The sequence below is a fragment of the Nicotiana tabacum genome, chromosome 4 (genome assembly GCF_000715075.1).
Source record: "Nicotiana tabacum cultivar K326 chromosome 4, ASM71507v2, whole genome shotgun sequence".
Classification (NCBI taxonomy): domain Eukaryota; kingdom Viridiplantae; phylum Streptophyta; class Magnoliopsida; order Solanales; family Solanaceae; genus Nicotiana; species Nicotiana tabacum.
In genome coordinates this window covers 28,851,609-28,995,787 of record NC_134083.1, presented here as the reverse complement: position 1 = coordinate 28,995,787, position 144,179 = coordinate 28,851,609, and the positions used below count along the sequence as shown (strand labels likewise).

The 144,179-nt window shown below is 38.7% G+C and overlaps 8 protein-coding genes across 12 annotated transcripts; 2 read left to right on the top strand and 6 right to left on the bottom strand.

Annotated features, from left to right (window-relative positions):
- Nucleotides 1-49,138: 49,138 nt before the first annotated feature.
- LOC142179848 (pectinesterase inhibitor-like) lies at nt 49,139-49,651 on the bottom strand. Its single transcript, XM_075250732.1, has one exon. The coding sequence runs from the start codon at nt 49,649-49,651 to the stop codon at nt 49,139-49,141; it is 513 nt and encodes a 170-aa protein (XP_075106833.1).
- An 18,877-nt stretch (nt 49,652-68,528) lies between these two features.
- Nucleotides 68,529-73,953, top strand: LOC107808073 (kinesin-like protein KIN-8A). Of its 2 annotated transcripts, none has more exons than XM_016632557.2 (7): nt 68,529-69,747; nt 70,432-70,705; nt 70,963-71,013; nt 71,105-71,197; nt 71,279-71,644; nt 72,353-73,033; nt 73,678-73,953. In XM_016632557.2, exons 1-7 carry the CDS (start codon nt 68,894-68,896, stop codon nt 73,708-73,710), a joined length of 2,352 nt encoding a protein of 783 aa, XP_016488043.2. In that variant the 5' UTR covers nt 68,529-68,893; the 3' UTR covers nt 73,711-73,953. The 2 variants fall into 2 exon arrangements, with proteins under 2 accessions (XP_016488043.2, XP_016488042.2); XM_016632556.2 differs by having other exon boundaries at nt 68,530-69,747; nt 73,612-73,953.
- Nucleotides 73,954-77,211: 3,258 nt separating this feature from the next.
- LOC107808071 (protein MIZU-KUSSEI 1-like) lies at nt 77,212-78,495 on the bottom strand. The gene has a single exon (XM_016632554.2). It carries the CDS (start codon nt 78,269-78,271, stop codon nt 77,432-77,434), a length of 840 nt encoding a protein of 279 aa, XP_016488040.1. The 5' UTR covers nt 78,272-78,495; the 3' UTR covers nt 77,212-77,431.
- A 952-nt stretch (nt 78,496-79,447) lies between these two features.
- On the bottom strand, nt 79,448-83,358 carry LOC107808072 (protein Dr1 homolog). The gene is made up of 6 exons (XM_016632555.2): nt 82,934-83,358; nt 82,759-82,820; nt 81,822-81,911; nt 80,969-81,063; nt 80,173-80,241; nt 79,448-79,851 (listed from the first exon to the last, which is right to left on the bottom strand). Exons 2-6 carry the CDS (start codon nt 82,811-82,813, stop codon nt 79,684-79,686), a joined length of 477 nt encoding a protein of 158 aa, XP_016488041.1. The 5' UTR covers nt 82,814-82,820; nt 82,934-83,358; the 3' UTR covers nt 79,448-79,683.
- Nucleotides 83,359-85,958: 2,600 nt separating this feature from the next.
- LOC107789035 (G patch domain-containing protein TGH) lies at nt 85,959-101,005 on the top strand. 4 transcript variants are annotated; one of them, XM_075251629.1, is made up of 16 exons: nt 85,959-86,354; nt 86,950-87,040; nt 87,153-87,247; nt 87,681-87,781; nt 88,373-88,434; nt 88,516-88,590; nt 90,326-90,477; nt 91,520-91,595; nt 91,674-91,760; nt 91,882-91,959; nt 92,866-93,010; nt 94,037-94,526; nt 95,003-95,284; nt 95,363-95,491; nt 98,474-98,692; nt 99,738-101,005. In XM_075251629.1, the coding sequence occupies exons 1-16, from the start codon at nt 86,220-86,222 to the stop codon at nt 100,536-100,538; spliced, it is 3,018 nt and encodes a 1,005-aa protein (XP_075107730.1). In that variant the 5' UTR covers nt 85,959-86,219; the 3' UTR covers nt 100,539-101,005. The 4 variants fall into 4 exon arrangements, with proteins under 4 accessions (XP_075107730.1, XP_075107731.1, XP_075107733.1 ...); XM_075251630.1 differs by having other exon boundaries at nt 85,963-86,354; nt 87,681-87,806; XM_075251632.1 differs by having other exon boundaries at nt 85,965-86,354; nt 86,935-87,040.
- Nucleotides 101,006-101,483: 478 nt separating this feature from the next.
- On the bottom strand, nt 101,484-102,328 carry LOC107789034 (putative calcium-binding protein CML16). Its single transcript, XM_016610805.2, has one exon. The coding sequence runs from the start codon at nt 102,126-102,128 to the stop codon at nt 101,589-101,591; it is 540 nt and encodes a 179-aa protein (XP_016466291.1). The 5' UTR covers nt 102,129-102,328; the 3' UTR covers nt 101,484-101,588.
- A 1,987-nt stretch (nt 102,329-104,315) lies between these two features.
- Nucleotides 104,316-105,374, bottom strand: LOC142179847 (uncharacterized). Its single transcript, XM_075250731.1, has one exon. It carries the CDS (start codon nt 105,372-105,374, stop codon nt 104,316-104,318), a length of 1,059 nt encoding a protein of 352 aa, XP_075106832.1.
- A 73-nt stretch (nt 105,375-105,447) lies between these two features.
- LOC142179846 (uncharacterized) lies at nt 105,448-107,786 on the bottom strand. Its single transcript, XM_075250730.1, has 4 exons — nt 107,239-107,786; nt 106,770-107,121; nt 106,528-106,686; nt 105,448-106,221 (listed from the first exon to the last, which is right to left on the bottom strand). The coding sequence occupies exons 1-4, from the start codon at nt 107,784-107,786 to the stop codon at nt 105,448-105,450; spliced, it is 1,833 nt and encodes a 610-aa protein (XP_075106831.1).
- Nucleotides 107,787-144,179: the final 36,393 nt, after the last annotated feature.

The window sequence follows — 144,179 nt, the reverse complement described above, 5'->3', positions numbered from 1 at the left end:
TCTAAATTTTACCTTTTCTTATTTTATAGGCCAACTTTCTTGCTTCTGAGGGCCTTCAAAGGTTGATTCGTGAGAAGGAAGAATTTACTTCTAAACGGGATCAGCTTTTGGCGGAACGGGAACAGACTGTTCTTCGCCTCTCGGAACTGGAAATCAGAGTTGTTGAGGCCGTTGAAGGCTCGTTTGCAGAAAATCAAGAAAGAAGTGATAACCCTTAGCCAAGAAATTGGGTCACTGAGGGTTAGATTTGATGAGGCCAAGGCCAAATGGGCCGAAGTCCAGAACGTCGTTCTTGCTGCAACCGACCGCGAGGCTGCCTCCGCTGAAAGAGTGATTAATTTGGAAGCAGCTTTGAACTCCAAAAGTGAAGAGTTTGCTGTCGTGGAGGCAAAACATTCATAGCTAGAAGAGAAGTATAGGAAAACTATCGAGCATAACTCTTTAGTTCAACTGTCCGCGAGCTCGATGTCAGCCTCCAATCTGCTCAATTCGTTGGGGAAAACCTTTCCGCCGAGGTCACTCAACTTAAAGAAGAACTTAAGTGCCGATCGGCTTCCCTCATTATTGAAAAAACCTATTCCATGTATAGCATGAGGAGAAAAACCTTGGAAGAGGCCAAGACTGGTATTACTGACGTTGATGCCAAAATTGCTAAGGCCCGAGAGCTTTAGTTGGCTGCAAAAAATGGAATCCTGGCGCAGTCTGATGCTCCAGGTTCTTCTGATTCCGGTTTCAAGTTTTTGGAAATTGAAGAAGGATCGGAAGGCGATGAGGACGAATACCAAACTGGGGAAAGCATTGAGCCATCAGCGGAACCACCTACCCTTCCCGGCAATGCAGATACTTCTCTTCCTCCTGATCCGGAGGCGCTGCAATTTAGCTTTTTCTTCTTTTTTTTTTCCCATTTTGTACTTGTAACATTTTGGCATGTTCTTGTAAATAAATATATATATTTATATATATATATATATATATATATATATATATATATATATATATATATATATATATAAAATTGTTTTTGCTCAAGCATTCTGTGCATGTTGTTCAATTCGCGCTTCACTATGTGTAGTCTCGGATGCCTTTTCTTCGAAGCATTTTGGTTCCAAGTATTATCCCTTTTACGTGAGGGTTTTTATGAATATTTGCGCAAGTTTTCCTTTTACGTGAGGGTTACTATGAATATTTGTACAAGTTTCCCTTTTATATGAGGGTTTCTATGAATATTTGCGCAAGTTTGCTTTTTGCGTCCTTTTCATATATGACTTCAGGTGTATTTTTCCCCAATGGTATTTTGGATTCTGGGCATTGATTCTTCCGGAACCAACCCTTTAACTTGAAGGTTCTTATAAGAGATGGCCCTCTTATGTTTACAGTGCTCTTGAAGAGGACATCTCCTGTTCATTACGATACTAATATTTGAAGTACTTGTTTAACTTTCAAATGACAAAGTTAGCTCATCGTTCAGACAAGAAACAAGATAAAAGCAAAAGGATTTCATTTTATTCCTTCTATTTTCAGAAATTACATAAGCATTTTGCTATGCAGAAAAGAAATTGCCATTACTTGAGATCATCTTGTACAACTTGTTTCTATGGGGCTGGCTGCGCAGTCCCCGGTTCCCATGATGCATTTTGTTTTTGGATTTTCGTTCCCGGTTAACGTGACAGTCATTGTTGTTGTATCCTCACATCATTCCCTCCCCAGTGTTTGAATGCGGAGAATGCGAATTGGAACACTGGAAGTCTTGTATCTTCGAAGGTTCCACTAATGAATTGCTAGATAATCCTTCACTTGGTAACGTATCTTGTTCCCCCTTAGGAATCCATGCTATCAAGCAAAATAATACCTAATAGTCCTCTGGCGGTTTGTGCTCGGAAACGGTTGGGTAACCTCTGTTCGATAGCAAACGTAACTTCCCGGTGGGAATTCGCTATCGAACCAAAGATTACCTAATCATCCCCGAGTGGAAGCTTGTTCATCTGCCTTGCTATCAAAGGTCTTATTGCTGTTGTTTTCATAGTATGCTTTCTTTCGCTGCCTCATTAAAAACCTTGCCAGAAAACTCAATTGGGACAAAAACTGAACAAAGGGAAAAAGAGTGCAGAACATACTTTCCGTTTGAGCGTTATTCATCAGCAATAATATGTTTTGAGGTGTGCCACGTTCTAGTTGCTAGGTAACTCTTCTCCATTCTGGTTCTCCAATTCGTATGAACCTTTCCCGATGACAGTCGAAATTCGGTAAGGATCTTTTCACATTGGACCTAGCTTTCCCGCGTTGAGCTCCTGGGTATTTTGTGTTACTTTCCTTAGAACCAAGTCTCTTACTTTGGAAAAATGTAAGTTGGATCTTCGGTTGTAATATTGCTCCATCCTCTGCTTTTGAGATGCCATTCTTACATATGCAAAGTCCCTACGTCCCTCAAGCAGTTCCAAATTGATTAGCATTGCTTCGTTGTTTGATTCTTCATTTGTCTGAGACTATATCAAAGTGGGTTCTCCCACTTCAACGGGATTAGGGCTTTAGTACCGTACACGAGGGAAAAAGGAGTTTCTCCTGTACTTGATTTGGCCGTTGTTCGGTAGGCCCATAGAATTTCGGGCAACTCTTCGGGCCATTTGCCTTTTGCTGCTTCCAACCTTTTCTTGAGGTTTTGAATGATCACTTTGTTTGTCGACTCCGCTTGACCATTTGCGCTTGGATGATAAGGTGAAGTTGTGATTCTTTTTATCATCTTTTTCAGGAATTCCTGAGCCTCTTCTTCGGTGACCGGCTTTTTTACTGGGATGTGGCCGTCCTTGAATGGCTTGGTTTTCCTCAGTTCTTCTGGGGTAAAACATCTCCCAGAACGAGTCAGTCCTCCGATTCCATTGACTTCTTCCTCTACTTCTTTCCCTTTGTATGTTACTATCACCTGTTTGTAATTCCACGGGATGGCCTTTGTGTCAACCATTGGTAACTGGGTCACTGGCTTAATAATAACGGGGGTAACACGAGCCCCTTCCACGATTATGACAGGCTTGCCCGGGACCCCTGGCACGACCACTTTTTGCTTTTCCTGGTTCGCTTCCGAAGAACTTTGTAACTTTTGCACCGATAAATTGTGGCCCATTGTTGCATTCTATCTCTTTTGGTATTCCAAACCTGCAAATTATATTTTCCCACAGGAAATCGACCACTTAGCATTCTCTAATCTTCCGATAAGAACCTACTTCCATCCACTTAGATAATTAATCAGTCAAAATTAAAAGAAACCTTACCTTTCCGAGAGCCGATGATAGCGGTCCGATGATGTCCATCCCCCATTTCATGAACAACTATGGGGACAGAACCGAATGTAAGGGTTCTAACAATTGATGTACTAGTGATGCATAGCGATGGCCCTTATCACATTTTCGTACGAAATCTTTGGCGTCTTGTTCCATGCGAGGCCAATAGTATCCTGCCGCACCAATTTCAGCACCAAAGACTCTGCGCCTGAGCGATTGCCGCATATCCCTTCATGGATTTCTCTCATGACATAGTCAGCTTCTGATGCTCCTAAACACCGGGCCAGCGGGTCTTGGAAAGAATTTCTATACAATTGGCCTTTCCTGAAGCTATAACAGGCAGCTTTGGTGCGTAACGCTCGTGATGCTTTGGGATCGTCAGGCAATCTTCCGTGCTCTAGGTAGTTGATTATTTTGTTTCTCCAATCCCAGACCAGACTAGCTGAATTCACTTCATAGTAACCATCTGTATCAAGGACTGAGCTCATCAGTTGTACCACCGTTTCGGACTCCGATCCCTTTATTTCCGTTGATGAACCTAAGTTTGCTAGTGCATCCGCTTCTGCATTATCTTCTCTCGGGATATGAGTTATTGACCACTCACGGAATCGTGCCAAAAGAGCTTGGACATTTACCACATATTGTTGCATACGTTTTTCTTTGGTATCAAAGATCCCGTAAACCTGATTTACCACCAGTTGTGAGTCGCATTTGATTTCGATAACCTCAGAATCAAGTCCCCGGGCCAATTCGAGCCCTGCAATTAAAGCTTCATACTCTGCTTCATTATTAGTTAAAGGGATCGTGCTGATGGCTTGCCTTAAGGTTTCCCCCGAAGGCATGATTAAAACTATTCTGAGCTCGGACCCTTTTACATTCGAGGCTCTGTCCGTAAATAAGGTCCAAACCCCTGATGTCGATTACGACACCATTACTGCCTCCTTGGTTGCCTGAGGCTGCAGTCCCGGACTAAAATTGTCCACGAAGTCAGCCAAGACTTGTGACTTAATTGTAGTCCTCAGTTTATATTCTATGTCGAATTCACTCATTTCGACGGCCCATTTGGCTAATCTGCTTGAGAGCTCAGGTTTATGAAGGTTATTTTGCAAAGAAAAAGTAGTCACCACAGCTATTAGGTCGCATTAAAAATAGGGCCTCAGCTTCCGAGCGGCGACTACGAGAGCTAAGGCCAATTTTTCCAAATATGGGTAGCGAGTTTCTGCTCCCATTAAAATTTTGCTAACATAATAAATAGGAAACTGCGTACCTTCGTCCTCCCGGACAAAAACCGCACTTACCGCAACTTTTGAAACCGCGAGGTAGACTAGCAATGTTTCGCCTTCTTTTGGTTTCGAGAGCAATAGAGGGCTTGATAAGTACTTCTTTAGGTCCCTTAAAGCCTGTTGGCACTCCGGCGTCCATTCGAACTTGTTCTTCTTTTTGAGCAATGTAAAGAAGCAATGACATTTTTCTGACGACGGGGAAATGAACCTGCTCAAAAATGCTAATCTTCCTGTGAGTGTTTGGACTTACTTCATGTTTGATAATTGATCTGGGATATCGTCTATGGTCTTGATTTTGTCGGGGTTTACCTCAATTCCGCTTTATGAGAGAAGAAACCCCAGGAACTTATCGGAGCTGATCCCGAATGCGCACTTTTCGGGGTTAAGTTTCATATTATGCTCCGTCAGGATATCAAACATTTCTTGCAAGTGCTTAAGGTGGTCACCTGCATTCAAAGACTTAACGAGCATATCGTCTATATAAACTTCCATGGTCTTTCCTATTTTCTTTTCAAACATCTTGCTTACGAGTTGTTGATAAGTGGCTCCGGCGTTTTTCAACCCAAAAGGCATTACATTGTAACAATATGTACCGAAATTTGTTATAAACGAAGTCTTTTCCTGATCTTCCGGGTTCATCTTAATTTGGTTGTACCCGGAATAAGCATCAAGGAAACTCATCAACTCGTGCCCGGTCGTAGTATCAATCATTTGATCGATATTTAGTAGTGGAAACGAATCTTTCGGGCACACCTTATTAAGAGTTTTATAGTCTACACACATACGAAACTTATTATTCTTCTTAGGAACTACTACTACATTGGCTAGCCAGTCTGGATATCTTACCTCTCTGACCGAACCGATTTTAAGCAAGCGGGTTACCTCTTCTTTGATAAATTTATTCCTTGCCTCGGTAATAGGGTGCTTCTTCTGTCGTACCGATGGTACGTTGGGATCCAAACTCAGCTTGTGCATGGCTATTTCCATCGGGTTACTTGTCATATCCTCGTGTGACCATGCAAAACTATCAGCGTTAATTTTAAGGAATTCAATAAAACCAGACCTGAGTTCGGGGAGTAGTCATGTTCCCAAGTAAAATTTTCTTTCTAAGAATTCTTCGAACAATGCCACTTGCTCTAGTTCCTCTACCGTGGATTTCGTTGCGTCCGTCTCTTTCGGAACTTGGAAATATCTTGGTGCCTGATATTGTTCTGATGACTCTGCCTCTGGAATAACCTCTTATTACTCGGGAGTAGGCACCGGTTCCTGTAATTGCTATGCCGTGCGCTCCTTCCCTTTGCTACTGGAAACTGAGATTGCATTCATCTCCTTTGCTGTCGGTTGGTCACCTCTTATCTGTTTGATTCCTTTGGGCGTTGGAAACTTCAGCAATTGGTGATACGTTGAAGGTATAGCTTTCATCTTGTATATCCATGGCCTTCCTAAGATGATGTTGTATCCCATATCACCATCCACTACTTCGTAGAGAGTTGTTTTTATTACTCCTTCAGCGTTCGTGAGCAGCAAGATCTCTCCCCGGGTCGTCACGCTCGCAAGGTTGAATCCAACGAGGAGTTTTGTTGCCGGAATAATGCTTCCATTAAGTTTAGCTTGTTCCAATACTCTCCATTGTATAATATTAGCCGTACTTCCTGGGTCTAATAGAACACGCTTAATTTTAAAATCTAACACATTTAAAGAGATTACTAGTGCGTCGTTGTGTGGTAACAACAATCCGTCTGCGTCTTCCTCTGTGAAAGTGATATCGTCCTCCCAGAGTCTTTTGCTGTGAGTTATCGATACTTTAATATTTTTTGCCGCCGAAAAGGTGACCCCATTAATCTCTTTCCCCCAAATAATGTTGATCGTCTGGCGTGGGGCTTCCTCTCCTGCTTTCGAAGATTCCACACTATCTCTGTTACGACCGTAATTATTCTTTGCTCGAACACTCAAGAATTCTCGGAGATGACCATTCTTCAATAGCATTTCCACCCCTTCCGAAGATGTCGGCAGTCCCTTGTCCAGTGACCTTTCGTTCCGTGGTGTTCGCAACATAAATTGAGATCCCTCTGACTGGAATTGGACCTCATAGGTCTCGAGAATCGTGATTCTTTAATGTTCCTCATAGCTGACACTAGTTCCACTATACTGACATTGAAGTTATATTCTAACAATCTGGGGTAAGAAAGATCTCGAGGCCCTGACGTTTGTTTATCTTGAAGTGATCTATTGTTTCGACCACGATCATTCCCTCCGTCAACGGTGAACTTGTTGCTGCTCGAAAATTCCTACCACGTCCTTCGGTACGCTCGTAGTCAAAAACCTACTTCTCGAAGTCCTCTTATCTGCGTCGTAGTCATCCTTTGATTTTTCTACATTCTTCTCTCGTCCTTTAGCCGATAATGTAGAACCGACCTGGTCATCTTCAATCCTTATCTTTGACTCGTACCGGTTGTAAAAATCTACCCAGGTTGTTCATTAAAACTCAAGCAGGCTCACCTTCAGCTTCCGGGAAGCGTCTGAACTTCTCGAATTCAATCCTTTGGTGAATGCTTCAGCTGCCCATTTATCCACGATAGCTGGGAGCAACATTCTTTCTTTCTGGAATCGGGTAACAAACTCTCGTAACAATTCAGATTCTCATTGTGCGATTCTGAATATGTCGGCCTTCCGGGCTTGTACCTTTCTGGCTCCGGCATGAGCTTTAATGAAAGAATCTATGGAATGCTTGGTAGTAATAAATACCACGTTAGGGCACCCCTCGTGAGTGTATCGCCGAATTTCTTTAGCAACACAAATTTAATTTCGTGATGAGCTAGATCATTTCCTTTCACCGCCATTGTGTAGTTGTTAATATGTTCCTGCGGGTCTGAAGTTCCACCATAGTTTGGAACATTAGGCATTTTGAAACGCTTCGAGATTAGTTCTGGTGCCGCACTTGGCTTGTACGGTAATTGAACATACTTCTTCGAGTTCGGGCCTTTCAATACTGGTGGTGCACCCGGGATTTGGTCCATGCGGGCGTTTACTTCCCTCATGAACCCTAAAATCTCATCTTTGAATGAGTCGTTCTCGTTGTTAAGACCTGATCTGCTTCCCCAGCCCCATCGGAGCCAACTTCACCCTTGGGAGTGTTGTTGTTGACTCTCTGTGTTGTTTGGTCTGCGGGAACAACGGGAGGAATCGGATCGCGCCTGTTTGCGTTATTCGAAGCACCTGATAGTTCCTGCTTCAGTTCCATCACAACATGATCCTGCCGCGTGAGATGGCCTAGAATGATTGCATGTTGCTCTTGCAGGATCCTCACAGCATCCGCTACCTGCTCCTTGTCATCATCATCGGGAGTTGTCTCCCGAACCTATCGATAGTACCGTCTGTCATGCACCGGCGTGGCCCCATTCCCCTCATTGCGGGTGTCACTGATTGAATCCTCGAAATGAGGTCGATCCCCTCGAATTTCAGGGTTGTGTGCATCGTTAACAGTATTATTTTCCCTTTTTATGATTTTTAAAGACAAAATAATCAAAACACGTTAGTAAAAAAGGCAAGGATTAATTTAATTGCACGGTTGTCTAAGCCCCACGGTGGGCGCCGAACTGTTTGCCCGTAAAACGATACAGTTGAATTTATACGTGATTTCTAGACAAGTGAACTAATTTGATCCTGAAACAATATAATAATCGAAGAAATACACAATACTTAGCCTTAGAATGTAGATAAAATAACAAAGATGATGATTCCGTGAATACGATTTTTGAACACAACAATGATGAGATCAAAAAGCAAGAAAGTGAAATTGTATAAAACTTTGTATAGAGTAGAATGTAAGTTTAATAGAATTCGTGTCCTCTACAATGGTAACTAAGCTCACTATTTATAGCTATGCTTAGGGAAAAAGGCCCTAGGATCGTGTTCTCCTTTAATGCCCATTATGAGGATCATTGATGAAGATGTAACAGTGAATATAAATGTCAAATTCTCTGTAACGGACTGTCGCTCTTAATGCTGCAGAATATTCCTTAGTAAATGCCACCGGGCGCAGAGCATTTAATACACATTCATGAACGTTATCTTTTCCGATAATAAGCAGAGTGGTTGCGCTCGGTCCTCAGCCATCCCATCTCGAATTCCACGTATCCTCCGTTTAGTCAGCTACGTATCATATCATATTTTATCCTATACAATCCCTAAAACCCACTGTCAAGGAAGAAGACTGAATAACCTTTGCCCTGTTGTCACTTTGCACGAATCAGAAACCTCAGAATACTGCTAGTAAAACTATACGGTCCTGTTCAATAACCCATAGCTAAAATCTACAATAACACATAAACATATGTCAAGGCAGTTAAGTCTGCAAAAATATTCGATTCGCATTTCTGCCCTCAAAGCCAATTAATACAAAAGGCATGCAACTGCTGGTCCACAAAAGAGTAGTCATTTATGTCAGTAACCATTGAACTGCTTGTTTTCAATAAGAAGGCATCTAGGGCTTTCTCATTTTGGATCTCGCGTACATGAAATCTGAATAGGAAAGGAGGAAAATATCAGCAAAATCACAACAAGAATGTATATACCTCAGAATATAAACGCAGAGCATGATAAGGACTGAGAAGAATACTCTATGTGCATGCCACCCCGATCAGAAGATGGTAGTGTGCTTCCTTGAAAAGCTCTTCGAGTACGCCCGCATTGCTAACTAAGATGTTGACCGGCAGTTGAAAAGCCGATTCTGCAGAGTAAGGCACAAGAAGAGCTTTTGGCAAGCAGGAGCATACGCATGAATTTTTGTTTATAGAAGGACAAGAATAAATAAATATAATAATTATATTTCTAGATAAGAAATAGCCTTAGTCCATTGGTTTCGTTGAGTGTTAAGTCAGAAAAATTCTTGAGTTAATTCTGCGTAATCACAATTTTTAACCATAGAGGCTCTTTTAAATATTAGCCAAAAAATACATGCTAGTTAAGGTTTGAACCTCTGACCACTTAGAGCAAAATCAGACACATAACTAACACACCATGAGACAATTTATATCAAGTTGTATCATGTTTTTCAATTTATTGGTTTCCTCATAGTATTAGTACATATATTCAGTAAAAATTTTCGAAAAAGCGCGACACCCTTGTAAGTATGTCCGCCCCTATTGGCAAGGCCTCAATTGGAATTAGGGTTGTACAAATACCGAATTATCATACTGAAACCAAAAATTTTGGTATTTGGTATTCAATATTGGTATTTGGTATCAGTTTTAAAAAAATTGGTATTTGGTATTTTAAAATAAAATACCGAAATACCGATACCGTATCGAAATATATATTATATTACACAATACACATATTATTAATTATAACATAAATATAAAAAATCTAAAAGTTTACTTTCCTTTATCCTCTAAGCTAGCATTTGGCCATAAATTTCCAAATTTGTTTTGAAAAATCTGATTTGGGTGAAGTTTGGTTTGAAGATGAAAATGTGTTTGGACATAAGTTTTCAAAACATATTTCACTTTTTTTTTTTGAAAAACATAAAATATGACTTATACCCACAAGTTCTAAAAACTATCACAAATACCCAACAGTACCGTTATCAATAATATTCATTATATTATCGCAAACTATAGTCCTGAACATAAATAAATTTGGTACAAAATTATCATTTTTATAATGAATTACATAATACACTATCAGATGAGCGAGAAGACGAAGCAGCATTGTTACAAAATAATAAATTGTGGGCTCTTTTATAAAATACAAAAGTTCTGAGTAATTTTTATAAAATGTAATAATGATATTTTGGGCCAAAACCAGCTCTTGAGCTTGTTTTGAGATTTGAGTTTTGGGTTATGGGAATTTGCCAAAATGTAGATAAAATCTATGGCTAAACATGTATTTGTCAAAGAAACCCCAAATATATTTTGGCAAAATCTATGGCCAAACGGGTCCTAAGTTCATCAATTAACTCTAAGTAAGTAACAAGACATTTCTAATTATCAAATTTATTTCTTTATGTACAATTTCTCTCTATTGATTGACATTTGCTGGTTTTGGACAGAATTTTTGTCAACAAACGTTTTCAGTTTTGTTCGTTTGAATACTTTAGTTAAGAATATTACAATTTATAACTTTATGCACTAGCTAGTATTCAAACCGAATAAACCGAAGTTACCGAACCGAATAAATCGAAATCAAAAGGAGAAAAATCGAAACATAGTGAATTTAATTAGGTACGGTGTTTGTATAACATTTTAAAAAAAAAAATAACGTACCGTACCGATCGATGAACACTCCTAATTGGAATAGTATGAAACTTGCAATCAACTGATAACAATTGGTTCTCTTCAATGGGCGATTATTTTAACTTTCTAAATCAGAATGTGTTCATACTCTACTCCATCCTTCCACCCGTAGATGTCTGCGCTTACAAGTTCGCGATATTTGTATATTAATTTCCAAAAGGGAAAATCTTTAATTATCATTATGAAATCTTCCTCTTTGAGTTTCAAGGTGGAGGCTTATATTTTTTTTTATAATAAACTTGACCTGTTGTTTTAAACAGAAAGCCGTCCACCGGGTTATATTAATGGTCTAAAAAGCTAAATTTGATACAATTAATGAAACTAATTTTTTTTTAAGGAAACTATAAAGAGGAATTTTGTTGGCCATGAGTTTGTTAAGAAAAGAACTAAATTATCAAAAGAGAGATTTAGTAGGGACATAACAAGGACACGCGAAGCTGAGGTACTAAATGAAGACATAAAAACATATTTCCAGCATATTCAAATAACATTAGAGAAATGCTATTCTATATTTAACAAGCCACGTTGAAATCTTGGAGATCCATAATAACAAAGTCATGAAATTAATATACACCAAATCATATAATTTTTCATGATTATAATAGGGTGATAACAATACATGTAAATACACAAGTTTTTAACTTCGTCGGAGCAAATATTCGTGTAAACATTGAGTCGGAGATTTTCAAAGCAATTGTTTAATACTATATACGACTACTTAGCAATTTCAATACGATGTCGTTTGATTAGGTCCCTTGGCAGACCAAATTTTGGACCGGATAAATTATAATTGGGCTGCTTTTTTTTTCTTTTTTTTTTTTTTTTTTTTTTTTGTAATAGTCAAATTTGACCAAAGTATCGAGAGCAAAATTTATTTATAGTCACTCAGGCCAAACTTTAAACACCCGATAGTCACAAAATGATCCCATACAAGTCATAGTCTAAAAACAATAATAACGATTAGCAAATGAAAAACCTAAAACATACTGACAACAGAGGCCTATGAAGTCTTCTCGGAGTTGATAATTCCGACCATCGACAAACGCCTATGAAGCCTTAATCTTTCTCCTCCGCAATGAGCAGAAACCTGAAATACTGATAAATTACTCTTTACATTCATTTTCAATAATGTATGCAGTAAGATATTTACAGCCATCTGGGACTTCTCTGGCCTCTATTACCTCTCCTTACGCCTGCGCTACTTTTACATGAAAGTTCATTATTACTCCATCCATATCAATTTATGTGAAGGTGTTTGTTTGACAAAGTTTAAAAAATAAAGGACTTTTGCAAATCTTGATTTAAAACAAGTCATAGACGATGTGGTAATAAATTATTTTATTAAGGGTAAAATTGAATTTCAAAGTTAAATTATTTCTAAATATAAAAAATAGACTGTCACTATACAAAATACACTGTCACTATACAAAATATATATTAAATAAACTATTACTATACAATTTATATACAATAGACTGTCACTATACAAAATAGACCGTCACCATACAAAAAATATACAAAATAGACATTTCGGACTATTAAATGTAATATATTTGGGCTAGAGGGACATTTCGGATCAATGAAAAAAAATATGGGCTATTAAAATTTTGAATTATTACTATCTAATTACTTAATTCATCAGCTTGCATGCATATACCTTGCCCCAACATTCACCATATCAATAGTAGACTCTGGCATGACCTATTTCAAACCAATCATGCCAAAAAAAGGGTCAAAGTTAATTAATCATTTTGAAATGTAAAAACAAATAACTATTATTCTCTGCACTCTCCTCTCCTGATATAGGAAACATCTTGAGCTTAAATGAATTTTTTTATTTGGAGATACTCATAAGAAACAAGGCTTATAGCTAATCATGCCCAATTATGTCTTATAAAAAGGACTAAGCGGTCGTTGTAAATATAATCCAGTTTACAAGTCCGAAGTCGAATTCCACAGAGAACTAAGGCTTAGCTACAGTTGTTCAATATTGCTAAGAAACACAAGTCCAAACAATTTCCTAGTTATAAAGATTATAATATTTATTTCTAACTAATTAACTAACAACTATTATAAAGCAGTAAAATTATCAACTAACAAGGATGAAATTTGAGACAAGACTAAGGAGGTCTAGAGTTATGATTTTTTTCAATTATCGGAATCCTTCTCGCTATGCCTTCTATAATTTTGCCTAAGTATTTTCTACCGATCGTGGGTACTTCGGGTGTCATAATTCTCTTCCAAGCAACTACCATAATTTACTAGACATATTCTTCCGAACTACGCTAGATGACACTAGTTTACTGATCACTAAGATCGCATCAAGGTTTCGTTATTCCTAATCCCACCTTTAAACCCTTCGTATTGATTCCTCACACACGTCAGGAGTGATGTTGTTCAACAATTACCTAAATATGTATGTACCCTTTTCCAAGAAATACATACTAAATAGGTACAGTCAATTGATGGCCATTCAATCAACAACAATAAACACGAAGTTGAACAAGTAGAGAAATCCAACAACTCAAGAAGAATTTATCCTACAAAAGGTTCTATCAAAACTCTAGATAACAAATTAGCTATTCATAATAGTATGCAAAACTACAATACTAGAATTCATAACCAATAATGAAAATAGGAAGAAGAAAATAAAAAATTCGTAGAAGAATTCCCCGCCTTGCTCCTAGCGTGTTCTTTCCTCCTTGGGTCAAATTCCCTCTCAAAATTAATGACTATTTATATGTGTAGGGAAAAAAGACCTAGACGAAATAACCAAGTCCAAAACCAAGTAGAAGACAAAATAGGCTTGAAATCGAGAACACGAATCGCCTCGTGACAGACCTCGCGGCGCGAGCTTCACCGCGAGAAGAATTGCTCGCCTCGCTTGCTAATACTGCTGCTTTGTTTCAATTGATGCCAAATTTTGCCTAACTTTCTATTTTCTTTTCTTTGCTTTTCAAATATTAATTATCACTCCATCATTATGTCTTCAATCATGACATCAAAATTTTTTCCATCATCAAATAATCACCAGCCATTCTTGTAGTGCATAAAATACACATAAAATCTCTAATTTACTCTCAATTTTATCTTCAACGTACCTACACATAAAATAAACTCAATTAAGTACACATATAATATAATTTAGCATTAAAGCACCTAAATGTACGGTAAGTAATGCACTAAAAATATATAATTATAGCCAAACATCACTACCCCATACTTAAACGTTGCTCGTCCTCGAGTCAACTAATAATTCACACTATCCTTGAGCACTTTGTTTTTACACAATTGAGGCACACTACACCAATGACCGTGATTTATTGCAACAATTAAACTTTAGCATGTGCAATCACATACACTTCTCTTTTCTTATGGCATACTTCACTAATATTCACAACAAAGACAACATGCTCCTAACAATCCTAGCCTCAAAAACCAATCAATGTCACAATGCACTAATGGCTTGACCACCCAACATCATAGAGAGAAGTCTAATAACGTTATATATCCCTTGTAAAATCATGTTCCCTCACAATAAGAACAAATGAGTAAGTTGAATCCACGCATTCGAATCAAATGCTCAAATATATTTTAAGGACTCAGATAAATCAACTAAATTCCTCACTCTCATAAAGAAGTCACATGCATGCACAAAGTAACATAGGCTTGCCTATTATGTAAACCTCCACTAATGTAGGCTTGCTCAATCTAAAATCAGTTAGGACTTTTTATGGTTGTAACGTTGGGCTAAGGAAAGGTTAAGATATATTTTGGATTAGTGGTTCATCCTCCCAAGCACTTTAACACATCACGTAATAACTTTAAGCGCAAATTTCTCAATCCACTTCAATTTCACAAACAAGATCACACCCCAAAATATTCCCTCTTTCTTTAAGCACTACTTTACTTTATATCCCACTAGCAAGAACAAGACAATAATTTATTCATCTATATTTTTTCCTTCTTTTCTTCTTTTTTTTTTCTACTCTTGTTTTTCCCTTTTCAGTTTCCGCTAGTGGTGTATTACTTTAACAAAAACAAGTGCACTTTCTTTCTTTCATTGGTTCTACTCAAAAGTTACCCCACACTTAGTCCCTTCTTACTTCTTTTAGCGCTCATTTCACAATTAAAGTGCTTTAAGAGGTAAAAAGATCAAAATAATTAAAATTTAGAACAAAGGGGTATATGATTGTAATATGGTTGCCAAATAAAAGTCTATAGGCTCAAAAGGGTTGACTAGAGATATTTTTTATTCGTGGTAAGCATTAAGTTCAAAAGAATCATATAAAGCCTAAAATCATTTTTCAAATCGAGCAAAACCTAAAATTTCACTTCAACTCACATGTCGGGCAAGTTCTAGACTCAAATGCAATGACATAGACTATACAATTTCTCACCACACATGGCACATGACTCACTAAGGATGGTTTCATTCTGATTCTCAAATAATTACAAGTATTCACGGAGCCACAAAATATTAAACATTAAGCACAAAGTGAACACGAGCCAAGAAAATGAGGCATAGGCGTCAATAGACCTGCTATCTGACTCAATAAGGCATCATAAGCAATTTCAAACTGTAGGGAAGGTAATACACATGCTAGAGCCTAAATATGCTACTATCAAACAAGTCAAAAAGCGCCTAGGAATTTCATCTTCCTTCTTTTATTTCCTAAATCCTATTATACTCTAAAAATAAAAACTATGACCCGGTTTAAACTACATCCCATGGAAAAGAACCAAGGCACAATAAAAATCACGAGGGATTATTACAACCTACAAAAATAAAAGACATATTTTTGGATTTTTCTATTTTTTAATTTTTTTGTGTGTTTTTGGTCAGACTTTAAACCCTCAAGAAAATTATTTAGAATATTCATCGTCGGAAAAAGTCCAATCTTTTCTATTTTTCTAAAAAAAAAATAATACAATTAAACTAAGACAACTAAAATAGCATAGAAAGTCACCCCGACAATCTCCTCACCCCACACTTAAAATTGTGCATTGTCCCCAATGTACACCATAACTAATAAAAGGGTAAAAGAAACTCCCTGGTAGGCCAAAGGTCGAAGCACTAGCAGCTCATGAGGTACTCAGACTTTTTCCAAGCCTGGTCCTTCGTGCGGGTACCCCACACTTAGTTCCAACCATCTGGCTTGTTGTTACATCCTTCCAATAGATTTTCTTTCCATGCTCCTACAAAATAAAAAAAACTACACTATAAAAATAAAATAATAAAAACTAAAGAAATAAAAATTATAGAAATAAAAACAAAATAAAACAAAATAGTAAAATTGGATTGCCTCCCAACAAACGCCTTAGTTAACGGCGTGGCATGACATGAACCACTTTTTTCCTCCACTTCGAACTTATGAATTGGACCCCAAGTTTTGCTTCCAGTTTTCGATTATGCTCCAGGGGTGGTGGAACAAATCTAGCTGCCACAAAAAAATAATGTAGCATTCTGCTCTTCTTAGCCTCTGCATGAGGTATGTCATCCTAACTTTCTGGCAAGAAGAATTCCAGAATGTAGGCACCTTGTTCCTCATTCCTTGACTCCTCAATTGGCTTGGATGACTATATTTTCATATCATCATCCAAATACAATGTGAAAAAATGCTTGGAGTGTGGACCAATATGCTTAACTACATAAACATTGGGACTGTCAACATCCTCAACACCCATGACTTTAGAGTCAACTAAATATGTATCCTCAATGTCCTTGGTTGACTCTAGTATCTCTTCTACAACATCGGCATCCTCAAATTCTAGTTTGATTAATTGTTAGTGTTATACTATGGACCCCTCTATTGGTACCTCAATTTCTGTCTCTAATGCACACTGCTTCTGGCTACTATTCATAATATTATCTTGTTGAGCATTTAAAGCCTCAACCAATTGCCTCATTTGTGCCTCTAGGTAAAGAATAGTTGCCTCTTGCCTTTGGATAGTATCCCATTGCCTTTGGTTAGTATCCCCTAGCCTTTATATTTGCAGTTGTTTCTCATTACTTCGTTCTAGGAGGCACTTTAGCATATCTTTGATCTCCTTCAGGTCAGCTTGCCCAAGTTCTTTATTCCTATTAACTTCACATGAAAATGTAGAACCATCATAATAAGGGGTTGGGGGAGGATAAGACATACAAGCACAATCATAAAAGTGACCATCTTGACCACTACAAACGTCACATATATTCCACACATAAAATTGAGTTGGTGCACATAACTCGCTCTCGGAAATATTTTGATAATTTTGCCACGAATGATTTTCTTCACAATATATATGAGGATCAATAGTAGAATTACCAACATCTAAACTCCCATAATTCCAAGATGTCATGTTTCTCAAATCAACAAGTAGAATAAAATAAAATAAAATAAAAATAAATAAAACAAGACAAAATAAAGTTCAAGCTTGAAACCAAGCAATATGTACACCTACAACTACACCGTTATTTCTCCGGTAACGACGCCAAAATTTGATCACGCCCAACTATGCATTATAAAAAGAACTAAGCGGTCGTTGCAAATATAATCCGATTTATAAATCCGGAGTCGAATCCCACAGAGAACTAAGGATTAGCTACAGCTGTTCAATATTGCTAAGAAATACAAGTCCAAACAATTTTCTAGTTATAAAGATTATAATATTTATTTCTAACTAATTAACTAACAACTATTGTAAAGTAGTGAAATTATCAACTAACAAGGATGAAATTTGAGACAAGACTAAGGAGGTCTAGAGTTATGATTTTCTCAATTGTCGGAATCCTTCCCGCTATGCCTTCTATAATTTTGCCTAAGTATTTTCTACCGATCGCGAGTACTTCAGGTGTCATAATTCTCTTTCGAGCAACTACCACAATTTACTAGACATATTCTTCCGAACTACGCTAGCTGGCACTAGTTTACTACTCACTAAGATCGCACCAAGGTTTCGTTATTCCTAATCCCACCTTTAAACCCTTCGTATTGATTCCTCACATACGTCAGGAGTGATGTTGTTCAACAATTACTTAAATATGTACCATTTTCCAAGCAATACATAATAAATAGGCACAATCAATTGATGGCCATTCAATCAACAATAATAAACACGTAATTGAACAAGTATAGAAATCCAACGACTCAATTATATAGAAACATAACAAGAATTTATCCTACAAAAGGTTCTATCAAAACTCTAGATAACAAATTAGCTATTCATAATAGTATGCAAAACTACAATACTAGAATTCATAACCGATAATGGAAATAGGAAGAAGGAAGTGAAAAATTCGTAGAAGAATTTCCCGCCTTACTCCTAGTGTGCTCTTGCCTCCTTAAGTCAAATTCCCTCTCAAAATGGTGTTTAATGACTATTTATATGTGTAGGGAAAAGATCTAGACGAAATAATCAAGTCCAAAACCAAATAGGAGATAAAATAGGCTTGAAACCGGGAACACACGTTGCCTCGCGATAGACCTCACGACGCGAGCTTCACCGCGAGAAGAATTGCTCGCCTCGCCCGCTACTGCTGCTTCGTTTCAATTGATGCCAAATTTTGCCTAACTTTATTTTTTATTTTCTTTTCTTTGCTTTTCAAATATTAATTATTACTCCATCATTATGTCTTCCATCATCAAATCATGACATCAAAAGTATTCCCATCATAAAATAATCACGAGCCATTTTTGTAGTGCATAAAATACACATAAAATCTCTAATTTGTTCCCAATTTCATCTTCAACGTACCTACATATAAAATAAACTCAATTAAGTACACATATAATATAATTTAGTATTAAAGCACCTAAATGTACGGCAAGTAATGCACTAAAAATTTATAATTATAGCCAAACATCAATAGCCTATTCTTCCAAGTGTATGAAGCTAATGGAGGAGGAAAAACCCAAAACCATACATGATCTTTGGCTTTAGACTCAAAGTCATACATATTCTTTCACATGGAGCACTAATAGTACATTTACTTTAACAAAATGGTACACTTTTAGTCATAACACTAAGAAAAAGTCCAAAAACATACATTATTTTTGGCTTTAGACTCAAAATCATATATATTTTTCCACATGGAGCACTAGTAGTCCATTTACTTTAACAAAGTGGTGCACTTTTAGTCATAACATAAAATACATTTTAATTTTTAATAGAAATCTAAGATCTGACAAAATATCTGTTCCCTTTATTTTCTTGTTTACCGAAAGAAATAAAGATGACAGATTTATCTAAATAGCAAATAGTAAATATACATAGAATTTATTTACTATTTATCTATTTACTATACGTAAAATATACATTTTACTAACAATGTTAAACACCGTTAATTTTTATTTGCAATGAGTTTTAAGTGCGGCTCGTCTGCCGCAGGAGTGGCATCGCATAAGCGAACCATTATTCCGCAGATGCGGATTTAAGCCAGCCAAGGGAGGAAAGCATCTGCGATGAGACTTCCGTAGATGCGGAATCGCAGATGCAGCCAGTGAACCGCAGAAACGGAAAAATCGCTGGGCAGAACCTTCATTTAAGTCGAGACTTAAGCATTTTGGATTCATTTATTGCATTTCTTGGGTGATATTTGGAGCGCTTAGAGAGGGGTTTTCACTAGCACTTTGGGTAAGTAATTGTTATTCAATGTGAGTTAAATACATAAGTTATGGGTAGATTTAACCTGTAAAATTTGTGAAATCGTGGGTTTAGAAGAAAAATCTAGGTTTTGATAAAAATGGGATTTAACCACGAAAATGGCTAGGGAATTTAGTAAAAATTATATATTTGAGTTCGTGAGGTTATGGGTAACAACTTTATTCAAAAATTTCCGGAATTCGGGCACGTGGGCCCGGGGATGAATTTTTAGGAATCCTACAATTGGGGTTGGGTAATCACTCTAATAGTTAGAATATGAACTTTTGAACATGTATTGATTAATCTATATAACATTTGACTTGTTTTGGATTGTTCGGCACCGAGTTGAGGCTTTAGAGCAAAATTGTGACCGGAAAGTGAGCCTTGAGATAAGGTAAATCTCTTGTCTAACCTTGTAAGAGGGAATTTACCCCATAGGTGATTTAAATTAATGTTTGCTTCTAATTGTTGGGGCTACGTACGTACGGGGTGACGAAAGTCCATGCGTAGCTACTAATTATGCTTATGTCCGGGTAGTCTTAGGACCCAAATCATGAATTATTTGAGATGTTTGCACCCTATTTGTTAATTAAAGTGCCTAAATTATATTGGAACTTGTTAGAGGAATTGTGAAAAACCATTAATGGAATTTGTACTACATTGTGAGTTAGCCTTTAATAGCGTTTAAGTCAAATGCTTATAAAGTATCCTTTCTTCTTTTGGAGCGGGTCGAACACCTCGGCAGTAGATAGATGCATCTATGGTTCGTGCCGCTCGACCCTCGGCAGTGTACACATTATTCTGGATCGGGCCATACGACCTCGGCATAATCGTGCGTGATAACACTCGATGTGTAATCATATATTTGATATCTTTCCCTGACTTAAGAGGCAAAATATTATAAGATGGACATTTATTTGGAACTTACCATGTGTGAAAGGTTTATTTATTTTTCTTAATATTTAGTTATTGTTATTATATACATAACACGTGCTCATTTAGAATTCTGTATTTCTTTACTATTAGCCCATAGTAAGTGTCGATGTCGACCCCTCGTCACTACTTCTTTGAGGTTAGACTTGATACATACTGGGTATATATTGTGTATGTACTCGCACTACACTTCTATACTAACTGTGCAGGATCTGAGGCAGGTGCATCTGGCGGTCCTACCGGCGCGCGTCCCAGATATCTCGAGGCCTAGTGGTGAGTTGCTTCCGGAGCCGTTCTGCAGCCCCTAGAGTCTCTCTTTTGTATTTATATTTTGTCTACTTTATTTCGGATAGTAGTTAGAGTTTTGTATATTCTACTAGTTGCTCATATACTTGTGATACCAGCTCTTGGCATACACACTAGTAGAACTTATGGTTTTGGAGTATTTAGATATTTATGCTTGCGTTCAAATGCTTTCATTTGACTCTCTATTTCTCAAATTTCTAAATAAATGGAACTTAACTACTTGTGAGCATGTCAAAGAAGTAATCAGGTAGTAAATTCATCATAGGCTTGCCCAGCGACAACATTAGGCGCCATCATGGTCTATAGAAGAAATTGGGCCGTGACAACATGGTATCAAAGCACTAGGTTTACGTAGGTCTCACAAGTTATGAGCAGACTTAATAGAGTCTTGCGGATCAGTACGGAGACGTCTGTACTTATTTTCGAGAGGCTATAGGGTGTTAGGAAACTACTCTCTCTTTATCTCCTATTGTGCAGTGGATGTAGTACTAAGTATTTTTCTCTCATTCTCTCGTAGACGGTGAGAACGCGCACAGCGGATGTTCCAGATCATGGAGGAGTTGCTCCCCCTTATTGCTAGAGGCCGAGACATAGGCCGAGGGAGGGCTCTAGTTCATGGTAGAGGACGAGGGCGTCCTAGAGTTGCTCCAGTTACACCACCAGTGGATCTAGTAGAGGATCCCATTATTGAGGAGCAGGGTGAGGTGCCTGCAGCCGGACTAACCCTGGTGGATTTCATGTTCGCACAGGATTCCAGGAGGTCATGGGCCGTATGCTACGGTTCATGGATTCTATGACTCGGGCTGGTTTATTTCCACTACACCCTACCACATCTCAGGCAGGAGGGGGAGCACAGACCCCTACCCGTGGGCGAAGCTCAGCCTGTTACAACAGCTATACCTAAGCCCATACCATCTGCGGTCGTCGATTCGCATAGGCTATTGGACAGATGGACCAGGCCACAACCTCCTGTCTTTGGAGGTAAGCGACACGAGGACCCCCAGGACATTATTGATCGGTTCAGGGACAGAGTGCACAATATGAGGATATTAGAGTTCCATGGGGTAGATTTTACTACTTTCCAGCTGGAGGGCAGGGCTCGTAGGTGGTGGCAGTAATATCTTCTCGGCAGACCAGCAGGTTCTCCTCCCATGACTTAGGACCAGTTCACATGCCTCTTCTTGAACAGGTATATTCCACTCTCTCAGAGGGAAGAGTTGCAATTTCAGTTCGAGCAGCTCCAGCAGGGCCAGCTGTCAGTGACTGACTATGAGGCGAGATTCTCTGAGTTGTCTCGCCATGCACTTATGATACTTTCGACCGATGCAGAGAGAGTGCAGAGTTTTGTTGCCGTTTTACACTCTGCTAGCCAGGCCACTATGGCCCAGGAGGTAGAGATGGGGACTTCTTACGAGCTAGTTGTAGAGATAGCTCGGAGGATCGAGGGTGCACGTTAGCGTGGTCGGGAGTAGGATACGAGGGATAAGTTGTTCCAGTATTCTGGAGAGTTTAGTGGTGCCCCGACTAGGGGCAGGGGTCAGTTCGTGAGGGGTCAGTCTAGCAGGCCCACATATCCAGCACCGTCGCCTCCTCGGGGTGCTCCAATGCGACCTTATTTCAGTGCCATGCTAGAGACTTCTTACCACCTGCCAGTTATTCAGGGATCCTCTAGTGGGTATTCAGGCCATCAGGGTCAAACTTCAGGTCAGCAGTCCACCGTACCGAGAGGTTGTTTCGAGTGCGGGGACCTTAGTCACGAGCGAAGGTTCTGCCCTAGGCTTTAGAGCAAGGCAGTGCAGCAGGGTCAGCAGCCTATGATTCCAGTACCAGTTGCGCCACCGGCCGTCGGACCGCCCAGAGGCGGAGGGCAGGTGGGTCGGAACCATCCTAGAGGTGGAGACCAGGAAGTTCTCCAGCTAGATTCTATGCCTTTCCAGCCCGACCAGATGCAGTAGCCTCAGATGCTGTGATTACAGGTACTATTTCTGTTTGCGGTAGGGATGCTTCAGTCCTATTTGATCTAGAGTCTACATATTCATATGTTTCATATCTGTTTGCTCATTACTTGGGTGTTCCTCATGAGTCCTTGGGTACTCCTGTTTATGTGTCCACACCAGTGGATGATTCTGTTGTTGTCGATTAGGTCTATCGGTCCTGCATTGTTACATTCTGTGGTTATGAGACTATAGCGGATCTTCTGTTGCTTGATATGATCGACTTTTAGGTCATCCTGGGTATGGATTGGTTATCTCCATATCATACCATCCTTGATTTCCATGCCAATACTGGTACCTTGGCGATGCCAGAGTTACCTAGATTGGAGTGGAAAGGTTTATCTGTCAGTACACCTAGTCGGGTTATTTCTTTTCTGAAGGCTCGACACAAGGTCGAGAAGGATTGCTTGGTTTATCTAGCCTATGTTCGGGATACTACAACAGAGACTCCGAAGATTGATTCAGTGCCTGTGGTCCGGGAGTTCTCCAGGCATGCCACCAGATCGCGATATCGATTTCTATATTTATTTGGCTCCAGGTACCCAGCTTATATCTATTCCACCGTACCGTATGGCTCCGAGAGAGTTGAAGGAGCAGCTTGAGGAGTTGCTAGCAAAAGGTTCGTCAGACCGAGTATATTGCCTTGGGGTGCACCAGTGTTATTTATGAAGAAGAAAGATGGGACTATGCGGATGTGCATTGATTACCGCCAGTTGAACAAAGTTACCATTAAGAACAAGAACTTGTTGCAGCATATTGATGACTTGTTTGACCAGCTGCAGGGTGCTAGGGTGTTATCTAACATCGACTTGAGATCGGGGTACCATCTGCTGAAGATTCAGATTTTGATGTCCCGAAGACGGCTTTCCAGACTAGATATGGCCACTAAGAGTTTCTAGTGATGTCCTTTGGCTTGACTAACGCCCCACCGACGTTTATGGATTTGATGAACAGGGTATTCAGGCCATATATCGATTCGTTTGTCATTGTCTTCATTGATAACATTTTGATCTACTCGCATAGCATGGAGGAGGACAAGCAGCATTTGAGAGTGGTACTTCAGACCTTGCGGGAACAGAAAATATATGCCAAGTTCTCCAAGTGTGAGTTATGGCTAGATTCTGTGGCATTTTTGGGACGTTGTATCAGGCGAGGGTATTAAGGTTGATCCCAAGAAGATTGAGGCAGTTCAGAGTTGGCCTCGTCTTATCACAGCGACTGAGATCAGGAGCTTCCTGGGGTTAGCAGGTTATTATCGTCGGCTTGTGGAGGGCTTCTCATCTATTGCAGCACTTTCGACTAGATTGACCCAGAAGGGTGCTCCGTTCCGATGGTCTGATGATTGCGAGGCGAGCTTTCAGAAGCTCAAGATCGTATTGACTTCAGCACCAGTGTTAGTGTTATCTTCCGGTTCAGGGATGTATACTGTGTATTGTGACGCTTCACGCATTGGTTTGGGTTGTGTACTGATGCAGGAGGGGAGAGTTGTTGCATATGCTTCACCTCAGTTGAAGCCCCACGAGAAGAATTACCATGTACATGATTTGGAGTTGGCCGCGATTATTCATGCTCTTAAGATCTGGAGACATTATCTTTATGGGGTGTCCTGTGAGGTTTACATCGATCATCGCAGCCTGCAGTATTTGTTCAAGCAGAGGGATCTCAATTTGAGGCAGCATGATAATAGGGGATTTTGACTGACGAAATGTGCTTAATTGCAGGAATATTAGAAGATGAGCTCCCAAGATTAAATCCAACACAAGAAGGAGCAATCTGAACTCAAGGGAAAAAACAGGCACAAAAGCTCAGAAGTGCGGACAGCAGAATATCATATGTGCCACAGGTTGTGAAGAAATTCCCATCAGAGAAATGTTTGTGCGGCCGTAGAAGCTGGGTTGGAACAAAAGTTCAAAGAATCTGCATCTCAAAGTAAGGACCGCACAATTATTGTGTGGCCGCAGAAGAAGAGCCACGCGGCCGCACTCACATTTGTGCGGACCGCAGAAGAGCAAGGTGCGACTGCACTCAGAATTGTGCGGACCGTAGAAAGAAAGCAGTGCGATCGCAGATCAGAATTATGCGGCCGCAGATTTACACTCCTGTCAAGCTGAAGAAAAGTGCGGACCGCATATGGAATTGCGTGGCGGCAGAACCTCTGAAAGGGCAATTTTGTCCGAAAATTCCAGTTTTGTATAAATAGAAGAGTTTCACTTCTTTAGGTTAACTTTTGATATCAGCTGCTACAGTAGATGGTTTCTTTTACTCTTTTTAGTAGTTTTTGCTATTTTGAGCTTTTTGAATATTGATTTCATCATTTTAATTATCAATATGGGTTTAATTATCATTTCTTCTCCTATTTCTTCTAGTTTAAGCATGAGTAGCTAAATTTTCACTAGGGTTGTGACTCAACCCTAGTGTGTAAATTTAATGAGTGTTTGATTTATTATTTATGGTTGGGTGTTTATTATCTAGGCTTGTTCTTGCTTTTATTTGAAGAATTAATGGTTGCAAATATTAATTCATACCTATTTGACTTGGTCTCTACTTGAGGAAGAGAGACTTAGTCTAGGAAAACTTGGCTAGCAAGAATTTGGGTCAATCGAGAGATTGATAAGTCCAATTAAAGGGTTGAACCTATAGATAGTAAAACCTGACTTGAGCTTCTTATCAACTATTTTGTTCAATATCCATTTGAACTTGAGAAAGCCAAATTGGGCAAAATCACTCTCTGACCGAGAGGTATTGAGTGGGTACTTGAGTGTTGATAGCTATAATACACCCCGACCAATAAAACAAGCTTTAAAATTGACTACCCATTAGGCAAACACCTAGGTCAAGGTCATAGACCAAGCCTTTTATATCATTTGAAAAATAACAAATAAAAAAACAATTCCCTAGTTTCATTCTTTGACTTGCAATCGTAGTGTAATTTAGATTTTTAATTAACCAAATTTTGCGGAAGTAAAAGTTTAGATATACAAACTCACACTCTAAGATATATACTACTAACTCCCATTCATATAGCTCCCTTTGGAATTCGACCCCGACTCTTGTTGGGTATTACTATTGCATCGACCATTTTCATAACCTCAAATAGAGAAGTGAAATTGGACGAGACCAATTTTTGGCATCGTTGTCGGGGAGCTAAAAACGGTGTTAGCTATATATTTAGGTGTGTTTTTGGGATATCTTCTTTTCCTTCCTTGTTACCGACGTATGAGTATTATAGGTGCAATCATGGAAAACAACGATCTCGGAAACATAGCCATGGGGGATGTGGATGTTGAGGATGATCAAATGGATGAGGTCCCTCACCTCCACCAATAGACGAGGCAGACCGCCTCAAGACAATGTACCTGCTCCACCCTCACCTCCACCACGAGCAGCTCCACACCGTGTATTGTCGAATGAAGGGTATGCAAGTGATATAGTCCCTCCCCGTATTAGGGCGGGCAACTTCCAAATAACCAATGTGATGCTCACTTTGCTCAAGCAACGAGGGTTCTTCACCGGTGCACCGGCTCAAAATGCATACAAACACATGAAGGGGCTCGTAGATACGTGTAGGGGGAGCAAACAAACAAATGTCTCCGAGGATGCTTTGATGCTAAAGATTTTTCCCTTCTCTCTACGAGGGAAACCTTTAGATTGGTTGGAACGTTTGTCAAATCATTCCATCATATTTGGGATGAACTAGCGGAGAAATTTATTTCAAAGTATTTCTCTCCCTGGCACATGGCTATTCTTCGGGATGAAATTCTAGCATTTAAGCAAGAGCCCAATGAACTACTGCACGAGATATGGGAAAGGTATAGAACAATGGTGAAAGAGTGCCCCAACAATGATATGACGGATAACATGATTCAACAAACTTTCTATCGGGGGATCAATACCACCAACCAATATGTAGTGAATTAACTTGCCGGTGGGAACTTCATGACTACGCCTTATGCGGAAGCGTGTGATATTTTGGATGAGATGGTGGATAATTCATCGGCGTAGCAATCTAGAGCCAATGTTCCACAAGGTTATCCAAATGTGATTCTTCTTCATAAAGAGTTACATGACCATGGGCAAGCCAGAGCCGAGTTGACAACCAGCATGAACTAATTGAAAAAGGCTCAACTTCAACAAGTGCAAACCCGAGGCAAGTCAATGGTATGGAGGGAGTCAATATGATGGTAAACAAGAGAAGAACAAGAAGTCCACAAGTGCAACAAAGAGTGAACAATTTTGAGCAAGATGATAGTGGATTTGATCAAGGTAATTCTTACAATGATCAAGAAGAAGAGGTTCAATATGTGAACAACTTTCAAGGGAAAAGAAACAACTTCCAAGGCCTTAGTCAACAACAATGGAGACCTTCAAATAATCAAGGCAATTGGAATTCTAACAACCAAGGTAATTGGAATAGTGGAAACAATCAAGGCAATTGGAATAACAACAATCAAGGCAATTGGAGTGGAAGCAATAACCAAGGGAATTGGCAAAACAATAATAACCAAGGCAATTGGGGAGGCAACAACTAAGGCGGGTGGAACAACAACCAAGAAAATTGGGGGTCGGGTTTTGAAAGGCCCCCGATGAATCAACAATCGAGCAACCTTCAACCTTATCCTTCTCATGGTCCTAGTTCCTCCAACAATGAAATGGGTCGTATTGAGAACATGTTCAAGCAAATGATGGAGAAGAATGCCGATTCTGATGCCCAACTTGCTTCACACAACACATCAATCCAAAACTTAGAAGTGCAAATGGGTCAAATCTCTCAAGCTTTAAATTCTCGTCCTAAGTGGGCACTACCAAGTGATACGGTGGTGAACCCGAAGGGTGGGAACAATACGGGGCATATTATGGTTGTTACTACAAGAAGTGGAAGAGGTGGGAATGTACCTACCTCAAGTCAAAGGCAACTTGTGGATGATGAGCAACTAGTAGAGGGAGAGGATATCCCAAACAATGTTGTGCACGCAAATGATGAAGTGCGGATTAATATTAATGACACGGTGGAAGAGACTCAAGAGGATGTGAACCCGTCTAGGGATCATGTGATTGACATACCGGAACCGGTAGTGCAAAGAGCTAAGGAACCATTGCCTAAGCCACCTCCTCCCTATCCTCAAGGCTTGCCAAGAAAAATGGCGAGAATCAATTAAAAAAGTTCATTGATATGATGAAGAGTCTCTCGATAAATATGCCATTAATTAAAGCCTTGGAAAAAATGCCCGGATATGCCAAGTTTATGAAGGACTTTGTGACAAAGAAGCGGTCGATGAATTTTAAAACTATCAAAGTCACTCACTAAGTGAGTGCAATTGTGCATTCGATGGCTCCTAAGTTGGATGATCCCGGTGCTTTCACAATCCCTTATACCATTGGAAGTGCCGAGTTTGCAAAAGCTCTTTGTGATCTTGGGGCGAGTATCAATTTGATGCCCTATTCAGTTTTCAAGACATTGGGAATTGGGCAACCAAGACCCACATCTATGATATTACAAATGGTCGATCGTACAATGAAGAGACCGTTGGGGGTGATTGAGGATGTATTGGTTCGAGTTGACAAGTTCATTCTCCTGGCAGATTTTGTTATTCTTGATTGTGAAGTGGACTATGAGGTGGCGATTATTCTTGGTATAAGGAGAAGGCTCTTGTTGATGTGGAAGCTGGAGAACTCACTTTTCGGGTGGGTGATGAAAAGGTGGTGTTCCATGTGTGCAAATCTGTGAGGCAACTGAATAGCAATGAAGTGTGTTAGTTCGTGGACTTGGTGATCGATGTGATTATTGATGATACAAGTGCCACGATTAATGTGGGTGACATGTTGGAGGCCGTCTTGCTAAATTTTGATGATGACGAGATGGATGGCTTCATGGAATATGTTAATTCTTTGCAAGGAATGGGGTCGTACAACTATGCACCCCGGAAGCTTTCCTTGGATCTTGAGAATACTAAAACTCCTCGTATAAAGCCTTCAATTGAAGAGCCTCCTATCTTGGAGTTGAAGCCATTGCCTCCACATCTCAGGTATGAATTCCTTGGCCCTTGTTCTACTTTACCGGTTACTCTTGTTTGACTAATGTGCAGGTAAACTCTACATTGGCGGTGCTCCACAAGAGGAAACAATCTATTGGGTAGACTTTGGCGGATATTCGGTGAATAAGCCCCGCATTTTGCATGCACAAGATTAACTTGGAGGAAGATGCCAAACCATCCATTGAACATCAAAGGAGACTCAATGAAGCCATGCAAGACGTGGTCAAAAAGGAGATCATCAAGTGGTTAGATGTCGGGGTGGTCTAACCCATTTCCGACAGTTCGTGGACTTCTCCGGTGCAATGTGTCCCTAAGAAGGGGGCATAATTGTGGTCACCAATGATAAGAACGAGTTGATTCCCACAAGAACGGTGACCGGATGGAGAGTGTGTATGGACTATCGGAAGCTAAATAAAATCACAAGGAAAGACCATTTTTCGCTCCCCTTTCTTGACCAAATGCTTGATAGGTTGGCCGGTCGCGCTTACTATTGCTTTCTAGATGGATATTCGGGCTACAACCAAATTCTTATTGCCCCAGAAGATCAAGAGAAAACAACTTTCACTTGTCCCTATGGCACTTTCGCTTTCAAGAGAATGCCATTTGGCTTATACAATGCACCAGCAACTTTTCAACAGTGTATGATGGCAATCTTTATGGATATGGTAGAGTACTACCTTGAAGTCTTCATGGATGAGTTTTCGGTAGTCGGGGATTCCTTTGATGATTGCTTGGCAAATTTGGATAAAGTATTGGCAAGGTGTGAAGAAACGAACTTGGTATTGAATTGGGAGAAATGTCATTTCATGGTCGAGGAAGGCCTTTTCCTTGGCCACAAGTTTTCAAAGAAAGGCATTGAGGTCGACAAGGCGAAAATAGAGGTGATTTCTATACTTCCACCTCCAACATCCGTGAAAGGCGTGAGAAGTTTCTTGGGTCACGCGGGGTTCTACCGGCGCTTCATAAAAGATTTTTCCAAAGTGGTAAACCCCTTGTGAAAGCTTTTGAAAAAAGATGCTAAATTTCACTTCAATGTTGATTGCATGAGAGCCTTTGAATGGCTCAAGTTTAAGTTGACAACAACTCTCATCATCACCGCTCCTAATTGGAGTATTCCTTTTGAGCTCATGTGCGATGCTAGTGATGTAGCGATTAGAGCAGTTTTGGGGGAAACGTATCAACAAGATTTTTCAGCTGGTCTATTATGCTAGTAAGACCATGAATGATTCCCAAGTAAATTGCACCATTATTGAAAAAGAGCTCATTGTCATTGTGTTTGCAATTGAGAAGTTCCGCCCATACTTGATGGGTGTAAAGGTTATTGTTCATACGGATCATGCGGCACTTCGGTATCTTATGAGCAAGAAAGATTCAAAAGCTAGGTTGATGATATGGGTGATATTGTTGCAAGAGTTTGATATTGACATTCAAGATCAGAAAAAGAGTAAAAATAAAGTGGCGGACCACTTGTCTCGTTTGGAGGAGGAGGGGAGGCTGCATGATGGCCTTGAAATCAATGACTCCTTCCCCGATGAGCAACTCTTGGCCATTTCTATAAAGGAGGTGCCATGGTTCGCCGATCTAGCAAACATCCTTGTGTGTGGAATCATCCCGGATGAGTTCTCTTCAAATCAAAGGAAGAAGCTCAAATGGGATTGTCAAGATTATTATTAGGACGAGCCTTACCTCTTTCGGATTTGCACAAATGGAGTAATTAGAAGATGTGTACCGGATAAAGAGCAAAATGTTATTCTTGAAGCTTGTCATTCTTCGCCTTATGGTGGTCACCATGGCGGAGAAAGAACGGCGGCTAAAGTGCTAAGTTGTGGTTTCTATTGGTCCACTCTATACAAATATGCAAGTGATATGGTGAAAAGTTGTGATGAATGCCAACGGGCCGGTGGAATCTCGAAGAAGAATGAAATGCCTCTCACTACTATTTTGGAGATTGATATCTTTGATGTGTGGGATATTGACTTCATGGGTCCTTTTGTGAGTTTTTGTGAAAACACCTACATCTTAATCGCGGTTGATTATGTGTCTAAATGAGTTGAGTTCGTTGCTCTACCCAACAATGAAGCGAGAAGTATGGTGGCGTTCTTGAAGAAAAATATTTTCACAAGATTTGGTACTCTACGGGCTATCATTAGCAATGGGGGGTCGCATTTTTGCAACAAAACTTTTGACACTTTTCTTAGCAAGTATGGTGTCACTCATAAGGTTACAACTCCCTATCATCTTCAAGCTAGCATTCAAGTGGAAGTCTCCAATCGGGAGATAAAGAATATCTTGTCCAAAACAGTGAATGCTAACGACTGATTGGTCAAAGAAGCTTGATGATGCATTATGGGCTTATCGGACTGCTTTCAAAACTCCTATTGGGATGTCTCCATACCAGTTGGTGTTTGGCAAAGCTTGTCATCTTCCGATGGAACTTGAACACAAAGCCATGTGGGCTTTAAAAAAGTTGAATCTTGATTGGGATGCAGCCGCCAACTTGCGGGTTGCACATTTGAGTAAATTGGATGAGTTCTTGTACCATGCATATGCAAGTTTGTCCTTGTACAAAGAGAGAATGAAGTACGTTTATGACAAATACATCCGAAACAAGGAGTTCAAGGTGGGCGATCTTGTTTTGTTATTCAACTCACGATTGAAGATGTTTCCCGGAAAGCTGAAATCAAATGGAGTGGTCCCTTTGAAATTATGGGCGTGACACCTTTTGGTGCATTGGACTTGAAGAACAAGAATGATGAGGTATTCCGAGTCAATGGTCACTGGGTGAAGCATTATTTAGGACAAGCTGATGATGGCCACGTGGTGGAAGTTATTCATTTGAAGTGATGGTAATCTGCGTCGTGCCGCGACGTTAAATCAGGCGCGTCTTTGGAGGCAACCCATGTTTCTTTTTCTTTTTTTTTTTCATTTCTTTTGTAGATAGGTGTTATTTTATGCTAACTAGATTTTAGTGTTGCAGGAATGAGTGTGCTTTACAGTAACTGTGCTAAAAAAAATTGGCTAAATGTGGAAAAAGTGCGGACCGTACAATTTTGAATGCTACAGCAGAAGGCAACTGCGGCCGCACAATTCTTATGCGGACCACACAACTTCGAAGGGAAAAATACAAACTCTATGAAGTTTGGTCTGTCAGAGAATTAGCCATTTTACGGCCGCACATCAAATTATGCGGTCCACAGTCCAAATCTGCGATCGTACCACAAATTGTGCGGACCGCAGATCAACATAGGCTACTGAGTCTTCAGGTAACAGAGTGCGGACCGCAGAAGGAATTCTGCGGCCGCACTCCTCCTTTGTTTCCCAAAGTTTGCCTGCTAGTATAAATAGTAGCTTGGGCTACTGTACAAGGTTTTCCCTCTCTAAGCACTCTAAAATCTAACACTTTGAAATCATCTGTTCAATCATCTGCCACACTCCACCCACATCTATGATCATTTAGTTGCACTCCTTCATATCTGGTATGTTTAATTTCTCATAGAATTTTTCAATTTTCTTAGTTTAATTTACACTTTTTTTCTTTTAGGTAGTCTTAGGCCATTTATCAATAGATTTCAATTTCAATACCATGTGGGGCTTAATCTGTAATGGGTCAACTACTAATTGCTTTATGGGGACTGGGTAAATTCATTTGCATGCTTAATTTTTAATACCATGTTGAATCTATGCAAAAACTTGAAAACCCTAGAAGTCTGATAATTTTGATTTTGAAATCTGCGGCCGCACAAGAAATTATGCGGTCCGCAGAAGTTGTAACCTAGGGTCTTTGGTTAATTAAATTCTACGGCCGCACTTGAAATTGTGCAGACCGTAGAAATTCCATCGCGCCCACAGAAAAGTGTGTGCGGCCGCAGATTAGGCCAATCTCTGTCATCAGAGAGTTGGAACTTTTGAAAATTCTAATGTGCGGCCGCAATGAGAAATGTGCGGACCGAATTTCAATTCTGCGGCCGCACTTCCAAATTATGCGGTCCGCACAACCCAGTCTGCGGCCGCACTTGCAATTGTATGGACCGCACTTCCCTACCATGCACTCATATTCTACAATGTGACATACTGTCTGTGTTCAACTGAATTACAATTGACTTCTGTTGTTGCTTGTTACAGAAAATGGTCATATCTCGAGGTCGTGGTGACACTTCAAAGGGGAGGGGTAAGCATTCCTGAGCCAAAGGCAAAAGCAATTTACCCCTCGCCCTCCAAAGGGTAATCAGCAAGAAAGCCACAGCAGGCCAAGGAAGATAGCCTGAGCCCTCTGAATCTAGTTCATATGCCCCATCTCGGGAAGCATCGGAGGGCGACTCAGTGCAAGAGCAGCCTGTTGTTCAATCACAGCCACAGCAACCACAGGGAAGGTACCAACTTAGAGACGAACATTCCTCCTCACATAGCACTTCCGAGGGTTTGGAGAGTGCAAGTTAGGCTTCCGAGCCCTCTGCTACATATGTCCCTGAGGCACCAGCAGCTGCTATTGATGATATTCTAGACGATGGCCGAGGGGGTGATACTACAGTTGCCGGCCTTGAGAGGTCGAAGAAGAAAGAGGTCTGGGACGACCGGTTTGTGAGTCTAGATGCCTTCACCAGTTTTCGTGGGTAGTGGCCGGTGAGATCGCTCACTCTTGAGCGAAAGTTCCTACTTCAAGACCTTGACAAGTACAATCTAGAAATGTTGAGACAGTTCAGAGAGAGAAAGGGGTGGATGTGGTTCACCCAGTCAGTTGTGGATGCCAAGGAGTATTTGGTCCAGGAGTTCTATGCCAATGTGGCACATATCAAGAAAGGGACCAAAGTTACAAAAGAGAGAAATCAGAAGGTGTGGTTCGACCAGCACACACTCAACTTCTACTTGGGGTTTGAGGATGTGGAGCCAGTGCAGCACTTGGAGAAGCTGGCGATGGGTGATGCAGCTCGCCCATGGCTAGCTGAGCTTCTTGCAGCCCCGGGGCCACCACCACCATGGATCACTATAGGGGTTCCTATTCAGCGGAACACCCTAAATTTCGAGGCAAAGGGATGGAAGACCTTCGTATGCAGCAGACTAGACCCGTGCTAGAACGAGACAAACGTACCTATTCCACGGGCAGTTCTAGTTACCTCTATTATGGCTGGGTACCGTGATGTCGGCCAACATGTCAGTGGTCTCCAGGCATGCTGATACATCCTACCCGTATCCCAACACCATCATTGAGTACCTTACGAATGCACGGGTAGAGCCTAGAGACTATGACACGAAGGTTCGGGTGAAGAAGCCCTTCTTTTGATATTCTTTGATAGATGCACACAACCCAAAGAGAAAGGGTCAGCCGACTACCACCGTAGGCCAGTCTGATGAGCCATCAGCGGTGGGTAGAGAGACAGCTGATATGCCATCCACTTCAACAGAGCTTTCTACCAGTGCAGCTGCCATGCCTTCACCTTCAGCCTCAGTACCTCCCACCTCGGCTTTGAAGCCGGTACCGATGCCATTTGCTCCACTCTCTGCGCTGCGAGTCTCCCAGACACTGGCGAGCCTTAACAACTGGATGCAGACAGCTACTGCAAAGCTGACTGACATATCCAATCATGTTGCAGCACAGTCATCCTCTCCGGCACCCCAGATTCCTCCCACAGTAGAAGAAACATTGAAAAAGATCCTGGACAACCAGAACACTATCATGGCTACTTTGGTACAGCATGGGTCCGTGATTGAAGAATTGGGCAAAGAAGTAAAGAAGATGTGGAAGTCACAGGCTTCAAAGAAATCGGTGGATAAGCTCCAGCGATAGGTCACCAAGCTTGCAGCAGCCGGAGACATTCCATTCGACATGTTGATAGACCCGCACCACCTAGGCCCAGATCCCACAGAGCCCACCATAGCAGCTGGCCAGTCTGAGGAGCCAAACCGTGCTGCTGACACTACTGAGGCAGTCCGTCAGATGTTCACCAATCCGGCTACTCCCGGACTTGAGGATAATGAGATCCAATTGGAGACTGAGGTCGGTGCCACTACTGGGGACACAGAGATGGCCACAGAGCCATAGTTAGTTTTCTTCATTCTCACCCGTCTTATACTCTTATTTTGTTAAGCATTAGGGACAATGCTTATTTCTATTCAGGGGGTAGAGTTTCTGTGATATTTTGATGATTCTGGTTCTGTATTTTGATAACTATGACACATTTGGCATGTAATTAACTTATTACTATTTACTTCTTCTTTATCATTATGTATATATTATCTCTATTCCCTCATTATGTATATTCGTTTAGCTTTCAATAATTTTTGTTTTATAGCTTTTTTATCTTTTTGTTTGTCTTCCTTTTGACTTAGTAGCTTCTTTTGGATTTGCCTTTTGAATTAGTAGCTTCTTTTTGCTTTAATAGCTTCTTTTTATGTTTTAGTGGATAATAAGCCTTTGGTTTTCTTAATGTCACGGTTCTTTACAAAGGTGTTTTGTGTGAACCGGGTGGCTCTTCCCAACAATAGATGGCGTGACAACCTTCTTAAGGGATTGAGTTCGTTTTTGGTATTTAGGTAAGAATAGTAGTAATAATAAATAAAAAGACCTAATTGAGTCATGCTCGAAGAGTCAAACATGCTTCACTTGGTACCAACACACTTAACTACATGCTTATGGTTAAAAATAACATTTTTGGAAAGAAATAGCTCTAGTTAGTGACCTTTTGACTCTTGTGTTCACTTAGGCAATCATCGAGTGGTTTAGTCTAACCATAGTAATTTTCAATCTTGAATATGGTCATTGTGGGCCCTCGACTCTATCCTCTTTAACAATTCAGCTGCATAAGAGGTGAGATGTTGTTGTTGCAAGTCCAAGTACATGTGCGAATGGTCTAGAACTTGCCCCGAATGTGTTTCTAGGCGAAATGTTAAGTTTTTCTTGGCTTGAGAAGTGATTGTAGGCTCTCCTTGACCCATTTGAAATTTTTCGTTGCCCACCAATGTTTTTGTCCCTAGTCAACCCATTTGAGCCTAAAACCTTTCTCATTTGATAACCATGTTACAAACCTTTACCTGTTTTGTCGTAACCCTCTCTTGGCACCCCGAGCTTTCCTTAACACTCTTGTGAAATAATTGGCTAAAAACGTAAGTTTAGGGGAGAGAAGATGAGTTGGAAGAAGGTATCAAGGCACAAAAGAGAAAAGAAATGAGGAGAAGGAAAGGCAAGAAAAAGAAAGAAAAAAAAGAAAAATGCAAAAAGAAAGTGAATAAATTGAAAAGTTGAAGGGATTCAAAGAAAAGTAATGATGCAAAGCATGGAGAAAGCAAAGAAGGAAAAAATGAATATCATGACCAAGAAAGAGTGATGTTAAGTCTCTCTAGTTCCCCTAAGGAAAAGAAAATGCCTCAAAGAGTTGGCAAAACATGAGTCGATAAAAGAAAATGGAGTGCTTAAGGAAAGATGAACACATTCTATCATAGCATATCTAACCTTAGTCCAAAAGCCTTCATTGCATTCCGAAAATGCCCTACGTGATTTCAAGCCGAGTAAGCTTACATTAGCGGAGATTTACATGTGGGACAATCCTATGGTACTTAAAGCCGTACTTGCGACATTCTTTTGAGAGAGATGACCGAACCTTTCACAAATCTGTAGATTGAGTGCTAAATTCTTAAGTGAGTTAGGCAAACGGAGAGTAGAGGAGGAGGAGTTTGGGATCCATAATGACCTACATGAAAGAGCGAGATTCCTTGATGAATAAAGTCAACTCTTGATGCTCAAGTGTCGCATTAGAACTATTTGTGCTTAAAAGTTTAACTTGTTGCCTTATTGATAATGCATAGGTGTTGTGGGTAATTTTTGATCCCAACTGATGTGTGATTGATTCACCTTTGATTAGCTGGAATGGCTCTTAACTTGTGGAGGTGGGAACTACTTTATTTGCTTGAGGACAAGCAAAAGCTTAAGTTTGGGAGAGTTGATAAGTAGGGATTTTGACTACTTATTAGCGCCTTTTAGCTTTCGCTTAATTGCAGGAATATTGAAAGATGAGCTCTCAAGATGAAATCCAACTCAAGAAGGAGCAATCTCAACTCAAGGACAAAAATAGGCACAAAAGCTCAGAAGTGCGAACCGTAGAATATCATCTGTGGCTGCAGGTTGTGAAGAAATTCCCATCAGAGAAATGTGCAACGTGCGGTGCGTACATAAATTTTGCGGCCGCAGAAGCTGGGTTAGAGCAAAAGTTCAAAGAACCTACATCTTAAAGTGCGGACCGCAGAAAAGCAAGGTGCGGCCGCACTCAAAATTATGCGGACCACAGAAAGAAAACAGTGCGGCCGCAGATCAAAATTATGCGACCGCAGATTTCCACTCCTGTCAAGATGAAGAAAAGTGTGAACCGTATATGGAATTATACAGCCGCAGAACCTCCGAAAGGGCATTTTTATCCGAAAATTCCAGTTTTGTATAAATAGAAGGGTTTCACTTTTTAGGTTAACTTTTGATATCAGCTACTATAGTAGACGGTTTCTTTTACTCTTTTTAGTAGTTTTTGCTATTTTGAGCTTTTGAATATTAATTTCATCATTTTAATTATCAATATGGATTTAATTATTATTTTTTCTCCTATTTCTTCTAGTTTAAGCATGAGTAGCTAAATTTTTACTAGGGTTGTGACTCAACCCTAGTGTGTAAACTTAATGGGTATTTGATTTATTGTTTATGGTTGGGTGTTTATTATCTAGGCTTGTTCTTGCTTTTATTTGAAGAATTAATTATTGCAAATATTAATTCATTCCTATTTGACTTGGTCTCTACTTGAGAAAGAGAGACTTAATCTAGGAAAACTTGGCTAGCAAGAAATTGGGTCAATTGAGAGATTGATAAGTCTAATTAAAGGGTTGAACATATAGATAGTAAAACCCGACTTGAGCTTCTTATCAACTATTTTGTTCAATACCCATTTGGACTTGAGAAAGCCAAATTTGGAAAAATCACTCTCTGATCGAGAGGTATTGAGTGGGTACTTGAGTGTTAATAGCTATAATACACCCCGACCAATAAAACAAGCTTTAAAATTTACAACTCATTAGGCAAACACCTAGGTGAAGGTCATAGCCCTAGGCCTTTTATATCATTTGAAAAATAACAAATAAAAAAACAATTCCCTAGTTTCATTCTTTCACTTGCAATCGTAGTGTAATTTAGATTTTTAATCAACCAAACTTTGCGGAAGTGCAAATTTAGATATACAAACTCACTCGCTAAGATATATACTACTAACTCTAATTCATATAGCTCCATGTGGAATTTGACCCCGAATCTTGTTGGGTATTACTATTGCATCGATCGTTTTCATAACCTCAAATAGAGGAGCGAAATTGGATGATACCACAACGCAGGTGGCTTGAGTTATGGAAGGAATATGATATTACCATCTTTTATCATCCGGGCAAGGCGAATATAGTTGTAGATGCCTTAAGCAGAAAGGCGGGCAGTATGGGTAGTTTGGCATTTATTTCAACGGAGGAGAGGCCACTAGACTTGGACATTCAGTCTTTGGCTAACAGACTTGTGAGGTTGGATATTTTAGAGAACAGCCGAGTTCTTTCATGCGTCGTCACTCAGTCTTTACTATTCGAACAGATCAAGTCTCCCCAGTCTGATGATCGGCACTTGTGGGTTCTCAGAGAGATGGTACTATAGGGTGGTGCCAAGGAGGTTACTCTCAGTGATGATGGTGTTATGTAACTCCAGGGTTGCCTATGTGTTCCTAACATTGATGGCTTGAGAGATAAGATCCTAGAGGAGGCACACAACTCTCGGTATTCTATTCATCCAGGGGCTACCAAGATGTATCGCGACCTGAGGCAGCATTACTGGTGGCGGCGGATGAAGAAGGACATAGTTGAGTATGTTGCGATGTATCTAAATTGCCAGCAGGTCAAGTATGATCATCAGAGGCAAGGTGGCCTACTTCAGCAGATGACTATACCTGAGTGGAAATGGGAGCGCATTACTATGGACTTTGTAGTTAGGTTGTCACGGACTTTGCGAAAGTTTGATGCAGTTTGGTTCATTGTCGACAGGCTGACCAAGTCAGCACACTTCATTCCGATTGTGACCATGTATTCTTCAGAGAGGTTGGTTCAGATTTATATTCAGGAGATTGTTGAGTTGCATGGTGTGCCTGTTTCCATCAAATCAGATAGGCTCCCTCAGTTTACTTTGCAATTATGGAGAGCAGTACAAAGTGAGTTGGGGACCCGTGTAGAGCTCAGCACAGCCTTTCATCCGCTGACCGATGGGTAGTCGGAGCGGACAATTCAGATCTTAGAGGATATGCTCAGAGCATGTGTGATAGACTTCGGAGGGCAGTGGGATCGATTCTTGCCTTTGGCCGAGTTTGCTTACAACAACAGTTATCAGTCCAGCATTGAGATGGCTCCATTTGAGGCTTTATACGGTCGGCGATGTCGTTCTCCCATCGGATGGTTTGACTCCGGTGAGGCTAAGTTATATGGTACTAATTTGGTGAAGGATGCCTTGGAAAAGGTAAAGTTGATTCAAGAGCGACTTCGCAAAGCACAGTCCAGACAGAAGAGTTACACGGATTAGAAGGCACGTGTTTTATCATTTATGGTGGGCGAAAAAGTCCTCTTGAAGGTCTTGCCGATGAAGGGGATCATGAGGTTCAGGAAGAAGGGCAAGTTGAGCCCAAGGTTTATAGGTCCATTTGAGGTGTTAAAGCGAGTTGGGGAGGTTGCTTATGAGCTTTCCTTGCCTCCCAGTCTATCGGGTGTTCATCCGATTTTTCATGTGTCTATGCTCCGGAGGTACCATGCCGACAGGTCGCATGTGTTAGACTACAACACGGTTTAGTTAGATGAGAGTCTATGTTATAAGGAGGAGCCAGTTGCCATTGTTGATAGGAAAGTTCGCCAGTTGAGGTCCAAGAAGATTTCTACGGTAAAAGTTTAGTGGAGGGGCCAACCAGTCGAGGAGGTGACTTGGGAGCCGAGGAGGACATGTGGAGCAGATATCCACACCTATTCGGCACTTCAGGTATGATTCTAGACCCGTTCGAGGACGAACGTTTGTTTAAGAGGTGGAGAATATAACGACCTGACCGGTATGTGCTTTTACTATTTTATAACTTGCGAGGATGGTTAGTTCGGGATTTGGAAGGGTTCAGGTTGAAATCGGAACACTTGGTTCCTTAATGTTGGCTAAATAAGGTTAAGTTTGACTTGAGTCAATGTTTTGAGTAAACCACCTCGGAATCGGGATTTGATGGTTCCAATAGGTTCTATGATGATATTTGACTAGGGAGTATGTTCGGATCGAGTTCTAGATGACCCGGGAGCGATTCGGCGCTTAATATTGATATTTGACACCTAGAATGTTTTTAAAGTTCTTTAAATTTGGTTTGGAGTAGGTTTTGGTGTTATCAAGGTCCATTTGGAATTTCGAGCCTGAGAATAGTTCCGTATGGTAATTTGAGACTTGCACGCAAAATTTAGTGTCATTTCGAGTAGTTTAAGTAGGTTTCGGCGCGTTTAGAGCAAGTTGGAAGAACCTAAAGTTCATAAGTTGATTCAATTTGGTTTGGGGTGTTATTCTTAGTTTTCATGTTGTTTTATGCGTTTCGAGGGTTCGAGCGAGTTCATTTTATGATTTCAAACTTGTTGGACTATTTGGGCGGGGTCGCGGGGGCCTCGGGTGTTAATCGGACGAGGCACAGAACTCATACAGCTGAAGCACCAGGCTTCTGGTGTAAACGCACCTGCGGAGGCCTAGCCGCAGGTACGACCTTGCAGAAGCGAGACAGCAACCGCAGAAGCGGCCCAGCATAGGCAGCCTACAAACCGCAGATGCGTACAAGGTGGGTGCAAATGTGCGAACGCAGAAGCGGTCAAAGGACCGCAGAAGCGGGAGCAAGTGCAGGAGAGGCATTGCATAAGCTAGCCATTATTCCGCAGATGCGGATTTAGGCCAGCCAAGGGAGGACCGCATCTGTGATGAGACTTCCACATATGCGGCCAGTGAACTGCAAAAGAGGAAAAACCGCTGGGTAGAACCTTCATTTAAGTCGAGGCTTAAGCATTTTGGATTCATTTATTGCATTCCTTGGGCGATTTGTGGAGCTCTTAGAGAGGGATTTTCACCTAGCACTTTGAGGTAAGTAATTTTTATACAATGTGAGTTAAATACATAAATTATGGGTAGATTTAACATGTAAAATTTGTGAAATTATGGGTTTAAATGAAAAACCTAGGTTTTGATAAAAATGGGATTTATCCACGAAAATGGTTAGGGAATTTAGTGAAAATTATATATTTGAGTTAGTGAGGTTATGGGTAATAACTTTCTTAGAAAATTTCTGGAATCCGGGCACGTGGGCCCGGGGATGATTTTTAGGAATCCTACAATTGAGGTTGGGTAATCACTCTAATAGTTAGAGTGGAATTGTGACCGAAAAGTGAGCCTTGAGACTAGGTAAGTCTCTTGTCTAACTTTGTAAGAGGGAATTTACCCCATAGGTGATTTAAATTAATGTTTGCTTCTAATTGTGGGGGCTACGTACGTACGAGGTGACGAAAGTTCGTGTGTAGCTACTAATTATGCTTATGTCCGGGTAGTCTTAGGACTCAAATCATGAATTATTTGAGATGTTTGCACCCTATTTGTTAATTAAAGTGCATAAATTATATTGGAACTTGATAGAGGAATTGTGAAAGACCGTTAATGCAATTTGTACTACATTGTGAGTTAGCCTTTAATAGCGTTTAAGTCAAATGCTTATAAAGTATCCTTTCTTCTTGTGGAGCGGGTCGAACGCCTCGGCAATAGATAGATGCATCTATGGTTCGTGCTGCTCGACCCTCGGCAGTGTACACATTATTCTGGATCAGGTCATACGACCTCGGCATAATCGTGCGTGATAACACTCGATGTGCAATCATATATTTGATATCTTTCCCTGACTTAAGAGGCAAAATATTATAAGACGGAAATTTATTTGGAACTTACCATGTGTGAAAGGTTTATTTACTTTTTCTTAATATTTAGTTATTTTGCTTATATACATAACCCGTGCTCATTTAGAATTCCATATTTCTTTACTATTAGCTCATAGTAAGTGTCGATGTCGACCCCTCGTCACTACTTATTCGAGGTTAGACTTGATACGTACTGGATACATGTTGTTTATGTACTTACGCTACACTTCTACACTAACTGTGCAGGATCTGAGGCAGGTGCATCTGGCGGTCCTACCGGAGCGCGTCCCAGATATCCCGAGGCTTAGTGGTGAGCTGCTTCTCGAGCGGTTCTGCAGCCCCTAGAGTCTCTCTTTTGTATTTATATTATGTCTACCTTATTTCGGAAAGTAGTTAGAGTTTTGTATATTCTACTAGTTACTCATATACTTGTGACACCAGGTCTTGGCACACACACTAGTAGAACTTATGGTTTTGGAGTATTTAGATATTTATGCTTGCGTTCAAATGCTTTAATTTTATTCATTTGACTCTCTATTTCTCAAATTTCTAAATAAATGGAACTTAACTACTTGTGAGCCTGTCAAAAGAAGTAATCACGTAGTAAATTCATTGTAGGCTTGCCTAGCGGCGACATTAGGCGCCATCACAACCTATAGGAGAAATTGGGTCATGACAATATGGTATCAGAGCACTAGGTTCATGTAGGTCTCACAAGTTATGAGCAGGCCTAATAGAGTCTTGCGGATCGGTATGGAGACGCCCGTACTTATCTTCGAGAGGCTATATGGTGTTAGAAAATTACTCTTTCTTCATCTCCTATCGTGCAGCGGATGTAGTACTAAGTATTTTTCTCTCATTCTCTTACAGATGGTGAGAACGCGCGCAACGGATGTTCCAGACCATGGAGGAGCTGCTCCCCATGTTGCTAGAGGCCGGGGGAGGGCTCTAGTTCATGGTAGAGGACGAGGGCGTCCTAGAGTTGCTCCAATTACATCATCAGTGGATCCAATAGAGGATCCCATTATTGAGGAGCAGGGTGAGGTGCATGCAGCAGGACCAGTTGAATAAACATATCTATAATAGTTGTCAGGTTGGTTAGACAAATGTAACAGATTTATGAATTTTTATTTTATTTTTTGACTAATTAGAATTGTAGACGAAGCCGTTGAATCCTCTTGACATAAAAAAACTTTACCTATAATAGTTGTTAGGCTCAATTTTACCAATAGAAAGATATTCTTAACATAATATTATATTCTCTGCTTTCAGTCAAACCCACACGATTTTCATTAAAAGTCCTCACATACCAAATGTTTGTTAAATATACTAGTTTTCCTTAATGGTATAAATGTTATAGTAACTAATTTAATGTTCGATTAAACATCATAAATCTATTTTTGGGAATTAATTAGGAAAAAACATCTATAAAAACTGCGAATTCTAAAAATCATTTTCCTAGCAAGTTAATTTTGTCACGACCCAAAATCAAACTAGTCGTGATGGCACCTAACTCAACCCGCTAGTTAAGCCAATTAGCAACAATCCAATTCAAAAGAGATTTACTAAGAGAAAGAAAGATAATATAACTGAACTTTTATACAAGTAATTTTTCAAGGACTGGTAGTATAAATCATGAGCTTCTAAGATTTAGAGTTTACAAATCTGATATGAAATAAATACACCATCTGTTTGAAATATATATGAACAGATTTAAAATGCTAAAGATTCCAAGAACAAGAGGCAGCTATGACAGGAACGCAGGTACATCTTCAAATTTAGCTCTCGCCATACACAGCAACATCAGCATCCAACATCTGCACGCAAGGTGCAAAAGTATAGTATGAGTACAACCGACCTCATGTATTCAATAAGTAACAAACCTAACATTAGGTTGAAAGTAGTGACGAGTTAGGACAAAGGTCAGAGTCCAACACCAATAGCCAACAACAGCTCATAACAATATAATAAAAGTGGTACAAGAAATAACTCAGAGATATATAATGCTCAGCTCGTTCATAGTTTTGGAAAATAGGCATGCTTTTCAAGTATAACAGTGAAAACCCAAACCTTTTACTGAAATCACCAAAATATGAGTAAATCTGAAAATTTGTAAATATTTTCAACAACAGGTAAGATGTTTCATTATCAAATGGTATGAGGAAAGTACATATCTATGCCTACATGCCAATGTGTATGTGAAGTCATAAATGACGCAATACCGTATGGCATGGGGAAAATACATCTTTATGCCTGTATGTTGAGTGTGCATGTTGAATACAATGCAACACAGTGATAAAACCATATACATACTCTTAGAGTATCAATTCACTCAGTCTTCCCAGTCACACAGTCCTCGCTAAGGGTGGCAAGTGGGCCGGACTCGGTCCTAAGTGGGCTTCGCGAGCCCGGTCCTAAGTGGGCCGGTCCTATGCGGTCCGGTCCTAAACGGTCCCGGACTTCGCGGGCTTATTGCTGGAACCGGCTCGGGACCGGGACCACGAACTAACGGTCCCGGATTAAGTGGGCCGGTCCCGGGCCTAAGTGGGCCTAAACGGGCCCAAACAGGCCTAAGCGGGCCCAACAGATAATTTCTATTTTTAATTTGTTTTTTAATAGAAGTTAGAGAAAAAAAATGGTAATAAAGATATATAAGCTATATTCGATTTATATACTATATATACATCTTAAAATATATATATATATATATATACTATATTATATATACATAGTATATAAGCCATATTCGATAGTATACATCTTAAAATATACTATATATACATCTTAAGATATACTATATATACATAGTATACTAGATATACTAGATATATATATATAGTATAGTATAGTAGATCTTAAAATATATATACATCTTAAGATATATAAGCTATATTCGATATATATATATATAAGCTTATATATATAATATAATTCGATTTACTATATATACATCTTAAGATATATAAGCTATATTTGATTTACTATATATACATCTTAAGATATGTATATATATTGAATATATCGAATATATAGTATAGTATATACTTAAGCTTTATATATATATATATATATATATATATATATATATATATATATATATATATAGTAAGATGTATATATAGTATATCTTAAGATGTATACTATCGAATATGACTTATAAACTATGTATATATATTATAGTATATATATATATATACACACACACACACACACACACACACACACTATACTATATATACATAGTATATTCACACACACACACACTATACTATATATACATAGTATATTCGATATACTCGATATACATATATATATATAAGCTTATATATATACTATACTATACTATATATACATCTTAAGATATATAAGCTATATTCGATTTATATACTATATATACATCTTAAGATATATATATATACACACACACACTATACTATATATACATAGTATATTCGATATACTCGATATACATATATATATAAGCTTATATATATACTATACTATACTATATATACATCTTAAGATATATAAGCTATATTCGATTTATATACTATATATACATCTTAAGATATATATATATATATATATATATATATATATATACACACACACACTATACTATATATACATAGTATATTCGATATACTCGATATACATATATATATAAGCTTATATATATACTATACTATACTATATATACATCTTAAGATATATAAGCTATATTCGATTTATATACTATATATACATCTTAAGATATATATATATATATATATATATATATATATATATATATACACACACACACTATACTATATATACATAGTATATAAGTCATATTCGATAGTATACATCTTAAGATATACTATATATATATCTTAAGATATATATAATATATATAGTAAGATGTATATATATTATAGTATAGTATAGTATATACTATATATACAACTTAAGATATATAAGCTATATTCGATATATTCGATATACATATATATATATATATATATATATATATATAAGCTTATATATATACTATACTATACTATAATATATATACATCTTACTATATATAAGCTATATTCGATTTATATACTATATATACATCTTAAGATATACTATATATACATGTATATCTACTATACTATACTATATATATATCTAGTATATCTAGTATACTATGTATATATAGTATATCTTAAGATGTATATATAGTATAGTATAGTATATATATAAGCTTATATATATATGTATATCGAATATAGCTTATATATCTTATGAGATGTATATATAGTATAGACTATAGTATAGTATAAATATAAGCTTATATATATATGTATATGTATATATATATGTATATCGAATATAGCTTATATATCTTAAGTTGTATATATAGTATATATATACTATACTATACTATACTATACTATATATACATAGTATATAAGCCATATTCGATAGTATACATCTTAAGATATACTATATATACATGTATATCTACTATACTATACTATATATATATATATATATATATATTTAAGATGTATATATAGTATAGTATAGTATATATATATAAGCTTATATATATATGTATATCGAATATAGCTTATATATCTTATGAGATGTATATATAGTATAGACTATAGTATAGTATAAATATAAGCTTTTATATATATATATATACACATATACTATACTATATTATACTATATGTATAGCTTAAGATATATAAAAAGACAAAAATATTGTAAAGAGATATTTATTTTTTTTAAAAAAAATTTTAAAAATAGCCGTTGGGACTGTTTGGCCCGCTAAGGGACCGGGCTGGTCCCGGGCCCTGGCGGGCTAAACGGTCCCGGGCCTGACGGGCCCAAATCATAGGACCGGCCCACGAGACTGGACTAGACCCGCTAAAACCGGGCCAAACGGGCTAGGACCGTTTGGCCCGCGATCCCGCGCCGGTCCCGGGCCTGGACCGGCCTACTTGCCACCCTTAGTCCTCGCAGTCACCCAGTCTTCCTAATCACTCGCTCTTGGCACTCGCACTTGTACTCGGCACTCGCACTCAGTAGGTACCTGCGCTCACTATGGTTGTGCAGACTCGTGAGGGGCAGATCCAGCCCAAGCACTATAATAAACCAATCATGGCATGAATCAATAAAGCCTGTTGCGGGGTGCAGCCCGATCCCATAAATATAACTCACAAACAGGCCCTCGGCCTCACTCAGTCATCAATCTCTCTGGCTCACAATGTCATGAATATCAGCCCAAAAATGATGATATGATGTATCAATAAATAGCAACAGAGACTGAGATATGATATGCAAATGAATGAGTATGACTGAGTATGTAACTGCAATATAAGCAAATAATTCTACAGCAGATATGACCTCAGTGGATCCCAACAGAATAAGCATATAGCCTAAACATGGTTTCTAACATGGATTACAGCTCAATTACTCTAACACGTAGATATCTCATGGATAAAAACAAGATTAGGTAACTACATAGTACCACAGAAAAAACCGAGTCATAATTCACATTGTGCATGCCCACACGCCCGTCACCTAGCATGTGCGTCACCTCAACACCAAACACATAATACGTATATTTGGGGTTCGTACCCTCAGCACCAAGTTTAGAAGGGTTACTTACCTCGAACAAGCCAAATTCAATACCGAGCAAGACAAACGATGCTCCACAAAGGCCATCTCGTGCGTACCAACCTCTGAACGGCTCAACACTAGCCAAAAGCAACTCAAGAACATCAAATAATGCCAAAGGAAACAAATCCAATCGATAATGGTCGAATCTTTAATCAAAGTCCCAAAGTCAACCAAAAAGTCAAACCCGGGGCACCTTGGAACCCGACAAAACTCACAAAATCCGACAACTCATTCAATTTCGAGTCCAACCATACTAGTTTCACTCAAATCCAACTCCGAATCGATGCTCCAAATGCCCCTAATTTCTCTTTTGAAATCATCAACCAAATGCCAAAAACGAAAATAGATTCATGAAATATAATCAAAACCGAGTAGAGAACACTTACCACAACCCATATTGTGGAAATCCTCTCAAAAATCGCCCAAATCCGAGTTTCCTAGCTCCAAAAATGTTGTAATGAGCTTATAAAAAAATTGTCCAATAAAAACACTAAAGTGGTCGCTAAAAGTCCAAATCTAGTCGGTAAAGGTACCACATCTGGGCGCTAGAGGTGCGCACCAGAACTTGCTTGCACCGGCAATTTATTTTTTCACTAAAAAGACTCTAACTCCCTCATACGAATTCGAAATTTGACGATTCTTGCTCCTATGAGTCACAAATAATAATACGAACCTAATCGTTTAGTCAAAACTCAATTTGTGGCTCATTTTCTCAATGCGATACCAACTCCGCTCATTAAATAATTAACTCATGTTTCGCAGTAAAAACCCAATCGCGACTTAATAAAATTAGACCAAACATTTCAGATTATTCCTATAAATCATTATCAAACTCCTGACAGTCTCGAAATCGAATTTCGATCTCTAGAACTAAAAAATGGACCTTTAGATTATTATATGCTTATGCTCAAAACAATGCCAAAATACCAAACGCGTTAAAAACCCATCTGAAACTCACTCGAGCCCCACGGGATCCCAACCAAATATACCAACAAGTCCTAAAATATGATACGAACTTGCTCGAATGATCAAAATACAAAAATAACATCAAAACGATGAATCGTAATGAATTTAATCTTTAGAAAATCAAAACTTTTAATTTTTCAAAAACTAACGAAAATGTGCCTACGCACCTCGGAATAACTTCGAATTTTGCATACAAGTCATAAATATTGTTACGAAGGTGCTCGAACTCTCGAAATCCAAATCGATACCCGATATCAATAAAAATCTAATTATGGCCAAATTTTGGAATTTAAAGCTTTTCAAAGTTAGCAATTTTTGAAAAATTACGCCAAATCACTTTGGGACACAATTTAAAATTCGGGAATACACTCGAGTCTAAAATCACCATATGAAGCTAACGGAACCATCAAAAATCCATTCCGGGGTCAAATACTTAAAAGTCAAACTTGGTCAACTCTTCCAACTTAAAGCTTCCTAGTTTAGAATCATTCTTCCAAATAAATTCCGAATCACCTGAAAAACCTAAACCGACGTTTTACACAGGTCATAATACATCATACGAAGCTACTCGGGACTTCAAATAGCTGAACAAAGTACAAATACTCAAAACGACTGGTCGGGTCGTTACAAATTTTAATATAAAGATTGAATATGTATGTAAAGAGACAAAGAAGACAATAATTTATAAAGCAAACTTTAGGATAAATCATTAAATAGTAATTATGACAACATCTTATAATGAGGATGAAAGCTTGTTTATTCTGTTTTACTAAATTCTTTGTTTTAGGGCGCAACGCTAAAAGAGATGCGTTTACAAGTTATCGAGCAAGTGTATTAAAGTCACTGTTATCACAGCAAAATGGAGAAATTCATCGCTCTTTGGTTTTAATGAAGACTTGCGAATAGGCGGTTCGGTGAATGATTCTTCACAAGAGCTCGAATCATCAACGACATCTGTTGCAAAACTCGCAGCACTAAAAAAATCATTTGCATCTAAATACTCAATAGAAGATGTAATGTGATCCACTGCTCCATCATAATTATCCTTACAAATTTGAAGGCGTTGCTTGAGAACGGCTTCTTCTGTTTGATTTAATAGAATTAAGACTTCATTATAAATGTTCTTAGCCTTAGCTAAAGACAATTGAAGCATAATACGTGTCAAGCCTTTTTGAACAGCAGAAGAGCTCTTAGGGTCCGCTCTAAGAGCTTTGACACAAAATTTGTAGTTATTGGAGTTTCGACAAACATCTTCAATCAAATCGCCCAAAGAAGGATTTGCAAATGAGAGAGAGATAAATAAGATCACTAATAATATTTTCATAGAATTTATTTTTTATATATTTTTTGAGTTATCATTGAGTCATTGAACTATTTTATAGCATATAATATTCACATTTATGGTTCTGCATTAATGGAGAAGATTATGTTGATATTAGTGTATGGAGATTGTAGCAATCTAATTCTACTTTTATGAAAATAAATAATTGCTTACTTGTAAAGTGTGTGTTGTTATCTTTTAATTTAGACGAGGAATTTATAATTCATTCTAGGTATGATTTTCAATAAAACTTTTATCTTTAAATGACTAGTAATCTTGATGAATTAATTGTGCAGAAGGAAGATCCGAGTATGTAATTCATGACCAAAGTTTTTGTTATTATTATTTAATACATGTTAAACTACCTCTCTTTTTGGTTGATTGGTCACATTTAACTTCGCTTGTTTTTTTTTTCTTTCTTCCCTTTAAACATCAAGAACTTCAGAAATGTAATGTTTAGAAATACATAAAAAGAAATTATATTCAATTCCAGATTTTATATTTAAGATTTGACATTCTATTTGGAACGTTAAACCATTTTTCAAGTATCAAAATATTTCTTTTTAAAGTAAAAATATTGGGGGAAAGGACAAATAAAAGAAAGATTATTTTTTGGCAGAATAGCCTTACACCTCTACTTCTCCTGTTTTGGCATCCCGGCCCTTGTACCCCTTGAAGTTTTATTAAGATACCTCAACTTGATCAAAACACCTCTTATAAACCTATCTGACCATTGATCGAGCTTATGTGACGTTAAACTGGCTGAGTTAGGATGAAATGTGTAAGATCTACGCATATAAAGCTAGTAGAAATAATAAATTTGCTTTTAAAATATTAAAATAAATAAAGTTAAAAACAATTGCTATAAAAAATTTCTCATCCCCTTCCTCGTACTCTTCGCAAATATATTGCTTTGATATTGTAGAAAGGTTATATTCCATCATTGATTCTCGCGTTCATTTTATTTGTAAAAGAAGATAATAAAATCTGAAGGTAAATTAGTAAATAACAACTAATTGACCAACGATCTAGGGTAATGACTGAGATCTAATGAGATATCATTAGTTGGATACCCAAATAAATATGAGTTTTTTCTTGTTTAAATAACTTTTTTATCGTTAAAATGCTCAAGATCATCTAGATATTCTTGTTGAATAATATCTTTAAAGTATCATCATTATAATCGATGTATCCACGGAAGGAATAGAAATTGCATGGTTTCCGAATTTTATTTTTTTATTTTTACGAGTGGGGCAATTTGTAAGGATTTTAGGAATGATTGATTGAATTAACTTCTTTGATTTTCTTCTCTTTCTTTCTTTTTAATTGTTATTTGTTAGTGTGCTTTTGAAAAATGGATGTTGGGTGTATTTGAGGCTATAAATTGCTAGAGTATTTTTGGGATTGTGAAGGTAGATTAATGGAGGAGAAGGGTTTATTTGTGGCGGGAAGAGACAGATAGTGTGAAAAGAGTGGAAAGAAAAAGAAAATTGAATAGTAAAAGTTTTGAAATAAAGTAAAAAATGATAACGTGGCATAGATAATTTGAGCTGGAAACTGATGTGTCAACCACATCATATGTTTGAAGAGCACGCGAGATTAGATGGGTTTAAAAGAGTTGTTTTGAATGAGTTAAGGTGTCTGAATAAAACTTCGTAGAGTATGGGAATCGGGATATCAGAACGGGACAAGTAGAGGTGCCTCTATTAGACTATTCTACCCTTTTATTTTAGATTAGCATAATAAGTTATATTATTGTAACGAACCGATAGGTCATTTTAAATACTAGCTCCTCTTTATGTGTTTCGAGACCTTTCATAGCTTTGCTTTATGATTTATGACTTATGTGTATAGTCCTTATCGATTTTCGGAAAGTTTAAATGCAATTTTTAAAGAAAATATGATTTTTGACTTTGAAAGGGGCTAGAGTTGACCATGGTAAATATTTTTGGCAACTGGCCTCGGATCGGTATTTTGACGATTCCGATAGTTTCATATGATGATTTTGGACTTGTACGCATGTTTGGTTGGGGTCCTGGGTGCCCCGAGACAATTTCAACACTTCATGTAAAGAGTTGGAATTTGAGTTTGAACTATGAAAATCTTAAGTTTAGGTGAGTAATTCTTGATTTTAGATGTTATTTTGATTCTCTGAGCTTGTAAAATACTCGTATGAATGTTCGGATTGGAGCCTGAGGAGCTCAGGTAAGTTTTGGATAGGCTGTAGACTATTTTTGCATAGTTGAAGGTTGTTAGTGTTGCCGGGTTGCATAGATCTCGCATTTGCGAGGTTCTATTCGCAAATGCGAGCCTTGTGAGAACCCGCTCGCAATTGCGATACAGGGAATAGGGATGGCAGCTTCGCTTTTGCGAAGCTAAGTTCCCATTTGCGAGGGTTACAACCTTCGCATTTATGTGGTACAAGTCGCAATTATGACTCTAGGGGACTTAGGAACAGCTTCGCAATAGCGAAACTTGGTTCGCTTTTACGAGGGGTTGGACCTTCGCAAATGCAAAGGATCAGGCGCATTTGCGATATCTGGGAGGCTCAGACACTTATCGCATTTACAATCAATGGTTCGCTTTTGCAAATATCGCAATTGCAAACACATGTCGCAATTGCGATATCTACAGCTAGATAAAAAATTGAATTTCGGTACTTAGCTCATTTTATACCATTTTTGAAACCTACATTCCATATATGCAGTTTTGGGGGAGCAATTTCTACCCAAATTCATTGATTAGTAACTTTAACTTATTTTTATTCATTTTTCACTACTTTTTCATGAATTTTCACTATTAAATTTGAGATTTTATAGAGTAGAAATTGGATTTTTGGGTAAAAATAAGAGATTTTGTAAAGTTGAGACTTAGACCACAAATTGAGGTCGGATCTCAAAACAAATCTCATATTTGGACTTGGGGGTAAATGTGTAATTGAAATTTTGTCTTAGTTTCGAATTCGACCACGTGGGCTCGGGTTGACTTTTTGTTTACTTTTTCAATTATATTAAAGATCGAACATTTTTCGTAGGATGGTAGTTCCTAAAGCTTGTTTTGACTTGTTTGAACAATATTTGACTAAATTCAGGTGATTTGGAGGCTTATTCTAAAGGGAAAGCAATGTTAAATTGTTGATCTTGTTACGGAAAGAGGTAAGTATCCTGGTTAACCTTGAGTGAGGGAATTAGGGTGTAATTGAGTTCATTTGCTATGTAATTTATGTGTTGGTGGCATCGTATATACAAGGTGGAAAATGAATGTGCGTTGGCAATGGGATAAACATGCGGGTAGAACTAGCCTTATTTGTTTCATGCTACTTTGTGCATTATGTCTTCCATGCTTAGATAGATTGTAAAACTCTTTGATTTCTCGTATTCTTGTTATTTCCTATGTTGAGCTTGATAAGTGAGAATTTTGACTACTTATTAGTGCCTTTTAGCTTTTATTTTAGTCCAAAAGAATTGAATTGTGTTCCCGAAACTAATAAAATTATGCAAAACTGCAGGAATACAGGAAGTTTGGACTCCCGAGATGAAATCCGACTCAAAAATGAGTGTTCCGAAGCACAAGGCAATAAAGGGTGCAGAAGCACAAATGTGCGGTCTGCAGAAGAAATTTTGCGGCCGCAGAAGAAATTGCGGACCGCAGAATTCCATCTGCGGTCGTAAACCAAGAAGGAGAGTTTAGTAGAACTTTGCGCAAAAAGCGGACCGCACATGAATTGTGCGGCCGCAAAACTGGGCTAAGAGTCGAAGATCAGAGAGTATGCAAAAAGACCAAGTCCAGGAGCCTCTGTGAATTGCGGACCGCACAAGAATTGTGCGGCCGCAGTTCAGAAATGTGCGGCCATAGAAGATTGCCTCGCGACCACAGTTCAGAAATGTGCGGCCACAAAACTCCACTTCCTGCCAGATGAAGAAATCTGCGGACCGCACATGGAATTGCGCAGCCGCAGAACCTCCCGAGGGACAAAAAAAATTTGTCCGAGATTTTCAGCCTTTTATAAATAGACGAGTTTTACAAAATTAGGTCAAGTTTGAATATTTGAATTTGATGTAGCCATTTTTATTTACTACTTTAGGAAGTTTCACATTACTTTGGTGTATTTACATTATATTTAATCATTTTAAGCTTCCATTATGAGTTTAATTAGTTTTTCTTCCTTATTTTCTTCAAATCCCAATATGAGTAGCTAGACTTTTACTATGGTTGTGACCCAACCCTAGTGTGTAAACCTTATGGGTATCTAATTTAGTGCGTGTTTATAATTGGGTGTTGATTATTTAGCTTAGTTCATGCTTTAATTGTAGAATTAATGGTTGCAAATATTAATTCATGCCTATTTGACTTAGTCTCAACTTGAGAAAGAGGGACATGGTCTAGGATAACTTAGCTAACAAAGAATTGGGTCAATTGAGAGATTGATTACCCTAATTAAAGGGTTCAACCTAGAGATAGTAATAACCCGACTTGAGCTCTTATCAACTGCTTTGGGTGATACCCATTTGGTCTTGAGAAAGTCAAATTAGGCAAAATCACTCTCTGACCGAGAGGTATTGAGTGGGTAATGTAGAGTTGAGAGCTATAATTCACCCCAATCAACAAAACAAGCATTAACGTCTTTATCCCATTAGGAAAACACCTAGATTATGGTCACAGCCCTAGGCCTTTTACCCATTTGGAAAAACCTTAAAAATAATTATCTCTAGACTACTTTCTTTATCTTGCAATCATTAGATTAACTGTATAAATAAAAAATAAATCTTTGTTGTGGAAGTGCAATCTAGATAGTCCAATTGCTCATTTGAAATATATACCCCTAACTCTCATCTTAACTCCCAGTGGATTCAACCCCGACTCCTAGTTGGGTATTTATTATTGCATATGACCGTACATATCTCTATTGAGGTGTGCTTTGGATGTGATCAATTTTTGGCGTCATTGCCAGGGAGTTAAAAACGGTGTTAGTTATATATTTGGATGTGTTTTAGGAATATCTTCTTTTCCTTCCATGTTACTAACTTGTTTGAGAAACTGTAGGTACAACCATGGTGAACAATGAGCTCGAAAATTTGCCTTTGGGGGATGTGGACATCGAGGATGAGCAAGTTGATGAGGTTTCTCTTGAACCTCAAGCTAATAGAAGAGGTCGAGTGCCTCATGACAATTTACCCGCTCCGCCCCCACCTTCACCACGAGTGGCTCCACACTGGGTATTACCCAATGAAGGATATGCTAGTGCAATAGTCCCTCCCCGTATTAGGGCGGGCAACTTTTAAATCACCAATGCAATGCTCACATTGCTAGAGCAACGAGGTTTCTTCACCGATGCTCCAAGTCAAAATGCATATAAACATTTGAAGGGGTTTGTGGACACTTGTTGGGGGAGAAAACAAACAAATATCTCTGAGGATGCAATGAGGCTAAGGATTTTTCCCTTCTCTCCACGAGGGAAAGCTTTAGATTGGTTAGAACGTTTGTCGAACCATTCCATTCACACTTGGTATGAGTTGGCGGAAAAGTTTATTTCTAAGTTCTTCTCTCTGGGGCACATGGCTACACTTCGGAATGAGATTTTGGCATTCAAGCAAGAGCCAAATGAACCACTACACGATATCTGGGAACATTATAGAACAATGGTTAAGGAATGTCCCAACAACGTTATGACGGAGAATATGATTCAACAAACTTTATATCATGGGATTAACTCAACCAACCAATGTGTAGTGAATCAACATGCCGATGGGAACTTCATGACTATGCCTTATGCGGAGGCGTGTGAGATTTTAGATCAAATGGCGAAAACATCATCGGCGTGGCAATCCCAGGCTAATGTTCCATAAGGTGATCCGAACGTGATCCACTTTCACAAATAGTTGCATGACCATGGGAAAGACATTGCCGAATTGAATACCACCATGAATCAATTAGCAAAGGCTTAACTTCAACAAGTGCTAAATCCTAAGCAAGTCAATGCCATAAAGGGAGTGAACGTGATGGTGAACAAAAATAGGACCAAAGGTTCACAAGTGCAACATCGAGTGGAGAATTATGTGCAAGAAGATAGTGGTTTTGATCAAGATGATTCTTACAATGAACAAGAAGAGGAGGTGCAATATGTGAACAACTTTCAAGGGCAACGAAACAACATACAAGGCCCAAACCAACAACAATGGCGACTTCAAAACAATCAAGATAATTGGAATTCTACCAACCAAGGAAATTGGAGTGATGGCAACAATCAGGGGAATTAGCATAACAACAACAATCAAGGAAATTGGAGTGGCAATAATCGAGAAAATTGGGGGGGGGGGGTAACAATCAAGGTGGATGGAACAATAATCAAGGAAATCGGGGGTCGGGTTTTCAAAGGCCCTCGATGTATCAACTACCGAGCAACCCACCTCCTTATCCTTCCCAAGATCCAAGTTCTTCAAACAATGAGATGGGGCGTATTGAGAACATGTTCAAGCAAATGATGGAAAAGAATGCCGATTCGGATGCCCAACTTGCCTCATACAACACATCGATCAGCAAATTAGAAGTTCAAATGGGGAAAATCTCTCAAGCTCTAAATTCTCATCATAAGGGGGCACGACCAAGTGATACGGTAGTAAACCTAAAGGGTGGAAACAACACGAGGCATACCATGACCGTTATTACAAGAAGTGGAAGAGGTGGGAAGGCACCCACCTGAAGTCAAAAGCAACTTGTGAATGATGATCAAGTGGTATAAGAAGAAGAGGTCCAGAACAATGTGGTGCAATCAAATGTTGAAGTTCAGATTGATATTGATGATAGGGTACAAGAGACTCAAGATGAGGTGAACCCGTCTAGGGATCATATTATTGGCATACCGAAGCCGGTAATGCAAAAGGCTAAGGCACCATTGCCTAAGCCTCCACCTCCATACCCTCAAAGACATGCCAAGCAAAATGGTGAGAATCAATTCAAGAATTTCATTCAAATGATGAAGAGTCTCTCAATAAATATGCCATTAGTTAAAGCTTTGGAACAAATGCCCGGTTATATAAAGTTTATGAAGGATCTCGTGACAAAGAAGCGGTCAATGATTTTGAAACTATCAAAGTCACTCATCAAGTGAGTGCGATTGTACATTCAATGGCTCCTAAGTTAGAGGATCCCGATGCTTTCACGATTCCTTATACAATTGGAAGTGGCGAGTTTGCTAAAGCTCTTTGTGATCTTGGGGAAAGTATCAGTTTGATGCCCTATTCGGTTTTTAAGACCTTAGAAATTGGGCAACCAAGACCCACCTCTATGAGATTGAAAATGGCCGATCGTACTATGAAGAGACCTTTGGGAGTGGTTGAAGATGTCTTGGTTCATGTTGATAAATTCATTCTTCCGGTGAATTTTGTCATTATAGATTGTGAAGTTGATTATGAGGTGCCGATTATTCTTGGAAGAACTTTCCTTGCTACGGGGAAGGCTCTTTGTGATGTTGAAGCCGGAGAACTCACCTTCTGGGTGGGTGATGAACAAGTGGTTTTCTATATGTGTAAGTCCATGCGACAACCAAATAGAAATGAGGTGTGCTCTTTTGTGGAGTTGGTGAACGATGTTATTGTTGATGACACAAGTGCTATGATCAATATTGGTGATATGTTAGAGGCCGTCTTGCTCAACTTTGATGATGACGAGATGGATGGCTTCATGGAATGTGTGAACTCTTTGCAAGGAATGGGGTCGTACAATTATCCACCCCGAAAATTATCTTTGGATCTTGAAAATAGGACAACTCCTCCTACAAGGCCTTCCATTGACGAGCCTCCTACCTTGGAGTTGAAGCCATTGCCTCCCCATCTTCTGTATGAATTTCTTGGCCCTTGGTCTACTTTACTGGTTATTCTTTCCTCTTATTTGACTAACGTGCAGGTAGATTCTACATTGGCGGTGCTACAAAAGAGGAAGAAGACTATTGGGTGGACATCGGCGGATATTCGGGAGATAAGCCCCGCATTTTGCATGCATAAGATCAACTTGGAGTAAGGAGCCAAAACATCTATTGAACATCAAAGGAGACACAAAGAGGCTATGCAAGAAGTTGTCAAAAATGAGATTATCAAGTGGTTGGATGTCGGGGTTGTCTACCCCATTTTCGATAGTTCGTGGACTTCTCCGGTTCTATGTGCCCCGAACAAGGGGTGCATGACGGTGGTCACTAATGACAAGAATGAGTTGATTCCTGCAAGAACGGTGACCGGATGGAGGGTGTGTACGGACTATCGCAAGTTCAACAAAGTCACAAGGAAGGATCATTTTTCACTTACTTTCTTAGATCAAATGTTTGATAGATTGGCCGGTTGTGCTTTCTATTGCTTTCTTGATGGGTATTCGGGCTACAACCAAATTCTTATTGCTCCGGAGGATCAAGAAAAAAAAACCTTTACATGTCCCTATGGTACTTTCGCCTTCAAGCGGATGCCATTTGGTTTGTGCAATGCACCAGCGACTTTTCAAAGGTGTATGATGACTATCTTCACGGACATGGTGGAGGACTACCTTGAAGTGTTCGTGGATGACTTCTCGGTGGTTGGAGATTCTTTTGATGATTGTCTTGCAAATTTGAATAAAGTGTTGGCAAGATGTAAAGAAACAAATTTGGGGCTCAATTGGGAGAAGTGTCATTTCATGGTCGAGGAAGTCATCGTCCTTGGCCACAAAATATCAAAGAATGGAATTGAAGTTTACAAGGCAAAGATTGAGGTGAATTCTAAACTTCCACCTTCATCTTCGGTGAAGGGTGTGCAGAGTTTCTTAGGCCACATGGGGTTTTACCGGTATTTCATCAAAGATTTCTCTAAGGTGGTGAACCCGTTGTGCAAGCTTATTGAGAAGGATACTAAGTTCAACTTCGATGATGATTGCATGAGAGCTTTTGAATTGTTAAAGTTTAAGTTGACAACTACTCCCATTATCACCGCTCCAAATTGGAGTGTTCCTTTTGAACTCATGTGTGATGCAAGTGATGTAGCGGTTGGGGTTGTTTTGGGGCAACGGATCAACAAGATTTTTCACCATATCTACTATGCTAGTAAGACCACAAATAGTGCCCAAGTCAACTACACCGTTACGAAGAAAGAGCTCATTGCCATTGTGTTTGCAATTGAGAAGTTTCGCCCGTACTTGATGGGTAAAAAGGTCATTGTCCACACGGATCATGCGACTCCAAAGCTCGGTTGATAAGATGGGTGCTTTTGTTGCAAGAGTTTGATATAGACATCTAAAATAGAAAAGGGAGTGAAAACCAAGTGGCGGACCACTTGTCTTGTTTGGAGGAGGAGGGGAGGCTGCATGATGGCCTTGAAATTAATGACTCCTTCCCCGATGAGCAACTCTTGGCTATTTCAATGTAAGAGGTGACATGGTTCGCGGATCTAGCAAATTTCCTTGTGTGTGGAATCATCCTGGATGAGTTCTCTTCAAACCAAAGGAATAAGCTCAAATGGGATTGTCAAGAATATTATTGGGTTGAACCATACCTTTTCTAGATTTGTACGGATTGCGTGATTAGAATATGTGTACCGGAAGAAGAGCAAGATGAAATTCTTGGGGCTTGTCATTCTTCGCTATATGGTGGTCATCATGGTGGAGCAAGAACAACGGCCAAAGTGCTAAGTTGTGGTTTCTATTGGCTCACTCTTTATAAGGATGCTAGTGAGCTAGTGAAAAGATGTGATGAATGTCAACGGGTCGGCGGAATCTCAAAGAAAAATGAAATGCTTCTCACTACCATTTTGGAGATTGATATTTTTGATGTGTGGGGTATTGACTTCATGGGTCCTTTTGTGAGTTCTTGTGGAAACACCTACATCTTGGTCGCGATTGATTATGTTTCCAAATGGGTTGAGGTCGCTGCTCTACCCAACAATGAGGCGAGAAGTGTGGTGACGTTCTTGAAAAAGAATATTTTCACAAGGTTTGTACTCCGCAGGCTATTATAAGCGATGGGGGTTCACATTTTTGCAATAAGACTTTCGACACTTTACTTGGAAAGTATGGTGTTACTCATAAAGTGACAACTCCCTATCATCCACAAGCTAGCGGTCAAGTGGAAGTCTCCAACCGGGAGATAAAGAGTATTTTGTCTAAAACAGTAAATGCTAATCGGACGGATTGGTCCAAGAAGCTTGATGATGCACTATGGGCTATCAGACGGCTTACAAAATTCCTATCGGAATGTCTCCATACCGGTTGGTGTTCAGAAAAGCTTGTCATCTTCCTGTGAAACTAGAGCACAAGGCCATATGGGCTCTAAAGAAGTTGAATCTTGTTTTGGATGTAGCCGCTAACTTGAGGGTTGCACATTTGAATGAATTGGATGAGTTCCGGTACCATGCTTATGCAAGTTCGTCCCTATACAAAGAAAAGATGAAATACCTTCATGACAAATACATTTGGAACAAAGAGTTTAAGGTGGACGATCTTGTATTGTTGTTAAACTCAAGGTTGAGGATATTTTTCGGAAAGCTAAAGTCTAAATGGAGCGGTCCTTTTGAAATTGTGGATGTGACACCTTTTGGTGTATTGGACTTGGAGAACAAAAACAATGAAGTATTCTGAGTCAATGGTCACCGGGTGAAACACTGTTTGGGAAAAGTTGGAGATAGTCACGTCGTGGCAGTCATTCATTTCAATTGATAGTATTCTGCGTCGTGTCGTGACGTTAAGTCAGGCGCTTCTTGGGAAGCAACCCATGTTTCTTTTCTTTTTTTTTCTTTTGTAGTTAGGTGCTATTTTTCTGCTAACTTGATTTGAAGTGTGCTACACGGCTGAGTGTGACTTACAGGAATTATGGACAAAAATCTGGCTAAGTGTTGCAACAATTGCGAACCGCAGTTGAATTGTGCGGACCGCACATTGGTAGTTGTTGCAGCAAGAAATTGCACTGCGGCCGCAGAATTATCTTGCGGACCGCACAAATGAAGGGGTGAAAATGCAAACTCTCTGAAGTTTAGTCTGTCAGAAAAAGGTCGATGTACGACCGCAAGAGGAAATCTGCGGCCGCACACAAAATTTTGCAGACCGCAGATGAAGAATCAAAATCGAAGACCCAGGTAACAGAGTGCGGACCGCACTTGAAATTGTGCGGCCGCACTCGACCTTCTTCCCTCTTAGCCGACCAAATGGTATAAGTAGAGGAACTAGGGCATTTCTTAAGCTTTTTCACTCTATGAGCATAAAAAATAGTCCTCTGTTAAATTTCTTGGTGATTTCATCTGTCCACGCGCCCAATAATTTGGATTGCTCATTTCTTACACCCATTCACATCTGGTATGCTTAAATTCCATATTTGAATTTTTCATTTTTAGTTTAATTTGTAGTTTTTTTAGGCTATTTGTCAGTAGAACTCAATTGTACATTCATGTGGGGGTAAATCTGTAGTGGGTTAACTAATATATGCTCATTGGGGACTGGGTCAACACATTTTCATGCTTCTATGATGTTACCATGTCGAATTGTGCACAAAAAAATGCAAAACCTAGAATGACCCAACTGAACTATTCGATGTTTTTGAATTCTACAGCCGCATGTCTAATTGTGTGGTCCGCAGAAATGAATTCTAGGGCTTTATTAGTGAAGAAGGGGTCTGCGGCCGCAAGGTAAAATATGCGGATCGCAAAATTCCCATTGCGGCCGCAGAACAGCCCTTTTACTGTCATCAGAGAGTCTACACTTTGTGACTCAAATGTGCGGTCGCATGTCTAATTGTGCGGACCGCAGAAATTATGTAGCGGCCGCACATCAGCCAATTCTCTGTCATCAGAGAGTTGGCATATTTAGGGTTTCAGAGTTGCGGCCGCAAATGAAATTGTGCGGACCGCATTGCGGCCACAACAAAATTATGTTGGGATCTCATGTTTTTTTCCGACAGAAGAAGCTAGATTTTTAAAGTAATTTATTTTCTAATTTTTTATTGCGGTAGTCGGAATACTGGTCAAAATATATTTTAAACTTTTACTATTCCGACAAGAACAATCAAAATATAGGAACATAGAATTTTGTACAAAACAGCTGAAAAGATGTGGGACAAATATAACAAATTTATGCAATTCTTTTGACTATTTCAGTCGGAATTTTAGTCGTCGGTACAACAGAGTTGTTGACATAAAATCTATAATAATTGTCGGGCTAGTAGGACAAATATAATAAATTTATGTACTTTATTTTTATTTTTTGACTAATCGAAATATTAGACAAACTACTTTGAAGTCGTTGAATCTTCTTGACATAATTTTTTTTACTTATAATAGTTGTTGGGCTTAACTTTACCAGTTGAAAGATACTCTTAATATAATGTTATATTGTTTACTTTGGGCCAAATTCATATGATTTTCCTCAAAATGCTTCACACACAAAATAAAAAGTACCATGATATTGCTATTAGCTACAACAACTTCTATATTGTTTGATAACATGAGTCAGTTAATTTTTTTGGCGACTAATCATCATATGTAACTTCCTCAATTGTATAAATTAAAAAAAAAAAAAAAAAACAGAAACTTGACGTTCGAAGGTGCATCAAACATGACTCCTCAAAGTTCATGAATATGAGCGAAAATTCAAAGAACTTGATAATAGATCCAAATGCAACAATTCCCTCTCTGCAGTTTGAAGCTCATTGTCAAGCCAACTCTTTTGTACTTAGATAAATGTGATTTTACATATTATAGCAAAAATTAGTCAAGTCTCTAAGCTTCCATTTCTCTCTTTTCCTTTTGCTCTCCATAAACGAAAATGAATCCCTGCAAATTCTACTCATTACCAGCAATTAATTCATTTCCTTTAGCATATGAGCAGTGAAATTAAATTTAGCTTAAAATAACCGATCAGAACTTAAGTTAGTAATCACCAAAGCAGTTATGTTTTAATTGGCCATTCTTCCAACTATAATTCCAAAACTATTCTTACAAGTTCATCACATAAATACATAGATAAATACTAAAAATAAATTTTTAAAAATAAGAACCTATTAAACGTTCTTTCTCCCGTAACATAGAATTTCAGGAATACAACGTGATGGCGTAAATGATCTACTCTTTATCTTGCTCATCTCGACTTTCATCAACCTCGTTGCCCATATTGCAAGACCAATTAATTTTCTTTTCCAATTAAGTATTAAAAAATAGGGGAAAATGTCTTATTAAAAAGCTAAAGTAACTCGTCTTGCCAACTCCAACATATATCACAAGTAAGCTGAAGGAAACATAATTGACTGGACAAAAATGTAACACTGACCTTTTTGGAATTTTATTCATAGACCTTATCTTTGTTCTCATTATATTCTTCTTAATACAATTAGCAGCTGCAAAATTGACACAAGATAATGAATGAGCACATGCATGTGCAAGATCAGTTAACAAAAGAGCCAAAGGCTAAAGAAATTCTATGGAAGCCCTGAGTAAATTCATTATTTTCCATCTAATAGGCCAGCGGTAATGGAGGATGAAGGAGAAGACGACAAATATCAACTAAGAAGTTTTTACTATTTGTAAGACACAGAATGGGGACGAACACTGTAATATAAGATTGTACACAATGTACTATGTGTTGTACTATAAACTTGGTTTTACACAAAATGTAGTCCTTCACTTTTCCTCTTTTTTGGATTATTATACGTGTTTACCTATTCGGGACATCTGCTTCCACTTTACTTTTATTTTCAATTCTCCTTTTTCGTCTCTTTCTCAACTTAGGATTCCTTTCCCTCTCAGTTAATTAATCTTCATATCTTCTTTATTACTTCTTTGTAACGATTTTTTACCTCATCTAAATTGAAACGAAAGGAGTAATTGATTTTAACAACACTATAATGATAGCTACAAAATGTTTGTATATGTTCCAGGTTGTTCTAGCGGCTTCCATAATTTCAAAATCTGATAAATATGTGCCTTCTCTGTATGTTTTTGGAAAACAAAGTATGGTACTTGAGTAAGTTTGGAAAACAAAGTATGGTACAGAGGGAGTATACAAAGTTTGAAGAAAACAAAATGTCTTTCGAAAATTATGGTACTTGAGTAATTAGTTTGCATTGCATAATCATGTGTAAATTTATTGGAGACGTGAGAATTGCGGTCAATGTGGAGTCATTAATTAAGACATAGAAGAGTAACTAACCGCTAAGACTTATGTGAGATTGGCATGAAAAACGCAACTTGTGCATAATGACAATGCTGGATGATTGAATTATTAATTTTTCTTCCACTTGCCAGAGGTAATTCTTCTTTCTTTGGATATTCTTAATTTTTCCTTCTATTATGTCCTTTGTTTTAAATGAATGCTGAGTTTTAAAAAAGCGAATTCGTTTAATTGTTTTAAAACTTTTTTAAAAAGTTATTTGTTAATATTAGTCTCCAATTGTTGGTTGATAGAATTTTCGGCACCGAAAAAAATATCGTCAGTCTGGCCGTGTTGGATCATGTGCTGGATTTATTTGATCGTTTCTTCTTGATTGGCCCCGCTAAAGAAAGTTGTTAATTCTCCCTTCTTAGTGGTATCTCATGTGTAGATTATGTGAAATTCGGGATCTTTCGTTTTATTCTGAAATTATTGAAGTTTATCTTGAAGCTAACGTTTTGGTTGAAGGAAAAAAATGAAATTTTAAATTTATCTGATTTAAGAGTTCGAGATTCGGTGCAAATAAAAATGACGGAGTTGTGTTTTAAAGTACTTTAACCCTAATATCAACAAGGACATAATTGTTTCAACACATCTTCTTTTGTTTGTGAGGAAGGATGAGCAACTGGAATATGTCTTGCTGGTGTGGCTATTGCACACGGTGGCGTTCTACGAAAATTTGACCCGATTTTGTTTCCTAAGAAAACTTTTTCTGGCTATTAATCAAAATGTTTGTGTTTTATTTATATAAATTTTTATCTTCTCGATATACAATTACTAATGATTTAAATGGTTTTAATTGTATGGTAATTAGCAGTTAGAATATCAAATTTATGTAATTTATTTTTAAGAATTTGTTCTTTTTATACTCCTTGAATTTTTCTTAGTTAGATAATACATAGATAAGCTTAGAAAATCTTTATCTGTAATATATAAATTAATTGTTATAAATTACAAAATATATGTTCTAAATAACCCCGAAATCATGGTGTTTATGAGTGTGTGTGTTTTTCATAGAAAATAGAGAGAGTATTTAAATTTGTTAATGACCAACTAATTATTTTATAGACTTTTTTAATATCTTTAGATCGTGCGAAGAAAATGACTAGTGAAAAGATAAAGTGAAGGCGGAATTGGCAAAATTAACAATAAAATGGAAAGATACTAAACAAATAAGTAGGATGAGATATTTGGTGTCTGAATTTTGTTGAAGTACAAAACGCTTTCTAAATCTAAAATCAACTTATTTTGATCAAAGGGAAGAAGAATTGTTTCGAAAAGATCGAAAAGTGTTCCAAAGTTGAAGATTTGTTTGTGAACCTTCTTCCATAATTTAATCAGATTTCGCCTTTAAATTCAAAACTTATCCAAAAGATATTGTCAAAATATTTTCACAAAAGAAATAACCCAAGCACTTTATCGTCAAAAGCTTTTCTATAAGCTTTTCATGACAAATCTCATACATATTTTTCCAAAATGGAATTTAATCAAAACTTAAGATTTTTCGACAGAGATTGAAAAGTAAGGGCATAGCATTAGACAGCAAAACAATCAGTTTAGGGGCCTATGGGCCAAAACTCAAGCTCAATAAACCTTTATGGGCCGTGCAAAAAAACGTAAAAATAACATTTTGTAGTCACTCTAAGGGGTTACTATTTAGAAATTAGTCAAATGTGTTCAAGTTTTTGGCTTGGATTGTCGAGATATTACCATTTTTAGTTCAAATTTTTATGATAAATACTAACTAATCCCTGAATAGGAAAGTCAGTTTGTGTACTTTGCCCGAAAAAAAATTTCATGGCCCAAAACTCGTTAAGTTCTGCGTTATTTATGCTTCAATGATATATATTCTTATTGGAAGTCGCTCATTTTGTTCGACTTTTGAAATATATTTTTCTGTACCAATGATCCTCAAAATAGGACCAACGAAAATAGAGGCTCTGCGTTATACCCAACTTTTTTTTTAATTTAAATAACTTCTTTTTACATTATTATTCCTGAATTTTGCTGGCTATTAGATTACAACATCCATATTTGCTGGCATATTTGAATGTTATCATGGTTAGATCATACTATATTATAATCATGAACACTTTGGGGTAAAGTTAATTTACTAAAATATCCTTCAAAAACTAAATGACAATTTTATCCTTATAAAAAACAAAAACAAAAAATCATTCTATTAAGTGTTAATTTCAGCTGCATTTGAATTGAATAATGCAGAGAATTGTTTCATCTTCCATTAACAGGTTTTTGCAGTAATTGTTATACTATTTACACTGTAGCATTTTCACATTCTAAGCTTTATTTGCTTTGTCCTTTGAGTTACCACCGATAATAACAACTATATGTAGCATTTTCACACCTTTATTGCACTATATAATAGTGCTCAACAAAAGTGTCAAATCATTTTATTCTTTTTTCTTCTCCTTCTAAAAAATTCTCTTTATCTCAAAAACCGGTTGATGTGTGTTTTGCTCAACACCATCTTGATAGGTAAATTTTTTTTATTTTTTTGCTAGACCAATTCAATTTTTGTTGATTGCATTATATTTTAGAGCCTCCTTGTTCTATTTTATTTCCTACAGAGGAGTAGGTCCTACTTTACAATATATTAAAGGGCTTACGAAGTTAAGGCAGACACTGCCCTTTAATTTTTTCCTTTAAACATACATTCTTAGGTCTGTTAATTTTCCAATTGGTTAATGCCTAGGCTATACGAAAGATTTTCTTAGTATCAGCTTGATATATAAGATGGTGTATTGAGATGATTCATGTTTAAAAAAAATAGGAGAGAGATGATTCATGTTAAATGAACAGTATTTTTAAAAATATGCAATTTCTGGATGCTTATTCTACATAACTTAAACAGTAAAAGTGATATATATTGCTATAAGATATTATGAGATATCAAAAAATATGAAAACTGTCAACCTGAATATTTGATACGTTAGAGGAACTTCATAAAAAAAAGGGTTGTAACAATTCAGTTGATTTTTTACAGCTACGAATTGCGATAGTGAGTGACAATCAAGCCATTCGATGATTCGAATAGGCTTACTGTTCATCAATTCTAGTTTGTACTTCCCTTTCAAATTTTCAAATACTCACTATTACATGTTTTAATATCATCTATACTGGTTTAAAAAAGTACAACAACAACAAACTCAGTGTAATCCTACAAGTGGGGTATGGGAAGGATAGTATGTATGCAAACTTTACCCCTACTTTGTGAAGATAGAGACTGTTTCCAATAAACCCTCAGCTCAAGAAACAGTGACAAGGAAACAATCAACCATAACAATAACAAGAAAAGAAGAGAAAAATAAAAACAAGGACTCACGTATACTAACAAATATCTAGAGATAAGAAAATATTACTAATACTATCAATAAGCTAGAAAGAAATACATATAATAAAAAGGCCTAGGAACAGGAAATAATAATATTACTAATACTATCAGTAACACTAAGAAACACCCTCGGCTCTCTATCAACCTTCAACTCTAATTCTCAACCTCCACACTTTTCTATTTAGAGTCATGTCCTCGGTGAAATGAAGCAATGACATGTCTTGCCTTGCCTAATCACCTCTTCCGGATACTTTCTTACAATGCCACGTGGAGGTGCCTCTACTGTGCCCAATAAAGTCTTACAAAAGATGCTTATATTTAAGTTATCGAGCTAACTGAACAAGAAATTATTTACAAATAGTTAGTTATAAAACAGCTTACCTTAAGGAAGAATATGTCAGCACATTGCATGCATGGGTAAAAATATGGGCCGCTGTCAACTCATCTTGCTCCGACCAACCCATAATTTGGCAGCACCTTAAATTACTGTTTTAAAAAGTCTTTACAAATTAACATGAGACACACGTGCCAGAAACTAGTTATACAATAAATATGTGGGAGGACAACTGTTAAATTGCACAATAAATAGAGAGATCAAAATTATGATTTCAAATATTGTGATTGAATATTAGTGATTTTTCTTTATTGAGTTTTATATCAAAGATTTTAAAAATATATGTATGAGTAGACATGAGCAGAATATTGGCGTTTTATTTAAGCCAGCAAAAGCGTCATAATGAGTTTGAATTATCACAACTATCTCTCTTGGCTTTAGTGAAATGAAAGAATGAGACTTTAAGAATGATTGAAATAGAACAAGTAAATGGTTGAAGCCCAAGAAGAATTTTTGAGCAATTTTTATTTTGAATTCGCTCAGTTTGTACTGTGAAAAAAAAAATGGTCAAAGTTAAGTACAAACGAAATGAATCATCTAAGCTAGTAATTTAATTCTTAAAATCAATTTGATTGTAAATATCAAATCTCATATCCTTACACGCCACATCAAAACTCGTTATAATCCAGAAACTTTGTTAATGTATGCTCTTGTTACTCATCTTTTATAATTTTGAAACCAAGTTGATAAATACTAACTAGTGTTACGAAATATGCTACGTCCTTGAAACTTGATTACTACCTTATAACAACTCAATTTTTTAACCTAATTCTATTCTTCAACACCATATAATGTAAAATTTTCCTCTGTTTTAATATAGGTATCATATAGTAATAAATAAAGGTAAGATTTTCCGTGATGGACCCCAATACTCGCTATAACGGACCTTTCACAATCTGACACTATTTGACCGTTACAAATTATAATTTTTAAAAATGATTCAAATTTGGCCCACATTATTGCCACTCCAACTTTTGCTTTGAGCAGATACCCAATGTTCTCCTTTGTTTTATTTTGAAAGTAGAATCCGGAGTGAGAGTAGTAACAAAAGGATTGCTATTATCACTCTTCATAAAACTCACTCCCTCGCTTTACTGTCAACCGTCAATTTCTCTCAAATCAACGGCCTATGTTTATCCCCCCAAAATCATACACAATCTTCTTCTTTCCCTCTCTCCCAACTTCTCATTTCTTCTGTTTGCTCAATTTTAGCTTCCATTCCTCAATTTTCAATCAATAATCTTGAAGTTTCTTAGTAAAAATCTCAGCTTTTTAACAACCCAAACAGTTTTAGCTAGTAAATTACTTGGAATCAGCAAGAGCATGTTTGGAATAGGAAGGTTTTATTCATAAAATGCCAGTTTCCACAAGATCTCAGATTACTGACTCTCAGGTAAAAAATGATCAAAGAATTAGGCCAAGAACAGATCAAGAAGATTCCCAAATGTCTAGAAATATGAGAAATCCACACCATGGTTTGAAAGAGAAGATGAAAGCACTTACCCTTTTATATGAACAGCAAAAACAAGCCGCTGCTGCTACCAAGAATCAATATTTCAAGCCTGAAGAGCCAAGATTTTCGACTCATCCTAGTGTAGACCTACTCAGCTCCGGTAGAAAAGTTGAGAAAGAGCAAAAACAATCAAACCCCATTATTAGTCATGTGATGAGGGAAAACACTATGCATAATAATTCAACTGTGACCAGAACTTACGTGGCGCCACGGCCGCCTTCAGTGGCGGAGGATGCGAAGGAGAATGTCGCGGTGGCGGCTGGAGGTGATAGAATAGTAGGGTTTTCTTACCCCAAAAGGGCGAATGCGTCCAGTACTGTTGCAAGAAAGCTTTCAATGGGAAGTTCAGCAATGCCACCGCATACAGAGCCTAAAGCAACTAGAAGGAACACTAGAGAGAATGTACAAGAGTTGAATACAATTTTTGAGAAAGTTAGCAGCAAGGGAAGTAGTGGTGATGATAGTGGTGGTAGTAGAATTCTTGTATTTGTAAGGCTAAGGCCAATTTCAAGAAAGGAGAGAGAAGCTGGAGCAGGTTGTTGTGTGAAAATTGTGGATGGAAGAGATGTTTATCTCACTGAGTTTGCTACTGATCTGAATGATTACCTTAGGCTAAAGAGGCTCAGGGGTCGCCATTTCACTTTTGATGCCTCCTTTGCTGATACCGCTACTCAGCATGATGTTTATTCCACGACGTGAGTTCGAAAATCTTAACAAGCTTTTTTTTGTTAATTCCATGATCCATTGATCAAGAAAAAATTTGAACAATTGTCAAATTTATCAGTACTATGATTAATTTAGTCGCAGTAACTTGATAGTTTGTGCCAGCTGTGTCATTTCTAGTATCTTTTCTAGGTGTTTGTTTAAGGCATCTCACTTATGTAGGCATCTTTTTAGTATCATTTCTAGCATTATAGAGATGGCATTTGTTTAAGGCTTATGACTTTCTGTAGTCTTTCTTGAGCAAAAAGCAGTTTTTTCTTGCAATAGGAGTACATTGTCTGTCTAGCAGATTTTACTAGTTGTAACTTTTGGTAGGCTAAGTACTCTCATATTAAGGCTTTTTACACTGAACTATTGCAATAAAATGGATTTAAATAGAGAGCGGAATGAATATAGATTATTCACATATCAGACCCCAATTGATTTGGTAATGAGTCATAGGGATTGATTCATTCAACATAGTGAAAAAGTAGACATCATCAAAATAGTCAAAGCTTGACAGATTCTGAGATTTAATAGCTTCTTTGGTGAGAAGGGATTTTCTTTTCTTTTATTTTCTTGGGATCAATCTTTTGCTATCAGAGGTAAGACTCTTAACTCCTCTTCATTGATAAAATGTAGATAAAACTGAACACTTGGAATCTTGTATTTTCCAGAACAGCAGAGCTTGTGGAAGCAGTTTTGCAGGGAAGGAATGGTTCTGTGTTTTGCTATGGTGCCACAGGTGCAGGAAAGACATACACAATGCTCGGTACCATTGAGAACCCAGGGGTAATGGTATTAGCAATAAAGGATCTCTTTAGCAAGATAAGGCAAAGGAGCTTTGATGGGAATCATGTGGTTCACCTTTCCTATCTAGAGGTCTACAATGAAACTGTAAGAGATTTGCTGTCTCCGGGAAGGCCTCTGGTCTTAAGAGAAGATAAACAGGTCCGTGCTTATTTTTAAAGAATGATCATCCTCACAAACATTAGTGTTTCCCCTTTGTTTCTGAAATGGTAAACTGCATACTGCTCGATATGTACTCCCTTTGATTGTGCACCTTTTATAATTGTCGAGTAGTAGTTGTAGTAGTTCTCCACCAGATTTTCTGAGAGACATTTTTTGAAATGTTGATTCTTCAACATATATAGAAGATAAAAAATTAGCAAAAGGATGATGAGATTTTCTCGCTGCTTATAATGCAGGGGATAGTGGCAGCAGGGCTAACTCAGTATAGAGCATACTCCACAGATGAAGTATGTATCCTAGTTTTCTTTTAGATTGGTCATAGTAGAGTATTAGTTGCTGGATCAAAGTAGTTGACCTGTATTTCTTTTATGAGAACAGGTAATGGCATTGCTCCAACAAGGAAACCGAAACAGAACCACAGAGCCCACCCGGGTCAATGAGACGTCGTCACGCTCTCATGCTATTCTTCAGGTCACTGCAATTTTCGCATATTATTAAATCATGCGCCACAGCCATTTTTTGACTTTTTAATGAATATTTTATTCAACACAGGTTGCGCTTGAATACCGTGTCAAAGATAGTTCAAATAACATTGTAAACCGAGTTGGAAAGCTGTCACTTATTGACCTTGCTGGATCAGAAAGAGCTCTAGCTACTGATCAGAGAACCTTGAGGTCACTTGAAGGTGCTAATATAAATAAGTCACTTCTCGCACTGAGCAGCTGCATCAATGCCCTTGTTGAGGGAAAAAAACACATTCCTTATCGAAATTCTAAGCTCACTCAACTGCTCAAGGACTCACTGGGTGGTGCTTGCAACACTGTGATGATTGCCAATATTAGCCCAAGTAGTCATTCATTTAGTGAGACCCAAAATACACTGCACTGGGCTGACCGAGCGAAAGAGATCCGAACAAAGGTTAGAGCATTCAAAACTACTCCTCTGCAAGATTGTTTTGCAGCCTGGTTCTCATAATAAGTAAAGTGCTCTTGGTGACAAGTGAGGCTTGCTCAGTTGGTAAAGCACCTCCACCTACGACCGTCGGGTCCCGAGTTCGAGTCACGCTGGAGGGGAAGTGTGGAAACACTATTGATACTCCTAAATTGGGAGGGATTTTAAAAAAAAAAAAAAAAAAAAAAGGAAAGTGCTCTTAGTGGCCATCATGATATTTTGCCTTCACTATGCAACATCTAGTTTGGAATTAAGGCGTGATTGATTTTTTTTAAATTAATTAATTTATTTATTTATTTGAGAAGATATTAAGGTGTGATTGATTGCTTTATCATTCATTGTTTACCGCCTCTAATGCAATTTATCATTTTAGAAGTTACTAGACACTAAATCCCTGGCCCTTTGAGGTCGTACTAACTTTCTGCAGCTTACTATGTACTCTAATACATTGCAGTGTGTGTAATGCTACTTATCTTCATGCAATATCATGAGTTTTTTTTTTTTTTAAAAACGAATATTGTGTTTCTGGAAGTTATTTCTTACTCCAAATTTTTCACAGGCGGCGCAGCCTATAATGACATGCTGTTGACACATATACATTAGTTGTGAAGCATCTATAATTTTAAGTATTTAGGGATTTGTTACTGTCCTAATATCTCCTTCTAACAATTGCAGGCTTATGATGCGCATGAGGAAATACAAGTGCCTGATTCTGGAACAGATCAGGCCAAGTTATTGCTTGAGCTGCAAAAAGAGAATCGCGAATTGAGAATGCGTTTGGCTCGTCAGCAGCAAAAACTGATTACAATCCAGAAGGAAAATTTGGCTGAAAACTGTTCCCCTAGCCCATCTACAGTTTCCTCTATCTTATCACCAGCACCGTCTTCTGCTCAGCTAAATGAAAGACGAAAAGCAAGACCCTCTTTCTTTGGTGGAAATTGTTTTACCCCAGAATCCAAGAGAAGAGGTCCAGATGAGTCCGTTAGAGATCTTAAAAAGGCAGTTAAGGGATTGGAGGCAGAAATTGAGAGACTGAAAAAGGATCACGCATTGGAGATAAAGCAGAAAGATGATACAATCTGTGAGCTGTCACGAAAGAGTGCAAAGCCAGCAGGAGGGGCACAAGTGGGTGTAAAAAGGATCATCACAAGGGCAAGCTTGCGGCCTAAGGAAGCACGTGATGCTGATTTGAAGAGTCCAAGTCATCGTTTTCAGTCTCCAGCTCCCACAGCTAAAAAGCGCAGCTTCTGGGATATAACAACAGCTAATAGCCCATCAGTTGTCACTTTAAATGGAAGAAAGACCAGAAGCCATGTTAACACCGAAACAACAGCTGCTCCATCCATGCTTCTCCAGGTACATATGATACCTTCTACATTCATTTCACATGGCATTTATTTCATCGAGTTTTTGGTTATCCATGCTTCTTTAGGTATATTTTCATATCTTCTAGACGTCTACATTCATTTCACATGGCCATATTAGTTCATCAACTCGAGTTATGTGTTAGATTGTTAGATATAGACTCTTTTAAGTAAACAGCTGAACAATGATCCATAGACTTTAATTTTTGAGCTCATCAACTCGAGTTATGTGTTAGATATAGACTCTTTTAAGTAAACAGCTGAACAATGATCCATAGACTTTAATTTTTGAGCTTAAAGAAAAGGTTACATATTTCTTGAAAATCCCCAGCATCATACTACAACAACAATAATACAACTACCCCTCAATCTGAAGCAAGTGAGGTTGGCCATATGAATCCTCACAGTCCATGTCCCTACATTTTAAGCCCGTCTCAGTGCAATATTATAAATACATTAGTCTCTCTTGCACTAGTAGTTAATCTGCATGTTCTATTGGCACAAGAACCAACATCATAATCATGCTTTAAAGTGTACCTTTGAGTTTCTATCTTCTGCAAACTGATGCAGCTTGCATATCCATGTTTCTGGTTTGTGTTCATGTTTGGGCCACATGTCTTCAATTGCACCACTCAGCCAGGGTTTGCTCGCCAGAATATAAAGCATTAAAGAAGGCAGATCACTTGGCAATTTCAATCAAACTACATCTTTCACGCGGAGCAAGGCAATGGAGGAGGCATTCACTTTGTATTTGACAGCAGACACTTGTATCTAACAGTGATTATATCTCTAGTTGTTTGTGTCTTTTTTCTCTCTTTTTCTTTCAGATTGCGTGGGCTATTGAAGTCATGCTATTAATATTATTTCATTGTTTCGTCTTTTATGAAATACTTGAAGTGCATTTGCTTCAAATTTCCGTCTTTTTCATTTTTCTGTGAATTGTGTGTTTTTCCAAGTCCACCCAAATTAGAGGCTGACCATGTCTTGACTCTTGACAGATGTCTTATAAACTTGACCAATGGCACCACCTAACATACTTTGGACTAGCTCTGAGTGATCTTAGAAGGGAGTTTTAGTGTTGGAATAATTTAACAAAAAACAAAAAAAGATTTTGTGAAGATATTGAACATGGATCTTGCTGTTGAATGAAGAATTTTCTTAGAGGGCCCTGTCTATCAAACTTAACTCGAAGTGAATTGTGATTTGGACACAAAACAAATTACTCAGAATATTTTAAGCTTGCCATCAACCTATTACTTTTGAAGCTCACATAGGCGGAGTACGAAATACCACAAATTATTCTTCACTTTTAAGTTGGAGAGCAGTGGTCTTTAATTTTGCAGCAGCTAACTAACCACGGTTACCTACTAAAATTTACTACTATAAGTTTGTAAAGGTAATAAAAGAGAACCTATTTTCAGAATTTTTGGCAATGATCCGACCGAAATGGTAAGCTGCCTACTATTGTTCAATGGTCCACAATCAATTGCTTTTGATGTGTGCTTACCAACCAACTTGCAGTTAATTTAACTCCTCATGTTTCCGTATTTCCTTTTTAACGTTGAAATATTACTTACCAAGTCTACAACCAGTTAAAGAGAGGGAAAAAAATGGTTATTGTCAAAGAACAATAATAAGATTAACAGGAATTAAAACTTAGAAAGTTATCCAGCTAATATACCAGGTGTAAGCCTAATTAGGAGTTGGTTAACCCATTGACATCATTATGAATGATGTTTCCTCTTTCATCCTTTTTTTTTAATAACGTTGTGCTTGGATGGGACACAATGTGATTATTTTACCATTACCTACTTCTCTCATAAGGATGACGTGTATTAGGCAATTCTGACAGTAAAATTTAGTCAGATGAAAAGAAATAACCAAATATTTTTTTGTTTGTGGTGAGATTTGAATTCTAGTCACCTGGTCCGACGTTATTTTTTTTTCCCCTTTTAAACCTAAATTCTTGAATGATCTTTTATCAACTGTCCTAAAACCCTTTTGGCCCTACATGGCACACTTATTTTTGGTGTGAAGGCAAAAAAAAAGGAAATGTTTAAACAGTATGGTGCATAAGCACCAAAAAAGCAATTTTTTAACAAGCAATGACCCAAATGAATAAAAGTAAAATGCACTGTACATTTTCCTAATTATTGAAGAATTAGTAGCAGGCTGAAAATAATCATAACATACCTAAAACACCTATTTGGTGGGGAAAGAGGGATAAAATGATGTTTATATACCACTTTAAACCGTGTCATATCTTGCTAGGACCTGTAAAATCCTTGAGATTTTCATTTTTGTTAGTATTTTCCTCCTTTATATATATCAAATTGCAACAGAATATGCAAATTATTACACATGATTAGATGGGACAGACTACAAAAAATAGAATTCCTCAGCAATTTTTGATCATATCCTCCTTAAAAATTGATTATTCCTCAGCAATTTTTGAGCTTATCCTCCTTAAAATTTGATTTGATTAAGTAAAGCAGCACGCCAGCAACCAAAAAAATTATGTGTATCAAACAACTGTTGAAACTTTGAATAATGATAACAACATGATCAAAGGAAAACCTCGGGTACTGTGAAATGTAATAATCTTAATTTGTTCTCTACCTTTGATTGTTGTACTCCATAACACATCCACTAAGATCATGGCCCCTGACATCAACCTTCTCTTTTTCACTTTGTGTAAAGCATACCAAAAATAATACAAATGAATAGAAAGCCTTGAAACTAGGAAAATAATCATTGCATACTGTAAACAAACTTTTGTTTGAATGAATATATCTTTTCTCCTCGTAATTAAGTTCTAATAGCATCATATATTACCTACCCCTTAGTTACATTACGAGGAGAGTCACGATAAAGTTGTCTATGTATGATTTATCGTTCACGAGTTTGAGCCGTGGAAACGGTCACTAATGATTGCATTAAGGAAGATTGTCTATATTACACCCCTTGGGGTATGCCCTTCCCCGAATCCTAATGCGTGATGCTTTGTGCACCGCTCTGCCCCTTTAGTTATATGATATTAACCTTCTCTTTCAAATGAATCTTGGCGCAACAATTGAGTTGTCTTGTTGTGACCAAAAGTCACGGAATCGAGTTGCGAAAATAGTTTCTCGCATAAATACAAAATAATTTTCATACATATACCTAATGTAATTTCGGTTCTTTCCCAAATTCCACGCATAGTAAGAGTTCAGTGTATCGTGCTACCTTTTTTAACCTTCTTTATTGAGCTCCTAAACACTGAGGGACGGTTTAGATTCTATGCTCTTCTTTTGTCAAGATTTTGATCTAATCCTTATTTATTAGATGTCTGTCAATAAAAGATACAAAAATCTGGAATTTTTTTTGAAACTTCTACTGGTGTAAAGGGAAAGCTAAGTTCGGAAGCTGAGTAACATGTCAGTCAGTGAAGGAAGTTTGAGTTGATTTTTGCTTTTGAGGACTTCTATGATTGAGCGTTAGTAGTAGTAGTTTAACTTCTTGGGATTCTCATGTTACTTTGATCAAGTCCAGACCAAAGATATGCACCAAAACCAATGATTGGAACATGCAATTTTTATACCCTTTTGATCAGATACAGAAAATTATGGAGTTCAAAATTATGAGGTATTTTATCAAGCTAGTTGCCAGGAAAAGGAACCCAACAAATCTTTAAAGTTTTGAGGAAAAAAGCAGTCAACAAAAGAAGGAAAAAGAAAAACAAAGCCCCTATTACAGTCTCTCATCTGCTGGGAATAACTTTTGTTATCACAATTCAAAAAAAAAATGAAGAAGAAGTTAGTAAAGAGATGATTGTGGTAAAAAATTCAAGAACTTATTTAGTCATTAGAACTTCCAGAATCCAAATCCAAGGGGTGTGATACAGACAAGACAACCTACATCTAATGCAAACAGTAGTGGTTGCTTCCACGACTCGAACACATGACCTAAAAATCACGCTCAAACAACTTTATCGATGTTCCAAAACTCCCCTTCGCCGTGCCACAAAGCAATGAAAACAATTACTATAGCAAAATGCCAACTTTGATGGATACAAGAACAAATATTGAGCCAAAATGTCATGGCATCAACAGAGAATTAGAAGACAAAAAGAATAAATATTTGTCTTATCTGATCATACGGGGATATTATGCCAGTGAACCTGCTAATATATTTCAGTAATATAAGTAACATATATTTCCATTCCACCCAAGAAAGTGAAAAATACAGTAACCCAGTTTCCATTCTCCAACCAGATTTTGTTGTCCAAATAAAAGACAAAAAGAAAATAAAAAACATAGAACATTGCTAAACCCCCATAACCATGGCTCAAGAAAAGATTATATTCAGTTGAACAGGACTTAATCTAAGATTCTAATAAGTGGTTAAGACCTTAAACTCTAAGCAAGTAGATGCTAAGTTCAGGAGCTCCATTACTATCAGGATTCATCATGTAAAATGCCTCAGAATCTCTAGACCCAATAACTCTCTCAAACTTAGCCCTCATATACATAATCTCCCCTGAATCAGCACTCTCTTCTCCACCATTCCCTGGCAAAACACCAGCACCCATTGATATTGGCTCCACTGCTTTTAGAATTTGCATTTCCTTTGGCCCACATTCCCTTCTGTTTGCAAAACCACATTTTTTTCCATTGCAGTAAGTTCTCCATATAGGCTCATCTGTAAGTCTAGTCGCTTTCTTCTCTTCCTCTTTGTCACATTCCAATGCAATTCGAACTAACCCTGACGCCATTTCTCGGACTAATCCACTTATAGGAGTGGCTAACTCAACTAAGAAAGCTGGTTGTGAAGTGGAATCTTTTTGAAATGCAAAATGTACATGTCCACGCTTGTGACCAAAAAGGGTACCTACAACTCTGGTTCCAAGGCCTTGTTGGAAGTTTGTTCTATTTCGTCCGAATGAAGTTAGAACAGATTTTAGCCTGGCCACTGCTATAGTTTGCAGCTTCCTCCTTGTTGCTGAAGCTGAAGCTGATTCTTGTTTTAACTGGTTGTCCTCTGTCTTGTTTTCATGTATAGCGTTCAAAGTAGAAGACTTTATATTCTCTGTTTTCCCTTCTTCATTTCTGTTGATGTCTGAGGAGGGTTTTGGAGATGGATCTTTTAGTGCTACTTCTTCTTCTTCTTCTTCATTGCTGACTTTAGCTGTCCAGTGAAACTGCCTCTTAGAAGACAAGTCTTGGAAACTCTTTGCCATGATTGTCTTCATCTGAGAAAAGAAAAATCAAGAGTAGGCTGCACCTTTAAAGTGGAGAGTGAGGGCTGAGGAGAGGTAGAAAGATTCTGGTTTCTTCTTTATTAAATGGATTTCCTTTTTCTTTTTCTAATTTGTTTTCCCTTCTACTACTTTGTTCGAGCAAATAAGAATCTGACACAAGCGTCCCCACATACTGTCGTGGGAATTGGGACTTAGGAGTGTCAAAACAATAGGGAAAGGGCAGAAGGCTTGAGGAGGGTGTGGGGAGAGAAAGGTAAATGTTTTGAAATAAAGAAAGGAATCTAAGGGAGACATAAGATGTGTTATTTCACTTTCTTGTGGGGTATGGTGAGAAAGAAGTAGCTTGACTGGCTCTTTTTGACCTGAACAAGAACAATGTTTAAAAAAAAGGAGGTGGTCACAAAAATCACAGTGAAAGAGAGAACCAAAGAAACATCACTATTTGCAGTAGACATCCTCCCAACACAACGTTCTGCTTCATGTCTTGTTTCGTATGATAAACCTGCACCCCATATCTAAAAGGAAACAGACCGTGATGATGTTTGCCTCAGCTCAGCAATCACTTAGATTCTCATACCATACAAAAAACATGAAATATTATGCTTCGACTCAAAACACAGTAACCTGCGATACGCAGTGCATCAAAGCTGACAATCTGATCAGGATTTACTGTTCCTTCATCCTCTTTCCTTTTGTTTTTTAGATATCACCAGGCCAACCTCCAGAACTGATATTGTGGGCCTGAATGAAATGGGAAAACAGAGGCATGTTTATTTTCATTTCAGTGTTTAATTTCTTTTAGTTTCCATCTCCAAGAGTCCAAGGTAAGGGAAAAGACTTGCGAGTTGCGACCCAGCAGACAAAGAAGTGTGTGAAAACTATAGAAGATTAAGATTCAAATGCCAGTAAAAACGAAGACAGTTAGGTATAAAGGTGGATCAAAACGAATACCAATTAGGCAACTTACAAGGACTGTAACCGTGAGCACTAAGTTGAGTTGTAAAGCCACTACAGCAATGACCACTTAAGTGTATAGCGACCATCACATTCATCATTCGTCGTACAATTTTTATTAGGTAAAAGTAATAAAGATGCAAACCCGGACAATGGTGTCCTGGTGGGGGCTGAGTGGTAGTGTGAAGAGCCAACTGATGACAAAGAGCACTAGCAATTTCCACTCTGACTAATATAAATATACTAAAAGTACTTGTTGAGTGTAGAGGACATTCTAAAGCAAATTCACTAATTACAGAACATATGGACATAATTAAAAGTGTACAAATTGAGCTCGAGTCCACAAGCCAGCGCAGGTGCCAGGAGCTTTTTGTACATGATAGAAGAGAAACCACCTCTAAAACGACTGAAAGATGCTTGCCTACAGGAAAAAAAAAAAGGTCCTAAAGTTAGCTATCCAATCTTTGATCTGCTTCTGAGTCTTGCTGTTTGGGCGGAGCTGTAACAACTCCATTCATCCTAGCACGTGCTTCAGCAAACATCCTCTGTTGCGCAGCCAACGCTTCTTCTTCAGTCATTTCAGCTACATTGCTACACTTCCCAGCTCTCACAGTATCCTGTGGAAGAAACAAAAAGCAAAGGGCAATTGTCAATGAAAATCTTTTCACCATTAAATCATTTCACATGGTTGCAAAAATTGTCGGATTCAAAATAACTGTCGGTTAGCAGACGATTGGCTAAATTCTCTAGCCATATGCAGAGGTTTAGGGATCAAAGGTGAGGCGAAAAAAAGAGGAATGAATATAACACTTTGTGACGCATCCAAGAAAGGTCGGATACTTCCTTTCAACAGCAGAAGGATGTATTAAAACGTCCTAATTTTAGGCCACTCATAGATTCCAACTCATGTAAAAAGACAGAAATGAGCCCTTACGTACCACAGTCTCCAGCTTGTGTTGTTCATATGCGGCAAAAACTTCTTCAATATACTCCCCAAAACCAAGAACCTGAAAGACAAAAGTTGTTCATAATTCCAAGGAAACGGAAGAATCCAACAAATTTTTACAGGTTAACATTTTAAAATAACATAAAGGTAAACTATTTTAATTAAAGTTTCTTGCTATTCAACACTAATAATTGAAGAAGTATTTGTACCACACTTAAAAGTTAAAACTGGGGGTTGCTCTGATGGTAAGCAACCTCCACATCCAACCAAGAGGTTGTGAGTTCAAGTCACACCAAGAGCAAGGTGGTGAGTTCTTGGAGGGAAGGATGCCGAGGGTCTATTGGAAACAGCCTCTCTACCTCATGGTAGGGGTAAGGTCTGCGTACACACTACCCTCCCCAGACCCCACTAGTTGGATTATACTGGGTTGTTGTTGTTGTTGTTAAAAGTTAAAACTGGTAAATGGGTTTCACAGTGAAATGTTGTTCCCAGAGACCAAAAGAAACTAGAATGTGATTTCTGCAATTGATGTGGCCTAACATCATGTCGGGGGAGAAACAAACTAGCAAACCCAAACATGAAAGTAATTAACAACATTTGCATTTCATTATCCTTATTGGCATTGTGCAACTTCGTGAGCTAGGATGAGAAGTAGATTTGAACTTCTTTAAATCACCTTCAAATGAACTCATGCTAAGAGTGATTATAGGTGAAAAAGACAGAGAAATGCAAACAGAGCAAGATGAAGATGATGACCATAATAGAGAAACTGCAGGATCAAGAAGTACCTCTAAAGCCTTGAGTACATGCTCTGGTGCAATTGTTCGTTTATCTTCTCTATTACAAACTTCATTTGATTCTGATGAGATAAGATTGATGAACTCTGCACAATAACAATGAAAGGCAGGACACCATGCAAATTAAAAATAGAACCACATTAAGAAAATTCGACAATATATGAAGTCAAGCAATGACCTTTTTTTAGGGAATGTAAAGAGATGATATTATATAATCTAGTAGAAGGAAAGAAGATAGGAGAAACTTCAGTGCTGTTCAAATAGCAAACAAACATCACCAACCAAAACATTAACAGAAATATGCTTATCAAATACATCAAAGTAAGTAAACAAAAGCAGTATAACAAAACAAATTATTACATTGCATTTCTATCAACCACATCCCAATAGACCTTGAATGAACAAAAAGATTATGGAATAGGTTGTCTTATAAAAAAGGATTAAGGAATAGGTATCAAGTTTCATTAGAACTCTCTCTTTTCGAGTTACCAGGAGTAATCTACGGAATACAACTTAAGATGAGTTAAGAAGAACTTGAATGCCTTTTTAGTTACTAGTACTATACAACTATGTCCTAAACTTATGCTTATCACATCCCCTGTCTTGTGTCTCAAAACACTAAATCAGCAGAGTGACAACCAAGAGCTAACAAACAACTAGAGCAAAAGTTTCCTAGTCAGCCGTTGTCCTCCAATGCAAATACAGATTATTAATTATTCCCCCAACTATTCTAGAGAGGCATAGATGCTATTAAAAGCAAACGCTACTGACAACAGCTTAGCACACTAACATAACGTTAAACTATACTCAAAAATTATATCAGACAACATTCAAATCAACTCACCTACACAACATTCAATCAAAAGATCCTGAGCATCTCGAGCAACACGGACATCAGGAGGCAACATCTCTTTAATAATCTTTGTCATAGTTGCTGAGAATAGAAAATAGTACTATCAGTACAATATTCAGCAAATCAAACAGATAAGTAAGCCATCAGGCAAACTCACATATTTATCAAATAAAAAGAACCACGTGATTTAAACAAAAAAAATTCAGGGCATAAGGTGAGACCAGAAGCAACAAAAAAAATCAATATTACCACTGTTTGGCTTTAGCAACTGAAATCATCAATCTCATTATCTAATAAATTACAGATTTTTTTTCAGAAGCAGTTAGTATCACTTAAGTCACCCACAAGTCAATTTTTACCCTCTTTGAAAATATTTCACAAAATTCCCTTTCCCAGCAGGGGAGGAGCTAAAGGGAGGCAAGACAGTTCAATTGAACCCCCTTCCAGAAAATTGTAGTGTGAAAAAACCCAAAAACAATTTTTTTTGTTCCATATAAACTGTTTCCCTTTGACCCGAGGGAAGATTCTAGTGTAGTGGTAAAGGGCTTAAGGGGGTTCAAAAATTGCTATAGGTCACAGGTTCATATCTGAGGTATGACACTTCAGTAATTTTTTTTGAAACCCTTGTATGAATTTCTGGCTCCGCCAATATGATTCAAGCCTTGTAAAATTGCTAGGATGGCTTTTGGTAACCCTAATCCCTTCTCCAAGAGAAATTAATATCACTCTCTGCTTACTCCCTATTCATCCGCTCAAAATCTCGTAATATTAGGATTTAACACCAACCAAACAGGGAAAACATGATAATTCACCAAAAAAACCATCAAAAAACATAATCACAAGAGCTACAAAAACAGAGAAATATATATCATTCTATGAATATATACCAGACATATTCATAGATAACATAGAGAAGGAAAAGGAAAACCTTTGGGAAGTGAAGCATCCTCCTTCGTTTTACCAACGATATCCATCGGATCCATTTTAACCCTTCAAAACCAAATCAAAATCTCGAATTTAATACCAAATTCACAAATTTTTAGAAATAAACGAAATCGACAACAGCTGATACCTGAAACCAAATATGAAACAATTATTTTTACCTTACAAGGAGACACTGCGAAACTGGCAGATTGACGAGAAAATTGAGCAGCAAATCGGCCGATTGGAAGAAATCGGAAAGGGATGGAAGTAGGTGATCGGAGTCGCTGACGGTGGTGGTTCATGGTGGATATAGAGAGAAGGATGTGTCCGCAGACGACTAGGGCAAAGCGCATTCAACGAGGGATTCTCCACGCGCGAAGCGGGAGGTGTCGTGTATAATCCACGGGTCCCATTATTCTTGTGGATGCTAAATGGGGCGTGGGACGCACGCATGAGCGAAGTGTGTGGGATAGCATGTGACGTATGTTGCTTATATAGTTTTCAGCAAAACGAAAAAAGGTCGGGTGGATGGAGTTAGTGGTTGCCAATGAAAGGGAGAGGAGACGAGGAGAAAGTTTCCGACTCTGCTGGATCTGCCAATTATGTGATGCCAACCCCATTTCGCTCAATATGGGCCTTCTGTAGTTGGGCTCGGGGCTCCATTTTGGAATAGAATCATTACACAAATAGTTGGACGAATTTACTGTTTACATTTTTTAACTGATATATTTAGTGGGCGTTTGGACATAAGAATTGTAAAATTCTAAAATAGGGGGAAAAAAAATTTCTAAGTGAAAATAATATTTGAAATTTAGAGTTGTGTTTGGACATGAATATAATTTTGGGTTGTTTTTGAAGTTTTGTGAGTGATTTGAGTGAAAATTTTGAAAAATAACATTTTGGAGTTTATCAAATTTTTAAAAAATTTCAAAATGCATCTTCAAGTGAAAATTGAAAATTTTATGAACAAACACTGATTTTAAAAAAAAAAAAAAAAAATTGGAAAAAAAAAAATTTCTTATGTCCAAACGAGTTCTTAGATTATACACTAATTATATACTCCTGCTTTTTAGTTTAAGTGGCTAAATGATTGGCTATCTAAATTAATTCTTCTTTCAAATCTGTCATTTCGGCTAAGACCTTTTTGGCTTGAGAAAATGATCAAAATGGTCTTTAATATATAGAGTTTGGACTACTTTGGTCCTTGATATATATTCTTAACTTAAATAGTCTTCAACGTATGTGAAAAGTGACCATTTTTAGTCCTAAAACACACAAAAATAGAGAAAGTGAACATTTTTAGTCCTAAAACACACAAAAATAGAGAAGCTTTTGCCTCTTTCAAGATCGATCGAAAACTAGTTGTAATAAGTTTCTAGCTTTATTCCACCACTAGGTCAATTGCATAAGTTAAATGTATGATTAAAACGTAGATTTAGTTTCAAAGTATACATTACACAACCTATTTGAGTGCCACATATTTAATTAATTAAATATTTGCTCTACGCTGAACAAGTTCCATCGATAAAAGTTTGTGATAAAAAAAACTAGCTTCATTTTTACTAATTATATTAATAAGTCTTTACTGGAAAAGTACTTGTCGAAATGTTAATACTGCAAAGTGTTAAGTTTTACATATGCAGCCTGACAATCATAAATAAAGTTTGTTCAAATAAGAAAAATATTTATACTTTCTGCTTGTATATTTATTTTTAATAGCTAAATATGATAGTGAATAAGGAATCAAACATAATAAACTTAGAGTATTCGTTTAATTAGTGTTTTAGAAGATGTTTCGTTCTAGTTTATATATTCATTTAAAGATTCTATTATGTCGCACATAATAAGTTTTATTTTTAAATAATTATGTTATACTATTTTCATTTTCATTCCTAGGATTATTAGGAACTAGAATATTATTTTTATAACTCAACAGCAACAACAACAAAAAAAACAGTAGTTTCTCACAAGTGGGGTATGAGGAGGGTAAAATGTACGCAGTCATACCCCTACCCCTAAAAGGACAGAGATGCTGTTTCCGATAGATCCACGGCTAGAGAACGACCGAAAAAGAAAAGGTAATTTCAACCAGAAAATCAGTTTTACAACTCAAGTATGTTTTATCATAGTCATGCTATAGGCATTTTTACATCTTTTACTTTGTGAAGTTAAATAAAATATTATTTTGTATGGTTCGTGCACATAATGGTATATTTATAATATATATTATTTTTCTATTAATTTTATAATTTTTGGATTTTTTTTATAAGTTTACTGCATTTTTATTTATATATTTATCTTATTAATTTATAATATATTAAAATCAAAATATCCATGGAGTTTAGCCCTGCGTCACAAGGCTTAGGTCTCGTCGTCTCGCCACATACCCACACCTTTTAAAACACTACATTTAATATGTTTTTGCCTTGACAATAAATTTTGTAAGTATGTCAACAGAGAAACAATTTTTGCCCACTTTGTGCATTTCTTATTAGTATCAAAATTGTATTACATGTTGATGGATAATAGATTTTAGAATTAGAAATGCCTTCAATTGTGAACTAGCTTTCATATAACTGGCATAAAATTATTAACCTTTTTGTGAATATGTACCAACAAAATTGGTGGCACATCTTAATTCAAATGTAATTGATTGGTGAATTTATAAATGCAACATCTGTTATATTATCTAGATCACCAACATTTGCATTTGTATAATTTATTATCACAATTGTTTAATCTATATTATTGGTATTTGCCTATATAACATATTATTTTATATTCATGGAGTAAAAATAAGGCAATAGACTATAATGAAATATAACTCTCATTAAAGAATTTCAAATGCTATTGGTCAATAAATCTAACTAATTAAAGAAAATAATAATAAAATGTTAAAAAACTACTCATATCATCAATTTGCTAGTGATAATCAAAATTCAAAATTTCATCTACAATACACGTAATATTAAACAACAGTCATTTAGAAATATCCATAGCATATTTAACAAATTCATCAAATAACTTTTTCATATATATTTGAATGATCGTAAGAATATAATTTTAAATAAAATATGTTATAATATGAACTATAGACAAATCACTTAAGGTGAAAAAAGTATTAATTTATTGCCATAAAATATCAAAATGTGTTTCTTGTATTAGAGTATGAGGATACAAAAAGGACTACATAGGGTGATTGTCGATTATTAAAGAGAGAAGCATTTTGTGCTCGGTAGAAGAGGGGAAACCCCAATTAAAATACACCAAACGTATAAAAGGTTGATTAACAATTCAGAAAGCCATATCCTATTTCCAAATTTGTTTGTACTAGTAGAGATTATAAAAGACCAGTCAAGTAATGTGACAGAACCGAACCGCCCGAGGCCCTGAGCCCCGTAGTAGACTGTAGAATTCACGCCGTTGTCTGTATATCCGCACATCGGAGGCAAATTTCTTGAATCAATGGACGGCGACGAGGAAGATTTCGTATTCTACGGAACACCTATAGAACGAGAAGAAGATGTGACCAGCCGCAAGAAGAAGGCCGTCGCTGAGGCCTCTGGCCAGTTGCGAACCCTTGCCCCATGGAAACAAGAGGTACTCGATTTGATGGATTAATGAGTTTCAATTTTTTTCTGCTCGTTTCTTGTGTGAAATTACTTGAGTTCCAGTTTAGCAATGTAACCTCGTTTTTTATACATTGTGCAGCACCTTTTTTTTGTGTGTGTGTGTGTGTGTGGGGGGGGGGGGGGGTAAATATCATGTGTACCTTGTTGAGTTTAAGGTAGTTTTCACTGATAGTATAAGAAAGTTGATAATTTGTTTTTACGTTTTTGCCTAACCTAGGGTCGTTTGGTTCAATTGTGGGATACACAAGGATATCTCATGGGATTAGCTATCCCACCTCTATATGGGATAGCTAATACCACCATTTTGGTATAAAATTTATACCGGTATTAACTAATACCCATAACCAAGCATGGGATAAATACAATCCCAAATTCTATTCCGCTATTAGTATCCTTATCCTGATAACCAAATGACCTACTACTTTATTAATACCTGTAACCCATTTAAACACATGTCCATGCCGATTAAAATAGGTGCTTGATCAAAGTTGTTCATCCGCACAAGCTTTGTTGTTTATCTGCTTCCATCTGATTTTTTTACTTATTAGAGAAATTGATTTTAGGTCACAGATGAAGAGGGACGGAGGAGATTTCATGGGGCATTTACTGGCGGTTTTTCTGCTGGATACTACAATACAGTTGGCTCTAAAGAGGGTAGAGTGTAATTTCCCATTTTATTGTTGAGCTTCATTTCAGTGACTTTTGATAAATTTATTGGACCTACTGATGTGAGATTCCTTTTGAACCATTTATAACAATGTTGTAGGATGGACTCCGCAGTCATTTACGTCGTCCAGGAAAAACAGAGCTGAATTCAAACAACAGAGTCTCTTTAACTTCTTGGATGATGATGAGAAAGCTGTATGTTCTCTCTTTCTTGCACTTTCATCATAGTTATAATAAGAATATTGAATGGTATATTATTTTGCATTTATGTTACACCTAGAAATTTCAATAAATGCTGACAAAACATCAGCTTTTGTCTGGAAATATGAGAGAGCGAAGGATGCTATGCTTACTCAAAAGATAATTTATTATCAGTTAACGTCCTCTTGCAAAAACAAACTCGGTCTATTTACTTTGACAGAGAATTTTTGAGAGAATATCCGTTTACTGTTTAATCACACAATCTCCACTGTTGCCTTGGCAATTCTAGCTTCTACGGCTTCATGGTGCTCATTTTGTGAATTGTGTGGAAGCGTAAAATGACATGTTTTTGAGTTGAGCTGGTACTGATCATCCGTTCGTTATTGTTTCTGTTTCCCTATAAGCTTACTCTAGTTTTACATCATAGGAAATGGAGGGTCGTCTGGGGACCTCGATGCAATATGATACATTTGGGTTTACTGCTGCTGAAGTTGCTCGTAAACAAGCTGAGAAGGAGCAAAATCAGAGGTGTTCTATTGTGTTTAGCTGATTCGTATGTATAAAATTGTTAGTCTGTTAGCTTAGACTGTTGTAATCTAAATATCCTTACCTCATGAAGTGCAACCCTGTTTCTTGCATTCTTTCTGCACAATTTTTTATCACTATTGAAAGGATTTTATGTCCATTTTACATTAAGGCATGTTCTCTCGTTACTATATCATATATGCTTTGCATCTTCCTTAAGGTTGTGATTATTAAATGACCGCATAATGGGTGAGATAGTCTCCTCCTTGATGTACAGATATTATTCTCAGCAACAGATGTAGATGACATTGCAAATGAATAATTTTCTCGATGTACCAGGAGTATAGCTTCCCTTATTTGCTGCTTTTACCTATGCTGTCCGTGCCAGCCTACCCTATTCAACATGACTCAGTTAATTGTTGTGTTTAAACTTTTATTCTCTGTTTTTCGTTAGTGTTGGTTCCATCTGCACTCGAGTAGAACTAGATTCAAGGAACCTTTGATGTTTAAATTCCCTTCTTTGTGCTTTAATTTAATTACTCTTTTCCTTCATTTTTTTTTTTTGGTACTTCTAAAATCTTGCTTGTACTGCAGGCCCTCTGCTATACCTGGACCAGTTCCGGACGAAGTGGTACTTCCAGCGCCAGAGTCCATTGGTCTGATTCTATGCCCATTGAGAAGTGCCGTTCGTTCGTGAAGAGAATAATTTCTCACTGTGTATTCTTATTTTTGGGCAGGGCTCAAATTACTGCAGAAGATGGGATGGCGACGTGGTCGCTCAATTAAGGACTCACATACTGATTCGATATATAGTATGCGTCTACATTAAAAATCCCTTTTCCCTATGTCATGCTTAGTCTGCTGAATACTTTTAATGTACTGTGCATTTCCCCGCATGCAATATTGGGCTCAGGTGTAATTTAGCCATACGTGCTTCAAATTGTTTATGTTTTTTGGTTGGCTGGGCAAGATTGGGGAGTATTACAGATATTTATTTTCCATATTTATATGTGTATATAGGAAGGTAATATGAAGTGGAAAATCCAACTAGAAGATGGTATTCCTTTTGAATTCTGAAAATTCAATTTTCATAGCCTTAGTTGTGCTTTTGAAAATTTCGGAATTTGAATGTAATTTAGGTCTTTTTAGTGTGGTGCTCAATCAAGTGATAAATATTCTTATGGCTTCTTTTTCTGGACTCCAGAAAGATTTTATGCTCACGTTTTCATATAGAAAGCTTCGGTTTAAAGTCATTACCCAAAGGGACATGATTAGCTAAAGATTCATAACTTGAGGTTTTGGAACATTTGTGAACTTTGTTATGTACCGCTCCAGCAAAAACCACAATTGTTCTATGCATCTCTATTTTTGTGAGGATCCTTCAGAGGTCCTTCCATTTTTAGTCAATGAAATTCAGTGAAAGTTTGTTCAACTAAGCTGTGACTGATTTTCGGGACCATGTTCTTGTCTCTCTGCTGGTTATATCGCCCTCATTAGGGAACATTGGTGGTCAAAATGTGTATATGGTGATGCGGGTTGGTAATTTTTGATGTAATCCTGGTCGGTATCCTTATATTCTCTTAGTATGAATTTACAATTCTTGTCCTTGGAAGTTTAATCTAGTAGTTGAGTCCCTTGATGAGTTCAGTAGACAGCCGGGGACACTTAAACATACTAGACCAGTATGTTATTGAGCTTTTGAAAAACAAGCGCGAAAAGAACTTTAGCAATGACTTAATTGGGCGCAGCTTTTAAGCTGCTAGAAGATAACTGTTAAGACCGGGAGGAAGCCGTCATGAATTTCCACTAGTTTTTGCAGAATGCTTTAACTAGTTGTTTGGCTCTGGTAGAACTTTAGTTAGATATTGAAAATTTTGTATAGTCCAATCAGTTCTTGACAGATTGTCAGAAGCAAAAATATCGGAGTTGACAAATTGACCTTACTAGAGTACTTTTGTACTGGTTTAAGAAAGCTATTTAGACTGGAAGGAAGTGTGAACTTATTTTTTTAGTGACAATGGTGTCTGGCCAACTTTAGCGCACCTTGACTATCCATTGGATACCTGCTACCTCCCATGAATACAAGTACCCAGTAGTTCTGCCCTTTAAAGCTTGGGTTGATAGGAAGAAATCATTCTGTGACTTGAAGTAGAGACTCCATGGTTCTCCTCCCACTTCATTAACCACTAGGCCGTGGGTGCTAAGGAGTGTGAACTTATTTTACAAGTTTCATCAGAATTCTTTTCCTTTGTTTCTTGAGAGTTATTTTAATGACGCCTAACATTTCTCTTGTACATTTATGGTACATATTTGGTGTTCAAGGATACCTTCATAGAGAATTGGGGTTACCTGTTTGCCTTTGTTCTTGGCGTAATTTTTTGGGTGTAGTGTTTGATCATTGTTCAAAAAAGTTACCCAATTATTTTGAAGTTAAATATTTCTCATGCTTTATGAACTGAGTGGATTACTTTCTCAAAAGAAAATAAAAATTAGTGGATTTGTTGGAATATGTATATTCAGTAAACGCGTCTCTCTTTTGATCTGTAGATGCTAGGAGAGAGGCAAGAAAAGCTTTTCTTGCATTTTCTTTTGCTGATGTCAACACACAACCTTTGCGCTCCGGGCTAGTTGAAGATGATGCTGATAATATTGTGGATCTACCAACTGATGACGGGAGTCAGTTTTCGAAGAGCACACCGGTGTGTCTGATACTTTATATCTTCAAGTCTTTTTTCATCATCCAGGGCTTTAAATTTCTGTTACAATTTTTGAAAGTTGACTGTTTCACCGTCTTATTAATTGCATCTCATCCTCATGGTAATGCTTCATTTAGTCTGTTTATGTTACTGGCGTGGCCAGTGTGAGTATAAGACTGTCGAGATTTTGCTGTTTTTTTTTTGGGGGCGATACAATGATGCTATCGATTTTCTTAAAGCATTCGTTTCTTATAACTTATGCCCCTAACCTTTTAGGAGTGCCTGATGTGCGGATTTCAGTTTTTTCTTTCTCTTTCAACTAGAACAAAGTCAGGTTATCAGTTGCCGAACTTTTTGATTGTATGATTTCTCAAGTTTCTTCTATTCACTTTTTTGTTTGGTGAAAGAAGGGAATGTCAATTGAAGCTAGTGATTGACTTATGTTACCCTAAATAATGAATAGTATTAACATCTTCTATGAACATGTTACACGTGGAGGGAATTTAGATTACAACATACTAACTCATTGCATGTATTTGCCGACCTAACATAGTTCTTCTGCCCGACATCTTTTTCTGACAAAAATAATTTTCTTAGAAAATGAAAAGTAAAAGGAGAACGAAAGCTGTCCTCAATAGACAACATTATAAGATGTAAATCAATTAAAGATCTAAAAAAGAAGTGCACACAGGCCTTTGGAGATTGGTTACTTCAAGAAACAGTTTTTTTGTCATGCCATTCAATGGCAAGAAACTCTCTTTCTCAATACATTCCTTTTTCATGAAATCTTTTGAGTTTTCAATATTTGAGAACTGATAAAGACAAAATGGGATTTCTCCATTTGGGTTGGATGCATTCGTTCCTACTACATGATTGTAAGCGAGATCAGAAGATTGTCATTTGTTTGCATTCTTTCTTTTTCTTTTTGATAACAAAAATCATGGTTTTGTATTCTTAAAGAAATTTATATGCTCTCTCTTTTAATTTATGCTTTGGGATACTTGGTTCCCTAACTTTTCTGGGGGTTGTTTCTTTACTTATTTAGGTTTATGTGCTAAACCCAAAGGAGGACTTGCATGGTTTAGGCTATGATCCTTACAAACATGCTCCTGAGTTTAGAGGTACTTTCTGTCTCAATATAGAGAAAACATTAGCTGAGCTCTTACATAGTGTCAGACTAAGTGCTTTGCTTATTTCAGAAAAGAAGAGGTCACGGATGTCTAAGAGTAGGGAAATGGGGCATCGACAACCTCAAGTCTTGAAGGACAGCCTCTTTGGTTTCAAATGTAAGATTTACTCCACGTGTTTTCAGATTTTAGGGTTGCTTTCCATATAGTACCTTTTATCTTCTTTCAAAGACTGCATTATCTATGTAGGCTCTTTAACTATTTGGGTTGATTTTATCAGCAGGAAGGGTTGCTCCTGGATTTGGTATTGGGGCACTTGAAGATCTTGATGTTGAAGATGAAGATGTGTATGCATCAGGTTTATGTCTTCTTCTTTTGGCTGCATAATCAAGTTCGCAAAAGTAAACAAATAAAGTCAGGTTTTTATTGATAAGTACAAGAATCAGTAAATTAGTTTTAGGAATATGGACTATGGAAATTCCTCTGCTGCCTTCTTTTATTCTTCTCTTATGAAGACAAGACCATTTTTTCGGTTGTGTCTATTCCTTTGTTTTGTTGCAGAAACTCTGGTGCAGCTTATGCCTTATGGTTATACCAAGCACCACCGCTGAGTTTATGCTCATTGATCTTTAATGAAATTCTTTATTAGTTATCAAAAAAGTTTATGCTCATTGACTGGCCCCAGGGAGGGGGGAGGGAGTAGTGGTTGGTGACCAAAAGTTCGGGATAGGAAATTGAGGCTTAAAAAGTTTGAAATTCATATGTTATCAATGGGGAATTTCATTGGTGCAAAAGGCATAAGTAAGGTTTAATAGAAGTCCGTTTATAGGGGGTGCAAAATGCACTCTGGTGCACTTTTCAAGTAAGTTTATTGAAGTCCCTTCCGTTCTTAAGTTTCTTTTGTATTTGCAAAATGTCTTTACTACCTTCTATTTTTCTTTCCCCATTTGTACTTATCAAGAAAGAAGTAGTGTTTATAAGTTAGAGATTATAGCTTCGTTTTGCCATCCTGGATTTGCAGTACTTTTGTTCCCTCTCTAAGTAGACTTTTCCTGAATACAGTCAAGTGCTGTCCTGCATGCTCGTTTGGTCCAATTTGCAGGTTGGAAACTGCAAAGTATAAACACTATTTTTCTATCTTCTAATGTCGGGTGATCTTATAACTTCCCTGTTAATTATGTCTTTATTCGCACCCCTCCAGCTCGTAATAGTGCAACGTGGTTGTGCGTGAAAGTTTCTTATCTTGGCTATAATTTCTTAACAGGTTATGACTTCGAAGAGACGTATGTCGAGGAAGTTGAAGAGCCTTCAAGACCAAAGGTGGAGAATCTGAAACTGTTGGACAGGAAGGCGCATGATGTTTTACCTGGTTTTAGTGCTGCTTCAAAGTCCGATTATCAGCTGGAAAGGTATTCTCATGACACTTATTCTTTTATCCGAAGAAACTCAAGCTGTTTGTATCTTCTCCACCTTTAATTATCTCATTGCGCCCGCTTGAACGCAGTTCAATCTAGAAGATAAAGAAAATCAGATGGTGTATATAATGTTGAAGCATGCCATTTTATTTTTCCTTGGATGGATGAAGGATATGTTTTTGAGCAGAGGATCTGCATCTGTGGGTGCACCCAGATGGACTAACAAGAAAAACAGCCAATATGTCACTATTGAAGTAAATAAAAAGCTTTTGTAATACAGTAATTGGAATAATTTTTGGACTTATTTTGTACACTTAATGTCTATTATGCATGGCCCAACATGTTCAAATTACTGTCTATAGCTATACCCCATGTTTTCTATCTTGGTTTGTCCATTTTAGTACCAGACTATGCAGATAAACAAGCCGTGTCTTGGTCTTCCACTGGACAAATATGCCTTTCATAATTTACAACGTCCCCCTTTTTTTATTAGAATGAGATTTCGAAGGAATGTTTTGTACGCCATTCATTGGCTGCAATAGAGCTAACAAACCGAAGGTAGATATTAAGATGAGAGAGCTGGTGACATGATAAAGGCCAGATGTTCTTATCTCCTAACTGTGGGACTTCAGTTTCAGCACCCACAGAAGGTAATGCCTAGAGGAGAAGTTATCATCTGTTGATAAGTCTTTATCCAAAAAAAAAGAAGAGAAAAATGAAAAAATCCATTGATAAAGAAATTTAATAGCAAAATTCCTAAGACCATTTTTGGTTCTTCCACAACAATTTTTAGCTCTCTGCAATAAGGGCCGTCACTTTGCTTTGTTGTGGTCATGAAGGATTTAATGACTCCTTTATCCGTTTTTTTTGTTTCCTCATATATTCTACAGCTGCTATTTCTCTAGATGCGATCAAGAAATTAAGTTATTTAAGGTGTATGGCTGCATACTTGCATATGATAGAAACATTGTCAACTTTTTTTTCCAACTCTAACTCAAATTTATTCACCAATATCAACAGATTTGATCCTCCAGTGATTCCACAGAATTTTGTTCCCCATCATAAGTTTGCAGCTCCGCTTGACTTTGATTACAAAACTCCCAATATCCCTCCCCCTGATGTTCCATCTCCGGAGGATAATAATCTTAGAATCTTGATTGAAGGGTTGGCTACATTAGTAGCTCGTTCCGGTAAAATACTTGAGGACATTTCTAGAGAAAAAAATCAGTTCAACCCTCTATTTTGTTTCCTGAATGGAGGAACGGGTCATGACTATTATGCAAGGAAACTTTGGGAGGAGAGACAGAAACGTAATGATCAAGGCAAACAACAGGTGGATGCAAAAATGTCTCGGAATGTGCAGAAGATGACCGCAGAAAGCCGTGGTCAGATATTAGGAGAAAAGCCTATCGAAAGAAGTTTGAAAGATGCAAATACTGCTGGTATATCTGCTGATGCGATCAATTTCCCATCCAATCTTTCAGATACATTTACTAAACCTGCTTCAGTGGTAAGTAGTTCACTACGGGATAGCTTTAGTATAGCTTGATACTCATTTTCGGCTGAATAAATCTTTGGTTGTTTCACGAACTATCTTGGCACCATTTTAAGTCAACTTTGGTAGGGGTCGGTCATGGTAGTGTCTTACTGTTTGTCTTTTCTGGTGTCCAAGACAAAGGTTGGTATACTTGGGAGCCTGGTTCCTTTTTTTTAAAACTTAATTTTTGGCCTCGACTTTTAAGTTTAAAAATGTCATCATATGTATAGTGATCATCAAAGTTGGCCACTTTTAGTTCAAAAGTTGTCTCGTTTATGTAGCAAGCTGTATTCAGATTTAGTGCTGAGTAACTAGTAGATTAGTGTTTAAGACCTCAAAAATGAAAAAAAATGCATTTGAGGTTAGAAAGGCATGCATGGGTTAGTTTTGCCACAGCGTACACTGGAATTTGTTTTGATGATTGCTGATTCTGAACTTCCTTTCTGCAGACTGAACTTCCTGAAGCTGCAAAGCCTTTCCGAGATGATCCTGCTAAGCAAGAAAGGTTCGAGCAGTTTCTGAAGGAAAAATACCACGGAGGTCTTCGCCCTAAAGATGGTAGTGGAGCAAGTAATATGTCAGAAGCTGCCCGTGCTCGTGAAAGGTTAGAATTTGAGTCTGTAGCTGAGGCAATAAATAAAGGAAAATGGGGAAAAGAAAGTGTTCCTCCTAATGAGTTTTTCTCAAGTACATTAGCTACTGCAGGATTGCAATTCACTTCTGGAGCTGAGGTACGTACATTATCTAACTTCTGAGTGAATGGTTTGAAGTTGGCAGTTTATCCTGATTTCAACTGCTGTCTGTTGCAGCTACCTAAATTTGGTAAAGATGATGGTTTAGCGGCAGCAAAAATGTACCCAAAACGGGAGAAATTCCAGTGGCGACCTTCACCTCTTCTTTGCAAGCGCTATGATCTTAATGACCCTTATATGGGCAAGGTACCAACAATTACTGTATATTTCATGATTGTTATGTATCAATCTATCAAACTCTACCCCTGTACTTTGGCTGGGCACTGGTATCTCCTGAAGAAATTGCAGTTGTTGAAGTCATCAACTTTTTCTTTTTATGAAAGTTCAGTTGGGCTTCCTGTGTTTTCTCAGGAAAGCTCCTTCCCTTTTTTTTTTTTTTGGTAACTGTGGTGTCCGGGACGATTAATCCACAGGGTACCTGATACCTTCCACTAACACATGTACCTACTAATTCACTAAGAGTTAAGCTCATCTTCTCGCTAGCAGTGAGGTTGGTTCTGGTAGATGAGAGGACAGTTGACAGATGATTGTGATACGGGTTGTTTTCCTTTTTTATTTTTATTTTTTTACTGTAATTGATTGTCACAGTAAACATTCTTGAGTGTAGGAATTTTCTGAATTTCTTGTCTAAGTGATGGAATTTAATGGATCTGATATATTTAGGCTTTTGCTTGTGATGTAGGCTGTGATTATAACTTGGAAAGATAAAGGGTCTCCTTGTTATCCGCAGATACCTAGTTGCCTCTTAGTATGGCTGTCCAACAGGACGGGACGGGACGGGACAAATTAGCCGGGACGGTGGCGGGATGGGATGACATTTAGGCGGGACGGTGGCGGGACGGGACGAAACGGGACGGGACAAACGGGACGAAACGGTAGGCCCATCCCGTCCCACTAACAAACGGGACGGGATGGACAGTAGGCCCATCCCGTCCCGCGAACAAACGGGATGGGGCGGAACGGGACGGGGCGGGTTCGCGGGCCTTAAGTGCCGTTTTAAAAAAAATAATTATTTAAGCATTGAGTTTGGCAACGACTATTCTTTTGACAATGACTAAGTTTTTAAAGTTTGCAACAACTAGTTTTTTGACTTATTTAATAAACTTAAAAATTAAACCGGAAATTAGGAAACTAAGTAAAGAATTATAAAATATTAAAACAAAAGACTTGTAATGAAATATTCTAGTAATTATAAATTTATAATAGAGTTATAATTTATTTAATATAATTTCAAGCCATTAAGTAACTAAGTAAGAGTGTAAGACAATTCATAAAAAAAATTCAACGCTTAGAGCCTTTTATTTTATTAATAGAACTTTCAAATCTCACATATAAATATAATTCTTTTGAAGAGCACCTAATCTACGCAGCCTCTTTCTAGGAAGGGTTCTGTTTGAACTAGGCCTCTTAGTAGCCAATTACAAATTATCATACTAATATTTGTAAGCTCCTATATAACTTCGTTGTAACTTATCTATAATTTCTCTCGGACATTGTTCTGGAATTGACAATGTTGATTGATGTTCCATGAGTTCCATGTCGTCATCGCTCCCAGTGCTAAGTATCTTATTGTATTCTTCTTCTTCCCTAGTGGTTAATTTTTCAAAACCAAGATTTCTTCTTTCTGAATTAATTCAATCTCTGAATAATACGGAAATCTCTAGGCTGTCCTCCGCTAGTGAATGTCTATGATCTCCGATTTGAAATCTTGTCGCGCTAAAAGCACTCTCCGATGCTACTGATGATGCTTGAATAACAAGGATATCTCGGGCCATTATTGAAAGTGTTGGAAAAGTCTTGCCACGCTCCCTCCACCGTGCCAAAAGTTGTTCGTTGCCTTCTTCGTCTTTAATACTTTCCAATCCTTGATTAAGATAAGAATCAAGTTTATCATCAATAGAGGAATCAAAACCTGTTATATCATCCATATCCTCCCATAAAACTTCTACTCTTAGACTTAGAAGTAGAAGGAGCAGTTTCACCACCTGTTGTTTCCATAGATTTATATTTATCAAACATTGATCTAACATAAGAATATATGTTAGCTTGGCAGTCTTCGAGAGATGGTTGTTTATTTTCTTGAATTGCTAAATTCTCATAAATTTTACGAAGATATTTGGTTTGAAATTTAAAAACATCATTTCTAACCGTGGTCTTAGGAAAACCTTGAAAAACAGGATTATAAGTTTCTTGTATATAATGCACAAAAGCAGGGACAGGCGGGACGGGACGGGACGGGACGGAACGAAACGGGAAGGGACAAACGGGACGAAATGGCCATTCCGTGTCCCATTTAACATGGGCCCATCCCGTTTAGAATTAAGTGGGACGGGACGGGACGGCCCGTCCCGTTGGACAGCCTTACCTCCTAGTAAAATTATTCCTTTTTGATGGATATGGCAAGATTCAAGGGAGTCAAGTTTCCAGGGAGAATTTACCTTATTTGTATGTGGCCTTTTTTAATCTTTTAACTTTTTCTTCAGCTCTCGAAAACGAAAAGTCCCTTTTTATTTATCAATTAAAAAAAGTCATTGCTATATTTGCATTCAACACCTCTTAAATTTTCTGTTCTGGAAGTTGATTTAGGCTTTGTTTGACATAAGAATGTCTTTTACAAAGACTGAAAAGAAAGGGATGGAGAATACAAGATTATGTTGAATCTCATCTAAGAAGAGCAAAATAAAATAAAAAATAAAAAAACTCCTTTGTCATCAGACAGTGGTCTACCACTCACTGTTCTGGTGATCTTTCCAGTCACTCTCTCTCCATCCACCATTCCTGCTATTCTTTTGGCAGCTCTTCCTGCCTTTGTCTGACAACTTTTCTAGCAGCTTTTTTGAAATACTGGCTACTCTGTTATTCTCTCAAGCGTTTAATTTATTGCGGTTGCAGAATGAGCAAACTCAATTTGGTATCCCGCCTTGAGGTTGAGGGGCATCTTACAATGTTAAGATTAGTGTGAGCGTGTTAGCTTGTTAAGTGATAGTGTTAAAATGTTAGAAGTGTTAAGTTTTTAAATTAGATATTGTCCTTGTTAGGCATATTGTTTAGATATATATAAATAAGTGAGTTGTAATTATCTAATTCTGAAGTCATTCAGTACATCCTTATCTAATTCTTTTGTCTTATATCATCAAAGTTGACTGAGTTCTATCTTGTATTATGCAGCCACCCCCAGCTCCACGCTCGAGGAGCAAATTGGACTCACTTGTATTTTTGCCTGATTCTGTTAAAGCTGCAAAGCTTGAAGATGATGTTTCTGGGGATAGGAGCGAATCCTCTCTCCGACTCCAGGAAGGCCGTAAAGAAGGAAAAGAAATGGTTGACCAGGAAATTGAGGTTGAGGCAGAACCAGAAAATATTGAAAGGCCTGTTGATTTGTACAAGGTATTTGTCTTCTTGTCCAAATCAGTTGTTAAAGTATACTGTAGTTCCTTATTGAAAGGAGAGTATTCTTGCTAAGTTCTCTCTTATTTGGGATATTCACAATACTGATTTTGCTATTGGGACAACGATAATATATCTGCGATAAGCTGGTTCTACTTGCTCCTTGATGAGGCGGTATATCAGATGTATGTGATGGATCGTAACCTCGAGGTTACAAACATGAGGTTAGAAACTAGTGCTTTTAGATTAGGTTAGAAAAAACTAGTGCTTTTGATTACTTAGTGTTTTTAGGGAGGTCAAAAGGGATAGGTGGTACTTTTAGGGAGGTCAAAAGGGATAGTTTCGTAATTAGGTTGTTCTCCAAACCTTGTTTGTTACCCGCGCCAATGGGACCCTCCAATAAGTCTATTGGAATTGGCTCTGTATCAATGGAATCTCATCATAAGTGTGGAATGTTTCTTCTCTCATTTTTCTTTGATTGATGAAGGGTTCGGATGGGTTATTTTCTTCCCAATTTCTAGTTCCACGAATGGGTGAGTGGAGGGTTCTATTGCTTTCTGATTGGGGCTATTGTTCTCAGGAATTCCTCCCTGCTTTGTGGATCAAGTTGGAAAATCTCATGAACTTAGCTAATGCTAGGATTAGTTGGTTCAGTTCCTAGTGCATTGCCTGAAGAAGGATTTTTTGCTGATATTGATTATTTTAAAAAGTAGTAGTTCATTTTGCAACTGCATTAGTATTGTTTCTAGCAGATATGTTTTTTCTTCATTTTTTTTTCTTTTTTTTGTTCCCTGTTGTTGGAGTGGGATGGGGTTGGGTTTTCTTAGCGTTTTTAAGATCAATCTGCTAATGAGCGAGTAGTGTGAATTCAATTATCTAATGTGCTTTGTTCCCTGGTGTGTGGTGGGATGGGGTTGGGTCCTTTTCTTAGAGATTGTAAGATCAATCTGCTGTTGAGCAAGTAGTATGAATTGATTTACCTTATGTGCTTTATCTGCTTTGCATAAGCTTACAGCCTATCGTATTGTTCAATATTCATCTGTAGGCTATATTCTCTGACGATTCAGATGATGAAGCAGAAACTAGCAATCAGAATGTTGCAGAGGATCCTCAAAAGAAGGTTGAAACTGCTAATACAACTTTAAATCGCTTAATAGCTGGTGACTTCTTAGAATCATTGGGCAAAGAACTAGGTTTGGAGGTTCCTGTCGATATGCCTTTCCCAGAAAACAAAACCAGTAACCCATCAAAAAAGGATGCTGTTCTGGTAGATCTGGGAGCAAAGAGCATTAACCAATCTGGTAATGGTACATCATCCACTTCCCACACTGTTGATGCGGATTTTTTAGATCCAGTTTTGGCAGTAGGAAATAGCAATCAGAACATCTCTCGAGAAGGTAGATCGGGTAGAGAAGGAACGATAGATATCAACTCTCAGAGAAATGGGCGCGGAGGAACTGGAACTGAAAGATACAGGGATGATGTTGAAAAATATAGGTTTGAAAAGGAAACTCAAGCACATGTATATGCAAAAGCTAAAGGAGATCAGCACCACAATAAGAGTAGCGGTTCATCAGAAGATGAAATTGATAGAAAGCGCAGGCGAGCTCACAGAAGCAGCAGTCCAGATGGGATTGCCTCTTCTCATTCTTCCGAAGATTATAAAGACCGTCATCGTTCAAGGTCACGAAAGAAAAAATCATCTCAGGAAAAGAGTAGTAGAAGCCACTCAAAGCACCATAAACATAGGAGAGACTCTCGGAGTCCTAGTAGACATTCTCGTCACGGTGGTTCAGAAAAAGAACGTAGAGAAGCTAAGAGAGAGAAGCGTAGATACAGGGACTGAAAGATTTCTATTATCTGACCAATTGAAATGGAGCTAAGGAATTACTTTAATTCATTGCTGAATGAATATGTACGATATTCCAGATAAATGGTTTATTTCTACTGGATCAGTTCATGTTACTTGGATTGACTGCTTTGTGCCCATTTGAGCGCTATGCAGAGAGCTCGTGCTCTTTGGTCAATCAATGGGTGCCAAGAGACAGGATGCTAAAGATCTCACTAGGAAAATCCTTTGACTTGCAAGAAATGATCTTCATTCGGTTTGTTCCGGCTCATCTCATCTATCGAGCTTTTGATTGTACAGTGTATAATTGTAGGGTTGGTCTGAATATCTGTTTCATGCTTTAAAGACTTATTTAATGGTAAAGCCGACCAGCTATATTTCTTTCTGGGGTCTTGGGAGTTGGTTTGTACATTCTTTGTATGTGATTCCCTTTTTTACTCTATGAGCAAATGGATTTCTCTATCTATTCTGCTTCAATTTTTCGATACCTCTTTTTCCTTTTCATCTTTCTTTTCTTCTTAGGAAGTTGCCCTGAAAATGGCAAATGTAAACCTGGTAAGGACATCACAAACGGTTTTATTCTTGTCGGAAGTTTAGCTTGTTAAGCTGATGGCGCATTACTAGAAAGAGCTGTGCATTCTCCATCCTCTAAAATTAAAAAAACCTCTGATAGAGTAATTGATTCCACATCAAGCTGATCCGTGTTAGAAAGTATATTACCTTACATTGGTGAAATGTTTTTACTTTTTACAAGTTATAATGATCAGTTCGACGAACTGTCGAAATAATTCCTGTTACCTCCAAAACTCCGTTGTATTATTGCTAATAGTCTTTCTAATTTGACAATCTGTCATCATTCTTCTTTTAATATATTCACTTGCCATAAAATAAAACAAAGTCTAAGAATATCCCATTAATCGACTCAAAACAGCCCAAAAATATTCACATTTTAAGATGGTCATCAGAACATTAATACCAAGACAATTATCAGATTTTGTACATTTAGCTGATTGATACAAATACTAAACCATCAAAGCATCGCCATTGTTATGAAATAGGGATGCCAAGAAATTCAGCAGCAGACCTAGCCATAACAGTTGCAAACTCATTAAAACTAATAACACCATCTCCATCAACATCAGCCTCTTTAATCATCTCAGTTAGTTCCCGATACGTCAACGGTTGTCCCATTTTAGCCATTGATCCAGCCAACTCCGCCAACGTAATATAACCATTGCCATCTCGATCAAACGACCGAAAAACTTCCAAAAGCTGTCCCTGATTTTCTAATATTTCTCCATTAATTAAATCTGGCATAATGGCATTGACAAGTTCATCAAATTCCACAGCTCCATTTCCATTAGAATCCATGTTGGCTAAAAGAACATGAATTTGATCCCCAGATGGTTTTATCCCCAACGAACGTAATAGTGCAGCCAGTTCTAAATGTGTGAGACTACCATCATCGTCCATGTCAAATCTTGAAAATATGTCTCTTAATTGATCAAGTTGATCAACTTGAAGAATTGACATAATTTGATTTCCTCCTTTTCCCCCCTCTAATAATAATGGCTTGATCATTTGCATATTTTTTGGTAGTATTATTTAGCTAAACGAGAGTAGAATGAGAAGCTAAAAAAGAGGATACGAAAAAGGAAAAGAGATAAAAATAGGAAGAGAAAATTGGTGGTGATGAGAGGAGATTGTGCAGTGTTAAAGAGAGGTGAGTTCAGTCAAGGCGTAGAGTTGGTCAGTTAGAATTGGAAGGCAATATATGGGTTCCATGTAATGATTATTTTGTATTAAAGAATTGGGCGTCGGTGGATTTAATTTAATTTATTTTTAACCTAAAGTTGGAGGGGTGAAGTTCAATGTATCGTTCAGGAGAACGTTCCTAGTTCAGTCCTTAAAGAAAATAAAAAGTGAAAAAAATTGAAAGAACCGTTCGTATGTCAGTTCTTTGAATTTTCCTAAAGTCAATTGTGTCCATGAGGTGGCCTGTTTCTGCTACTGGACTTAATTTTGTGCTCACCATTTTAGCATGCTACTAAAAGCTGGTTGCAGGTTAGTAATTATTTTTATAAGTTACTAATTGATGCTACTAAGAAAATTTACCAGTAATTATCATGTAATATCTGATAGTGTAAATACCTTATACACTATCAATGAATAGAATTTAAACTCAAACACAAAGTACACCATAACCTTTTTCTAATTTTGAGATCATATATAAACTTTAATACAAATTTACAAGCTTAAAATGTATCTCCTATCTTTCGATTAGAAAAGCTAACACATACCATGACGTAGCGATTGGATATTAAAATTATAACTCGCTTGATGAAATCCTAGATCTAGATTGAGCTGCTGAACTATGGAAATGAAGAAGCAGTTACGCAGATACAGAGGAGAAAGTGATTCTCTTCATTTTCTGTTAAAATTAGTTAATACACTGTACATTGATGTATATATATACTAAGTAAGCTATTAGTTAAGTGTCTACTTAGCTAACTAATGCTTCACTAACTTAATACAGCTGGCATCCAGCTGTACCTTCTAACACCCTACCTAACATTTTAACACCCTTCCTCAAGCTGATGGTTGAAACAGACCCTTCAACCCCAACTTGGATATCAGATAGTCGTGTTGTGCTTTCCCAAGACTCTTAGTAAGCAAATCAGCTTGTTGCTCTTCGGTAGGTACATGATGTGTCTTGATCAACCCTTGTACAATCTTTTCTCTCACAAAGTGACAATCAATGTCAATATGTTTGGTTCGTTCATGGAGAATAGGATTAGCTGTAATCTGAATTGCAGCTTTGCTGTCACAGTGTAGGTCTATAGGCAGAGTAACCTTCACACCAAACTCTGAGAATAATCCTGTAAGCCAAGTCAATTCTACAACAGTCGAAGCCATGCTTCTAAACTCTGCTTCAGCTGAACTTCTAGCAATTGTTTTCTACTTCTTGGACTTCTGAGATATCAATGCATCACCAAACTTGACCACATATCCTGTTACTGATCTTCTTGTTTGTAAGTAACCACCCCAATCTGAGTCACAATAAGCTTCAAGTTTCCCAGATCCTTCTGAGGGCATCAGCAGACCAAGTCCTGGAGCTGTCTTGATGTACCTGACAACTCTTAGAGCAACATCTATATGAGACTGCTTAGGTCTGTGCATAAACTGACTAAGTACCTGAACTACATATGAGATATCAATTCTAGTCATGGTAAGATACATAAGTCTGCCTATCAACCTCTGATAAGGACAAGCATTTTTAAGTTCTTTGTCTTCTGTATCAGCTTCATTAGAGGGGCTTTTGCTCATGAAAATATCAAACTCAACAGAGGTGAGTTTAAAGCTGGTCTCCAGGGGTGTACCAGCAGGTTTGGCACCACCAAGTCCCAGCTCAACAATTAACTCCAATGCATACTTCCTTTGGCTCATTACAACCCCTTGCTTTGACCTGGCAAACTTTATCCCTAGAAAGAACTTAAGTTCACCCAGATCCTTCATCTTAAACTTGAGCTTTAAATCATTTCTAGTTTTTAAAATCAGACTTGGACTGCTTCCTATTACCAGTAGATCATCAACATAGACTAGTACTAGTACCAGTTCTGTCTGCACCCTTTTTGTAAATAATGAATAGTCAAAATGAATTTGAGTGAATCCAAGATGAACTAATGCATCTGTGAGCTTCTTGTTCCACTGTCTAGGGGCATGTTTAAGTCCATACAAAGACTTATGAAGTTTGCAAGCCATATGTTTCCCTCCCTAGCTTGCAAAACCAGGAGGAACTTCCATGTAGACTTCTTCAAGCAAATCTCCATGCAAAAAAGCATTGTGGACATCCATCTGATAGATAAACCACTGCTTGGTAGGAGCAATGGCCATAATAGACCTCACATTGACCATTTTAGCAACTAGAGAAAAGGTTTCAGTGTAATCTAGACCTTCCTGTTGACTGTAACCTTTGGCTACAAGCCGAGCCTTATATCTTTCTACCTCTCCTGAAGAAGTGTACTTAACTTTAAAAATCGATTTGCAGCCAATGGGCATCTTTCCTGGAGGCAAAGCAACTATACTCCAGGTGTTGTTATCCTCCAAAGCTGAAATTTCATCCTTCATTGCAGCAACCCACTTAGGATCTTTGACAGCTTCAGCAAATGTCTTTGGTTCAATAATGGCAGAATAAGCTGCCAAGGCAATGCCAAAGGATGAGGAGACATTATCATAGCTGACACATGTGGAAATAGGATAGCAGCAATGAGCCTTCCCTCTATTGTGAGTGATATAGTCCTTCATCCAAATAGGAGGTCTGCTATCTCTGCCGGATCTTCTGGTAAGAGGAGCCTTAGGAGAAGGCAATGGTGAAGATAAAGGCAAGCTTGGCTCAGTTGGTAGAGACACTGAAATATCATGATCACCAGCAGATAAAGTTTCACCAGTACTTGTTGCAGTTTCACCTGTTGTGGTGTGGAGAGGAAACTCACCACCAAGTGAAGAAGATGAAAGAGTAGAAGGTGTAAAATGAGAAGGATAAAGCTGAGAGCACTGAGAGGATGAATTGTTTTCAGGAGAAGAGAGGAGAACAAAAGTAAGATCCAATATAGGGAATATAGAGGAGGTAGTATGAGCAAACTTGAAAGGAAACACATCTTCCTTGAACACTACATCTCGACTGATAGTGAAGGTCTTGGAGTGAATACCATACATTTTGTAACCCTTTTGTGTCATAGAATAGCCCAGGAAGACAACTGGGACTGCTTTGGGAGCAAATTTACCACACTTCCTTATCTCTATAACATAACCAAGACAGCCAAACACTCTCATTTGTTTTAAGGAAGGAGCATGACCAAGTAAGACTTCAAAAGGAGATTTCCCTTGAATCACAGCTGAGGGAAGTCTATTGATGATATACACATCTGTGGTAATACACTCCCCCCCAAAATCGAAGATGAACAACTGCCTGAAACCTTAGAGACCTGGTAATATCTAAAATATATCTGTGTCTCCTCTCTGCAACTCCATTTTGCTGTGGAGTATATATACAAGAGGTTTGATGAATAATTCCTTTAGATCTTAATAACTCAGCCACTTGAGAGTTAAGAAATTCACTCCCATTATCTGACCTAAAGATCTTCACAGAAGCTGAATACACATTCTGAATCATTAGAAGAAAGGATCTAAGAGCAACAATCACTTCTACTTTAGTAGGCAGCAAGAATATCCAACAGTATCTAGAGTAGTCATCTACAAGAGTAAGAAAATAATTCTTGCCATCATAGGTAGGAACTTTGTATGGTCCCCACACATTACCATGCAATGTATGAAAGTAAACATTAGTGTTAGTAGTGCTCAAAGAAAAAGGAAGCCTGGTTTGTTTACCTAAAGGACATACAGTACAAGCCTCAGTAGTGTTTTTGCATGCACAATTCTGAAATACAGCAATGCTCCTCAAAGTCTTTTCAGGTGTATGCCCTAATCTCTTATGCCACAAGGCTACATCCATTATTATGTGATTTGTGATCATATTTACTATAGGTGGTGGTTTATGAACTACAAATTTAGGAATTGTACTAGGAACTTGAAGTCCAGTTGTATTGACATCTCCATAGTAGAACACATATAACCCATCATCTTCTCTACCAATCCCCTTCACCAGTCCACTGAAGAGTTCCTGAAAAATACAGAAATCAGGGAAGAACATCACTACCCATCTCATCTCCTTAGTTCGCTTTGAGATAGAGAGTAAGTTGTATTTGAAATAAGGTATGTGCAGGACATTACTAATCCTCTGACCCTGAACAATGTAGGAGGATCATATATGGTTGATGTGAGCTATGTTTCCTGTAGGAAGTTAAACTGTACCACCCTTATTATTAGCAATCAACTTAGGATTAATCAACAGATTGAGGCTATGCACCATGTGACTCGAAGCACCTGAGTCTACTATCCACTTAGCCAACATTTCTGAGTTCATTACACAAGATGCCATACCTGCTGATCCTGATGTACTTGTACTGTTGCCTTCACTTCCTTTACCCAGTAGCTGAATTATTTGTTGATACTGCTCCTGAGTGAATTGAGGAATGTTGAGCATCACATTTTGAGTCCCCTGTCCAGTTGTAGTACTATGTTGTACCTGTGAAGAACATGCAAAATTAGCAGCAGTAGCAGTTTGGCTGTTTCATGTATCATTTGATGCTCCTGAACATGATGATGTACTGCATTCCCTGAGCCAAATTGTTTCTTATTCTTGAAGTCATATGGATATCTATTTAGCTTGTAGTAGTTCTCCCTGGTGTATCCCTTAAAATTGCAATAATCACAATATAAAGAGTTCATTTTCTGTCTATAATTACTTCCTCCAGCATAGACCTGTCCACTAGAGTAGTTATTTCCTCCTGTAGAGCCTCCTAAGTTATTATGACCTTCCCCACTGAATAGACATGTGAAATTGTTTGGTATACCTATATTTTTGCTACTGAACAAAGCAATTCCCTCAGTTGCTTCAGCAATTTGAGATGTATAACACATAGATCTTCTGCTCTCTTCAGAAATAATCATGGAATAAGCTCTATTAATAGAAGGTATGTGCAACATGTTCAATATTTGGTTGCTAGACTGTGAATATGACTCATTCAACCCTATCAAAAACTACAATAGCCTTTGATATTGTAAATGCTCAACATACTTCTTTGACTCCTCACAGCCACACCCAGGGCATGGCATAAGAGTATCAAAATCTGCCCAAAGTTCCTTCAACTTAGAAAAATAAGATGACACAGAGGATATTCCTTGAGTCAAAGTGGAAATCTGTTTGTGGAGATACAACACACGAGAGCCATTGACCTTATCAAACCTCTCTATGAGATCCATCCACACTTTGTGAGCACTTGAGGCATACACCATGCCACTTAGCAATTCAGCACTTACTGAATTCATGATCCATGAGAGTACTATGGCATTACATGTTTCCCACAATTCATGAAGAGTTATATCAAACTTCTCCTTAGGATATCTACCATCCACAAACCCTGCCTTACTTTTTCCTAGTAAACTCACACGTATTGTACTACTCCACAGTGTATAATTCTCAGGTCCAATTAATTTGACTGAAATTAGAGAACTACCTGGGGTATCGCATGGTTGAAGGAACAATGGATGATGTTGATCGATTAGGATAGGATATCCTCCGACTGTTGCTGCACTTGTATCAATTTCTTCATTTTCGATCGCCATTGCTGAACAATAATCGAGCTTAGATGAAGAAGAACAGAGGAAATGCAGTCGTTGATTGTCGATTAAGCCCTAGTTTCGAAAATATCAAAAAATTGCTTCAACTTGCTCCAACTCAATTACTGGATGCAGCTAAGACTCTAGGAATTTGATAACGATGCGTGGATCTTCAACGTGTGCTCTGATACCATGATGAAATCCTAGATCTAGATTGAACTGCTGAACTATGGAAATGAAGAAGCAGTTACGCAGATATAGAGGAGAAAGTGATTCTCTTCATTTTCTGTTAAAATTGGCTAATACACTGTACATTGATGTATATATATACTAAGTAAGCTATTAGTTAAGTGTCTACTTAACTAACTAATGCTCCACTAACTTAATACAGCTGGTATCCAGCTGTACCTTCTAACACCCAAACTAACATTTCAACAAAATGATAACACAATGTGAGAGTAGACTTGCCATATTTTTTTAATAAGGTGTCAAAAACATTAAACACACCACTCTTAACCTTAATCTGATTATTAGTTCCAGAATCAAATTCCTCTAAGGCGATCATGTGCCTGCCCCAACAAAGAGCCAAACTGACGATGGTTACTTAATTTGAGAATATGTTTCAGTCATTGGCGAGAAAGTTAGGGCAGAAACTAGGACAACTCTTGCGGTCGATGGAGTAGATGATCCAACAATATTGTATACGGTCAAAACCGGTTAGTCCTTCGTACGAACTGGTCGAAATGGTAATGCATTGGATTGAAGAGCGTCTTCATAATATCAGGTTGAGGTCCGAAGTCAGGTCATCAAGTTTCGAGCCCTAGGGACTGATCAATGTCGAGCTCGATATCATTATCGAGCTCGAACCCTAATCGAACTATGATGCGAAGTGAAGTTATCGAGATTATGAGGCAGAGACCGACCAACACTGTCCCCGAATCAATACAAGGCTCCAAATCAGAATCGAGCTCGAGTCAAGATCGAGAGCTCGCGTCGATATCGAGCTCGAGTCAATATCGAGCTCATAGACAAGAGCCGTTGCAACCGCACTAGAGGAGAGAATCCTCGAAGGAATTATGGAAAAGCTGATTTATCATGGGTCTCCCACTATGTATTTTTAATTATATTTAAAGTAGGATTCCCCACTATAAATGGGATTGTTATTATTTCTGTAAGGGATCAAGTTTGGCATACATTGTAACTGAGATATTATACACTCTCATATTGAAGAGTTATTCTTTTTAGCTTCATAGATTGATTCATCTTGCTTAATCCATAAATCATATTCTTTCCAACTTTGCTTATTTTTCATTCTTTACAATCAACACTCGATATTTCTATTCATTCTTACGATTTGTGTCAAGTTATACCACATACCCTTAGAACTACGTATAAATTTAACTCTATCCGTTTTTTAAATAAATAGTTTGGCGCCCACCGTGGGGCTAAGGATAACAGTGATTATTTGGTACGAATCTGCTAAACACACCCTCTTACACTTGTTGCTGAAAGTGTCTTTGATTTTGAATTAGCAACAACGAACTCTCAATTAATGGCCTTACCTATCGACAACGAAGCTGGCCTTCAAGGAGAAAATAACAACTTGACAACCAGGGCCGAAAGGCCGCTTGTCGATGTCGTTGAGGCCCGAGTCGAAGTACCATTAGACGTTAATTCGCATGTGGATATTGAGAAAAACCAACGTTCTGAGCCTGAAAATAGAATTCATGGAGGTACTCGATCTGTACCTCGAGATACCCATAACGTTGAGGAAAACAGAATCAGCTTGCGTATGATTTTTGAAATGTTTCAAGCTCAAGAGGTAGCGATAGCTCAGTTGCAGTGTCAAACCCAGGTACCAAGCAGACCGGAGCCCAGTCCACCTTGAGAAATCACCCACAGAACGGAGCCAGTTGTAGTAAGGTCAAATGAGATAGAATCGGGGACTAATCCCGAATTTATTAAGATGTTCGAAGAACTGACCAAACGAATAGAGTCAGGAGAAAGGAGAATCGAGGCAAACGATAAAAAAATGGAAACATATAGCTCCAAGGTTGATTAGATCCCGGGGGAACCACCGATATTGAAGGGCTTAGATTCCAAAAAAATCGTACAAAAGCCTTTCCCCCCAAGCACGGCTCCTAAACCGATCCCAAAGAAATTTTGCATGCCCGAGATTCCTAAATATAACAGAACTACTGACCCCAACGAACATGTCACCTCTTACACATGTGCCATTAAAGGGAACGACCTTGAGGACGATGAAATCGAATCCGTATTATTGAAGAAATTATGTGAAACCCTGTCAAAGGGAGCAATGATATGGTATCAAAATTTACCATCTAATTCTATCGATTCTTTTGCTATGCTTGCAGATTCTTTCGTAAAAGCGCACGCCGGGGCCATAAAGGTCTAGACCAGGAAGTCGGACCTGTTCAAGGTAAGACAAAAGGATAACGAGATGTTAAGGGAGTTCGTATCTCGTTTTCAAATGGAACGGATGGATCTGCCACCAGTCACAGATGATTGGGTTGTTTAGGCTTTCACTCAAGGTTTGAATGAATGAAGTTCGACGGCTTCATGGAGGTTGAAGCATAACCTGATCGAGTAGCCAGCTATTACTTGGGACGATGTGCATAATCGGTACCAGTCAAAAATTAGATTCGAAGATGATCAATCGAGTTCTAAACCCGCAGCTAGAAGGGACATCAATTGAGAACAAGGTCCGATCAGGGACCGATACCGACCATATAGTGGAAACCACAAGATTAATGAGTCGAGACGTAACCCCGGATAAGGCAATAAAATGAGTGATCGAGGTCAAGGAATCTCGAGGGCTGATGAACAGAAATGGGTTTGACAGGCCTACCTGACCTAAGGAAGCACTACGGTTATCAGAGTATAACTTCAGCATCGATGCATCCGCCATCGTGTCAGCTATCAGACGCATCAAAGACGCTAAGTGGCCTCGACCCATGCAGACCGATCCTGCCCAGAGGAACCCCAATAAGAGAGGAGGTAGCCCGATTATTCAATGAAGGGCACCTTCGAGAATTTTTAAGCGACAAGGCCAAAAACCATTTCAAAAATAGGGATTTAGGTAAACAAAATGAACAGGAAGAACCACAACATATCATCCACATGATCATCGGTGGCGTCGATACCCCTCAGGGGCCGGTGTTTAAACGCACTAAGACATCGGTTATGAGAAAAAAGCGATCTCGAACTCAGGATTATGCACCCATAGGAACCTTGTCCTTTAATGATAAAGATGCAGAAGTAGTCATGCAACCTCACAATAATGCACTGGTAATATCCGTACTTATGAATAAAACTAAAGTTAAGCGTGTGTTAATTGATCTAGGTAGATCGGCCAATATTATTAGATCGAAGGTTGTAGAATAACTCGGTCGACAGGACCAAGTCGTACCAGCAACCCTGGTTCTAAATGGATTTAATATGGCACGTGAAACCACCAAAGGAGAGATAATTCTGCCGATAAACGTGGCCGGGACCATCCAGGAAACGAAGTTCCACGTAATCGAAGGCGACATGAGGTACAACGCCCTTTTTGGAAGGCCATGGATCCACAATATGAGAACTGTGCCTTCGACCCTCCACTAGGTTCTTAAATTCCCAACATCGGAGGGAGTTAAAACAGTTTACAGAGAACAACCATCCGCGAGAGAAATGTTTGCCGTCGAAAAAGCAATTCTGATATCCTCACCTTCATCAATACAAGGGTCGGACTCAAAAGGGGAACAAGATGCCAAATAGCAATCACAGACATCAGCTTCAACCCAACTAGAAAATCAGAAGATTGACGAAGATGATGATCAAATGATCCCTCGATCCTTCGTGGTCCCCGATGATTCCGACGCTACCCAATCAACGATTGAAGAACTGGAGGCTTATTCAATTTCCTATCGATAACATAGATTGTTTTGCTTGGTCCCATTTAGATATAACAAGGATCCCACCAGATATAACGATGCATCGGCTAAGCCTGGACCCTAGGTTGAAAGCGGTGAAGCAAAAGAGAAGACCCCAGTCCGAGGTAAAGCATGCATTCATAAAGGACGAGGTAACCAATCTCCTTAAAATAGGGTCCATTTGGGAGGCGAAATACCCCGAATAGTTAGCCAATGTAGTTGTAGTCCCTAAAAAAGGGAACAAACTTAGAATGTGTGTAGATTATAAGGTTCTAAACAAGGCGTGCCCCAAAGATTCTTTTTCGCTACCTAACATCGATCGCATGATCGATGCCACAGCTGGCCACGAGATCCTTACTTTTCTCGATGCCTACTCTATGTATAGTCAAATCCAAATGAACCCGGAGGACCGAGAAAAAACTTCATTTATCACCAAGTATGGAACGTATTGTTATAATGTAATGCCCTTCAGGCTAAAAAATGTTGGAGCTATTTACCAACGGCTAGTAAATAAAATATTCGAGGAACAAATAGGTAAATCAATGGAAGTTTATATTGATGGCATGCTAGTTAAGTTCCTGCGCGTAGAGGATTATTTGATTCATTTGCAGGAAATGTTCGAGATTTTAAGAAAATACAATATGAAGCTCACCCCCGAGAAATGTGCTTTCGGGGTCGGTTTGGGCAAGTTCCTTGGCTTCATGGTATCAAATCGGGGGATCGAGATCAACCCAGATAAAATCAAGGCCATCAAAGACATCACCATCATAGACAATGTAAAAGTCTTACAGAGGCTAACCCGAAGGATAGCTGCCTTAGGTCGATTCATTTCGAAGTCATTAGATCGAAGCCACCAATTTTTCTCTTTACTAAAAATGAAGAGTCATTTCGCTTGGACCCCAGAATGCCAACATGCATTAGAGGAATTGAAGCGATACCTATCGAGCCCACCGCTGCTTCACACTCCAAAGGCAGATGAGAAACTTTACTTGTACTTGGCGGTATCTGAAATAGCAGTAAGTGGTATCCTAATTCGAGAAGAGCAAGGTACGCAATTTTTCATTTATTATGTAAGTCGAACCTTAGGGGAAACTGAAACTAGATATCCACACTTAGAGAAATTGGCACTTGCACTGATAAGCACCTCTAGCAAGTTAAGACCAATCTTTTAATGTCACCTCATATGCGTTCTAACCACTTACCCACTTCGTAATATTTTGCACAAGCCCGAACTATCAGGCCGATTGGCCAAATAGGCCGTCGAACTCAGTGGGTACGATATCGAATATCAACCCCAGACGACCATCAAGTCTCAAATTTTAGCGGACTTCGTGGCCGATTTCACGCCAACCCTTGTCACGATCCAAAATCCAACTAGTCATGATGACACCTAACCCAACCCGCTAGGTAAGCCAACTTTCAATTATCCAATTCCAATAGCAATTATTAAAGCAATTTAAGTAAATAAAGATCTTAATCTTATACATTCCCCAAGGGCTGGTAGTACAAATCATGAGCTTCTAACAATAGAGTTTACAAAGCGGAAATAAAATAAATACATAGTCTGTTTGAATAGTACATAAACAGAACTTTTATAAATCTAAGGCTACCATGAACAAGAGACAACTACAACAGGAACGCAAGTACATCTTCAAATCCGGCAACCATCGAGCACAACAACAACAACAGCTAATATCTGCACGCAATGTGCAGAAGTATAGTATCAGTACAACAAATCCCATGTACTGAGTAAGTAACAAATCTAGCCTTAGGTTGAAAGCAGTGACGAGCTAGTAACAAGGTCAGGTCCAAAACCAATAGTTCACCACAGTCCATAACAACGTAAAGTAAATAATATAAGAAATAACTCAGAAATAAAATGCTCAGCTAAATCATGATTTCAAAAATAGTTCCTCCTTTCAAGTACATCAGTGAAAAACCCAAATTATTTATCGAAATTTTCAAAAATATGAATAAGTTTGAAAGCAATAATTTTCCCAAAAATCCTTTCAATAATAAAAGAGATGTTTCATTTTCTTTCCAGATAACCCGTGTAAAAATAAATGCATCACTATGCCCATATGTTAAAAAATTTTGTGAAAAATCATGAATGATGTGATGTTGTACATCATGAGAAAAATACATCTCTATGCCTGTATGTCATGTGTGAATGCCAATGCGATAAAATCATAAACAGCCCCTCGGGCATACCTCACAATCACTCATATACAACCCATCGGGCTTACCTCATAATCACTCATAAATAGCCCCTCGGGCATACCTCACCATCTCTCATGCCTCCCAGTCACTCAGCACTCGACACTCGCACTTAGTAGGTACCTGCGCTCACTTGGGGTGTGTACAGACTCCGGAGGGGCTCCTTCAGCCCAAACGCTATAATCTGCACGGACAACTCACGTGCTATAGTATCAATATCTGTATCCGCACAGATAACTTACGTGCTATAATAAGCCAATCTGGCATGCTGCAGGCGGGCAGCCCCGATCCACATAATAATAATAATAATAATATATATAAAGCCAACATGGACTGCTGCGGCGTGCAATCCGATCCCAAAAATATCCTCACATTTAGGCCCTCGGCCTCCTTCAGTCATCAATCTCTCCAGTCTCTCTCTCATGGGCTCACAATGTCATGAGAATAGCCCAAAAATGATGATATGATGTATCAATGAATAACAACAGAGACTGAGATATGATATGTAACGAAATGAATATGACTGAGTATGAATTTTCAATTTAATACAAATAATTCACAACAATATGACCTCTGTGGGTTCCAAAATACTGGCACATAGCCTCAACATAATTTTTAATATACTTTTCAGCTCTATTTCTTTAACACATAAAACTGCATAGAAAAATGCCGAGATTATTTAACTATAAAATTCCGTAGAAATAATTATGTCACAATTGTTTAGTGCACGCCCACACACTCGTCACCTAGCATGTGCGTCACCTCCCAACAATTCACATAATACATATATTCAGGGTTCATACCCTCAGCTCCAAGATTAGAAGAGTTACTTACCTCGAACAAGATGAATCCAATGCCGAGCAAACTAAACAATGCTCTAGAAATTCCATTATGCGTGCATAAACTCTTGAACGGCTCGAATATAGCCACAATAAACTTGATTCAGCCCACAAAAATTATAGGAATTTATTCCATATCAAAATACTAATTTTTCCACAAAATTCGAAATTACACTCAAAAATTGCCAGTGGGGACCACGTCTCGGAACCCGACAAAATTTACAAAATACGAACGCCCATTCAACCACGAGTCCAACCATATAAATTTTACTCAAATCCGACATCAATTCAACCCTCAAATCTCCAAATTAAACCCAGAGGATTTTCACAATTTTTCAACTTAATTTACCAATTAAATGTTAAAACAACCATGGATTCGGGTAATTTAACCAATATTGAGTTAAGAACACTTACCCCATTGTTTTCCTTGAAAAACACCCGAAAATTGCCTCTTCCCGAGTTCCAATCCGTCAAAAATGGAAAATGGGACGAAGTCCCATTTTCAGAACTTAAACTCACTGTCGAGGCTTTTCTTCTTCGCGAACACGGTCAGTTGCCTCGCATTCGCGAAGCACAAAATATTTCCCGTCCAAATTCCTCCTTCGTGAATGCGACATTATCCTCGCATTCGCAAAGCACAAAGTGCCTCTGCCTCAATGCCTTCTACGCGAACGCGTTCAACCAATCGCGAATGCGATGCTTCGTTCCCCCTCACTACGCGAACGCGTAGACCAATTGTCTGGGGTCCTCAGTTGCCTCCTCTCTTCTTCTCGAACGTGTAACACCTCTCGTATTCGCGATACACACCCAATCCACCCTTCGCGAACGCATTCTTCTCTTCGCAAACGCGAAGAGCAAATATTGCCAGCCTCTCAGTTCCTCTTCGCGAAAGCGAGGCTCCACTCGCGAATGCGATGAAGGAAACCAGATGGTGCATCAGAAAAATTCCAGTAGAGTTCCAAGTCCAAAATCCAACCCGTTAACCATCCAAAACTCACCCGAGCCCCTCGGGACCCCTTCCGAACATACCTACCAGTCGAGGCCTCAAATCACGCATAACAACATCGACGAATTACACCTAAATTCAAAATCATTGAACTTTAAAATTTCAAATTTTGTATCTTGTGCTGAAACACATCAAATCAATCCAGAATGACTTCAAATTTTGCACATAAGTCACATTTCACATTACAGACTTATTCCAATTTCCAGAATTGGATTCCGACCCCGATATCAAAAAGTCAACCCCCGGTCAAACTTTCCAAAAATTCAACTTTCGGCATTTCAAGCCTAATTCCACTACGGGCCTCTAAATAATTTTTCGGACACGCTCCTAAGTCCAAAATCACCATACGGATCTATTGGAATCATCAAAATTCTATTCCGGGGTCGTTTATACATAAGTCGACATCCAATCACTATTTTAACTTAAGCTCTAAACCTTGGAACTAAGTGGTTCCAATTCATTCCAAAAGCTCACCGGACCCGAACCAATTACCCCGACAATTCACACAACAACTGTAAAGTACAATTTGAGCAGTAAATGGGGAAATGAGGTTGTGATAATCAAAATGATTGGTCAGGTCGTTACACCCTTGTACCAAAAGCTGAAAAGGAACTCCTGTTGAAGTCGGGTACATCATCGGGGGTATGGACCCTTTTCACAGACGAGGCTTCAAACGTGAAGGGGTCCAGGCTAGGCATCATTTTGAAGCTGCCCACACGTAGCACTATTAGGCAATCTATCAAAACTACTAGGTTGACTAATAACGAGGCCGAGTATGAGGCCATAATTGTAGGTCTCGAGCTAGCTAAAAGCTTGGGAGCAGAAGTGATTGAAGTCAAGTATGACTCTTTACTGGTGGTAAATCAAGTGAACAAAACCTTTGAAGTTCGAGATGATAGAATGCAAAGGTATTTGGACAAACTACAGGTAACTTTGCACCGTTTCAAAGAATGGACTTTACAGCATGTACCTCGAGAACAAAATAGTGAGGCCGATGCACTTGCAAATTTGGGGTCGTTAGTTGAAGAATATGAGATCGACTCGGGGACTGTCGTTCAACTCTCGAGATCCATGATCGAGGAAGGTCATGCCGAGATAAACTCTTCAAGCTTAACCTGGGATTGGAGGAATAAGTATATTGAATACTTGAAGAACGAAAAGCTCCCATCGGACCCTAAAAATTCGAGGGCCCTACGAACCAAAGTTGTTCTATTTACATTGACTGCAAATGGGACATTATACCGAAGGTCATGCAATGGACCATTGGCAGTGTGCTTAGGACCAGGAGACACCGACTACATCCTACGCGAGGTTCAAGAGGGTACTTGTGGAAATCATTCCAGTGCCGATTCATTAGTCCGAAAAATAATCAGAGCAGGATATTATTGGATAGATATGGACAAAGATGCAAAGGAATTTGTTCAAAAATGTGATAAATGTAAAAGATTTGCACCGATGATCTATCAGCCCAGATAGCAACTTCACTCCCTAACCCCATAGCCATTCATGAAATGGGGATTGGATATCGTCGGCCCTCTACCATCGGCCCCAGGTAAAGATAAGTTCATTTTATTTATGACTAACTATTTCTCTAAATGGGTTGAAGCACAAGCGTTCAAGAAAGTAAGAGAGAAAGAGGTTATAAACTTCATCTAGGATCATATCGTATGTAGATTTGGGATACCCGCCGAAATAGTGTGTGACAATGGGAAACAATTTATCGGCAACAAAGTGACGAAATTCCTCGAAGACCACAAAATAAAAAGGATATTATCGACACCGTATCACCCTAATGGTAATGGACAGGCGGAATCGACGAACAAGACTATCACCTAAAGAAAAGGTTGAACGACGCTAAGGGAAAATGGAGAGAAATCCTCCCGAAGTTCTTTGGGCATATCGAATAACATCAAAATCCAGTACAGAGGCATTCCCGTTCTCCTTAGTATATGGCTATGAAGCCTTGATTCCAGTCGAAGTCGGGGAACCTAGTGCTAGGTATCGATATACAATAGAAGAGTTAAATCATGAGGTTATGAATACTAGCCTCGAATTATTGGATGAAAAACGAGAAGCCGCTCTCGTCCAATTGGCCACCCAAAAGCAGCGGATCGAAAGATACTATAATCGAAGAACCAATCTTCGCCATTTTAAAATCGGGGACTTAGTGCTAAGGAAAGTCACCCTCAGCACTTGAAATCCATACGAAGGAAAACTGGGTCCGAGCTGGGAAGGACCATATCAAGTAATCGAAAACTTCGGTAAATGATCCTACAAACTTAGTATTATAAACGGCAAACAACTACCAAGCAATTGGAATGTGTCACACCTAAAACGATACTACTGCTAAGGTACGACCCTCCCATATTCGTTTATATTTTGAAACTAACCCTTGCAGGAGTTCAATCGAGAACAAGGATGGACCATTCAACGCAAAGCCTTAGGTTTGAAAGCACGCGTTGCACTCTTTTTCCCTTAGACCGGTTTTATCCCTAATGGGTTTTTCAGCAAGGTTTTTAATGAGTCAACCATTGATCGTGCTAACTTAGAACAATTTAACAGTATCCGAGACCTCTTTATAATCAACCTCGAATACTGGTGGGGCATTACCCTCAAAGATATCAAGTTCGATGCAAGAAAGTTACTTCATAACAACAGGGTTCCGATAGGAAAAATTGTAAGAGCCAAATGGTCAAAATGAACCATGCTCGTGTAGATTGCTCGATCCATAGTACAAAATATAAACGCATGTATAAGGACATGAAAAGAAACTTCTTTGCCCATATCTCATGTCTCACAACCCACCCTCTATTTCATGATCTATTACCCAAACAGGCTTAAGGGCCGATGATTACCCCGCAAATCAGGGTCTGCCACTCTACCATTAAGCCTATGGGCTACTCTTATTTCTAGTTCGAGCAAGCACTCACTCGACCATTAAGCCTACATGCTACATTACTTCGAGTTTGAATCCCTCACTCGACCATTAAGCCTACGAGCTACATTACTTCGAGTTCGAATCACTCACTCGATCATTAAGTCTACGGGCTACATTACTTCGAGTTCGAATCACTCACTCGACTAATAAAGCCTACGGGCTACATCACTTCGGGTTCGAGCAAGCACTAACTCGACTACTAAGCTTACATGCTACTCTTGTTTTGAATTCGAGCAAATACTCACTCGACCATTAAGCCTGCGGGCTACATTACTTCGAGTTTGAATCACTCACTCGACTAATAAAGCCTACGGGCTACATCACTTCGAGTTCGAGCAAGCACTCACTCGACTACTAAGCCTACGGGCTACTCTTGTTTCGAGTTTGAGCAAATACTCACTCAACCATTAAGCCTACGGGCTATATTACTTCGAGTTCGAATCACTCACTCGATCATTAAGCCTACGAGCTACATTACTTCGAGTTCGAATCACTCACTCGACTAATATGTGTACGGGCTATATTACTTCAAGTTTGAGTAATCACTCACTCGACTACTAAGCCTACGGGCTACCTTATTTCGAGTTCGAGCAAGCACTCACTCGGTTATAAAGGCTACAAGGTCCAAATACGATCAAATTGTCTAAAGCCTTATGAAAATCTTCATAAGGCATAAATGAAACAAAATCTTCATGAGGCAGAAAATAAAACAGAGGAAAGTCGGGAAAAGAAAAAGATCTTTATATATATACGAGAATGTTTACAATGTCCGAACATGACCCTACACAAAAAACCAAAATGAAAACTAAGGGCTAAGGTTCTTGGTTATCTACGGGGACAGTCTCTTCTTCATCGGGCTCCACCCCGCTCTCGGACCTACTCTTACTCCCATCATCGCCATCATCGCCATCATCATCGGAAGCCAAGGCTTCAGCATCGGCTTCTAGCTCTTTGGCCCTTTTTATCTCTACGGTGAGATCGAACCCTCGAGCATGGATCTCCTCGAGGGTCTCTCTCCGAGATCGGCACTTAGCAAGTTCAGCAAATGTGCTCGAGTGTTAGCGGTCTCGGCTGCCTCTTTTGCTTGTACCTGAGCAGCTTTAGCATCGGGCCGATAGACGGCCACGAATGCATCCGCATTGGCCTTTGCTTTTTCGGCGTCAGATTTGGCCTTGGTAAGTTTGGAGGCCAATCGAGCCTCGAGCTCCTTTATTTTTCTTGCTTGAACCGAGCTCTTCTCCTTCATGCTGTGAAGTTGGTTTTTTGCCGATGATAATTGGGCTCGAGCAGTTTCTTTCTCTGCAGCAAAGCGATCCATACTTTCTTTCCACTTCAATGACTACGCCTTTATCATATCGACCTCCTCATGGAGCTTCCCGATCATCTCAAGCTTTTGCTGCGACTGTGAGACTGAAATATTAGCCACCATTACAGTATCGAGCCCATAGGCTTTTAATAATATCATTACCTTCTCGGTCAGATCGGTCTGATCTTGGTGAGCCTTGGCCAACTCAGCTCGGAGGTCTTTGATTTCCTCTCCCCTTTGCCCTAAGAGGAGTTTAAAGGCATTCCTCTCCTCCGTAACCCGTTGAAGATCGGCCTCATATTGACGCAGTTCGGCTCAAGACCGAGAACATGCTTCTCGATGAACCGCTGCGGCCTACAAAGAAAGAAGAAAAGAAGTTAGAAAAGAATAGCAAACATGAAAGTGGTATCAACGAAGGGGGTTAGAGCTTACCTGATTTAGATCTTGTTGCACTTCACATAAAAGGCCCGACACATCACTAGAGCCAGCAACATCCTCGACACCAGTAAATAAATCACAGAAGGGGTCATCCCCTTTATGAGATCGGTTTATCTCAAGGGCCCCCAAAGCTTGGGCTTCCCAAATCACCCCTTCGGAAAAGGCAGGGAGATTGGGCGAGTCTCCGATTACTATTGCTCCAAGAGACTCGCTTGGGGGTGTTCTCCTCAGTTCGGAGAGCTTCAGGACCGGCCTCTTATGATATACCCACCATTTGTTGACTTCGGTGGGAAGCATCCTCGATCTCTAACAGTTCAGGAACTTTACCCGAACCTTCCTCCGATATCTCCTCAGTCCGAGGCGGAGCTTTATAAATCACCATCGATGCAGCTGCTTTTAGAGCATCGATGGTTTTCTTCATTCGGGCCACCAGCACGGACCCATCATTTTCTTCTTCTTCCTCGTCTTCATCCCTTAGATGCAGGACCGATTCCATGGTTAAAGGGATGATATTATTCCTCGGCTTACGAGCCATCCTCGTCTTCGATTTTGGATCTTCGGAAGCTAAGGCCCTTTTTCTCTTATTATCCTTCACTATTTTTGGAACAGAGATCAAAGCCTCTTCCTCGTCGGGGGAGGGGGGGGAAGCATATCGTTCGAACTGCCAAAGATACGAGAAAGAGGCTTACCATGATTTTTGGCCTCCCATCGGCCCTTTGACAAATCACGCCATGAGCGCTCGGCATATGTAGAGGTCGAAGCTAGATCCCGTACCCAGTTCTTGAGGTCGGGAATTGCACCGGGCATCCAAGGAATCGCTGCATCACAAAAGGGGATATTGGTAAGAAAAGAAATAAATGGGCAAAATAGTAGGAGATAACAACAGAATTACACTTACGCTTCATGTTCCACTCCTCGAGAAATGGCATCTTTTCAGTCGGAATCAGGTTCGAAGTCTTCACTCGAACGAACCTGCCAATCCAGCCTTGATCCCTGTCCTCGTCTATGCTCGAGAACAGAACCTTGGTAGCCCGGCGCTGATGTTTTATTAACCCGCCTCGAAAGAGACGAGGGCAGTACAATCGAATGAGATGGTCGATGGTGAAAGGCATCCCCTCGATTTTGTTCACGAAGTAACATATCAAAATAACGATCTGCCAAAAAGAAGGATGAATCTGGCCTAGGGTTATCTGGTATTCACGGCAGAAATCAATAATAACAAGGTCGAGGGGACCTAACGTGAAAAGGTAAGTATACACACTTAAAAACCCTTTCACGTAAGTGGTGATATCTTCTTCAGAAGACGGGATTACTATTTCTTTGTTCTTCCAATTATAATTTTTCTTTAGTTGTTCGAGGTGCCCCTCGGTTATCAAACACATATACCTCGATACTGGCTCACATCGGCCGGGAACCAACGAGCCTTTATCGACCTTAAAATCAGAGTTAAGAACACACGCCCCACGAACGTACTCCTCAGGCAGTGGCTCCACCGGTGTTTTGTCGGCTACAGGTTATGAAGAATAAGCTTTTTTCTTTCTGAGAAATGGTTTTTGATGTTTTCGCCATTTTTGGATTTAAAGATCGAAAATAGAAGGAGATAACAAAGATATGGTATGTTAAAGAAAGATTTTGCAGTAGAAAACACAAAAGGAAAATTTTACAGACTTGCAGATGAATTCAGAAGGTGCGAGAAAGAAGTTAGAAAATTTAGAGTTTGGAGATGTAAAAGTGATTAAAAGTGAAAAATGGGTTATTTATAGGTTGAGCAATGGCGGTTTAATTTCGATAATGGCCGACCATCGTCTAACACGCATCAAATGCCTCGGTAAACTATACCGACGGGACAACTATCACTCACGTCATGATCGGACTCGATGCAAACATCAGTATATATCTAATCGTACCGTTAAAAAATAATGTCGCTTCTCGCTACATCCTTCCCTAGAAACGAGGTTAGTCCTTCGTACGAACTGGTCGAAATGGTAATGCATTGTATCGAAGAGCATCTTCATAATATCATGTTGTGGTCTGAAGTCAGGTCATCAAGCTTCGAGCCCTAGGGACCGATCAATGTCGAGCTCTCGATCTTGACTCGAGCTCGAACCCAAATCGAATTATGATGCGAAGTGAAGGTTTTGAGATTTTAAGGCTGAGACTGACCAACACTATCCCCGAATCAATACAAGGCTCCGAATCAGAATCGAGCTCGAGTCAAGATCGAGAGCTCGAGTTGATATCGAGCTCGAGTCAATATCGAGCTCATAAACAAGAGCCGTTGTAACCGCACTAGAAGAGAGAATCCTGACAGGAATTATGAAAAAACTGATTTATCATGGGTCTCCCACTATGTATTTTTAATTGTATCTAAAGTAGGATCCCCTACTATAAAGGGGATGATTATTATTTCTGTAAGGGATCAAGTTTGGCATACATTGTAATGAGATATTATACACTCTCATATTGAAGAGTTGTCCTTTTTAGCTTCATAGATTGATTCATCTTGCTTAATCCATAAATCATCTTCTTTCCAACTTTGCTTATTTTTTATTCTTTACAATCAACACTCGATATTTCTATTCATTCTTACGATTTGTGTCAACCACATACCCTTAGAACTACGTATAAATTTAACTCTATCCGTTTTTCGGATAAACAAATATTTTTAAAAAAAGGTTTTCACTTAGAAAGAGTAAACTACTCTTACCCATAATCTACTTTTTGTTTAGAATTCGATTTTTGTTAGTTTATTTAGTTCATATTTAATTAGGATTCATAGCCATATATATATTCCAACATATATGTACTGACTTAAGCCATATAGCTGTTGCAGTTGCATCTTATAATGTGCAGAGTTATGATTTGGAGGTTAGATTTGTTTTTTGCTCTTACTATGGTCCCTGTTGGAGACTTCATTCTTGAATTACTGTATTTTCATACATACATGATACATAGAAGGAAATCGGCAATTAAATATTTAGGGATGCAACTTCCAAATGATAATGTCTTTTCTTCTTTTACCTAAAGGAAGTCCCGTCAATTTATCCATATGTGTTCTTTCTTTTCTGGGATTAACCACTAGTTGCAAGGATTTAAGTCACTTAAATATTTCAAGAGCAGCTGATTTGGACTAAAAGATTGTACAGGTTCATTGTAAAAATTGCTCCAAATTTTAATAAATATAGAGTTGAAAATCTGTAAAGATGATACCAACTAGAAGTCTAGTCTTACTAGAAGACGCATAGTATATTAGATATACAACCACTAGAGAACCCCTAGTGTTAGATAATCTTTAAGTATATAGTATTGAAATATTATTGACCAAAAAAGAGCATTTATGATATTGAAGAGTCATACCAACCGATAGAAAATGCTGATTTGCTTATTGACTTTATTAAAAAAAAATTGAAGTAAATTAAAGAGGACCTAATAGAAAAAGGGAATGCTTCTGATTGCCGCTTTCTTAGTCTTAAGGATATGACCTCTTGTGATAAGGTAACTATGCACCACATCTAAACGAAAGTGTGTTTAATTTGGTACTTCCATTGCAAAAATATTCCCCTTTCATATTTGCTAATTAATGCCCTTAGACAAATGGTGACGAACAGAGAAAATTCCTATGTCCACGAAAGAGATCTATAACAGAAAGAGACACAGATACTGTTCTCTTTGGTCTGAATTCTAAACAATTCAGCTTTGCTCTTTAGACTTTGCAGAATGATGGAGTATTAATTTCTGATTATCTCTGATTTTGTGCAAAGAATCTTTGCAATTAATGAAATTAGAACCAGATTTAACATAATCTCTTATTTCAGTTTGGTTCATGATCTAACTTAAATTTTTATTATTCCCAATGAGGAATGCTATATGCTTATTTGCCCAGAACAAGGATCTAAAAGTTGGATTACATTTGCTCAAATTCAAACTTCATCATTACTTTAAAAATGTTTCATCACTTTGGTATTACCAGATCTTAATGTTGTACCCAAACAGAATTTTGAGATTTTAATTACCATCAGAGACTCGTGGAAAGTTACTCATTCTAATTTGCTGAGTTCTCGCTATGGGGCTAATTCTTAGACTTCAATTATGGTTGGAATAACAAATCGCATCTCCAAGACACAAAACAAAATTATAATTTCGAAAATACAATAGTTCACGACGGCAGCTAGTAACTGTTCATGTCATTAGAAATTGCTTCAAGTGTAGAACAGCTAAATATCAAGTAACTTACAGATGATTGCTTCTAAAATATCACATTAGCGACGAGCTTTACATAATAACCAAAAATTGCGCATCAAACTAATGGTACATAATAAACTCCATTTTTCAATAATATTAATAGTAGTCTTTACCTTTAAAATCGGATAACAATTAAATTTATAAGTGGTTTTAATAATATGTGATTTTACTCGGCACAAACTGAGAAATATGAGAATTGAAGTTAGAAATTAACTATAAAATGAAGCAAACCAATATAACGCGCAACTTTGACCCTCGAGCTAGGTCGCCCTCAAACTAACTGAGTATATTATTGAAAAGCAAGAACTGAACAACTAAATGAGAGAGCTTAAAAGAAAAAAACGTAATATATTGTTTTGTTATCCGCGAATGTCCTCCTTACAAAATGATTGGAACCCCCTTTATATAGTATATGAGTTCTACATATGGTACAGTTCTAAATACAGAGGGAAATCTCCTAATTGGCTAATCAACCGGTCTTGACTTGATACATGCCGAGATCTCTGCCACAATCCTCGCTCGGTCACGGATTCCTCAGCTTTCTGTTATTCGACTTAGTAGGCTTCCTTCAATCTCACTAGATCTTTATCCATCTCGGTCTTGATTAACCTTTTTGACCGTATACAGATAGTCCCCTCATTGTTTTGAGAGTAATGACAAGAAACAATTTGAGTCTTCGATCTTCACCTCGGTACATCATGACATAATCGTCGTGACATAAGTAGCAGGAGTGACCGAAACGTCTCGTCGGTATAGTTTCTCGGGAATTTAATGCGCGTCAGTTGACGGTTTGCCACTACTAGTTTTGAACCGTCGTTGTGAAACCAATAAATAGCCCCCTTCTTCGTTATTTCAAACTTTACTTTCAAATCTTTTTCATTCCAATCTCCATAGTTCTTTGCCTTCTCCAAAGCTTCCTATCTTCAGGTTTTTGAGTTTCTTTGCTTGTTTTTCCTAAAACACCCAAATACTTCAATCTCCATTCTTTTTTGCGCACAAAAACTAAATGGCCAAAACATCTAAAACTGATCCACAGAAAGAGGATGCTTCCTCATCTCATCCGACCGGCGAGAAACCAGTGGTGAGTCATGCCCTAAAGAACTTATTCCCGGTGTGTGTGTCATTGATTCCAACTTTAAGGTCGAGAAACCCTCATCGATCCCTGGTTGATGCGAGCCAGTATCAAGATATATATGCTCAATATCCAAAAGCCTCCTTGACCGGATAAATAAATATTGCAACTGAGGAAACAAAGAGGTTGTGATATCGGCACCAGAAGAAGCGATCACCACCCACGTGGAAGGGTTCCTAAGAGTTTACACTTATCCTTTCACGCTGGGTCCCCTCGATCCGGTCATCGTAGACTTATGCAAGAAATACCAGGTGACCCTCGACAAATTCACCCTTCTTTCTGGAGGATCGTGATACTGCTCCGTTTCTTCATGAGCAAAATCGACGAGCTTCCCTTCACCCTTGACCACCTCATAAGATTATATAGCCCTCGACTCTATCGAGGTGGGCTGATACAGCTTCAACGTCGGGCCACCAAGGCGCTTATCTCGAGTATAGATAAAGACAAAGATCGGGGCTGGATGGGACAGTTCATTCGAGTGAAGACCACAAACCCAATCCCGGCTGAGAGCATGCCATTTCCTGAGAAATGGAATATGAAACGTAAGTATGATTTTGTCTTTAATTTCTGTTTGTTGTTATTACTTCTTTATCCTTTCTTATTAGCGTTTTTCTCGATGCAGCTGTTTCTTGGATGCTGGGTGTAGTTTCGCACCTCGAGAACTAGGTTAGGAGCTTGGTTTCGATGTCAACATACGCCGAGCGCTCATGGCGCAATTTGTCAAAGGGCCGGTGGGAGGCTCATACTCATGGTAAGCCTTCTTCTTGACTTACCGATTTGCCTATCGTTCAAGCATCTTTTCAAACATGAGTTTACTTACTTTATCCTTTTGTAGGTCTCAAAAAAGATGTGACTATGAGACCCCCATCCGGTGATGAAGAAGTTTCACCACCTATCTCAAAACCGACAAAGGAAAATAAGAGGAAAAGGGCCTCGAACTCCGAGGGTAAAAAACACAAGAAGAGAACAACCCGTAAACGCAAGGGGAACACAATCCCATTGACTATGGAGTCAGTCCAAAGACTAAGTGAAGAAGAAGAAGAAGAAGAAGAAGAAGAAAAAGAAAAAGAAGATGATTACGAGCTAGTGGCCTGTGTGCAAGCTAGCACCGAGATTCGGAGAACTTTGGAACTGGTGGGAGTTGATACTGCTCCGTCTAGGCTTGATGAGGTCGAGGAGGAGACTTCGGCCCAAGTCTCCAAGCTGAGAGGAACCGAAGATGCTTTATCTTGGGGTGAAGAGACCGTTGAAGAGGCGGTGGATGCCTGTGTAGAAACCGGGCTTGAGAATCCCCAAGACGGAGGCAGCACCCCAAAAGACCCACTTAGGGCAATAGAGATCGGGGATTCTCCCTCGTTTCCTTCATTTTCCGAGTCGATGATACGTGACGCTCAGGCCGTGGAGATTTGTCACGGGGAGGGAGCCCATGGAGAGGAAGATCCTTTCTGTGGTTATTTTGTTGGGGTAGAAGAAGTCACCAGGCTAAGTGACTTGGAGGCTCCGAAGAAGAGCTAGGGCGAGTCTTCCTCGAGTTTTAAACTGACCAATCAGTTTCGGGCCCCTAGTGCCGATCCTGGGCATAAGCGAACAATTGTTATCACGGTCCTGGAGGATGCACAGGTTCTTACTACCCCCGTAGGGATAGCTAGCTACCTCCGATGTTTGATTACGGAAGAAGACCACGCCCAGATGGACGAGGTGGGAGCGTCTTGTCTTTTCAACGAAGCCCAACAGGCCCTGAACCGGGTAAGTTCATATTTTCTTTGTTAATTTTCATACTTATACTTTTCTCCCCTTGTATAATTCTTTCTTTCTATTTTTGTAGGCTTATGTGCTTCATCACGAGGCTTTCTTCCGATCCCGAGGGGAGCAGAGCCGGTACGAAGCCAAAATCCGAGGGCTTACTGAGGAGAGAGATGCCTTCAAGCTTCTCAGTGAGCAGAGAGAAAGGGAAGCAAAAGGACTTTGGGCTGAGCTAGAAGCATCTCAGAAAGAACAAGTTGATCTGCCCGAGCAGGTAAAAAGAATCTTTAAAGTTAATGACATTGACTCGAGCGTGGTGGTTAACAGTTTAGTCCCACAGGTTCAGCGAAAGCTCGATGTGATCGGGTAGCTTCGTAAGGAAGTGGACGCAGTGAAAGCGGAGGCCGAAGTGTAGAAGAAGAACATGGACCGCCTTGCCTCAGAAAAGGAGGCTGCCCGAGCTCAACTGGCCTCGGCTGAGACCCAACTCTGAAGCTTGAAAGAGAAGGCCTTGGTGCAAGCCAAGAATATTGAGGAGTTCCAGTCTCGGTTGGGTTCAGCAAATTCCGATCGAGAGAGGCTGGCCATAGAACTTGCAGCGGCCAAATCAGAGGTCGAAATGGCCAAGGCTAATACTGATGCAATGGTGGCCGTCTATCGGTTCGACGCTAAAGCTACTCAGGTTCGAGCAAATGAGGTTGCTGAAGCTGCTCAGGCTCGAGCAAACTGGGTTGCCGAGCAAGCTAAATGCCAGTCTCGAAGGGAGACTCTTGAGGAAATCCATGCTCGTGGCTTCATTCTTACATCCAAGATTAATAATGCTAAGGAGCTTGAAGCTGAATGCAGATTATTGGCCTTTCCTGATGATGATGATTCTGGGAGTATGAGAGGATCTGAAAGCGAATAAGGCCACGAGCGCGAAGATGCTGCTACCGGAGAAGACTAAGTCCTTTAGGATTAGTATTTTTTGTGTTTCTTTTAAGACTGTTTCAGTCTTTTGTAGAGAAATTTGATCGGGCCATGTTGCCCGAAATTTGATCGGTCCATGTTGCCTTTGTAAATGATTTTTGAGATGAATATATATAAAAAATTTCTTCCTTTCTGCCTTATAAAATTATGAAGTTGTATTCTAAGGTCCGAGGTTTAGATAATTTGATTGAAACCGAACTAGTATAGCCCTTAGGCTTTACGATCGAGTGAGTGCTTATTCGAACTCGAAGTTAGGTAACCCTTAGGATTTGTATTTGAGAGAGGTTAGTCTCTCGAACTCAAAGAAAAAATAGTCCTTAGGCTTTTATAAAAAAGATTATTTTTGGCTTTCTCCCCTTTTCGGCTTGAAAAAGTTTTTTATCATTTGTATATGCAAAACTTGTAATGCCTTAGCATGAAATAAGGAATTGTTCGAGAGTTCGAACAATTTTGTACTCATTAGAGTTTTCGAGGCTTGACATTATCGAAACCTTTTATGATTTTGCCGGGGGTAGCCTTTTTAACCAGTTTGTGAAAGAATTCGTAGGCCTGTTTTGTTACGGAATTCGGATGTCTCCGACCCATTTTAATTCGGACGTAGCCTCTTTAGTTCGGGATTTGCCCCTTGGGCTTATTTTCCCGTTTTACTTCGAGCTTGCCCGAAGTGTCAGCCTTTGAGCGGGGTAACCGTGGCATATAAAAATCGAGGGTTGCCTAAAAGGTCTTATGATCTCAGAGTTTTAATAATTCGATCTTGTTTATTTTTCGAATGGCAGTCCCTGAGCGTGGGGGTAATTATCCGAACTCTGGTTATGGTCGGCCCTTAAGCATGTTTACATAATAGATCGAGAGTATGAAATTGTAAAGTAGAAAAATTTTTCTAAGGCATGAGATATCGGTAAAGAAAAATACTTCTCTTTATAAATGATTATACATGCGTACATATTTTGTGCCAGGGCTCGAGCAAACTACGCGGGCACGGTTCGTTTGACCGTTTGTCCCCTACAAATTTTTCCTATCGAGACCCTGCTGCCATGAAGTAACTTCCTCGCATCAAAGTTGACATTCGAGGGCAATGCCCCCCAGTATTCGAGGTTGATTGTAAAGAAGCCTCAGATACTATTGAATTGTTCTAAGTTAGCACGATCAATGGTTGACTTATTAAAAACCTCACCGAAAAACCCATTTGGGACAAAACCGGTCTAAGGGAAAAAGGGTGCAACGCGTGCTTTCAGACCTAAAGGCTTCGTGTCGAAGAATCCATCGTTGTTTCAGGTCGAACACCTGTAAGGGTTAGTTTAAAATATAAATGAAAATAGGAGGGGTCGTACCTTAGCAGTAGTATTGTTTTAGGTGTGATACGTTCCAATTGCTCGGCAGTTGTTCGCAGTTCATCATGCCGAGCTTGTAGGATCCTTTTTCGATGATTTCAAGAACCTGGTACGGTCCTTCCCAGTTCGGACCCAGTTTCCCTTCATTCAGATTTAGGGTGTTGAGGGTGACTTTTCTTAGCACCAAGTTCCCGATGTTAAAATGTCGAAGATTGGCTCTTCGATTGTTGTACCTTTCGATCTACTGTTTTTGGGCGGCCATCGGACGAGAGCAGTTTCTTGTTTTTCATCCAATAATTCGAGGCTAGTATTCATAGCCTCGTGATTTGACTCTTCTATTGTATATCGATACCTGGCACCAAGTCCCCGATGCTAGTATTCATGGTCTCGTTATTTGACTTCTCTATTGCATATCGAAACCTGATGCTAGGTTCTCTAACCTCGACCGCGATCAGAGCTTCGACGCCATAAACTAACAAGAACGGTGTTGCTACGGTACTGGATTTCAATGTTGTGCGGTATGCCCATAGAACCTCGGGTAGTATTTCTCTCCATTTTCCTTTGGTGTCGGTCAATCTCTTCTTAAGATTTTGGATGATGGTTTTGTTGATCGATTCGGCTTGTCCGTTCTCGCCGGGATGATAAGGTGTTGATAGGATCCTTTTGATCTTGTGATCCTCGAGAAATTTAGTTACTTTGCGACCGATGAATTATTTTCCATTACCACATACAATCTCGTAGGGCATCCCGAATCGACATATGATGTGGTACCAAATGAAGTATATGACTTCCTTTTCTCTGACTTTCTCGAAAGCCTGTGCTTCAACCCATTTAGAGAAATAATCAGTCATAAACAAAATAAACTGAACCTTACCTGGGGACAACGGGAGAGGGCCAACGATGTCCATTCCCCATTTCATGAAGGGCCATGGGGACATGACCGAGTGGAGTAGTTCCTCAGGTTGATGAATCATGGGCGCATGCCTTTGGCATTTGTCGTATTTTTGAATGAACTCCCTTGCATCCTTCCCAATATCGGTCCAATAGTACCCTGCTCTGATTACTTTATGGACCAGCGAATCGGCACCAGAATGATTTCGACAAGTGCCCTCGTGAATTTCCCGTAGGATGTAGTCGGTATCTCCCAGTCCCAAACATATTGCCAACGATCCATCGAACGTCCTTCTAAACAACATTCCGTCTTCAGACAAAGTGAATTGTGCTGCCTTTGTGCGTAGAGCTCTCGACTACTTTGGATCTGATGGAAGCTTCCCATTCTTTAAGTACTCTATGTATTTGTTTCTCCAATCCCAGGTTAAACTTGTGAAGTTTATCTCAGCGTGACCTTCTTCGATTACTGATTTCATGAGTTGTACGGCAGTCCCTGAGTTGAGTTCGTCATCTTCAACTGATGAACCTAAGTCTGCAAGAGCGTCGGCCTCGCTGTTCTATTCTTGAGGTACATATTGCAATGTCCATTCCTTAAATCGATGTAGAGTCACTTGTAGTTTATCCAACTACCTCTGCATTCGGTCTTCTCGGACTTCAAAAGTCCCGTTAACTTGGTTTACCACGATGAGGGAATCACACTTAGCCTCTATGACCTCTGCTCCCAAGCTTCTAGCTAGTTCGAGACCTGTAATAATGGCCTCATACTCGGCGTCATTGTTAGTCAATTTTGTAGCTCTGATAGACTGTCTAACTACATTACCTGTGGGTGATTTTAGTACGATGCCTAGTCCGGACCCCTTCACATTCGAAGCACCATCCATAAAGAGGGTCCAGACTCTCAAAGATATACCCGATTTTATTAGTAGTTCTTTTTCAACCTCGGGTACGAGGGCCGGCGTAAAGTCAGCCACGAAGTCCGCCAAAATTTGAGACTTGATGGCGGTTCGGGGTCGATACTCAATATTGTACCCACTGATTTCTATGGCCCATTTGGCCAATCGAACTGAAAGCTCGAGTTTGTGCAAAATATTTCAAAGAGGATAAGTCTTTACAGCATATATTGATATGGTTTTAGTTTCCTAGAGGCGCTTATTAAGGTCCGACTAACATAATAGACACGGAATTGCGTACCTTGTTCTTCTCGGACCAGGACTCCACTTATCGCTATCTCCGAGACTGCCAAGTACAGGTAAAGCTGTTCATCAAGTTTTGGGGTGTGAAGCAGCGGTGAGCTCGATAAATACCGCTTTAGTTCCTCCAAGGCCTGCTGGCATTCTAGAGTCCATGCAAAATTGCTCTTCTTATTAAGCAGCGAGAAGAATTGGTCGCTCTTATCTGAGGATCTCGAAATGAATCGTCCTAAGACGGCTATCCGCCCCGTCAGCCTCTGCACGACCTTTACATTATCCACTACCGTGATATCCTCGATAGCTTTTATTTTATCGGGGTTGATCTCGATTCCACTATTGGACACCATGAAACCAAGAAACTTGCCCAATCCAACCCCGAATGCACACTTTTCGGGGTTGAGCTTCATATTGTACTTCCTCAGTATATCGAAAGTCTCCTGCAAATGCTTTAAATGGTCATCTACTCGCAGGGACTTAACTAACATGTCATCAATATAAACTTTCATTTATTTTTCTATTTGTTCTTCGAACATTCGGTTTACTAGGCGTTGATAAGTTGCACCAGCATTTTTTTGACCAAATGACATTACATTATAACAGTAGGTACCGTACTTAGTGATAAACGAGGTCTTTTCATGATACTCCGGGTTCATCTGTATCTGGTTGTACCCGGAGTTGGCATCGAGAAAACTGAGACTTCGTGGCCGGTCGTGGCATCGATCATACGATCGATATTAGGCAAAGGAAAAGAATCCTTGGGGCATGCTTTATTCATATCTTTATAATCTACACACATTCTAAGTTTGTTTCCCTTCTTAGGAACTACCACTACGTTTTCTAACCATTCGGGGTACTTTACTTCCCGAATGGATCCTATTATGAGAAGTTTGGTTACCTCATCCTTGATGAAGGCATGTTTGACCTCAGACTGGGGCCTTTTTTTTGCTTCACCGGGCTGAATTTAGGGTCCAGGCTCAGTTTGTGATTGGTAATTTCTGGTGGGATCCCTGTCATATCGAGGTCGGACCAAGCAAAGCAATCTATGTTAGCTTTAAGGAAATAAATAAGTTTTTTCCTGAGCTTGGGAGTTAACCCCGTGCCCAGGTATACCTTTCGTTCGGGCTGATACTTGGTCGGTGTGACTTGTTCAAGCTCTTTGACCGTTGACTTGATGGCATCGAAGTCATCGGGAATTATGAAGGATCAAGGGATCTAGTAGTCGTCATCCTCGTCGATCCCTTTCTCCTGTAATTGGGTCGAGGCCGGTGTCTGTGGTTGCTATTTGGCCTCCTACTTTCCCTTTGAATCCAATCCTTTCGTTGATGAGAGTGCCGATACTGGTATCACTTCATCGACTATATATATCTCCTTGGCGGCGGTTTGGTCCCCGTACACTGTTTTGACTCCCTCCGAAGTCGAGAACTTCAGAACTTGGTGAAGGGTCGAGGGTACTACTCTCATGTTATGGATCCATGACCTTCCTAGTAGGGCGTTGTACCTCATGTCACCATCGATCACATGGAACTTTTTTTCTTGGATGGTCCCGGCCACGTTCACTAGCAAAGTAATTTCACCTTTGGTGGTTTCGCTTGTGTAACGACCCGGCCGGTCATTTTGAGTATTACAACCCTGTTTCCCCATTTACTGCTCAAATTGTACTTTACAGTTTTTGTGTGAATTGCCGGGGCAATTGGTTCGGGTCCGGTGAGGTTTTTAAAATGAATTGGAACACTTAGTTCCAAGGCTTAAAGCTTAAGTTAAAATAGTGACTGGATGTCGATTTATGTGTAAATGACCCCGGAATAGAGTTTTGATAATTCCAATACTTCTGTATGGTGATTTTGGACTTAGGAGCGTGTCCGAAAAATTATTTAGAAGTACGTAGTGGAATTTGGCTTGAAATGCCGAAAGTTAAATTTTTGGAAAGTTTGACTGAGGGTTGACTTATTGATATCGGGGTTGGAATCCGATTCTGGAAATTGGAATAGGTCCGTAATGTGAAATGTGACTTGTGTGTAAAATTTTAAGTCAATCGGACGTGATTTGATAGGTTTCGGCATCGTTGTAGAATTTGGAAATTTCAAAATTTATTAGGCTTGAATCCGTGTGTAGTTCGTATCTTTGATGTTGTTTGATGTGATTTGAGGCCTCGAGTAGGTCCGTGGTGTGTTTTAGGACTTGTTGGTGTATTTGGACGGGGTCCCGAGTGGAGCAGGTGAGTTTCGGATGTTTACGGATCAAATTTAACTTGAAACATTACTAGAACTACTGCCTATTGGTGTGATCGCACATGCGAAGCCTTTGATCGCAGGTGCGAAGCCGCATGTGCGCGAAATCAGTCACAGAAGCGGCCAAGTGTGGAACTGGGCAATGCTCGCAGGTGCGAAGAATTTGCCCGCATCTGCGAGGCCGCATCTGCGAAGGGTTGGCGCAGAAGCAGAAAAGGGTGAGGAAAATTTTATCCGCAGGTGCGGAGTCGCATCCGCGCTTGGCTCTCCGCAGAAGCTGCATGGCTCGCAAATGAGCCCATTTTTCTGCATAAGCGAGTGTCGCAGGAGCGACCCCTTGTCCGCAGATGCGGAAATCGACTGGGCAAAACCTTAAAATTCGAGGGTTCAACATTTTCATCCATTTTCAGATTTTAGAGCTCGGGTTGGGCGATTTTGGAGAGGAAAATTTCTACACAACTTGGGATAAGTGTTCTTAACTCCCTTGTGATTATATTCCAAGAATTAATCTTCATTTTTGAATCTTCAAGAGAAATAGAAGGAAATTTCTATAATGTCACAAAATGAATTTTTCAATTTTGAATACCGATTTGGAGTCTGATTTGGGTGAAATTAGTATGGTTGAACTTGTAATTGGATGGGTTGTCGTATTTTATGAGTTTTGTCAGATTTCGAGACGTGGGCCCCACGAGTGATTTTTGGGGTGTAATTTCGAATTTTATGGAAAATATTAGCGTTTGATATGGAATTAATTCTTATAATTGTGTGGACTGAGTCAAATTGTTGTGACTAAATTCGAGCCATTTGGAAGTTGATACGCGCAGAATGGAATTCCTGGAGCATTACTTAGCTTGCTCGACATTGGATTTGGCTTGTTCGAGGTAAGTAACTCTTCTAATCTTGGAGCTGAGGGTATGAACCCTGAATATATGTATTATGTAAATCGTTGGGAGGTGACGCACATACTAGGTGACGGGCGTGTGGGCGTGCACTATAGAAATTGTGACATAATTGTTTCTGTGAAATTTTGTAGTTAAATAATTCTTGGCATTTTTTATGCAGTTTTATGTGTTAAAGAAATTGTGCTGAAAAGCATATTAAAAATCATGTTGAGGCTATGTGCCAGTATTATTGGGACCCACGGAGGTCATATTGCTGTGGATTATTTGTTTAAATTGAAAATTCATACTCAGTCATATTCATTTCATTGCATATCATATCTCAGTCTCTGTTGTTATTTATTGATACATTATATCATCATTTTGGGCTATTCTCATGACATTGTGAGCCCATGAGAGAGAGACTGGAGAGATTGATGACTGAGGGAGACCGAGGGCCTGATTGTGATGATGTTTTATGGATCGGGGCTGCCCGCCTACAGCAGGCCTTATTGGCTTCTTATTGCAAGTGAGTTGGCCGTGCAGCACGTGAGTTGGTCGTGTGGATCCTTATATTATTATTGCACGTGAGTTGGCCGTGCAACACGTGAGTTGGCCGTGCGGATCCAGATAATTATATTATGGCACGTGAGTTGTCCGTGCAGCACGTGAGTTGTCCGTGCTTATAGCGCTTGGGTTGTAGGAGCCCCTCATGAGTCTGTACACCCCCAGTGAGCGCAGTCGACTATAAACAGGGATCAGGCTGCATGCCGTAGCAGGTATTGTATAGTGCTGAGTGATTGAGTGTGCTGAGCACAATGAGAGAGAATGTGACACAGTGAGATTTAGTACTCTGAGAGTGTGAGTACATGGGTACAATCTCTGAGATATATTGCACTGACATGCACACATGACATATATGCATAGAGATGTATTTTCCTCATGTTGTATGGTATCACATTATTCATGATTTCTCACACATATTGACAGATGTGCATAGTGATGCATTTGTTTTACACTGGTTATATGGAAAAAAAATGAGATATTTTATTTATTATTAAAAGGATTGTGGAAAAATTTCTGTTTTCAAACTTATTCACATTTCTGATAACTTTGGCAAAAGATTTGGATTTTCACTGATGTACTTGAAAGGAAGAACTATTATTGTTGAAATCATGATGTGACTGAGCATTTTATTCTGAAATCATGATGTGACTGAGCATTTTATCTCTGAGTTACTTCTGGTATTATTTGCTTTATGTTGTTATTAACTGTTGTGGATTAGTGGTTTTGGACCCGACCTTGGTAGAAGCTCGTCACTACTTTCAGCCTAAGGCTAGGTTTGTTACTTACTCAGTACATGGGGTCGGTTGTACTGATACTACACTTCTGCACATTGTGTGCAGATGTTGACTGTTGTTGTTGCTGTGCTCGATGGTTGTGGGATTTGAAGATGTACCCGCGTTCCTATTGTAGCTGCCTCTTGTTCAGGGTAGCCTTAGATTTATATAAAGCTTTGTTTATGTACTATTCAAACAGACTATGTATTTATTTCATTTTCGCTTTGTATACTATATTCTTAGAAGCTCATGATTTATACTACCAGTTCTTGGGGATTGTATAAGATCATGATCTTTATTCACTTAAATTGCTTTAATAATTATTATTGAAATTTTGTTAGTTGGAAATTAGCTTACCTAACGGGATGGGTTAGGTGCCATCACGACTAGTTGGATTTTGGGTCGTGACAAGGTGGTATAAGAGCTCTAGGCTCATAGGTTCTACAAGTCATGAGCAAGTGTCTAGTAGAGTCTTGCGGATCAATATGATGACGTCCATACTTATCTTCGAGGGGCTACAGGGCATTTAGGATATATACTTCCCATTTTTCTTTCCTTATCGTGCGAGATTGATTCAGCTTGAGACATAAACTCTTTGAATTCCTTCCACGTATTCGTATGCGCACATGAGCGCTCGGTATCAGTTGTGCATCGCCGGCTTTTGATTCTATGAACAAGGTTCGAGGTGAGTATTCTGTGTTTTGGTGATGGGCCAGTCTGGAGGACTTGAGGCCATGGTTAGACCGTAGCTTGAGCTCGGTAGCTTCAGTTGTAACCTGTACAGTTGGACTCATATGTCCGGTAATGACCCTACAGTGGAATTTGTGGCTCGATGAGCGGTGAAATGGATTTTTGATGAGTATGATGTAACTACGGGATATGTTAAGACGATTTGAATGTGACAAGAAGTGTTTCCTTGAAATCTAAAAGAAGGCCATTGGGTGCTTGATTTTCATTTTGAAATGACGTCCAGTCTCGAGTGTGAATATTTTGAAGGATCTTTAACGTTGTTAAATTATGGGACAAATTAAATTCTCATGTCTTGTTAATGAGTTTGGAATAAGAAAGATTAAGTGATTGCAAAGTAATTGTGGTCGCGAAAGGGTATAACAAGATACCAGTTTGGGGGTAAGCAGGTGGGTTGGCCCCTGTGGAGTAATCTACGTAGGAGTATTCCTTATGATGTGAGTAGAGAGTTTCTTTTCTGCCGATGGGGTGTATGGGTGAAGATTTGAATCTAAATCTGGTTGGGAAAGTTGACTTGTTTGTTAAGAGAATGAATACGAGCTTAGCGGATGATTGAGGTATTTTTATGGTTGGAATTGTATGAACTTGGGAAGAAGTTTCGTTGGACTGACTGTGGCATTATGGCAGTAAGAGACTATTGGTATTGTGAGTTATGGAATGCTTTAATCTATGGCTTTGAGCCAAGTGGGGGAGTCTGCTATTGACAATTTGATTTCATGGTTAGGTGTTAAATTTTAATTTTGGTCTGAGGCATACTTGTGGGTTAGCTATGACTTGCAGAAGTTGAGATCGAGGATGATTCGAATAAGGAAATTTATGGTTAAGGATTATATTGCACATATGAGTATATGAAATTCACGGGATGAGTGAGTTGTTATTGGTGAATGATGTAGTACGCACGGAGTATGAATTTGATATGTGGTGTTAAAGTAGAGTTACTTCTTTGAGTATTGTTGTGCTAATGGGGCACGTGTCTTTTGGCCCATTTGGGTGGTGCAATTAAATTTGAGCAAAGTGGGTGACTCCCGAGAAAATTCTAGTGGGTATGAGAATTATATATAGCAATTGAGAAAGTTTCCGGACTTGCGTATGGTTAAAATCTGAGATTTTCGTTTGATGGTGCCTGGACTTGCGGGAATTCTGTATGACTATGGATTCTACACTTTTATATAAGGAAGGTAAGAAGAACAATTTCAATTCACATAAGGTATTCTCAGAGTAAGGGTTACGGTTGTAGTAGTTTTGAAGGTGCTTAAGAAGAGTACAATTGCTTATGGGTCGTAGGGCGTTGTGGTTCTATGTTAGGTTGTGCAAATGGATTCCAAAGTATTCTTGATGGTTTCTACCGGTGTGGAGAACGTGTTGTGTATTGTGATTTCCTCCTAGAAAGAAGCAAGAGAAAGGTTTCTAACTAAAATGGTATGTAAATTATTGGTGATTCAAAGTTGATAATAAGATTTTTGTGCCTTTCACATGATGGCAAGATAGATGTTATGTGTCGTATGAAAGCTATATTTTCATGTACAAGGTGGCAGTATAGTCTTGAAGAGAAGGTAACGAATGTTGGACAACGTGGACGGTTTCAAATAACTAGATGAATATTATTACTACTTGGTGTTGTATGAGAAAGGAGCGGACTTCAGAAGGCGCATTGTATTTTGACTTACGGATGTATAAATTAGTATTGCGGTACTCACATGGTTGATAGACTGCTGATATTCAAATTTTGTCAAGTGGTACGGAAGAACTTTCAAAATATTTCTCGTGGGATGATCATGTATGAGAGAGGTGTTAGGTATTCGGGCGGTGGAGATGGAATCAAATATGGTTATTCGCGTGTTCTATGGATTTGGAGATTGGGAGTTCCCAGGAGCAAATTATTTCATGGTTGTGGACTGTGAAGTTGTGGCCGGAGCTAATCGGATGATGAAATGTGTTATGATTAATTCATTATGGATTTTCGGAGGAATTTTTATCTATTTGTGGTTAACCCAAGTTGATTTGGGGGTGCATAGGTAGGCCCAATTAAGATGTGTATTCTACACCGAGCCGGAATGGTTGGCTCCATACTGCTATTATTGAGGGATGTGTCATTCGATGATGTTGAACTTATTCGTGTTCTAAAATGATCTGTGAGTTACTCTTTTATGCTACGAGGAGTTGTGATCCATTGGTTACGTGCACAGATGGTGGGGTTCTATTTGAGCCTTATAGCGCAATTTGAGCGTGATGAGTATTTGGGTATTGCATGATCGATTGCGTAATGATTATGTTCTTTCAGGTTTTGTGTGGCATTTTTGTCATTTGCCTCTCTATGGTTATTGATTTTGAGCGGGGTAGCTAGACGTATATATTATGGACCAATGTTTGGATGGGGTCACGCATTGCAGCGGAGTTATGTTAAGGTATGAACCTTATGTTATGATCGGGTGATAGTTCCACGGTGTATGATGAATTTTCAGCATTTCGTTGTGGTGGTACTTGTTAATCTGGCAGGGCAGTTCTCTCATTTGAGTCATTTTCCATGACTGGGTACATTTGAATTGTTGCATATTGGTGCATGGATGGCACGAGTTGTGGCTTTGAGTTATATTGGTGAGGCATGTCTATGGAACAGTTGTGTTTAGTACTATAAGGTCATTGGACCTAGAATGGGTACTATCAGGTTTGATTTCGATATATTCGAGAGTATAATATTGAAAGTCGGCTCAGAAAGCGATCATGGTTCTGGTTGGAGCAAGAGAGCTCCGTGACTTGTTGATCTGGTAAGTAGTCATGAAATTTCGCATTTTTCTTTTATTATCAACAGTGTACGAAGGTTTTGGGATGAGGTTTGGTTTGATATGGGTTTAGTACTAGTATGCGGTTGGTTTTGGAATAGTCACTGCGATCAGGAATGGTGCTACGAGCATGCAAGTTGTGTAATATGTTGGTTGATTATATCCGTGGTTATAGTTATAGCTCGATACAACTTGTTCGAACTTATACGGTGTGTAAATGTAAGATTTGTGTCTTGAAAGAAATTTTAAAGGTTGGAAATTAAACTCCAAGGTTTATGGTCTAAGGTTAAATTAATAATTTTCAGTTGCATTGTGTAGTCAAGCCTTATGTGGGATAGGGTGACGTGGGTTCACCCTCGAGTACGTGTGTGGTAAGATGGAATAGTGATTTGATGGCTTGGAAACAACTCTTGGCACGTTAAAGGACGAACGTATGTTTATGTGGGGGAGAAAGTAACTACCCGGCCTGTCATTTTGAGTATTACAACCCCGTTTCCCCATTTACTGTTCAAATTGTACTTTACATTTGTTGTGTGAATTGCCGGGGCAATTGGTTCGGGTCTGGTGAGGTTTTTAGAATGAATTGGAACACTTAGTTTTAAGGTTTAAAGCTTAAGTTAAAATAGTGACCGGATGTCAACTTATGTGTAAACGACCCCGAAATGGAGTTTTGATGATTCCAATAGCTCTGTATGGTGATTTTGGACTTAGGAGCGTGTCCGGAAAATTATTTGGAAGTACATAGTGGAATTTATCTTGAAATGCCGAAAGTTAAATTTTTGTGAAGTTTGATCGGGGGGTTGACTTTTTGATAACGGGGTCGAAATTCGATTCTGGAAATTTGAATAGGTCCGTAATGTGAAATGTGACTTGTGTGCAAAATTTGAGGTCAATCAGACGTGATTTGATAGGTTTCGGCGTCGTTGTAGAATTTGGAAATTTCAAAATTTATTAGGCTTGAATATGTGTGTAGTTCGTATCTTTGACGTTGTTTGATGTGATTTGAGGCCTCGAGTAGGTCTGTGGCGTGTTTTAGGACTTATTGGTGTATTTGGACAGGGTCCCGACTGGCTTGAGTGAGTTTCGGATGATTAACAGATCAAATCCAACTTGAAACATTTCTGGAACTGCTACCTACTAGTGTGATCGCACCTGCGAAGCTTTTGATCGCAGGTGCGAAGCCGCATGTGCGCGAAATCAGTCGCAGAAGAGGCCAAGTGTGGAACTGGGCAGTGCTCGCAGGTGCAAGAAATTTGCCCGCATCTGCGAGGCCGCATGTGCGAAGGGTTGGCGCAGAAGCAGAAAAAGGTGAGGAAAATTTTATCCGTAGGTGCGGAGTCGTATCCGCGCTTGGCTCTCCGCAGAAGCGGCCTGGCTCGCAAATGCGCCCATTTGTCCGCAGAAGCGAGGGTCGTAGGTGCGACCCCTTGTTCGCAGATGCGGAAATCGACTGAGCAGAACCTTAAAATTTGAGGGTTCAACATTTTCACCCATTTTCATATTTTGGAGCTCGGGTTGGGCGATTTTGGAGAGGAAATTTTCCACACAACTTGGGATAAGTGTTCTTAACTCCCTTGTGATTATATTTCATGAATTAATCTTCATTTTTGGTGTAAGATTATTGAATCTTCAAGAGAAATAAAAGAAAATTTCAATAATGTCACAAAACAAAATTTTCAAGTTTGAATACCGATTTGGAGTCGGATTTGGGTGAAATTAGTATGGTTGAACTTGTAATGGGATGGGTTGTCGTATTTTGTGAGTTTCGTCGGATTTCGAGACGTGGGCCCTACGGGTATTTTTGGGGAGTAATTTCAGATTTTATAGAAAATATTAGCGTTTTGATATGGAATTAAATCTTATAAATTGTGTGGACTGAGTCAAATTGTTGTGACTAGATTCGAGCCATTTGGAAGTTGATATGCATAGAATGGATTTCCTGGAGCATTGCTTAGCTTACTCGACATTGAATCTAGCTTGTTCGAAGTAAGTAACTCTTCTAATCTTGGAGCTGAGGGTATGAACTCTGAATATATGTATTATGTAAATTGTTGGGAGGTGACGCACATGCTAGGTGACGGGCGTGTGGCCGTGCACTATAGAAATTGTGACATAATTGTTTCTATGAAATTTTGTAGTTAAATAATTCTTGGCATTTTCCATGTAGTTTTATATGTTAAAGAAATTGAGCTGAAAAGCATATTAAAAATCATGTTGAGGCTATGTGCCATTATTATTGGGACCCACCGAGGTCATATTGTTGTGGATTATTTGTTTAAATTGAAAATTCATACTTAGTCATATTCATTTTATTGCATATCATATCTCAATCTCTGTTGTTATTTATTGATATATCATATCATCATTTTGGACTATTCTCATGACATTGTGAGCCCATGAGAGAGAGAATGGAGAGATTGATGACTGAGGGAGGCCGAGGGCCTGATTGTGAGGATATTTTATGGATCGGGGCTGCCCGCCTGCAGCAGGCCTTATTGGCTTCTTATTGCACGTGAGTTGGCCGTGCAGCACGTGAGTTGGCCGTGCAGCACGTGAGTTGGCCCTGCAGATCCTTATATTATTATTGCACGTGAGTTGGCCGTGCAGCACGTGAGTTGGCCGTGTATCACGTGAGTTGGCTGTGCGGATCCTTATATTATAATTGCACGTGAGTTGGCCGTGCAGCATGTGAGGTGGCCGTGCGGATCTAGATAATTATATTATGGCACGTGAGTTGTCTGTGCAACTCGTGAGTTGTCCGTGCTTATAGCGCTTGGGCTGTAGGAGCCCCTCATGAGTCTGTACACCCCCAGTGAGCGCAGTCGACTATAAATAGGGATCGGGCTGCACGCCGCAGCAGGTATTGTATAGCACTGAGTGATTGAGTATGCTGAGCACAGTGAGAGAGAATGCGACACAATGAGATTTAGTACTCTGAGAGTGTGAGTACATGAGTACAATCTCTGAGATGCATTGCATTGACATGCACACATGACATATATGCATAGAGATGTGTTTTCCTAATGCTGTACGGTATCACATTATTCATGATTTCTCACACATGTTGACAGATGGGCATAGTGATGTATTTATTTTACACTGGTTATCTGGAAAGAAAATGAGATATTTTATTTATTATTGAAAGGATTATGGAAAATTTCTGTTTTCAAACTTATTCACATTTTTGGTAACTTTGGCAAAAGATTTGGATTTTCACTGATGTACTTGAAAGGAAGAACTATTATTGCTGAAATCATGATGTGACTGAGCATTTTATCTCTGAGTTACTTCTGGTATTATTTGCTTTATGTCGTTATTAACTGTTGTGGATTAGTGGATTTGGACCCGACCTTGGTAGAAGCTCGTCACTACTTTCAACCTAAGGCTAGGTTTGTTACTTACTCAGTACATGGGGTCGGTTGTACTGATACTATACTTCTGCACATTGCGTGCAGATATTGGCTGTTGTTGTTGCTGTGCTCGATGGTTGCGGGATTTGAAGATGTACCTGCGTTCCTGTTGTAGCTGCCTCTTGTTCAGGGTAGCCTTAGATTTATATAAGCTTTGTTTATGTACTATTCAAACAGACTATGTATTTATTTCATTTCTGCTTTGTATACTCTTTTCTTAGAAGCTCATGATTTGTACTACCAGTTCTTGGGGATTGTATTAGATCGGGATCTTTATTCACTTAAATTGCTTTAATAATTATTATTGAAATTTAGTTAGTTAGAAATTGGCTTACCTAATGGGATGGGTTAGATGCCATCACGACTAGCTGGATTTTGGGTCGTGACAGCTTGCCATGTTGAAACCGTTAAGTACTCGGGTTGCAGGCACAATTTGATCTTGTAGGCCGAGCTGTTCTACGACCCTCGATCGAATAATGTTGGCCGAGCTACCTGGATCAATCAAAACACGTTTAACTTGAATTTTATTTATAAGGACATATATTACCAGCGCGACTTTGTGGGTTGTAAGATCCCCTCTGCATCCTCGTCATTGAAAGACAAGGTCCCTTCCGGTACGTAGTCTCGAGTCCGCTTTTCCCTCGTGATCAACACCTTGGTGCATTTGAATACAGGCCCTTGAGGAATATCGACCCCTCCAACAATCATGTGGATCACATACTACGGCTCTTCTTGCTCATTCTGTCTGTTTGAATCTTTGTTCTTGAAGTGGTTGTTATCCCGATCGCTTAAGAATTCTCGAAGATGCCCTTCGTTGAACAAACAAGCTACCTCCTCCCTCA

What these genes read in the sequence shown, in the direction of transcription:
- LOC142179848 (XM_075250732.1), bottom strand. Translation starts at nt 49,651, where the DNA reads ATGAAAATATTATTAGTGATCTTATTTATCTCTCTCTCATTTGCAAAT.
- LOC107808073 (XM_016632556.2), top strand. Translation starts at nt 68,894, where the DNA reads ATGCCAGTTTCCACAAGATCTCAGATTACTGACTCTCAGGTAAAAAAT. An exon ending in GAGCATACTCCACAGATGAA is followed by an intron (nt 71,014 to 71,104) that starts GTATGTATCCTA and finishes TTATGAGAACAG; the next exon opens with GTAATGGCATTGCTCCAACA. An exon ending in CGAAAGAGATCCGAACAAAG is followed by an intron (nt 71,645 to 72,352) that starts GTTAGAGCATTC and finishes TAACAATTGCAG; the next exon opens with GCTTATGATGCGCATGAGGA.
- LOC107808071 (XM_016632554.2), bottom strand. Translation starts at nt 78,271, where the DNA reads ATGAAGACAATCATGGCAAAGAGTTTCCAAGACTTGTCTTCTAAGAGG.
- LOC107808072 (XM_016632555.2), bottom strand. Translation starts at nt 82,813, where the DNA reads ATGGATCCGATGGATATCGTTGGTAAAACGAAGGAGGATGCTTCACTT. An exon ending in GGATGCTTCACTTCCCAAAG is followed by an intron (nt 81,912 to 82,758) that starts GTTTTCCTTTTC and finishes TTCTATTCTCAG; the next exon opens with CAACTATGACAAAGATTATT. An exon ending in ATGTACTCAAGGCTTTAGAG is followed by an intron (nt 80,242 to 80,968) that starts GTACTTCTTGAT and finishes TTTGTCTTTCAG; the next exon opens with GTTCTTGGTTTTGGGGAGTA.
- LOC107789035 (XM_075251629.1), top strand. Translation starts at nt 86,220, where the DNA reads ATGGACGGCGACGAGGAAGATTTCGTATTCTACGGAACACCTATAGAA. An exon ending in TGGATGATGATGAGAAAGCT is followed by an intron (nt 87,248 to 87,680) that starts GTATGTTCTCTC and finishes TTTACATCATAG; the next exon opens with GAAATGGAGGGTCGTCTGGG. An exon ending in GAGAAGGAGCAAAATCAGAG is followed by an intron (nt 87,782 to 88,372) that starts GTGTTCTATTGT and finishes CTTGTACTGCAG; the next exon opens with GCCCTCTGCTATACCTGGAC.
- LOC107789034 (XM_016610805.2), bottom strand. Translation starts at nt 102,128, where the DNA reads ATGCAAATGATCAAGCCATTATTATTAGAGGGGGGAAAAGGAGGAAAT.
- LOC142179847 (XM_075250731.1), bottom strand. Translation starts at nt 105,374, where the DNA reads ATGAGAGTGTTTGGCTGTCTTGGTTATGTTATAGAGATAAGGAAGTGT.
- LOC142179846 (XM_075250730.1), bottom strand. Translation starts at nt 107,786, where the DNA reads ATGGCGATCGAAAATGAAGAAATTGATACAAGTGCAGCAACAGTCGGA. An exon ending in GGCTGTGAGGAGTCAAAGAA is followed by an intron (nt 107,122 to 107,238) that starts GTATGTTGAGCA and finishes TTCTATTAATAG; the next exon opens with AGCTTATTCCATGATTATTT. An exon ending in AATTTGGCTCAGGGAATGCA is followed by an intron (nt 106,687 to 106,769) that starts GTACATCATCAT and finishes TGTTCTTCACAG; the next exon opens with GTACAACATAGTACTACAAC.